A 144179-nucleotide genomic window follows, 5' to 3' on the forward strand; every position below is an offset into this window, starting at 1 on the left:
AGCTGCTCTTTGCCAGCTTTCAAACCATTGATCCAAACAGCTGGTGAACCATGCTTCTTGCCCCTCAGGATTGTTTTACTGTTGGGATGGATATAGCTCAAGCATTAAGTGTGCCATAATTCTCTGACTCATATTCCAGCGCCATGTTGCATGTCCTGCTTATTTTAAACTAAATACAGTGGTACCTCGGGTTAAGTACGTAATTTGTTCTGGAGGTCCATTCTTAACCTGAAACTGTTCTTAACCTGAAGCACCACTTTAGCTAATGGGGCCTCCTGCTACCGCTGCGCCGCTGGAGCATGATTTCTGTTGTCATCCTGAAGCAAAGTTCTTAACCTGAAGCACTATTTCTGGGTTAGCGGAGTCTGTAAGAGTATGTAACCTGAAGCGTATGTAACCCGAGGTACCACTGTAATGTGTATGTGGGGGGAGGGTAATTTTCTTTCTCTTTTGAATTTTTCCTCCTATCACTCTCGCCAGCACTGAAGCACATACCTCCTGCAACTAAATAAAAGGTAATCATCTCCCGTGGCACACAAGCAGGATTATGCACCAGCAGCTAGCCTATCCTCAACCATTGTGCCTGGCATTAGTTAAGTTCCAAGGAAAAAGAGCATTTCTGCCACAGAGCAGAGGCTTGCGCATCCTCCTTCCACTCCCAAGACTCCCCATGTTTTGAATGCTGGCCTTGCAGTGCTCTGTCCACTGTACCCACAATGGCTGCAATAAAAGAAAATTGTTGCGATAACGCTCAGGGATAATAGTGTTTTAATGAAGAAAAGGGTCTAGGGCACATTCTTTTTATTAATCTAAGCAGAGATCCCCATTTCTATATGCTTAATGTAAGCAATTTGCTCATTTATTTGTGACCACAGCATTGATCCTGTTCGGTTAATGAATAAGTAAGCTTTTGTGTGTGTGTGTCGTCTTCTCCTGTTACCTGACAATCAAAGCAAGAGTTTGCTTGTCTAGCTTCACACATCAAATGCATATCTGTGTGGGCAACCAAGCCACACGTTTTGCATTGCTCTATGACTCCCCCCCCCGACACCCTCCATTGTCCTTCGTGACAGACGGATACCAACATTGGGTTGGTTACGTATCAGGTGCGCAGTCCAATGAAGGCAAGTATTGGCACAGTGTCACTTCTGAATTGTCCTGTGCTACATTGTTCTTCCGAAGCACACTGTATTGCAGGAAGATTTATCCCATGACATTGCTGTTGCAGCTGTGGGTCCAGATACGATGGAAAGGGTCCGGTTTGTTCATCCCGTGTCTCCGACAGAGTGACCCCACCCCCCCAAAGGCATGTGTAACGGATGATTGAAAGCTCTGGAAATCAAGTGGCGAGGAGCAACTTGCTGCAAACCTTGGTTTTCATTTGCACAGCCATGGTGAATTAATGCAGGGAAAGGGGCCAGTAAGCATTTTCTTTGTGTACGTATGGAAGCTCTTTTATAAGAATTGCAGGTGTCAGAAGCTGCGACTTGTTTCTATAGTGTGCAGAGGCATCTTAAAGAGCCAGTCGTCTTCATATATGCCTTTAGCTTTAAAGCTTTTAGAGCCAAAGGCAACCTGTAGTGCTTAAGAGCCTCATTAGATGTGAAGTGTTTAAAGCAGCTTAGCTGGAATGGTAATAAGAGAGCCCACTCTGAAAAGGAGTACTGTATTTAAAAAGCAGTTAAGGGGGAGGGTGTGACTCAGTCATTGTATTGGATTGTATCTCCCTGAATCCAAAAATTTTTTTTTATTTACAATTTATCCTTTGGCTGTTGCTAGCAGTGCAGATTCAGCCTAAGCTTTTGAACTTGCCCTTTTCTTTCCTACGATGATGCTCATGCATCTTTATTAATATCGGTTGCTTGCAAGGTTGGCAGATCCCCCTCTTTAAATGGCAAGCCCGTAGTTAAATATATTCATTCAGATTTATTTCCTGCTTTTCCCCAAGGGCCTACTGAATATTGCAGTGTTGCACACATTAAGGAGAATCATTCCCTGCCTCTAATATTCTCAGGCTGTGAACCTGTGTCCATTTACCTAGGAGGAAACTGCTCTGCTACTTATTCCAGTGTTCCCTGTCAAAGAGCCAAAGGAGACATGATGCAGTGGGCAGTTCATGGTCACATCTCTAGATTTTTCTTTAAGGCAGTCATAGTGGGCTCTAATTTTAATCCAAGTAGTGGAAGGGAATTAACCTAGGGTTACCAGACATCCCCGGTTCCCTAGGACAGTCCCCGGACAAATTCCGTCCCCGGAATGTCCCCAGACTTGCAAATCTGTCCCTGGGAAATGTGGCAGCGGCAGCCTGGTAGCACAGTTGGCTCTGACTGGCTTCAGGAGCTGCTCGCTGCTGTGGCGCCTGCTATTTTGCCTTGCCGGAAGTCCCCATATGATGTGTCTTGTGCGCATTGGATCTGTCTTGTGCGATCTCCTGCCCCCTTCCCCCTTTGTTTTGACTGATCGGGGGAGCCTCGGCAGTCGCGGATGGGCGGCTGTTGCCCAGTTTTTTAAAAACTCTGTGTATTTATGTTTCACAGGATGTGAAAGAAGGGCTTTGCACCCTTATACAATATGCATGTGTGTGTGTGCGCTTGGGCCCAGGATCTTTTGCCTCACCATCCCCACTACTGACTCCCTGTTGCTACTCAGCTTCCAAAAAAAAAGTGTCCCCGGATTCATTGAAAAAATCTGGTAACCATAAATTAACCCTTTCTCCATGCTGTTTTCAAATGTAGTTAACACACACAAACACAGTTGCTATTTGCCATAACAGGTGTGGAGCCCAATGAAGGCAAGAAAAGGTACCTGGATTTTATTTGGATGCCCGAAGCCAAGACAAATGTTGAAGTGTTCACTGGTGTTGAATTTCACCAATGAAGTATTTGTGGGTGCTCCTGCCTACTCCCTTATTAAAAACTTCTCAAATTTAAAAGCCATTTTAGGGTGTGTTTTTTGGAGTGGGGGAAACAGCTACTATTAACAAGGACATAACAGGAAAAAATATGCTGAGCACTTAAGAAGGGCCTGCTGAATCAGGCCAAAGGCCCATCTGGTCCAACTTCTTATTCTCACAGTAGCCAACCGATTGCCTGTAGAGAAAACTCTCAACCAGGATCTGAGCACAAAAGCACTCTCCCCCTTGTGATTTATCTATCCTTCTGGGTAGTAGACTGTCAGACATGATCTGTACCTCCATGTGGCTGTGTCCTTGGGGTTTTTTTTAAAGCCTCATCAATAAAGGTAAAGCTGCATTACTTTTAAAAATGATTAGAAATATTATTATTTATTATTATTATTATTATTATTATTATTATTATTATTATTATTATTATTATGCTGCCCATCTGACTGGGTTGCCCCAGCCACTCTGGGCGACTTCCAACAATTTAATAAACCACAGTAAAACATCAAACATTAAAAACTTCCCTATACAGAGCTGAGGTATTACTCAGCAGGTGTGCGTCTGTACAGCCTGATTGCTCACTGCAGTCCACCTTCCTCTGCCACTTGTTTTTACAAAAAAATATATTTAAAAGCTATAAAAGCAGCACACAAATATTTCTTTAGCTTAAGACCCTAGGAGTAACACCATTCCAATTGATAACTACAGTACAATAAATGCAAGAATGCATTTAGCCTTCAGCAATTACTTTGCTTCTCTGGGAGGAAAGATGCAGAAACTGTTTCTTAAGCGCCGTCAGGCTATTAATAACTACTGTGCTGCTGACACAACTTGGGTGGGTCAGACCAATTGTCCTGACACAGCTATTTGGTGCATTTTTATGGTCGCTGCTCTTGCTCAGGGTGTGTGTGTACGCGCAAAAATTCCCACTGGGCATACTGAAGCCCATATAGGTACCTAATGTGGCTTTTTGGGTCCTAGTCAGTGTTGGTCTCTAGATAAACTTTGGAGGTTTGATTCAGCAAGTAGTCCTTACATTCATAAGATGCTTGTGTCCTTTTAGATTAGGCATGGCCAAACTTGGCCCGCCAGATGTTTTGGGACTACAATTCCCATCATCCCTAGCTAACAGGAACAGTGGTCAGGGATGATGGGAAATGTAGTCTGGAGGGCCAAGTTTGACCATGCCTGTTTTAGAGGGGCCAACTAGTTCATTGTTTTGTTTTGAGCAGGTGTTGCATAGCAGTTTGACTAAGAACGAGACCTTTTGTCTTACTCAACAATACAGAGTCCATTCTGGGTGGTACAACTCATACCACTAGGTCAAGGTTATTACTGGGTGGGGCACCTTTATCAGTATGAGAACTATATTACCTCACTGACAACCTTCTGGGTCCACATGCCTGTGGCCAAGGCCTGATACACAAGTGGGCAGAGTGATGGCTGTGGGAGGTCAGGGTCAGGCAGGAGGTGGAACTTTCCTCAAGTACTCTGAGGTATTGCCGCCCCAAATGTTGGCCAAGACGGCTTCCACTCTCTCCTGCTGAACGGAATAGTGCTTAAAGTATGGTTACCAGATGTCCCTGTTTCCCGGGGACAGTCCCCGGATTTACAAATCCGTCCCCAGAATGTCCCCGGATGTGCTGGTCCCGGGGGGAAGGTTACCGTTGGCGTAGTCAAAGTCCGGTCCTGGGTCAATAGCCTGGAAACAGTTCCGAAGGAGCGGGGCGAGGTCCGAAGCAGGAAGCTGGGTGGGGACAGGAACACTGGAGGAACAGGACTGGGTGCTGGCCGAAACAGCTCTTCATCGACGTTGCTCCCGCAACCTGGGACCGGGCTGACTGGCCTTTATCTTCTCTGAGGCCAGGGGCGGTCCCGGCCCCCAGGAGACCCGCCTCTCCTGGCCTTAAGGCGAGCACTCCTCCTGGGAGAAACCAGTTCCCTTCGCCTCTCTGCCCTGAGCCTCTGCGGTTCAGGAGAGGCTGAAGGGTTACTGGGCCCAGGGGGAGACTCACCTGCAGGCACTGAGTCCTCAACCACCTCTGGAGCCAGAGTGGAATCACCTGGTGCCTGCTCCTGAGGATCCGGCACAGGTGCAGGCGCTTCAGAATCAAGGCCCTGCCCCAGTTCAGCCGGCCCTGGAGGCGGGGACTCCTGTGCAGGCTGGGATTCCTCCGGTTCAGCCTCTGAATCGGAATCCCAGGCCATCACACCGGATTTCATTTAATGTCCCCAGATTTATATTTTAAGTGTTGTAAATTTATTAGTAGGGAATGAATGTTGTGTGATTGTGCATGTTGTGTGATTGGTTCAGCGGCACAAGACACATCATATGGGGACTTCCGGCAAGGAAAAATGGTGGGCGCCACAGCAGCGAGCAGCTCCTGAAGCCAGCCAGAGCCAACTGTGCTACCAGGCTGGCTCCAGGCTGCTGAGACTGCCACTGCTGCTGTCGAGGGGGAACCGGGGACGCCCAGCGTGTCAACTGGGGGAACCACTGACCCCCCTGCAACCCAAATCGAGCCAGGAGCGAGAGCACCCAGCCACCCAGCCCACAGAAGAGAATATATTACTTCTTTTTCTTTTTTTTTTAACTTTTTTTAAAAAAACTTTTCTCTCTCTTTTTTAAAAAGTGTCCCCGGATTCTTTGAAAAAATTCTGGTAACCTTAGCTTAAAGCATATTAGGGCCCTGTGGCAGTCTAGGAGCACAGCTGGGAAGAAAGAAAAAAATGGCTAAAAAGCAGTTTGGGGAGGCAGAGTGTTGGCCAAGGAGATCCCAGACAACTGGCATTCAGAGGCAATCCCTGCCTGTCTCCACTGCGTTATGGATCAAGTACTATTATCTCATGTCGTTTAGCTATGAGAATCCTAATTTCAAAAAAAGCAGCTGGTGGCTGCTAGTTTGTGGTATTGCCCATCCATCTATTAGCTAAAGCCAATGCCTCAGGGATGCAGATCACACAGAGCTGATTTATCAAAGCTGTATATAAACCTTTGAAAATCTCAATGCGTTTCACCTTATGGCTGTGCCAGAAACGATAATTGGTAATAAATGTAGCATCTCACTGACACTCAAGCAAATAAAGCGGCAAGATCTATCATATTAAATGCAAATACAGATCCACCCACCCCTTCTAATTTTTCCTGTCAAAACTTTTCCATGTCAAAGGCCTCTGTGGCAAATGCAAACTGCATGCTTTTAATTGTTGGTCAGTCGCCCCCTCTCCACATAGTGAGATGTGGAGAAATAAGTTGATAAGCAGAATGTGGGGACAGGTAATGAAACACACACTAAACAGGATTACTGCAATAGTGCTACCTCTGAAGACAGGCTGGATACTTCAACTGGTGCATAATACAGCTGCCAGGATGCTAAAGGGGATGTGGAGATAGCAGAAGGTCTGAGCATGTAACTTTAGCACCAGTTGCACAAATTTCCAGTTCCTTTCCAACATGCTGGTATTAATACAGGTCCAGATTAGTTTAAGCATTGCCTGCTCCCATATGACCCTGCCTATAATTTAAGATCTGCATCAGAGATCCTGCTTATGTGCCTGCTGGTAAAATCATTTAGACTGGGAAGCACATGGCACAGGGACTTCTTAGTGGTGGCCCTGCAGTTGTGAAACTCTCTTCCAGTTAACATACCCTTTCAGCTCTGGCATTCAATAAGATATTGTTGTCTTTCCTTAAAAGAATATTTGTGATCTAATTCAGCATCTCTTGTGCATTTGTTTGGATCCACCCAGTGCTTCAGAGAAGTTCTGTTGTTTTTATTTGTATGTTCCTTTGTGAGGGCTTGGCCCTGAAAAGTGACTAATACATAACTGGAGTAAAATGATGATTGCCTGCTAGAGGGTGTGGAGTTTAAGCTGAAGATTGCAGGGGAAGGGGTGGAGATGTTGTGAATTATGAACTAGGTATTGCAATTAATATTCTGTGTCCTATTTTTAATGAATTGTCTTTGGGGTAATCTTAATTTATCACTCCCTCTCTTGATCATGTCACTGGTTTGGGTAGAATCTTTGTCTGCATGCGTGGTTGCATGGAGGAGAGTATACAAATAAAGAAGTTATTGGTGCTGCAAACTGAGTGGGAAGAAACAGAGGCCTCACTTGTATTGTAATGCTAAGCCAAACTATGGGGCACAGCAAGAAAACTGTGGCTGTTCTGTTCCTCCCGCACTCCTGCTAATTATTGCCACATTTGAAGCCAGATCCATGGTTTGTCTCCAGAAACAAGCCCCGAGTGATAAGCCAAGGGCAAATGTTGGTTATAACTCATAAGAACAAAATGAAATATAAACTTTTGTAGCTCTTGCACAGATTACCTTTCCTTGATGACTGGGAGGAAAATCCTAATTTTTCACGCTCTGGAACTGTTGCTAATAGCCTCGGTCCAGTATACCTGAAGGAGGGTCTCCACCCCCATCGTTCTGCCCGGACACTGAGCTCCAGCGCCGAGGGCCTCCTGGCGGTTCCCTCGCTGCGAGAAGCCAAGTTACAGGGAACCAGGCAAAGAGCCTTCTCGGTAGTGGCACCCACCCTGTGGAATGACCTCGCACCAGATGTCAAAGAGAAAAATAACTACCAAACTTTTAGAAGACATCTGAAGGCAGCCCTGTTTAGGGAAGCTTTTAATGTTTAATAGACTATTGTATTTTAATATTCAGATGGACGTGGTATAAATTATTATTATTATTATTATTACTATTATTATTGTTGTTGTTGTTGTTGTTGTTGCTATTTTGGGCACTGTATTATGTTGGAAACCATTTTGCAGCCTAGGGGTAGCCCTGATGAGCTGGGACCAGTACCTTGACCCATGGTTGCCTGCCCCTGGCTCCACTAGGTTCTCAAGAGTGACTCTACGTTCATTTGCGAGATGTTGGGGAGTATGATTAGGAAAATAATGGCCCTGCTGGATGAGGCCAGTGGCCCATCTAGTTCAACATGCCATTCTCATAGTAGGCAACCAGACGTCTGAGCTCAGCAGGAGTTTCCCCTCCTGTGGTTTTCCATATACTGGGATTCAGAAGCATCCTGCGTCTTACAGTGGAGGCAGAACATATATTTCAGGGTTATTAGCCATGGAGAGCCTTATCCTCCATTAATTTGTCTATTCCTCTTTCAAAGCCATCCAAATTGCTGGTCATCACTGCTTCTTGTCTATCCTGAAAGTGTCCAACAATCAGTTTCATTGGATGCCCAAAATGTCTGGTATTATGAGAGAGGGAGAAAAACTGCTCTTTATCCACTTTCTTCTTACTTGTGGTTATGGATTGGGTGGGAAATTTCAAGGAGAAATAATCAGGGTGAATTGTGTAGATCTAGTAATGTATGCATGTGTGTGATTTGAACGGTATAGGGAGGAAAGCCTTTTCCATTATCCCACTTGCTCCCCAGAAAGCAACACATCACACAGCTGCCAATGGCCATCGCCAACTGAGAAGCCTGGATTACTCATTCCCAGGAGTCCACTAAAGATGTCTGAATGAGGGGGTTGAGCAGGCTTCTTAAATCCAGGCTAAATTGCACTGAGGGCACATACTCATGATTGCCTAATGGCTTTCTTACACACGATGAGCTGCCCTTTTGTGCAAATAACCAGGGCGACTGAGAGGTGGGCTTCCTTGTTCTTTCTTTGGAAGTTTGCATTTGGAAGAGCGATTCTAATTTCTTTTAATAATCGTGAATGATCACCCGGGGGATGGGGGCTAATCCAGATTAATCTTCGGTGACAGTGCTCTCTTCACAAGAAAGACCCATATGAAAAGATGGGCTCTTTATAGACATTCCACTGTTTGTGATGTCCTTGATCATAAAGCAATATGTCGAATGGGAAGTGTGAATTCCATGTTGTATTAGAGCAGTGACGGCCAAACTTGGCCCTCTAGCTGTTTTGGGACTACAACTCCCATCATCCCTGACCACTGGTCCTGTTAGCTAGGGATGATGGGAGCTGTAGTCCCAAAGCAGCTGGAGGGCCAAGTTTGGCCATCACTGTACTAGAGAATTGCTGTGTACAGCCAAGTATTCCCTCACTGTGCTGCCCCTCTCCACCCTCCTGCAAGTCATTGGGACTGAATGCAAAGAACAACAAACTTCTTATGCATTTAAATATTTGCATAGAGCAAGGAACTTGAGCAGGCTCCTCATTTCTCACCACTCCATGAACATCTGAAGCTGCCTTACACTGAGTCTGACCGTTGATCCACCCAGCTCAGTATTGTTGACCCTGACTTGCAGCAGTACTTAAGGATTTCAAGTAGAAATCTCTCTAATTTTCCCTTTCTAGAGATACTAGGGATTGAACTTGGGACCTTTTGTATGCAAAGCATGCACTGTATCACTAAGCTACGACCTTTCCCCAAGCTGTACTTGCTGAAAACCCTTCTTCCGCATAGTTTAATACTTTTCCATTTGAGTGTTAAAGTCAGAGAGGCACCATGTAATCCAAAATAACATTGCCACTTCAAGGGTTACTTTGTCATTCTTAAACCATGGCATTCAGTTCACATTGAAAAATTTGAAATTAATTGCTCCTGTTGCATATTTATCCATATCCATCTATCAGTCATTCCCTTTGATAATCAAAAGTTTGTCAGTAATTCTTCCTCACTGGCTTCCAAACCTTAAGAAGTGGAATACCAATAGTGCTTTCAGATTGTATTTAATCTAGGATTGCCAACTGACCAGGGGAACCACCCTACCCTGCTCTTGTGCCTTGAACAGCAGTCTAATCAGCAAAGACAATCAGTCGAAACTTTCCACAGCGTGGAAACAAATATGATCAGCTGCTAATTTCTGCACATCAAAATCCTATTAAGGCTTTAATAATTGCAATTTTTTCCTTAGTAATACCTTATTTCCTCCTTTGATTGATGTGCAATATTTTGGAAGATTACAATAATGATAAAAGGTTAAAGAGGTACAGCTGCAGAGGCTTCCTGAAAAATTAGCAACCCTAATTTAATCAAAGACCTATGATCCTGTTGGTATCTTTTAAAAAAGACAGGCAATCAAATCGGAGGGTTCTCCTTGGCTAACTGGATATCAAGACACACAAATATTTCTTATTCTCTCAACATTTTCCTTTTTTTTTTTTTTAGAAGCTCTCAGAGTCTGCCGTGGAAAAGCTTTTCTGTGTCAAAAAGAAGCCACCTGAGCCTTGCCAGGAAGCTCAGCTGGCAACATCCACTCTCCTACTTAGCCCATTAGCTGGCAGATCAAAGGAGAGGGAAGGATTAGGTTGTGTGGATATGAAATGTATTTTAGAGTCTCACAAGAGAGAGAACTCAAGGAAGTTAATATCTTTTTAAATATCTATAAAACACAGAAACATTAAATCAGGATTTTGCACCATCGACCAGTGCAGCAGTTGAGTAAGGTGGAATAGCCTACGCTGATTGGGTGAACTAGTTAATGCATGCTTTCTCCTTACCCAGTGGGTTCCAGCCAGAAGTACAGAGAGCAGGTGCCTCCATAGGGAGTCTGCCAAGACAACTGCACTCAAAGGGAGAGTGGAGCTCAAGATGTAGTAGCTGGTAATTGAGTGCAAGGGGGTTCTTGCAATAAATCCATCTCTGCACTCCATTAATACGTCTGGTGCTTCACCTCTCCGGGGAGGCCAGCGTCCTGTTTTATTCACTTCACATATTTCCCTAATTGGAATGCCATAACTGGTTGTTTCTGTGCTTGGGGCAAGCTCCTAGTTCTGTGCCCACCCAGCAGAAATTAGCACCAGGGACCACTGAAGGCTGGCTGTGGACTGTCAAAGATACTGCAGCAAAAAATTGGAACGTTTTCTCTCCTCTGATAGATACGGAGCGAGTAAGTAAATAAATCATTTGCTGCCTGCCGCTGTCCAGGGTCACATATTTGCCTTCCTTCCTTCTAGCAGGATCAATGGTTGAATGAGTCTCACCGTGTTAGGCTAGAGGCACAAACAGGAGCACCGAGAGGCTGAATCTGTGCCATTCTGCCTTGACTCCTTCGCTAAGTCTCCCTGGCTCCTCATCTACCATTCTGGAAACACGGTTCATTCTTTTGTACTGAAAACGACACGTTACATAATGTCACATTCGTTTGGTAACTGACTCATATATTACAACACCTTTTTGCCCATTCTGTGTCCTTATCTAAATTCTATCTGGGACAGATAGTTTTATTGCCCCATCCTAGTCATGCTATTATTTGGTGACTGCACCATCATTATCTACCTGCAGCTAGTTAGCACTTACTCTTCTTTCTTCTTGCTGAGAAACAATTTAAATGAAGAATTACCAGATTCTCCTTCTCTGGCTATTATTATTATTATTATTATTATTATTATTATTATTATGTGGGTGCATGGTGGCAAATTCAACAGCCTCACTTACAGAATGCCACTAGGTGAATTATCTGCTCAAAAATTCTTTATTTCCTTCAGATGAAAAAAGCAAACCTCAGCTCCTTATACAAGAGGAAGAGGCATTTGCCTGGCAATGAAATAATAATAATAATAATAATAATAATAATAATAATAATAATATGCCACTCATCTGACTGGGTTGCCACAGCCACTCTGGGCAGCTTCCAACAAAATATTAAAACACAAAAAACCTCCCTTCAGATGTCTTCTAAAAGTCAGATGTTTATTTCCCTGATATCTGAAGGCGAGGGCATTCCACAAGGTGGGAACCCCTACCGAGAAGGCCCTCTGCCTGGTTCCCTGTAGCTTCACTTCTCGCAATGAGGGAACCGCCAGAAGGCTCTCGGAGCTGGACCTCAGTATCTGGGCTGAACAATGGGAGTGGAGATGCTCCTTCAGGTATACAGGGCCAAGGCCGTTTAGGGCTGTAAATGTAAGCACTCACACTTTGAATTGCACTCGGAAATGTATTGGGGGCCAGTGCAGACAAGGTTGATGTCTGGCAAGCCTCTCTGAGGACGGTGTTTCATAGCCAGGGTGCCACCGTATCCCAATACTGGTTGCTTGAAACCACAGGAAGGGAGAGGACTTGTGTGCTCAGGTTTCTCACAGGCATCTGCTTGGCTACTGTAAAAACACTATGCTGGACTAGGTTACAGTAGTCATTGCCTGATCCAGCAGACTCTTCTTAGGTTCTTAATTTGAGCTTCATGGGACTTTGCAGCCATATAGCACAAGCTTCAGGGATTGCATTAAAAAAAAAGCATTCAGCCTCTTTGCTATCATGGATTGCAGGATTTGCTGTAACCCACGCTGCTTGTGGTTTCTCCACCCTATTGCAGAGGTAGTTAGTGGGGAACTATAGCCAGGCCTTCATCACCGGTGCTTTTGTGATTGTTGGTAGACAAGGTCCCTTTACCCCAGTGACCTCTTTCACATGGAAAGAGCAGGCACATTTGTTTTCCTTCTCCAGGTGTTTTGCGTAGCAAGTGAAAGGTGTGTCCTTTTTACATGGAAAGGATTTAGAAATGTCAAATAGGAAACCTTGCTAAAAAAAAAATTGTGGCTGCTGGAGCAATAATAATCCCAGATAATTTGATCTGCACAATCTTTCATTTTTGCCAATGTTGGGGGTGGTGGTTGTTATTTAAACCAATTGGATATTGCAGAGATGTGATAAAAGGACCATGTAATCCATGAAAAATCCTTGCTAAAAAGTCGCTTGCAACTTTCTTATTGAAGCTGCATGTGTCTGCTTGGAAACAGGAAATATTGATGGGGGGGTGAGATTCCTTCTACTCTGAGTGCCCTTGCCAAGTGAGGTACAGCAGGTGACTACCTTTTCAGTGATGGCAACCTGGCTATGGAATAACCTCCTCAGAAAGGCTTTCCTGACATCTACCTTGATATCATTTCAGTGCCGCACAAATGATGTTCTTTTTTGTTTTGTTTTTGTTCAGCTGGTGAAGGCTTTGCCTTTGTTTTTTATTATGCGACTTAGCTCCCTTGTTTGAGACCTCTGAAGCTGTTTGCTGCTACCTTCAGATTGCAGTACCAGTTGTAGGGGGTGCTGATGAATATATATGTTTCTACTTTATGGTGGCAGAACGGACTTTACTCCTTTCCAATTCAAGGAGCCTGTCCGTTCCGTTCACACATAAAAACAAGAATAGAATAGCTTGTAATGGGGCTGACAGGTAGACAAGGTACATTTCCAGGCGACCCTTTGAAACCTTGATATTAGTGGGGTGTTGTTGTTTTTAAATCCCATTTATTTCTTTTTGGCAAGGAACCTCTCAAAGCGCCTCAAGGAATCCCTGTAAGTGGGAGAGAGGGAAGGGTGCAGTTTTTCAACCTTCATAGGGATCGATGCCACCTAAATTGTCTGCTAGCTTGCCTAAAACAACACATATACGCTTGTTTGAAAAGCAGCTGAAAAGCTCTAGCATTCCATTTGATTCATGAAACATCAAATGTACAGTGAGTAAATCCTGGTCTTATTGCCACACCTTTTCCCTTTTCTCTATCTGTATTAAAAGTATAAATGTAGGTTCTTAACTAAGCTTGCAGTCTATTCACACCTACGGTATTGGGGGTAAGCCCCATTGAACAGCCTAGTGGGCTACTAAACATGTCTAGGGTCAGACTGCAGAAGTGACCATCATAAAGGGGTATCAACAAATGTGATTAGCAGTAAATTTAAGCTAGTTGTTCTATATATATACTAGCCTCTCCTGTTCCTAAATTTCAGTGTAACTATTTAGTAAGGGAGAATACTTTCTACAAGTACCTGTATTCCACAGTGCACCTATTGCCAAAGAGAGGAATTTTTGTAGATCAGGTGTTGGGGAGTCTTTGGCCCTCCAGATATTACTGAACTACAACTCCCATAATCCCTGGCTGTTGGCTGTGCTTGCTGGGGCTGATGGGAGTTGTAGTTCAGCAGCATCTCCACGTCTGCTGTAGATGTTTCAGTTGCAGATGCCTTCATTGGCACAACTTTTATACAGATGGCTTATCCATCAGAAGTGTTTCAGGAAAATAAGAAGTTCCCACCAGGAAGCAAGTTGAGGTTACCTACGTTGGTGGCAAAAGTAAACTGTTTATGCTTTATGTAGGCTGAGCAAAGTACACCTCCCCCCCCCCCCCCGATTTCAGTTCCTTTTTTCCATTGTATAGAAACTTGGTGAGATGTTCTAAGGTGAAAGCTGTTCAGGATATCCCTAATGTGTAAGACTGTTCTTTGCACCTTGTCTTTTGGCACACTGTAAGCAAAAACAAGATCCAAGTTGTACTTGATCAGAAGAGATGATGTTACAAGCGTCACGCTGTTCTCTAGCACTGAGCCATGCTATTGATCAAGGTGGAAGCTGGAGGGCAGAGTTCACCCATGAACTCATCAGCACCACTTCCTGCTGTATTGCACAATTCATATTATCTAGTGGTCCCCTAAGTATGGTCCAGAATTGAACATATACTCTTTTTTCTGGAGATTAAAGTGAATACCTGAAAGCTTATTCTATTCTTACTCACTGTCTACTGGGGACACCCTGGACTATGTTGCTAGATGTTTATATGTAGGGATGTATGTTTTGAGAATAGCAAAAGTTGGTCTCAGATTGATTAATTTTGTTTTCAGGCTCTTGAGTACAAATGGACAGTTTCTTTTTCAGTAGGTAAAGAAATGTCATTCTTATATGAACAAATCTTAATAGGAAGGTGTAGCTGAACATGTATTCTTCCATGTTGAGAAAGGTCAGATTAAGAGTAAAGTTCACAAGTCTTCCAATAACTACTCATGGATTACAAATATACGGTACTTCAAAATATATATTCCAAAGTCTTTGATATTCAGTATATGAAGCTCTGGGCTGGCTGCTTAACCACCAGATGGTCTGTAGTTGTATCTCTTGATCAAACATTCATTCTGCCCTTCTGGACATTCCTGCTGATGATCTCAGACAACTTCCAAGTTCTTATTAGTGTTTTGGGAATTGGGGATCTTTTTTGCACATTCAGTGATCCAGCTGCAACTCTCTAGTGGGACCATGACCCTTTGGGTGGCCTTCAGGAAATTGTTTGAGGCAGTCCATATAGTCTGACGCTATTGCCCATCCAGAAATGAGTGGTGAAAAGAATCCTCTGCTGTCTATGGTGCAAGAAAAACAAGACCTCATGGAGGAGTTGCGGATTAGTATGGTAGAATATTTTCAGGGCCTGCCGCATTTTCTGATTTTTTTAAAAAAAGACACTAGTACTGATTTTTATATTGTGTTTTTATATTGTTGTAACCCATTCTGGGAACTTATGGTGAAGGGTATGTAGGAAATCCAAAAAATAATAATATTAAATAATAAGAATCCATGAAAATAATGGAAGCAAGCTAGCATTTATTTGTAAATGAATGAATGAATGAATTTATATACCGCCTTCTTGGGGGGGGGGGGGAAACAAACAAAACCAAAACACAGCAGGTGATGTACAGCGTCATAAAAAGCCTTTGAAAGCATTACAGTACTGAGCAAGCATGAAAATAACTGGAAAATAAAATGTCTTTATTTTCAGTAAAACGTGTAAGCCCCGGAGCACACTACATTTTATTATGTGACTGGAAGACCAGAGAGCTATTTCATTTCAATGAAGTTGATGCCCTTCTTACCCACTTGAGGATAGGAATATATGAATCTGCCTTACACAGAGCCAAACCATTGGTCCATGTAGCTCAGCATCACTTAAGCTGAGTGGCAGTGGCTCTCGAGGGTTTCAGGGAAGAGTCTTTGCCAGTCCTACTGGTGATACTGGGGGTTATTCTTGGGACATTCTGCCTTCAAAGCAGATGCTCTACCATTGAGCTCTTCCCATAAGGTTGTATTCCTACATAACCAGCCTGAATAATAAATGGAATTTTATATTCCCCTGCGCCCTCAGTTTTAGGGAGGCTCTTATGCCAAAGAGAAACTCTCTTTCAAAAAAAACAGCACTCTCTTTGGTCAAAATGGAGTTTCCATATAGCGCTTTAATGGGTGTGACCGCAGGCCACGTTTAGGAGCCCCAAAGCTTAATTTGAGGTGCATATAGAATTCAGTTCCTTATTCAGACTGCTCATGCAGTTGTGCTTTGAACTTTTTAATAAGGAGCTGGAAATTAGTAACCAAGTCCAGCCTCCTCTACCCTGCTGACATCCAAGTTCGTGGGGTTACCAACAGGGCTGGACTTAGTGCCCCCTAATGGATCTTCTCAATTATGGAGCTTCTCAATTTTGCACCCCCTTGGCTCAGTGCCCTCTGGGGGGGGGGACCACCCACACCACCCTAAATCCATCATGGGTTACCTAGTTAGATTGAGAAGGCGGTGTGCCACTAAGGGCACTATCACACAGAAAGCTTTTCTTGTGCTATTTGTGTGTGCATATGAATCTGGTTCACGGAATCAAGAAATGGCCATTCCTTCTAGTCAATTCAGAGCCTTTCCATTTAGTGTTTTTATTTTCAGTCAGTAAATATATTCAAAGTCCGTTAAAACTGGAGCAAATGTTTTATCATGTCCCTGGAAACGCTTTCTAAAAACTACCTGGTTCACACATAACCCTAAACCAAACACTAAGCTTTGGTGGGAATAGATGAGTGTGTGGCCTCCAGATCATGGCTCCATCTCTGGTCCTGCTGCTGCAAGCTAAGCCATAGTTTGGTTCGGCTTAGCATGTCATCTGAACCTGACCTTGTGGTTTGGCTTGCTCCAGTCAAGTTACAAGCTGTAACCAAGGTTTGCAGCTTGTGTTTGCTTTTTTAGGAGAGGGCACTAAGTGGCCACACTCTCCAGGAATGTGGAACTGAAATATACTCGGAGTCGCGAAGTGATTTCATGCTCTTTATTCAGCTCATAGTGGTGAGGAGGAATGAATGAAAGTCCCCTCACAGTATCTGCTTTATATACATTATTTACACAATGGGCTGCACATGATTGGCTAATTCTGGAATTCTACTGTAAGCCAATCAGGTTGTGGATTCACTTATATCTGGAGCATGATTGGGTGGTTCCTGCCAACCAATCATACTGCTGCATTGTTCTAGGACCAATCAGACTGCTGCATTCTGAATCCTATTGTTCTAGGACCAATCAGACTGCTGCAATTTGGATCCTATTGTTCTAGGACCAATCAGACTGCTGCAGTTTGGATCCTATTCAACTCAGTACATAACAGGAACACAGCTAGGCCAAAGGTTAACTTAGCATGATGTGTGAAACAACCAACCACGCCTCCAGTTCTACTAAGCTCTTAGGCTCTGCCCAAATCATAGGTTTCTGTTTTGTTCTCTGGCTTATTCTGAACTGGAAGTGTGGCAATCAGTACCCTAAAGGAAAAAGTACAACATTGTCTGCTACTTTAAGCAACACTTGGCTACACCTGGGCAGCGCCATCTCTGCTAGCCCAGTTGCTGTGGGATAGCATCCTTGGAATCTCTAGCTGTTGTGAACAACCAACCCCACAGCGATACAGAAATTGTTTCATTGTGTCGCTGTTCAGAGTTCTTGTATCTTAAAACAGTTGAACAGATAGCAATTTCACAAAGCTATTTTGGGAGGCAGGGGGAGTTGAGGGGAGGGGGGATGATGCATCTGTAAGTATTTTGAAGCAGAAGATGCCCCCGTTTAAAGAAATCATTCTTAAAGAATCCAGCAGTGACAGCTGCTTCATTTTAAGATGAGTCAGAGAAATGTGTTGTAATTCAGACACTTTTCCAAGAAATGTAGACATTTTCCCAATAAACAAAACAGAAATTATACAAAAACCAGGATTGCTGCTGCTCTAGGCATATGAAATGAAATTTCTCACTTTTCATATGTGGACCTCACTTTTAATGCATATATCCTTGGCTGAACCAGTGTTTCAGGGATTGCTCTTGGGGATTGCAGTTTAGTCTTCTTCAAGCACCTGATTCAACATGCATGCTTAAGATCACTTCATGTGGTTGACCTCCTTACACTTCTCAGAACAACTTGATCTCACCGTCTTGTAAATTCTAGAAAGTAGTGACAGGCAGGGAACCTCCCTTCCCCCTTTCTGAACCTTTCACCCTTCCCTATGATCCCAAGTCACAAGCAGTGTTTAAATTTTCAATTCATTTTTAGAAACTGATCTGAGATTGATATATAAATAAACACTTCAACTACAACTGAATTTTGTTAGTGTCTAAGAGATTATCGTGATAATGATGTCATGGAATGACATCTGGGGAACTGTGAACCAACTATAAGCAGATCTTTGAGAAAGTACTAGGCCTGTAAATATTAGATCCTCAGATAACAGGCATGTAACATTGGAAGTGGTTTCCAATAAATGAAAGCAGGAGCTTTCATTTATTGGAAAGCACCACTATAGGAGTTGCCTATATACCCCAAAGCACCACTATAGGAGTTGCCTTGTGCTTATTCATGTGAATGAACCAGTAAGCATGTAAGTGGATGCAGAAGCAGCAACTGAAAAGGAGCACCAGAAAGATCAAGAAGAGTTGAGCAAAATTACAAGAAGCCAAGATGCCTGCAGATGTAGATGACTTTAATTTCTGTTATATTAAAGTGTATTAAAACTAATCGAATGTGAACCACTACCTTTTTCCTTTTTTCACTGTTGTGCCATATATTGAGCCCACATTCACCCAGGGCAAGGGCTCTCCCCCATCTCCTGGGAAAATAAAGAGTTTCTGTTGGGATTCCTGGAAAATACTGCAATAAGTGTATATGCTTTCAGCAGAAAGGAAATTTATAGTAGTGTTTGTTTATATCAAGAAAAATGTAGTTAATTATTCCAAAATAATTAACAAGGAATACAAAAGTGAAATCATGTACACACAGTAGGCTAGTGTCATGGATTACTTGTTCATTTTTTAGGGAATTGTAGCTTGAGAAGCAAAATGGATTATGTATGCATTCATGTGGCCTTTTATCAGTCATTGTAGCTTAATATGGTTAGAACTTGGGGTGGTAGAGTGCTTGCGTGTGATCTAAGGTGGATAATGTGCGGACCTGGAATTAAATTCCAGCTGCTCAAAAGGTCGCAACCTGCAAGCAGCCTGAGGGTAGGTAGCCCACAGCCTTCTGCAGTAAATGATCCCAGATCAGCTTAAATGCCCCCAAACCAAGTCTTTTGCAGCACAGAGCAAAGAACCTTTGGTTCTCTATGAGCAAAACTGGAAAATGAGAATGAACGAACATTGGACAGTTAGAAGGCAAAATTGAAAAGCCTGTTGTATTAACCTGACATTTTCACATTAGGCTCCCTGAAAGAGGAACACACACACACAATGAACATTACCAAGGTGCATGCAATGTTTTGCTCATTTATTCTGCAGCCTTGATATTGTGCTGAGGATTTGGTTCAATATTCAGTGCTATGTAATCATATTAAATGGTAATGCAATCAAGCTTGCATTTGTCTATGGTGTGCACAGCTATGGTCCACAGGTGCCCTGTTGTTGCAGAGATGAGGCGCAAGGACAGTCTAGTACCCAACAGTGGAAGTGAGGCTGCTAAGGCCACCCCTTCCCTTCCTGAATGCCAGCAAGGAGATGGGGGATTGGGGGGGGCGATTCTTCTTTAGCTGTACAAATGTTCCTCCAAGCTTCAGAGACTGGTCGAGATGAAAGTCCAATAAGTAAAGGAAAGTTGAGGGAAAGCAGGATTGCTAGCCTAGGAATTTCTGGGCAAAGTAGATGGGTAGAAAGCAGAGGGACTCGGGTCGATGTGGCGGCTTCTGGTGGAGGGTGACTGACAAATAGAGCCGGTGACCTGAATATGGAAGATCTCCCGAGGGGACTGGATGCAACAAAGGAAGAGGCGCTCGAATGGAAGAGGAGGAGGAGGAGGAGGGTGCTGTTGGTGGCCGACCAAGGTGACGGCTAGTCCGTTGTGTGACAGGGCGAGAAAGAGCCACGGGAAGAGGAGGGGAAGAATGCGGGGGGGGGGCGGGGGGCGGACGGAGCCGGGCTAAAGAAACTTCTTCGAGGCGTTTCTCTTCCCCGCGAGGAAAGCCGCGTGGGGAAGCACGAGGGGCGGCCGAGGCGAGGAGGGAAGGCGCCCCAGCCCCGCTCACGTCCAGGGGAGGATGGGAAAAGCAGATGGGGACTTGGGCAGGCGGGAAAAGAGCGATGGGGCGGACTGGAGGCGCGACGGGGCTGCCGAGAAGACAGGTTGGGCGGCGGGGGGGGCGGGGCGCGCGCGGAGGATGCTGCCGCTCGCGTGGGGACGCCCCTCCCCCGGCTGGGCGGCCGTGGCCATGCCGTGTCCGCTGGGAGCCGCCCGCCTCGCCTGCCTGCCTGCCTGCCTTGCCTTGCAAGCTGCGCTGGGACCTGGCTGGGGCGGGTGGTTGGTGCGGAGATTGGCTAGCGGGGGCGGGCCAGGTGCCTGGCGATTGGCGGGCGCGTCGGAGCGGACGGCGCTGGGGAGGGCGCCGATTGGCTGCCGACGAGGAAGCAGGAAGGGAGGACGGAGCCTGAGCCGAGCAAGGGGCTCGCTGCTGCCGCTGCTGCTTTCGGGGAGTTAGAGCACATCGGCGGCGGGCGCGGAGGTGGCGGCAGCAGCAGCAGCGGAGCAGCGGTAGCGGCAGGACGGCAGCCGAGCCTTCCTCGGCCGAGGGAGCGGCGGGAGCGGGAGCCGCGGCGGGAGCAGAAGCAGCAGCAGCAGCAGCAGCCGCCGCCCCCTCCTCCGGCCTTGAGCGCGCGGGCCCCAGAAGGGGGCGCGCCTCCAGTCCCCATCCCGCAGCCGGGCGGCTACGCGGCGGCGGCGAAGGAGGAGGAGGAGGCGGCGGCGCTGACGCAGCAGCGTGGAGCCCGGGACTCGGGCGCCCCGGGGCGTTCCAGCCGCCGGATTCCAGCCCGGCCCGGGCCTCCGCCTGCCCTGGGTGGGCCCGCTTGAGCCGAACGGCGCCGGCAACGACGACGACGACGGAGGAGCAGCAGCCCGCCAGCGCCCCGGTGAGTGCGAGCGAGCCAGCGAGTTCGGCGTCAGCCCGTCAATCTGCACCGGCCGGCCGGCAGCGCGATGGGGCTCCGCCCGCCGACGCCGCCCGCCTCGCGAGCCCCACAAGCCGGAGGCGGCGGCGGCGGCGCTGCTTGGAAGGGCGCAGCGTCGAGGAACTTGCCGGGCGGGTGATGGGAACAGGTGCCGGCGGGGAAGCGGGGGGCGGAGGGGGGCGCGGCTCTTGCGGGACGAGGCGGCGCGCAGGCTTCAGCCGGGGGCCACCGGGAACTTTCTGCTGGGATCCGGCTGGTGCCGGCCCGGGGCCCGGGAGGGGAGGGGAGGGAGGGAGGGCGATCCGTGGCGGTCTTCAGGCAGCGTGTCCCTCCGGGCGCCTCAGCCCGCTTCCCTGATCTTCCTCGTGTCACGGTGGGTGGGTGGGTGGTTTGCTGGCTGCGGTTCCAGTAGCAGCCGCCGCCGCCGCCGCCGCTCCCCTGCAACCTCCTCCTCTCCCTCTCCAGTGTGTGTGTGTGTGTGTGTGTGTGTGTCGCCGGGGGCCTGCCTTGTCGCTGGGGGTGGGCGGCGGGGATCCCCCTTCCCCGAAGGGCGCCGTGGCCCTGGGGCTGGTCCTCTGCCCGAGCTGAAGGACACTCCGGGCTGCTCCCGTCTCTCCCCGCCCATCACCCGGCCGCCGGAGAGCAGGGAGGAAATGGCCCCCGGTGGCAGGTGGGCTGAGCTCTGGCAAACGACTCCCCGGTGGCCCACTTGGATCATGCGAGCGAGGGTCAGGCTGCCGCTTCGCTTCCTGGGATTAGCTTTAAGGTCTAAAGTTATGTAATAAAGCCATTTAACTTTTACATCGACGATCGAGAAAACAACACCCCCTTTCCCCCTCCCGATTCATCTGGGGGAAAGGCAGGAACTGAACCCATGGGAGACCACGTGAAGGGCCTCCTTGGCGCTCGCGCTCTCTCTCTCTTTCCTTCCCCCCTTCCTAATTTTGTCCCCTGCCTCTTGGAAAACGAGATTGTCACCCAGTCTTGTTTCCTAGTTGGGAGAGGGCTGCTGTGTCTATCCGAGGCACCTTTTGGGATAAACCAGACACAGAGACAGATGTCCTGTTTAAAATGGGCTGTAAAAGACAAAGACGCATGCAACACTCTCTCTTTCTCGTGAGGGGTCTTTTGGAACAGGAACTTGGAACCGAGCGCCAGAACAGAAGCGATCAAACCTAAGAGGGTTTAAAAAAAGAAAGTGGTCATGGGAAAGAGGCATCGGAAACTGAATCTTGATGGGTTTTCTCTAGAAAGATCAAGGCACTTAATAACTTGACACTGTCTCAAGAGACATGCCTCAGTGAGGCAAAGTAAAGTTACTGATTTGCTGTGATATTTGAAAGCTGCCATCAAAATAGTGGAAGATGTTTGTGAGGTGGTAGCAAAAACAAAGGGAACCAAGCGGATGTATTACTTGTTCCTGGAGATAATTATTTTGAAATTGTTAATAGTTCAGGGAATATAAATACTTGTTTTGTGTGGTATTTCTCTACTTATCACAACTTGGATGTGTAGTGTTTGCATAGGCCAAAATCAGATGTACATTTTTGAGTGCATTGGCTATCAAATTTGGAATCTTCTTCCCTTCCAGTAAGGAGTACTGGAATGCACTTTATCACCATTCACAAAGCTCATTCTTCTCCTGTTTTAAATGTCACCCCTTGCACTTAGGGAGAAGATGCTAACACCAGTTTTCACACCCTCCTCATGTCCTAAGAGTAGCAAGAGAGTGTACGTAAGAAGTCCCCTTCCCTTCCTTGTCTGACAGTTGCAACAGAGAACGAACAAATGGGTACCCAGAATGAAATCCACATCAGTGTTTCTGACAGGTTATCTTCCCTCCCACCATAGCCTTCTGAATAGGCAGGAATGGGTGGAGAACTGAAATGGTGCAGTTGATGGAACATTTCTGTTTGCAGGTGATGTGCAAAATTGTGGGAAGGTTAAAATATGATTGGTTAGTCATCCACAATGTATATCTCCAGCCTGTTTAAAAACCTTTTACAGGCTCATTTTAGAACTTCATTTATTCTAAAAACAGAAAAGAGGATTGAAGTAGTATTGCGGAAATTATCTTTAGGGGTTCTTGTGGTACTTCATGAGTGTTCTAAAAATGTTTGGTAACAGCATTAAATTAAACTTGTACTCAGATTGTAGCAACTCAGTGTTGCATGTTGGACGAATGTTTTGTGAAAAGTGTGTATGTCACTCCTCCCTATGCATAACTACAGTGTGGAACATCATGCATTCTGTTTCATTATGTAGACCACATGTTCACACATCTGACTTGAGCTTCTAAAATCTGGAAGATGTGTTTACATAGAAGAATAATGTTAGGATTAGGAAAGTACCTTTCTGTTTTTATTTCCAAGTTAAGGTTTCTTGTCATATGTGCAGAGGAATAAAGTTAAGAGTCAGATGACACTGATTTCCATTTGTTTCTATCTGTATGGAAAACAAAACCGGTTGCTTGTGTTGCTTTCTGTAGTAAAATGTGAAAGTAACTTCAGGCGATCAGCTCTTGCTCCTTTCCGGATGCTTCGGACTTTATGAGATTAGCCAGTTCTAGATGGATCATTACGTTTTATTTATTTAGATATGTAGCCTGACTAATCCTTAAGGCATGTAACATTTCCTTATTACATCGACTTTTGTTAATTTCCATTTTGTAAGAAATTGATCCAAGGCAGATGCCTGAGATCACCTGGTGAATCTATGGATAAACCGTGGCTTGAGTTTTTGTTTCATTGACTGCCCTTCTTTCCAAATTATCTATGTGTAAAGCTCTTCCCTACAGGGCATTTGCAAGCTGCTAGATGTGTTCTGTAGATTGGATTGAGATCCAGAGTTCTGGTTTCAAGTAGGTGGCGCAATGCTAAATTTTCCTTGTGACATTCCAAAGGGACTTTTACAGAGTGCTTGAGGAATTCATGCATTTGAAAGAATCTCTGGCATCATAATAAATCAGAATATTTGCTGGTTCAAGAATCTTGCTTGTATCGTGTTTGTAAGCTGATCTAGTGCATGCTTCTCTTCAAGGATATATGCTGACTTTTTCATTTGCTTAGTGTGTTTTTAAAGTTGTATTGTTTGATTTTTACCCATCTAATATTTGATTACAGTTAGAATATGAAGCACCTTGCCACACAGGGGTGGGAAGTACCTGGTCTAAAGGAATTTTCTAGTGCTGATAGCTCAGCTCAGCACTTTTTTAGTATTAGAAATGCAGTAGTTTCTCTGTTGGACATTGAGGGGGCTTTGTCCATGCTTGCTTAAAGTCAGATGAACCGGACAAAAGTGAAAGGTGTGAATAGGTATCAGCAAGTAGCGGTGAAGATGGGCTGGAACAGGATTACCTGTTAAGCATCCAAATGAAGAACGAGGAGAACATTGTGAATATTGAATATAATTTCAGTATAAAGCAGGCAGGAAAGGCTGTACAAGCTGCACCATCGTACATATACATTGAATAAGTGTGAAATACGTTAAAAAGGGTAGGAGGATTTGCAGTGTCTTTGGCCATTTGCGAATTTTGGGAAAGAGTAAGCCCCAACATTAAATTACTGAAATCTTCTTTCTTAACGTGTATGCTAATAGTGTCGTGCTGTGTTGCACTTCTGGAGAAGTTAGATGTCGCCTATCCTATGTCCCCAGCTCAAAACAGGATGAACAGAAATCTGGAGTCCTTGTTAGAGATGGGTTTCTCGTCTTAGTCAAGTGTGTAAATCAGTCATAGAAAACAAGGTTTGAAGGGATCCTTGCAGGTAGACTGGAATTCTTGCCTGCATTAATAATCATCTCAAAATAGAAGGGAAGTGGATTTTATTTATTAAAATACTTTTATTCTTCACTCTACTTTCTGTTAATGAGTATTTAAAGGTGCTAACAACGTTCTGCTATTTTTAATCAAAACTACTGGCCCTGAAGAAATAGCCCAGCGTAAAATCATCATCGTGAAAGAGAAGAGCTCACAGTCATGGACCAGAGCCTTGCTGAGCAGTATCATTTTTCATGAAATGCCAAAGCAGAATCATAGAGAGGGCTGGACGTTCAAGCGTTTAGATACTTCCGAAGTCTGGAAGCCAAAACAGTAGCCTTGCACTGTTTACCTATCAACTGCATTTTAGTCAGTGGATTGTGGAGCAGGGCTTGAAGACTTAGTACAGTTGTAGCTTGGATCCTGAACGCCCTGGAACTCAGACGTTTTGGCTCCCGGATGCTGCAAACCCGGAAGTGATTGTTCCGGTTTGCGAACGTTCTTTTGGAACCCGAATGTTTGACAGGGCTTCTGCGGCTTCTGAAGTTATAAAAGATTGCAGAAATATGCATTCAAAATTATTTGAATAGGCATTGAATATGCACGTTATAAATACAGTCGTACCTTGGAAGTAGAGCGGAATCCGTTCCGGAAGGCCGTTCAACTTCCAAACTTTCAAAAACCAAATCACGGCTTCTGATTGGCTGCAGGAAGCTCCTGTTTGTTTTGCATCTAATGATTGCTGGGAGTCGAGCTTCTGTACTGGAATAAGTCTGAACAGTATCTGAAGAAAAATTATTCCCAGCCTTCTATTTCAATAAAAGTTTCAAATACTGTGCAAGAAGCGCCAGCAATTTTTTTAATGCAGCCAATCAGAAGCCGTGATTTGGTTTTTGAAAGTTTGGAAGTTGAACGGCCTTCCGGAACGGATTCCGCTCGACTTCCAAGGTACGACTGTATTTATAACGTGCATTTTCAATGCCTATTCAAATAATTTTGAATGCATATTTCTGCAATCTTTTATAACTTCCTGTCCTGCGAGGTAGGCCAATACAGTGGTAACTTGGGTTAAGAACTTAATTTGTTCCGGAGGTTCGTTCTTAACCTGAAACTGTTCTTAACCTGAAACACCACTTTAGCTAATGGGGCCTCTCGCTGACGCCACGCGATTTCTGTTCTCAACCTGAAGCAAAGTTCTTAACCCGAGGTACTATTTCTGGGTTAGCGGAGTCTGTAACCTGAAGTGTCTGTAACCCGAGGTTCCACTGTATTGTTATGACCATATTGCAGGTGGGGTGGGTGGGTTGAGGCTGTGAGGACCAAGGACTTCCGAGTCCACACTCCTCAGCTGTCATGCTGCATCAGGCGAGGTGGAGTTAATATGCTGCAAACGGGTTAAATGCCGTTTTGAGAGACTTTGTTAAAAATACAGAATTTTCTAGCAAATGGATTCAAGCAAAGGATTCATTTTCATTCATTTAGGAGAAGAATCACTGCAAGGTCCAGAATGGTGGGCATTCCCTCTGTAAGCAAGACCTGTCAGTTTCATTCTGGATGCTTCCTCTTTGTGACCTTTGCCCCAGTAAGGCACCTGTCATTGATCTTTCAAAGCAAAGAGAAAACCGGAGCACCTTTAGGACCAGAAATCCTCTGATCTCTGAGTGGATTTGCTGAAGCATTAGATAGAACCCCGAGCCCAACATTCCTGTTGAAAACCTGCCTTAATCTCTATGAACACAGTCTACAACATTCTTTATTACAGCACTTTTAAAGAGGCCCTTTATTGAGGCAAAGCTTCATATAGGTGACAGTGAGAGAACCTAAGACACTCTTTAGATTTGGGTCCTCCTCCTAATGTTTGTGGGATTAGTGACCCTTTAAAGTGGGGCACAGTGTGACATTTCATAGACAGTTTTGCATTTTTCCACCGTTCTCCCATTTGTTTCCCTTATAAGAAACACTCCTAATGATACCCCGTCATTCACGTAGCAGTACCGAATCTGCTGTCACAATATTTACAGCTCCTCCTTGAACCAATCCTTGAAAGTTTCTGTGCCATTTTTTGAAGGCTTCTGTTCTCCTTTAACAAAACAAACAAACAAATGGAATGTTGACTTCTTTATAGCCCGTCTCAGCTTTTTATAGAACAGTAACTCTTCGATACTGTCCTTTTGAATAAAAATATCTTACGGGGACAGAGACATTAAGTTACCGTATTTTTCGCTCCATAAGACGCACCTAGTTTTTAGAGGAGGAAAACAGGGGGAAAAATATTCTGAACGAAACAGTGGATGTATGATTTCTGTGGTTCATACTGTGGCCACAGACATGTGATTTGACAGTGAGTTTGGGGTAGCCCAATGCAAAAATCCTGAGAATCCATGTGGATCCGTGCTTTGTAACCACGTTTTTTGCGCCATTGTGGCCCCAAGAAACAGTGGATGTGTGTGTGTTTTTGGTGCAGGCTGTAGTCATGGACTTGCTATGTGATCTGATGGTGAATTTGGGGTGATCCAATGCAAAAATCCTGAGGATCCATGGGCTTTAATTTCCCCCCTCCTAGGCAGCCTCCTTTATCTCTAGCTCCCTTATCTCCCTCCCTGATCGCTTGGTGATTAGCGCCTTTTTTTCAACACCCACTTCCCTCTTTCAAAAAAAAAGAAGCATGATCTGCTTTTCGCCCCTGGGCAATTCGGCTCCAGGCACCACACATTTACTCCAGACATTTCCCCTTACTTTTTAGGAAGAAAAAAGTGCATCTTATGGAGTAAAAAATACGGTATATCCATAGTTGTGTTGCAGAAGGCTGTTTATACTGTGGGTCTTTCCTACTCCTTTCTCTCCACTGCAACTTCCCACATGCAACTGATCAGCTTCTGTGAAAACAAGATGCTGGACTAGATGGGCCATTGGCCTGTTCTTGTGTTCTCTGTGTCAAACTATAGACTGTAAGTCTTTTAACCAGGGCCTGTTGTCCTGCCATGTGCTCCAGTAACTACTATTCAGTGGCTGTTGCTGCTGAGTAACTCTTTGAACCTGGTAGGCACCTCTGGCCTCCTTTTCCTCCTGCATTTGCCTTGTGCCTCCCTGATTTCAGGCTATGGTTGTTAAAAAGTTGGTCCGTTAATATGTGTTGAGGATGTGAGATGAATACATGGAGGAGTCAGTCCTTGGGACAAGAGACTGTTTTCCTCAGCCTTGTGATCCTTTTTTAAAATAAAAAAAATTGCTGTCGCTTCTTGCACAGTATTTGAAACTTTTATTGAAATAGAAGGCTGGGAATAATTTTTCTTCAGATACTGTTCAGACTTATTCCAGTACAGAAGCTCGACTCCCAGCAATCATTAGATGCAAAACAAACAGCTGAAATAGTTGGTGATCCTTGGTAGTTAGACATGCAATTATACCTTATCAATTGGTACCACAAGTAACATAACTATTTTAATTAATATCTGTTAATTAAAAAAAGAAAACTCACCACCAGCCTTGATCATCAAGTAGAGGATACTGAGATGACACATTTGGATTTTGCTTCTGTGCAATGCATATTTTCCTCTCCCTACTAACCTACATAAGTAGCTGTAAACACCCAGATGAAGGAATAATGCAAAGAGGCTATTGTGGGAACAACTTCTAGTTTTTAGTAATCAATTGAACTAATTGGAAATCGCCATTATAGTCCTGTGCATAATTGTAATTTAATTGTATTGAACAAAATAGAGAAAGTAAGGAGCACTGCACAGTGAATGTGTGCTACGTAACAAAAGTTTGGATTGGTCGAGGCAATGAAACCGTGGGTTGTGTGTGTGCACTAACAGAATTATGAGTGATCCCTGTGCTGAGCTAATTCCTTGCGATACAATAGGTTGCTCACTCTTGATTTCCCAAATAAATGACGGTAACTTGTGACGTTTCTGCATATACCTGTATTAGCTGCCTTAAACAACAGCAGCAACGACAACACTTTTTTTTAATTGATGACGCTCTTGTGTTCTGCTAGGACATTTGGCTGATTCATTCGCTAGAGTAGCAACAGAACAAGGGCAAAGCAGTGAGAGATTGTATAGGCAACTTTGAAAAGTCAGCAAGAAATGCATACAGAAGCAAAATTGCCATGGGATCAGGATACGAACCTAATTCAGATTTCAGAAGATTGCTGTATAGAGTTAATTATGTTGATAGCCTTGAAAAAAGGGGCATTTTTTCGGCAGGAGATTTTAAATCCAATTCCAGACAGTTCCAGCCTGAGAGGATTTCAAGTGCAGTATTTTTTTTAACTGTTAAGAGGAGCAAAATACAATAGGTCTGTGGAGTTGATGAAAGTTATACTTCTTTAATTTAGTGGTGCTTAATTCTTTCACCGGAATTATTCCTTCACCTTCAGTTTTGCACAGACGAATGCATTATATCATTGGGGCAAAGTTTTATGTTATCCATGAGCCAGTTGTGTTTCAGTGCGTAATGGAAACCCTTTTCCTAATTGGAAAGGGGAGGATTTTTATCTAAAGGCCCAAAATTGATTAATATGGCACGTGAAGGAAAAAAGAAAGCACAACACTAATGAATGAGTTTAGTTTTCGTCCTGGATTAACAGCCAAGTCGGAATTTATGACTTTTCATATCACATAGCTGTAAAAGCAAGATATAATTTCTTTCAAATTCCTTAGAAACCTTCAATAAAATATTTGGGGATTAAAGTCACTTCTAACTCTAGGATTTAATTTCAAACAAACACAGTCCTTTAGTTGATAAGATTTAAAGAGATCAGGATCAGCTGAATCAATACGGAATATCATAGATAACAGTAAATGGCTAAATTTATTTCTCTTTTGTCCTGAAGTATATACTTTATCAAGAACATTTTAAAATAATATCCACCTTCATCTTAGTGGGTCAAGCAGTATCAGTCCAAAATGGATATCTGGTTATAAAGGAGAAACATAATGTAAAATTGTATTCTCACACCTTTGTATTGTTATCGTTTATTTCAACTTGGAGTAAACAAGAGTGGCATATCCTTGTGTTCTAAGGTATTCTTATCCTGTCACAATCCCTCATATACCTTTTAATGTAGTATGTAACATTATTATTGTTTAGAACACTGGGTCCATTTTCTTACTGCTGTTAATCCATTAATCTCAATAGGTGTTTTAATTGGTTGGGAAAACTAGCCAGTTTCTAGATATGACAGTCTATTGAACTTTCAAGAATGTGATTGTATTTAATTCTACTTTGTATCTTAGCAGAGGTGAATTTTTAAAAAATGCGGAATGCACATGCGTGTACATTTTTCCAGCTAACTGCTTATCTTCCACAGGTGATGAATATTAGTACTTTTGGCTAGTTTACTAAATCTGAGGTGTTAGGAGCACATACTTATAACTGGTCTTTAATCAGTTTTTAAGGTGTTACTTGAGAATGAAAGTTTACAAGAGGCTGGGAAAAGAGTTCTAAAAATTACAACAGCTGAACATGTATGGATTTACATTTTTAAAAAATAGTTCCAGATATCAATAGCTGATAGTCTAAAAGAAAACCACTATATGGAGTAATGCATATATACATATGTGATTCCTATAAGATTCAAGAAATTCTAGGCTATATTTGGAAGTGTGGTTTAGTAGGAGCAGACTGTAAACATTGGTGGGTTGAAAATTCAGAATACAAGCATACTCAATACTTCGGATATTCCTTATGCGTAGATTCATTAACGATTTTACTTGGATATGTTAGATGTCTGAGTATTAGCAAAAAGGATGCTAAAGTGGTTCCAACATAATGGCAGTGAAAATAGAGATAGTAAGACAGAAAGTGCACCTGCTTTGGAAGTCTCTAGTGAGTTTGTGGGAAATAATTAAAATAGTTAAGGTTGGCAGTGAAATGTAAGGAAGGAAGACAAATAATTCCTTTTCTGATGGCAAAAATATACTAATGGGATGTAGCACATGGATTCAGCTATATATTCTAATATTTTGGAACTATGACTGTGAATAATATTTCATAACGTGTATGAAATGTGCAAAATTGATTTTTAAAAAAATACTTAATATTCCTAAGTTTGCTATATATACCATTTTAAATCCCCAAAAGATTCCTGAAAGGTAAATAAAGCAAACTTTACCTAATTGCTAGCAGTACAGACACTAAGATGTACTTATGCTGTATGCATCTTCACTCTTGTTGTTGTTTAGTTGTTTAGTCGTGTCTGACTCTTCGTGACCCCATGGACCAGAGTACGTCAGGCACTCTTGTCTTCCTTCCACTGCCTCCCGCAGTTTGGTCAAACTCGTGTTGGTAGCTTCGAGAACACTGTCCAACCATCTCGTCCTCTGTCGTCCCCTTCTCCTTGTGTCCTCCATCTTTCCCAACATCAGGGTCTTTTGCAGGGAGTCTTCTCTTCTCATGAGGTGGCCAAAGTATTGGAGCCTCAGCTTCACGATCTGTCCTTCCAGTGAGCACTCAGGGCTGATTTCCTTCAGAATGGATAAGTTTGATCTTCTTGCAGTCCATGGGACTCTCAAGAGTCTCCTCCAGCACCATAATTCAAAAGCATCAATTCTTCGGCGATCAGCCTTCTTTATGGTCCAGCTCTCACTTCCATACATCACTACTGGGAAAACCATGGCTTTAACTATACGGACCTTTGTTGGCAAGGTGATGTCTGTGCTTTTTAAGATGCTGTCTAGGTTTGTCATTGCATTGTCATCTTCACTCTAGCTTAGTTAAAAGTATTTTTCATGCAGGAAATGCATGCAGATATGAACGTTTAGGGTAAAGGTTGAAGCTCAATTGAAACAGGACTTGTCTATGTGAAGCTGGGTGGGTAAGGCCAAAATCCTGGATTCCCTGCTGAATTGTTTGGGGAGACTTCAGCAACCATAAAGAGACATAAAGGTTGCTAAATAGTGGCAGGAATGTGCAAGAAACGGTTTGATATAGCATTGATGGGTTGAAGAAACTACCATATTTTTCGTTCTATAAGACGCACCAGACCACAAGACACACCTAGTTTTTGGAGGAGGAAAACAAGAAGGAAAAAATATTCTGAATCTCAGAAGCCAGAACAACAAGAGGGATCGCTGCGCAGTGAAAGCAGCAATCCCTCTTGCTGTTCTGGCTTCTGGGATAGCTGCGCAGCCTGCATTCACTCCACAAGACGCACACACATTTCCCCTTACTTTTTAGGAGGGAAAAAGCGAGTCTTATAGAGCAAAAAATACGGTACTTAACACCTGGACTCATTGGTATAAAGCAAGAAGTTAGGGAGGGAGGCTTTTAAGCTCTAAGAAAACAAGAAGAGCAAGCATTGGAGTCTGCAGCTGGGGGCATCCATGCAAAATGTGACGCTTCCAGCTTTCCTAGGGGAGATTGAGACAGTGTGTGTAATCTTTTCATGGGTCAGGGGTTCATTTATTATAACTCCCACCATGCGACAATTCTACAGTAGTTAGAGAAAACATAAGTACATAAAAACCGGCTATTTTCATCACAGTGGTTAAAGTCGTTTAGTCTGCACTGCTAGTCAAGCAATATTCTCCATTGCTTTTCTGCAATTTTGTTTGGCGTCATCTGCTGTCCTGGAAATGTTAACATCAGGTGAAGAACTTTCCTGTTCCCTGTATTAGGGCAGCACGCGAATGTACAGTAAACCTGGATGTTTCTGTACAGCCTGCTGCATCATCATCTCTACACCAGCAATTACAGCAAGTTAGAACAGGGCTGTCGTCATTATCATTGTTTAAGATTTCTAAAACTGACCAAAGGCTAACTTTGGGGTTGTTTTTCCCAGAACAAGTCTCCCAAACAATGTCCAGGCCTATTTGTTAGTCGATTTGGCTTATTCATACAATACCCAAGCTCTCTCTGTGTGTACAGTGGTACCTCGGGTTACAGACGCTTCAGGTTACAGACTCCACTAACCCAGAAATAGTACCTCAGGTTAAGAACTTTGCTTCAGGATGAGAACAGAAATCGTACATCAGTGGAGCAGCAGCAGCAGCAGGAGGCCCCATTAGCTAAAGTGGTGCTTCAGGTTAAGAACAGTTTCAAGTTAAGAACGGACCTCTGCAACGAATTAAGTGCTAACCAGAGGTATCACTGTATGTGATTTCTGAGTCCACATCCTGTACTTGGTGTATACGTTCACATATGTCAGTTGTGATCCGGACACTGATGATAACATAAGAATAGCCTGCTGGACCAGACCAGTGGCCCGTCTTAGTCCAGCATCCTTTTCTCACAGTGGCCAACCAGATGCCTGTGTGAAACCAGGGAGCAGAACACAAGCTCAAGGGCACTCTCTGACCTCCTGTGATTTCCAGCAACCGGTATTCAGAAACATTGCTAACTCCAACAGTGGAGGTATTGTATAGGCATCATGGCTAGTAGCCATTGATAGCCTTCTCCTCCGTGAATTTGTCTAATCCTCTTTTAAAGCCATAATTACCTCCTAGGGGAGCGAGCGTCATAGTTTGACTATGCACCGCATGAAAAAACGCTTTCTTTTATCTGTCCTAAATCTTCCAACATTTAGCTTCATTGGATGTCAATGAATCTGTCATGGAGAGCATTTTATCAGAAAGTCTTAAAATACTACTAAATGCTACACTCTTCAGAAAATATGTTGTCTTTCATTTATCAAAGGTCTGGAGGTGTTTAAGCAGAGGTTGAATGAGCATTTGTCATGGATGCTTTAGCTGAGATTTCTGCCTTGCAGAGGGTTGGACTAGATCAGCCTTTCTCAACCTGTGGGTCCCCGGATGTTGTTGGACTACAACTCCCATCACCCCTAGCTAGCAAGGCAGGAACTCAGGGATGATGGGAGTTGTAGTCCAGCAACATCTGGGGGCCCACAGGTGGAGAACCACTGGACTAGATGATCCTTGTGCCCCTTCCAACTCTACAATTCTATGATTGTATTATTCTATGACTGGAAATATAGAATTGATTGACTTTCCTTATGACTATAATGTTTTGAAGTCACAAAAGCCTTTTGGTTATACCCCGTGCTTTTTTAAAGGGGGTACTCAAGGGCACGCAGTTGTTAAAAAGTGTGACACTATAATAACTTAATGGTGAGTACCGACACCTATTTTTCAGGGGGGGGGGGAGCACTGGTTATACCATCCTATTTTCTTGTTTTGCTGTTTCTGTTTTAGCTATTGATTTGTGCTTTTATCTCATGTTTTTAATCTTGTGAACTGTCTTTTGATAAAGGGTGGTATATAAATCTTAATAAGAATAAGATTAATTCTCATACTCGGTGTTTGTGTTGGACAAAGTGGGAGTGGGAGCTTGATTATGGTTACTGTTTTCGGTTTGTATTTTTCATATATATATTTAATCACATTTGTTTAAAAAGCAGTAAGGACTAGAACAGTAAGGACTGCAAAGGACCAAATGAAGTATGCAGCACAGAGAGCTGCCTGTCTCTGCTTGCATGACAAAACCATCCTTGCAGCTCCTGCCTTCTGACTCTTAAGAGCTTGTATTTTGGGACACCAACATCACCCAGTCCTTCATGCTGGGTAATGCTGGCCAAGATGTGGTGTTTGCATTTGAGGGGGCCTCAAGTGATGGCCTAAGCAATTTTTGCAAAAGTAGCATGATCCTTGGTAAGAGCTGTCTAGCATATGTAGCAAAGATTATTTGGGAAGAGAGACTTGGGTCTGAGAGAGGTCTCTGGTAGCCAGAGGTGCAGTTTTGTAATTTTATTTTCGCACTAATTTCCTGCACTATTGCAGCTCATAGCAAGCTTTCATGAAACATTTTCATGGTGGATCATTCCACATCAGACTTAAGAAGCTGAACAACGATTGGTACCAGAACAGCAAAGAACCAAGCACAAGGGATTTCTCTCTGCCTTGTATACACCTTCATGGTACTTCTGTACCCGTGGGTAGTAATTCTTTTTGATGAATAGGCTGTAAATACTGGAATAAGCATCTGTAGAATGAGAGTGGCTTTTGGTCATGAAAAATTGCTGCTGTGTCAGTAGTGCCCGCAATGTAAGCACAACCAGCAAAGACCTAATAACACCCATGGTATACCACAACTGTTCTACAACCACCAAAACATGGTTGAGTACTTGAAGCCTTAGTAAACATTATTTTGCTTCTGGAATGTGGCCTGGGCTCCTTTGAGAGAGGAGAGGCAGGATATAAATAATAATAAAACTTGAATTGGTGCTGTTGTTGGCTAACCTATAGAGAGTAGAAAGTGTTGTTTTCCTAATCATCCATACATGGAGAGCAGGTATTGTAGGCAATGCTAAAGAAGGTGTTTCTGGTTTTGGGGATTAGGGTGAAAGGAGGCCATGGGATAGAAATAGGTCTTGCCTCCCTGGCTTGGCATAGTGAAGATTGCCATCTTAAAAATGAAACTAGTCTTCTCTGCAGGGATAGAAATGAGGAAGAACTTCATCTATGACTTCAAGTATTGTATCCTACAAAGTCGTCCCGCGTGCAAAACTGAACTTCATGCAGCCCCCAAATCTGTTTACGTGGTTCCCTCAACCCTCCCAAGCGGAATGGGGGGACGGACAGGGAGGTGAAAGGAAAGGTGAAGTTTCGTTGTTCAAGCAGAAGCCCCGGCACAAACAGGATAACTTTGTTTGGTACCACCCTCCATCTTGTGCACACTTGGAGTAATATCCCATTGTGGGACTTAGAATCATAGACATGGAAGGGACTGTAGTGGCAGACTAGCTCAACCCCCTGCTCAGTGTGAAATCTACATGCAGGGTGCAACTATAGCCTCCCTAATAGATGGCCATGGAGCCTCTGCTTAAACTCCTTCATTGAAGGGGAGCCCACCACCTCCCAGAGCTCAAAGCTCTTAGGGTTAGGAGGCTTTCCCTTATTGTATAATTAAAATCTGTTTCCCTGCAATTTTCACTGGTTGGTTCTAGTCCTGCCTTGTGGAGCAGCCGAGAACAAGTCTGACCCACCTTCTGCACGACAGCTCTCTTGAGCAGTGTTTCACAAACTTGGGTCTCCAGCTATTGTTGGACTACAATTCCCATCATCCCTAGTTAGCAGGACCAGCGGCCAGGGATGATGGGAACTGCACTCCAAAAACAGCTTGGAGACCTAAGTTTGGGAAACACTGCTCTTGAGTCTATCCATAGGAGTGGGCTGCAGCTGCAGGTTGCTCTTCAATCGCATCTGTAGAATAGGTACAGAACTAGTGTTGTAACCACCGTGTGATAAGCTTGTATTCTTCTTTGAATTGTGGCTTGCCACCCACACCTTACTTGGCAGGTGCAATATTCTGCTGAACTTCACTATTTGGCTTCTACAGACTGTAGTGTACTTCCAAAATTTCATATTCCACGAATGAAATGTTTTTGTTGTGATAATAAAAACCGATACACACTTCCAGTAAAGGGTGTGAAAATGTGCTCTCTACAAGATAGAAATTGTAAAGTTTGTGAAGTGTTTTTTTAACTTGAAACACCTTTGAAGTTGCTTTCTCAGTGCCATTAATTTACTTGTTTACTTGACGGGAGAGAAGAGCATCTATTTTCTTCCGTCAAATGGTGGAGTGTGAGATGCACCTTTGATCAGCGAAAAGGAAGATTTCTAGAGGCCAAGGAATCATAGCTGTTCTATGGAGGTCATGGAAGTAATGATTCCACTTTCCCCCTCACGCTTGGGAGGTTTAACTACATAAGATGTGTGTCTTTTACTGTATGTGGCTGCTTGGCCTGTGTGCAATCCGGATAGAAGTGCCTGTCTTGGGATTTATCTGATCTTTCCTACTGTGAGGATACAATTAGCGATAAAGGCAAAGGTTTCTTTCTCTTGCTGGGATGGGTATGTTCCAGGAGGTCTAGGGGCAGACGCAGGAGGTACTTATGAAAGCATGAGGAGGCTTAAAAAGGGATCGCTGCTTGGTAGACTGGCGCTTGCAGTAGGAAGGACTGCGTCTATAAAATGCACGGCTTGAGAAATGTGCCTTTGGGAAACAAAAGCTGTTAAGCAGATTTTCGCTGCATATCAGTGGTGTGGCCAAATTTTGTGTGTGTGTGTGCTGGTGATAGGAGGGTGTTTCTTTTAAAAAAATTTTGATTATTCTTCAACATTCTTGTTCATATTCTTTGGTTTCTGCTCATGCATTCTGTTCAGGTAATAACTTTCCAGTGTTTGATGGAAACTCCATAGTTCAGCATAGTTTTTTGGGAAAGTAGCATGTGCATCTTATAAATACAAACGCGTTGATATGATGCAGTCAGCTTTTGAATTACACAGAACTATTTGAATGGAAAATCTTAGAGACTTCCGGTGAAGCGCGGAACCGACCGCAGGCGAGGGTTCTTTCTGTGGAGGAAACCCTAGCTGTTTCGCCTAAAATAGGAGGTTTTTAGGGCGCCAAAACCTCCCGTTCAAACCTCTGGTGGGTGTCCAGAGGTCCAGGTGCTCGGCAGTGCCAAGCAGCCGTTCGTCCGGTCGTCAGGTAACCTTTGGAAAAAGGTGAAGAGTGCGACGGAACGAGCGGTAGGCAGTTGAGCGGCCATTACAGCGGCGATTTCAACGGCGACTCAGCGAAGCCCCGAGCCTGCGAGGGATAGCGCTCCGCTCTCGATACAAAGAAACTCGGACTCGTAAAATAGATATTTATATTAATAACGAGTGGGTCAACAAGGAAGTTTCCGAGTGACAGGAGGGAAATTCGAGTTCGGCGGTGGTTTTGACTTCATTTAAAAAGACGCAGCGCGGCGAGCAGAGCCTAAAGAGAAAGTAAGTTGCCGCTAGCGGCTACTGTTTCCGTCTCCCTCAGGACTTATAAGTTAAAAGTTTAAAAAGAAACCCTTTCATTCTAAAGGAAAGGGGGGAGTTAAGAGGGAGCAGAGAAGAGGCGTGATAGAGGGGAACCCAGTCTCTAGAGTAGAGGAGACCCCGGAAAATTTAGAGAAGATCGACGTTTAGAACTCTGTGGAAAAGTTAAACAGTGAGAAGACTCTCCGACGCCATATTAATTGCGGAGGAAAGGAAGGCAGAAAAGGAACGGAGCTGCGGACGCCATATTTAAGTGGCTTAAAAAAAAGGAAAACGTCTAACTTTGGGGGTATAAAACATCATAAAATAACCCCTAGCGTTGGGGGGCTACCTCACCCTACTACCGTATGTTTGCTGTGTGGCCATTCTTCTTCCACTTTTTTTTTTTTTCTCTTTTCTTTTCTTTTTTTTGGAAAGCTAAATAAGAAACCCTCTCGGGGGCGAAAACAGACCATCTATTACGAAGATAGGTGTTTAACACTGCACTGCCTTATTTGATAACTGAGGAAATTTCTAGCTGAGTCTCTCCTGGACTTTCTTTTTCTTTTTCTTTTTTTTTTTTTTTTTGGACTACCGGTAAAGCGATAGCTTTGCAGAAATCCCACTTTACTTGCTGGATTAATATCTCTGAATACGAATTTTATTAGTAAAGAATAGGTAATTTGAAAACAGTTAATATATTAAAATTGATATCTAAATTTGGACTATATATGAAGCTTTAAGTACTGCTGTCATATTGCTCTTTATCATCATTATTGGGACTGGCACGGACTCATAAATTCATAAAGAAGGTCCACGGTCATTAAGACCCCGGTTGGATTAGCCCGAATAGGGGCAAGAAGATCCTGGTTGGATTAGCCCGAATAGGGGCAAGAAGACTACAAATTGACTATCTTTGAGAATCAGTGACCATACAACTTGCCTTAACATTGGGGGGGGCTAGAGACAACAGACCAAATACTATAAATAGAGGGGAACTGGAGGCACTATCCCGTGCTTTTTTTTCGATTTGGATGTCTTTTTGACCTTTACTATTAGTAGTTATGTTTTTCTATTATTGGTATATGATGGCAGGTGTTTGAGACTCGATATATGCTCATTGGAGGTCAAATATAGTATTTGTAATAAGTAAGGATAAGAATATTAGACAGGTATAGTTTAGAGGAATATTTGTTATTCAGAGACCAGTGATAATGTCATACAATCAAAAAAAAGGGACGGAGGGGGGAACCCCAACAGATAGGAGAGCATCAAAACAAGAAACAGAATTTAGAACAGAAATATTGAGGATGTTTGCAGAAATAAAGCAAAGTGAGAAAAATTTAGAGACAAAACTAGAACAGGTAGACAACAAAATTGGAAAGATGGACAAGAAAATCGAGGAGACAGTAAGCGAGCTTAAAGGACAGATTAAAGAAGTTGCGAAAAGAGTAGACGAGGGATTTAAAAAGACTAAACAGGAAATGAAAGAAATGAAAAGAGAAGAAGAAAAAATGAAAAATGAAATAGCAGATTTAAGTAAAACACAGGAAGAATTAAAAGACTCTATTGCGATGAATGAATTAAAACAAAGAGAAGTGAACTTAAGATTTAGACAGATTCCGGAACTACAAAATGAAAATATAAAGGAAAGATTAATAAAAGAGATAGCACAATGGATGGAGTTAGAGGAAGAGGAGGTGGCAAAGACAATACAAAATGCCTACAGGATGAAAATTAAGTCAAGTAAAGTAAAGAGATTTCCTGGGGATTGCCTAATCACATTTAAAGATAGGGAGATGAGAAATTTGATCCTACAGAGGAACAGAGAGAAGAGACTGTACATTGACGGGAACTACGTAATTATTTTCAAAGATATACCTATAAGACTCTTGAAACGGAGAGAATCTTATAAACCACTGGTGCAACTCCTTAAAAAAAACAGGATAGACTTCCGCTGGGAATTTCCGGAGGGCGTCTCTTTTTTCTATAAAGGAGTCAAAAGAAGATTAACAAGCCCAGAGGAAATAGGAAAGTTTACCAGAAGATATAAAGAACTTCAACAAGGAGAGGAGGAACTGAAAGGAGCTGAAGGTGGAACAAGACAGAGGGAGGACTCAGAGCTGGGAGAAGAGGAAGAACAGATTAGAAGAAAGTTGGAGGAAGACGAAGAAGAGGAAGAAGAAGAAGAAACAGAAAGGCTTTAGCGAAAAACTTAAACTTAAACCCAAATCTAATTAGTGGTTAACTCTTTTAAAAAAAAAAAAAAAATGACACTAAAATTATGGAGTTGGAACATCAATGGGATGAACGATAAGAAGAAACGGAATGGTATCGAGCATATATTAAAAAAGAAAAATCTAGATGTCATATGCCTTCAAGAGACACATGTGGCTAAGAAACACAGGAAAATTTTGATCAATAGGAGGCTAGGGAATGAATTTATCTCCTCAGATAAAGAGAAAAAAAGGGGAGTAGTTCTCTATATTAAAAATAAAATCGAAGCTCACCAACTATTTAAGGATGAGGAAGGGAGAATAATTGCGGTGCGCATTCGTTGGCAAGGTGAGACAATGATAATAGTAGGGATTTATGCACCTAACGGAAATAAGACACAATTTTTTAGCTCATTGGAAGAAAAGTTATTTGAATATGCGGACCAGAAAATTATTATAATGGGAGACATGAATGATGTGACCTCTATTGAAATGGGCAGATTAAGAAAATCAAAGAACAATGAAGGAAAACTTCCCAAGACCTTTTTTACGTTGATTAAAAACTACAACTTAATAGATATATGGAGGTTGAAACACCCCCTAGAGAAACAATTCACTTATCATTCGGAACCGAATCAGTCGTTTTCAAGACTTGACCAAATATGGATATCGAGTGAGCTGACACCAAGAATAAAGAAAATTGAAATTCAGGCCAAAGTTATATCAGACCATAACCCAATAGAAATGGAGATGAAGGGAGTAGAAGAACGGACTTTTAGATGGAGACTAAATGATAATCTATGGGATGATCAAAAATTTACTGAAAGAATGCGGAAGAAATTAGCGGAATACTTTTTGGATAACTTAGATAAAGGGGTGAAAACAAGTACGGTGTGGGATGCAAGTAAAGCTGTAATGAGGGGCCTCTTCATCCAACAAAACGCACTGAAAAACAAGATTAAGGAAAAGAGGTCAAAAGAGATTTTGGGACAGATTATGGACTATGAACAAAAACTGATTAAAAAACCAAACAACGAAAAGATAGTGCAGGAAATAAAATCCCTTCAAACGCAATTCGCCATGATAATTAATAAGGAGGTTGAGTGGAATATCAAAAGATTAAGACAAAAAAACTTTGAATATGCAAATAAGTCAGGAAAATGGCTTGCGTGGCAAGTCAAAAAAAGGAAAGAGCAAAATACAATTAGTAAAATAATAATAAATGGAAAAGAAACAACTGATTCGAAAGAAATTAGAAAAGGATTTCAGGATTTCTATGAGCAACTGTATAGGTACAAGGAAAGGAACAATAAGAGAAAAATAGAAAGATACCTAAAAGAAAAGATAGTGAAGAAGATGTCATCAAATCAAAGAGAACAGCTAAATGTCCCAATTTGTAGAGAAGAGGTAGAAGAAGTGATAAAAGAATTAAAAAGAGGAAAGGCCCCGGGCCCAGATGGGTTTACTTCAAGTTACTATAAAGAAATGAAAGACACGTTAATGACGCCGCTAACTGATGTAATGAATAACATCTTGACAGGAAAAGACATCCCTGGCTCCTGGAAAGAGGCCCTTATCACAATCATCCCAAAACAAGACTCGGACCTAACTCAAATCAAGAACTATAGACCCATCTCCCTATTAAATACGGACTATAAAATATTCGCTGGAGTTTTGGCTAAAAGATTAAAAAAGATACTAATAAAGCTGATACATGAAGACCAAGCGGGCTTTCTTCCTGGAAGGTTTATAAGAAACAATACGAGAAATATAGTTAACATCATTGAATACCTTTCTGATAGATGTGATAAACCAGCAAGTTTAATTTTCTTAGACGCGGAGAAAGCCTTCGATAATGTAATTTGGGAATTTATGTTAAAGAATTTGGAAGCTATGGAGGTGGGACAAAAGTTCTTAAATGGGATAAAGGCAATTTACACAGAGCAGAAGGCGAGATTGATAATTAATAATGTGATTACTGAGGATATAAAAATATGTAAAGGAACGAGGCAGGGCTGCCCGCTCTCGCCTCTGCTCTTCATAACGGTTTTGGAGGTGTTACTGAATGCAATCAGACAAAACAAACAAATTAAAGGGGTAACTTTAGGCCTTAATGAGTATAAGGTTAAAGCCTATGCAGATGATGTGGTCTTAACGGTGGAAGAACCTATAGAAAGTATAAGGGCGTTTCTGGATGAGGTTGAACAATTTGGGAATCTTGCAGGTTTCAAATTGAATAAGAGTAAGACCAAGATGATTATTAAAAATATGGAGCAAGATGAGGTTACAAGACTGCAACAACAAACCGAAATTGAGGTTGTCAGAAAGATAAAATATTTAGGTATCTGGATTACCAACAAAAACATCGACCTATACCAAAATAACTATGTACCGGTGTGGAATAAAATTAAAAAAGATCTGACGCTCTGGACCAGGATGAAACTATCATTCTGGGGAAGAATCTCCATGGTGAAGATGATGCTGCTACCCAGGTTGTTGTTCCTGTTCCAAACACTGCCCATTTTAAAAGGAACAAAGGACTTCAAAGAATGGCAAAAAGCGATTTCCAGATATGTCTGGGAGGGGAAGAAACCAAGAATTAAATTTAAGTTGTTAACAGACGCAATAGAAAGAGGGGGCTTCGCCTTACCAGACATGAGACTTTATTACGAAGCAGCATGTCTGTGTTGGTTAAAAGATTGGGTAAAGTTAGAGAACAAAGAGTTATTAGATCTGGAGGGGTACAACAACAGGTTTGGGTGGCACGCATATTTATGGAAGGATAAAAAGAGAGTGCATAGGGGATTCGGTAGCCACATTTTTAAAGGACCGTTAATAGAGGTTTGGGACAGATATAAAAATATATTAGAACCAAGAACACCACACTGGTTGTCCCCACAGGAGATGATAGGTGTAAAGAAAGTTAACATGAAGGAAAAATGGGGGAAGTATGAAGATATGGTTCTTTATGAAGGAGGGAAGTGGAAAGTTAAACCATACGACCAGGTCAAAATGCTCACACAAGGTTGGCTGCATTATTTCCAGATAAATGAGCTGTTTAAAACAGAGGTGAAGGAAAGAGGATACGTAGAAAAAGAATCAATATTCCAAAAAGAGATAATAAATAGTGATTACAAAAACCTTTCCAAAATGTATAAATTACTGCTGGAGTGGAATACGAAGGATGAGGAAGTGAAGTCAGTGATGGTACAATGGGCAAGGGATTTAAGGTATAACATTCAAATGGAAGATTGGGAAAAGCTGTGGAGAGTGAATATAAAGTTTACAGCCTGTACATTACTAAAAGAAAATGTAATGAAGATGCAATACAGGTGGTATATGACTCCTGTAAAATTAGCTAAGATGTATAAGATAGACAATAAGTGTTGGAAGTGTAAACTTATGGAGGGGACGTTTTATCATCAATGGTGGGAGTGCAAGAAAGTTAAAAGCTTCTGGGAGGATGTATATAATGAATTGAAAAAGATGCTAGGTTACACTTTTGTTAAAAAGCCAGAAGCTTTTCTACTATGTATTATGGGAAAGGACATCAGGAGAAAGGATTGTAAACTATTCCAGTACGCGGTTACAGCAGCCAGAATTGTGATAGCTCAGAGGTGGAAGCAGGAAGAAATGCCAACAGTTGCAGAGTGGAGAGCAAAATTGACAGAGTATGCTGAGTTGGATAAATTGACAGGGAAATTAAGATACCTAAAAGATCAAAAGTTTATTGAAGATTGGGGGAAATTTGTGGGTTATCTGGAGAATAAATGTTTTCTAAACACAACGCTAGTGGGTTTTAAAGAGGCACTGTAAAGAATTAACAAGTATTGTTCAAATCGAAATAATGTATAAAGGGAGATATGTATGGCAATATGTAAGGATGGAATGTGTTTCAAAGACTCAAATTCGAAGGAATGTCAACGTCGCTGAAGTCAAAAATGAATGGAAAGTTCTGTATTTCGGATATATTGTATTTAGAATGAAATTAATAAAAAAATTTAAAATGCAAAAAAAAAAAAAAAATGAATGGAAAATCTTAGCCAGAACACCTTGCATTTCATCTGTGTCCTATAGATCGGAAAGGCATCCAGAAAAGCGAATTTATAAATGATGCTGTTAATGCAACATTTGGTCTACTAGGATTAATAATCTGTGTTTGGCAGTGGATGATACTAAGTTATTTGTGACCAAGTGAATGTTTTCAGTGTTTACTGAGTTTGTGTGCAGAAGTTCAGCTATCCACAAGAATTGGTAGCTAATAGTAATGGTTCCAAGGTCCCTGTGTGCATGTTTTTCTTAGTCCAGTGATCACGGTCAGCTAGGCTGTGATTCTTCTGTGATTTCCAGATACCTCTCCTTGCATGTCTACACTGTAGCTGAGTGGTTGGGTGGATCCTAAATTCAATTGAGCAGGCACTTTCAAGAGCTCCAATTAGGATTAGGCCTAGGCGATGTATCAGTACATCGCCCAGGACCGGTATGAGGAGCAAACCGCAATGTTGGCTTCACTCAGTGATATATCACTGGTGAAACCGCCATCCCACTCTGCCCTCATACTGTGCAGAGGGAGAAAAAAAGCTACACTGGCTTGTTCCTCCCTCTGCATCTTTTAACTGCTCGGCTGAGGAGTGTGCGGTTGCCGCTCCCCTCAGCCGAGCAGTTAAAGGATCCCCCAGCCTGGCGCTGACTCCTGCGCAAGTGGGGGGAGCACCAGGGATGGCTCTGCCAGCTGAGCCTGTAATGGTTCTAGGGGTTGCTCGTGCGTAAACCGGTGCAACACCTGGCTGGGTTGCCTGAGTGAACCTTTTCTGTCCGGACAGCCACTCACCCGTGGCTGTCTCAATCGCTGGCAGAATCCATCAGTGGGCGTTTCTTGAACTTCTTCCAGCAAAGAAGCTCTTTGACGCCTAGTCTCCTCCTACTCTCCCTGCGTGGAAGCCTTCTGTGCAAGGAGGGCGTAGGCAGCGGAGGACCCTTACTCTCCCCGCTGGTCCCTGGCAAGGAGTCATGGGACCGCCTCGCCGATTCCCCCATCTGCCCCCCTTCTCCACTGGTGCTATGCTGATTCTCTTCCCCAGAAGATGGGCTGCCTCTCCCCATCCCGGGACGCTCTCTGGGACCCCTCCGGAGCCCGCTCTCTCCCTCCGGCCCTGGTGGCAGTTCCCTGACAGAGCCGTACAAACAAGCTGCCTTGTCCCAGCCCGCTAGGCGCTGGGGTGAAACTGTCTTAGCTCCGGCAGTCAGCTGTGGCAATTTCACCCGGTCTGAAGCCAATGCAGCTTGTTTTTTCAACATCGTGGTATATTGCCACACCACAGTGTTTCACTGGTGATATATCACGATGTTGAAAAGCTGATATTGCCCAGCCCTAATGGGGATATATTAATATTAGGACCAAGGGACATAAAGAAGCAAAGCATTGCTTTTAAAAGGGGTGAGAATGACAGTGTGGCACTTGTTCAAAAGAAATCCTATAGCAGCTGTTCTGAGGTACATAGCAGAATATCCTTCTACAGGCTCAGCCTGGGTTCAGTTGGTGAAAGGGGACAAACAAAGCTCTGCAAGGTCATCCATAATAAAGGCAAACTCCAAAACCACAATATTTTAATGGCATGACTCCCATGTGATTTTGGAGAAGGAATAAGAATCCAGTCAGTGAGGATTTTGATTATCTGGGGTTCTCGTTCTCTCTCTCTCTCTCTCTCTCTCTCACACACACACACACACACACACACAGAGAGAGAGAGAGAGAGAGAGAGAGAGAGAGAGAGAGAAGTGGCAATACTTAGCACCTTGTTGAGTTTGTGATGTTTTTCTTCCGAGATGTAGGATGATGCAAACACTGTGTGTGCATTTTATGAACGGAAGATGTCTGTGGGCAGAAAAGGGGGAGTTCTGAAGAGAAGCAGGGAGTTTGGGCCTTTGTGTTTGTTACACTGGCTATTTAGCAAATTATATGCTAGCCCAGGTTTTGTAGCCAACACAACTGGGAGGCATATTCTCAGCTCTTTGAAAACTTTTTTAAAAATTTAGCAGCATATAGATAAATAACTAATAATAAGTAACTACTAGTTTGACAGTTTTTTTGTAAATTCATACAGTGGTACCTCGGGTTAAGAACTTAATTCGTTCTGGAGGTTCGTTCTTAATCTGAAACTGTTCTTAACTTGAGGTACCACTTTAGCTAATGGGGCCTGCCGCGCTGCCGGAGCACGATTTTTGTTCTCATCCTGAAGCAAAGTTCTTAACCCGAGGTACTATTTCTGGGTTAGCGGAGTCTGTAACCTGAAGCGTCTGTAACCCGAGGTACCACTGTACTTCACATTTTTAGATGCATAACTAGGGATGTTTCAGATATGCCCCTAAAAATGTAGTGCATGAATTGGCTCTGCTGCACTCATTTCCTGTATGCTAGAAATCATTCCACTATGTATGGGAGTTTATGACTAAGGTGGGGATTCCCACACAGCATTTCTACACATGGGAAAAAATGTGTCACTTTGTGTTTATGTGAAATAAATATATTTTGCCCCTACATGTTATCACTTGACACTTGTTTACATAGAATTGCTTTTGCCGTTTTTTTGCCACCCATTCAGTCGGTTTGGAGAAGTCATTTTGGAGCTCTGCAGTCCCTTTTTGTTTTGATGACCCTGAGCAGTTTTGTAACATCAGCAAATGTGGCCACCTCACTGCTCAACCCAACCGTGGATCATTTAGAATCAAGTTAAAAAGCACAGGTCCTAGTACTGATCCTTGGTGGGTCAGCACTCCACTTTCAACATCCCTACATTGGGAGAACTATTTATTCCTGCTTCCTGCTTCCTGTTGTTTAACTAGTTCCTATGTGACCTGGAACAACTCTGGTATGCTTACTGAAACTCTCAGAGAACTCAAACAGGTTTGTGAGACGGTACTTGCCCTTCAAGAAGCTATACTGGATCTGTTTCAGCAAGGCTTGTTCTTCTGTGTGGTTGGCTATTTTATTTTTAACAATACTTTTCGCCAGGTTTCCCAAAAATGATGTTGAGCTAACTCACCTTGAATTTCCATTAACCTCCCTCTCCCCATCCCTGATCCTTTTTTGAAAATTGGCGTTGCATTGGGCACTTTACAGTCCTGAGATATAGAGGCTGATCGTAGCAACAAATTACATTTTTTTTGTTAGAAGATCCAGCAATTTCCCCTTTGAGAGGTTCTTTGAGAACTCTTCAGTGGATACCATCTGGAACTGGCAATTTGTCAGTTTTTATTTTGTTTATTCTGCCTAGAACTTCATCTCTCAACACCACTGTTTGCCTCAGTTCCTCAGACACCCTTCCTGCAAAAGTTAGTTCAGGCACAGGAATCTTCCATTTATCTTTCCCTGTGAAGATAGATGCAAAGAATTAATTCAGCTATAATCGCCTTATCTTCCTTTGGCATTGGAACTTTGGGAAGTGGCTAAACTTTTGGATGACAAAAGAGTCAGAGGTGTGCTAAGGGGACAACTTTGTTGGATACGATTCCTTATTAATTATGTTTTGTTTTGAAGAACTACTTTGTGAAGAGGAACTTTCTTTTATCTGCCTCAAATCTTCTGCCAATCAAATACTTTGAATCACGTTCACCATTTTACTGCCTGCTCACCCTGGAAATATTCTTTGGGGAGCTGTTTGCCATTGAACAGGTTTTCATCGTCCTGAATAACGGATGTTATCTGCAGGCTTGGGTACAACATTGCTGACCCCTTACTCCAAATATTTAGGTGTGTTTTTTATATATATAAAAAATCTGTCTTCTAATCCATAGAAGGACACATCCTATCCTACAACTTTTGTCAGGAAATATTTTCCAAACCATTACAGAAACAGAAATACATAACGTCTACATTGTTTCTGTTGATATGTATGCCTTTAATCTCAGAGTATTTGAAAAGATTAGTAAGGCAGAACCTTTCCTTAGAGAAACCATGTTGATATCCTCCAGAAACAGACTGAAAGGGGAAAGGGGAGGCATTGTGTAGGACCCCTCAAAAGGTTCAGAAGAACATCAGATGATGTACTACTTGTGTACTATTTGTTACTTAGATAGGCAAAGGTTTTGTAGTACAGTAGTTGCTATAAAGTTCTGATGGCCTGAATTTATGGCTGGGTTTTGTTTTAACATGGAACAACAGGATTCAAAAGCCAAACTGTTTCTATACAGCACACAATTAAGCACATTATAGCACATCCTTTGACATTTTTTTTTTACAAAGAACTCATAAAATTGTCTTTGTTTTAAGTTTTAACTTGGAAGGAAAGCCTCATAGAAATTGTGTGTATGGCTGTTCCTAGGAATTTGAAAGCACCATACCCACCCCTGTCACTTGGAAATTGATGAATCATATTATTTGTGCTTGTCATCAAAGGGTTGTGTGTTTCTTTAATACCTGTCTAATAATCCTGGGTTAAGTCTGTTTAAATTGTACTCCTGAGACCAACAGTGGAGGTTTCATTTGTTAAATTGCGTTTTCTCCCAAAAGGAAAAATCATCCGGAGTATCTTGTTGCTAGTGGTGGTTTCCATTTGACTTTTTCTAATACAGATTGCATAGTATAACATAGGGGTCAGCAAACTTTTTCAGCAGGGGGCCAGTCCACTGTCCCTCAGACCTTGTGGGGGGCCGGACTATATTTTGAAAAAATAAATAAAATGAATGAATTCCTATGCCCCACAAATAACCCAGAGATGCATTTTAAATAAAAGGACACATTCTACTCATGTAAAAACACACTGATTCTTGGACCGCCCGCGGGCCAGATTTAGAAGGCGATTGGGTCAGATCTAGGCCCCAGGCCTTAGTTTGCCTACCCATGGTATAACACCATTGTCATCCTTAACTACTTTTTACTAGTAGCAATAAAGCTTTTGTTTCTTTCTTTACTAAGTACAAAAAAATTGAATTTAGCTAGTAAGTCGTGTAAACACAGTAAGGCTTGGAACAGACTCGTTGCGTGGACATAACAGATGCGATGCTGAGAAAGGGCTGTTAGACTGAGTGTAGAGAAAGGAAGTATCTGAGTTGAATGCAAAGCTCCTCCTTCCTTCCTCTTACTACGTAATCAGCCCAGTATTTCTGTGTTGTGTGTTAAAGAGTACCGTATTTTTTGCTCTATAAGACTCACTTTTTCCCTCCTAAAAAGTAAGGGGTAATGTGTGTGCGTCTTATGGAGCGAATGCAGGCTGCGCAGCTATCCCAGAAGCCAGAACAGCAAGAGGGATTGCTGCTTTCACTGCACAGCGTTCCCTCTTGCTGTTCTGGCTTCTGTGATTCAGAATATTTTTTTTGCTGTTTTCCTCCTCCAAAAACTAGGTGCGTCTTGTGGTCTCGTGCGTCTTATAGAGCGAAAAATACGGTATTTTATATAAACTGAAATTGTTTGCATTTTTGTGTACTTGGGAAAATTGAACTCTGCATGACACTTAGTGGAATTTTGCTTTGTTCTCTTCTTCCTGTAAGTTGCATGTCCTTTTTCTTTTCTTTCTCTTTTTTATACCCCCCCCCCCCCCCGGTAAACCGATCTTCTCATTCTGTGTAGGATCTTTGGCTAAGGTTGTGCCCTGCATAGCCAACTATTGCCTCTGCCTCCTTGGCCCAACAGCAAGCCTACTTTGAGTCTTTCCTAAGTCCATCTCATTCCTTAGTATGGTGACACTGTTCCCAAGGGCCATTTATTCCTGATTCAGCATTCTCTTTTCCTCCTGTCAACACTGACTCATTACTTAGGGAATCTTGTATGTTATATGCATTTTCAGAGGTTGTTTAACCTCAGCCATACTTAAGGTAGGGACCATTCCTCAACCATACCCAGTTGAGGACATGCTCTGTTTCCTGGTTTAGTCTTTGGTATCTACAGCTTTTTATAAAAGGGAGGATGGGGGAATTAGGCAACAGGTTCTAGGAAATACCTCTGCCATTCCTCCTCAGAGTACAGAATAATGGGCTTGGTAAAGGGAACCTTTGACCCTCCTTTGTCGCCATTGACCATGTTGGCTGATGGGACTTGTTGTTCCAACAACATCAGAAAGACCACAGATTCTCCATCTCTGCACTAGATGGGCAAATAGTCTGAACAGAAATAAAGCCTTTTTCTATGTTCCACCTTTTATTCTGCCTTTTTCTATATTTATAACAGAAATGTTACAAGGAACTTTCTTGAGGGTAAGAGCTGAGGAACAGAATACAGTGGTACCTCGGGTTACAGACACTTCAGGTTACAGACGCTTCAGGTTATAGACTCCGCTAACCCAGAAATAGTACCTCGGGTTAAGAACTTTGCTTCAGGATGAGAACAGAAATCATGGCGCAGCAGTGTGGCGGCAGTGGGAGGCCCCATTAGCTAAAGTGGTACCGCAGGTTAAGAACAGTTTCAGGTTAAGAACGGACTTCCGGAATGAATTAAGTTTTTAACCTCAGGTACCACTGTACATTGGAATACCTTCTTTGGAAGTTTTAAGCAGAGGCTAGATGGCCATCTGTCAGGGATTCTTTAGCTGTCATTCCTGCATTGCAGGGGGTTGGACTAGATGACCCTTGGGGTCCCTTCCAACTTTGCAATTCTAGAATGCTCTTGCTGCCAGCTCCTTCCTAGAGCAAAGGTTTGAGATGCATTTGTATGTGTGCGTGCTTCCTGTTAACACAAGAGCACAAGGAATTTCACCCAAAGCAAAACATTTTCCTAGTAAAATTTCTCAGAGGGTTCTGCAGCTCCTTTTATTAACATCCATTCCTTGCTTGCATCCTTGCTGCCTGAACACCAGTTTATAGCTTTTGTAATATGCAAGTCCAACTGTCAGATGATAAGCTCATCCCTCATTGAGTCTTCTCTCAGTAATATGGCATTTGACACATGCTTTTGTGTCATACCTGGTCTCCCCTGTGCCACCTGGATTGCTGGATCGGTGCCCTCCTTGCCTGGATTGGTGCCTTCCCTGCCTCCTGTGCAGTTCTGGAATGCAGCTGAGTGCTCGGCACTTAAACCTTTTAAGTGCTAATTGCTTAGTAATGAAATATTTAATTGCCAAGCAATTAACTTTTACAGGAAAGTGGCTGGTAGAAACTGTCTGTTCTGATGGAGGTGTTTAATAACTTGAGGTTCTCATAACCTGGCCTTACCTGGCCAAAAACATATGTGTGCTTGAATAAGAGACACGATGGGCAAAATTTTAGTTTTGGAGCATAGTATAGTAGGGATTCATTTTAAAATGGCATTTTTCCAGTTTTGATTTTAGTAACTTTTAGGCCACTGTGTCATTCAGTCACTGTCGTTGGGTGGCAAACCCATACCACTGAATCAGCTCGAGAGTGCTAAACCTTTGCTTGTGACTTTCATATGTAGAAAACCTGTGGTCTACTGCTGTGCATGCACAGGAGTCTGGAGACAATTTCAAGATACCTTCTCCATGCCAAAGGTTTTGGAGCTGGAGGAGAAGAGCAGGGGGTTGATTTGGTGCTGGCTGGCAGAAGTGTTCCAAGTCATCTACAACCTTTCTCTCTAGCTTGCAGGTAGAGAAACGGGCAAGGATACTTCCACTCCCTATACCAGTGTTTCTCAAAGTTGGGTTCCCTACATTGAGCCGACAAAGATCACAACTGTGGAAACCATCACCCCTCTGTCCCCACCTCCAAGGTAGAAGCTGAGACTCTTGTTGTCTTCGGCAGAAACTGAGGAGTAGAAACAGGACCTCTCGATAATGTCTATTTCACTTATTTTTTAATAGAAATGTTAAACATAAAACCATGCAATAAAACTTTTAAGACCGGAAATCAGCTGACTATTGTGGAAAGGTGTTTTTTCAGTTGCCTGCATAAGCCTGGCGGAATAGAGAGAATAATGTTGCACTGCAGTCATGCTAGTTGTGTTTCTAAGTGCGGGAACAGCCGACACGATTCCCTTCGTAAGTTGTCCCCCGTGGTTTACCATAGTACACCTGCTCATGGGGGATTTGCTGGTGCTTTTGAGAGATGGGTCTTGCTTGGGTCATGTATTTCTTTGGTAGGATGACGTTCCTCCTGCCTAGTCTTTCAGTGGCAAGCCTTGACTGCAAGGGTAAGAATGCAGAGTTTGAAAATGTGATTGGGATGTAGAAAATCATCCCCAGAGCAGTATAATCAGAAAACTGGGGTTCCTTCAGAGTTCTGTGATTCTGCATGCACTTGGGTGACTTAAAAGCTGCTGGTTCCAGTTAGTTTTAAGCAAGTGAACTGTGGACAGGATTGTAGCCTTGATGTTAGCAATACCTGCAGGTACACCCTTCAGTGTATTCTATAAATAGCACCACACTACTTTTGATTCATTCCAAAATGCAGAACTTGCTGGATTTAGGGAAACAAGTGGAGGAAAGAGGGGAAATAAAACAGGACTATGTGAAATAGCAAAGTATTCATCAGCTAAATTTGTATTGGGTACTGTGAAGGTAGCCATAAAGTCCAAAGAAAGTCCCAAGGGAAATGATTGATTAAAAGAAACTTCCCTTTGCTTTGTGTTTCTAATTTCAATGACAGGTGGGATGGAATCCACATGTTCTCATTTATTTAAACTTTAAGGTTCTCTATTTCCCTGCTCTGCAGCAACGAGAGAGTTGGAAATACCAGAAGTTTGTATAGGTAGGATCAGTCTTAAAGTATTAATGGAACTTGTTCATAGCCCAAGTAGAATCTGTTGAGTTTGTTATGTTTTTCAGATTGCAGCTGGCAATATGACATTTCAGGTAGTTAGATGGAAGGAGTGGAATCCAAAGAGAAGCAAAGCAAAAACTCACTCGTTTCTTAGAGCTGTTTGTAATATTTTACCTAGGATTATTGTTGGCATCCGTCTGTCTTGGGAGACAGTGGAAGAGTGTACCTTCGGGGGTAAAGTCAAACAGTTGGAGAGTTACAGCACCTGGTGTGGCTGTAGAGACTGATATAGGAGAGACATGTTTTGTGGCAGCTGGGGCAGATGAAGGCATCTAGTTGTGCTGCTACAGGTGCACCACAGCGCTTCTCTCTGTGATTCCTCCCAGCGTTCATTCCTCCTCTGGTCACTGCTACAGATACACGACCTGACTGTCTTTCATGAGGCACTGAGATAACCTGCAAGGGATTCCCATATGCCGAGGTTAATATATAACCTATAATTTGAATGATTAGCATTTAAGTAGCACTTCTAAAATGTTCAGCACTCTTCACCTTCGTTTTCTGCAATCCTTAACAACAGCCTTGCAAGGTATTATCACTGTGCCTGATTTATTCATTTTAAAAATCTCTTAATCTAGGAAGGACAAGTTTCAGTAATCATTTCAAATCTTCATATATTTGTATGTGAATGAATGCAAAAGCCTGAAGAAAAAGTTGTTCTTTCTTCGTGCTTAGATGTTGTGGTACATGTATGAATTGGAGGCATTCCTACCCCGGTGTGTGAGAAAAGGACAAAATCTTCTCCAGTCACCTGTTATCCCTCCCCCCCTTTTTTAAAAAAAGCTGCTGTTTGAGAAAAAAGTTGCATATCCAGTTAATTGGAGATATTATTTTAGTTTATTGGTCTTGCCAGTAAGTTATGTAATGTTGGAATCCTATTCCTGGGAATAAGTCCCACTGAACACAGTAGGATTTGCTTCCAGTAACCACGCTTAAAATCAGGCCTATTACAGTGGTACCTCCGGTTACGAACTTAATTCGTTCTGGAGGCCCATTCTTAACCTGAAACCGTTCTTAACCCGGCATGCTTTCGCTAATGGGGCAGCCAGTGTGTGACTTCCACTCACATCCCGGGGCAAAGTTTGCTATCAGGAGCATCTACTTCTGGTTAGCGGAGCTCGTTACCCGAAGCGTTCGTAAGGAGGATGGTACATAACCTGAGTTCCATTGTACAGGGTTTCATCCAAAGTCGTTTCATTTCCTCTCCTTCCCCTGCAGCCCCCCACATCTTCTTCAGTGGGTACACAGGATAGGAGCTGGAAAGGAGAGGAAAATTCCTTTCTTCTAGTGCAAGTCTCTTGTGCTAGTAAAACATTGGAGACAGCCCACCACGAATACAAACATGTCACAAATGTCATATTTCAAGATGTACACAATTGTAGACACTATAATAACAAGTGAGAATCTTCCTTTTTCATTAAGTGTTATGTCTCATAGTGACCATATATTTTGGTCTTGGATATGATTAAGCTTCTGTAGAGTTACAGATGGTTAAAAGGAACCACAGACCGGGTCATATGGTTTAACGTCCTGCAATTCAGCCTGTTTGTAATGTGTGTACAGCAGTCTTCACATTTTTCTCTTGAGAAATCTCACAGTTCTCTGGAACACAGTGTGAACACTGCTGGTTTAGCCAGTGGGGGAAAAGAGATGGTCCATCCCCCCTGAACGCTGATTGAAATAAAATCTCTGACTTCTAAGCAAAAGGGCAAGAATGCTGTGGAGTACTTTTTACCTACGATGCGGGGAGTGATCATTCAAAATAGCTGGATTAAAAACAAAACTGAAAATGAATTTCTGGATGGAGTAGAATCTGTCACTTAATACAAGAAATGGGAAGACTAAATACATGTGTTAATATTTATAAATGTAAGACTCTTTGTCGCTTGAGTTTGGTTTTAGATGTAACCTGTCAGTATTTTGCTATCCGCACAGTTAGGAGTGGTGCCAGCCTTTCTGTCAAATGACACATGTGGCATTTCATCAAGTCTAGTCATCTGTTTTTAGCATGAAGAATGCCACTCACAACTTGGATGAAACAGAACCATCTTGGCACAGTTTTTATAGTAGCAAGATTTTCGTCCCCAAAGTATACTAGACACCATTGTTGTTGCTCTTTGAATGAATTGTTTAATTCCGCTATGAAGCCGAATGTAAATTTCACATCACTTGCTGTTTTTATCCCAAGTAGCATGGAAATTGGTTTTCATTGCATGTATATTTGAATGCATGCATGTTCAAGTTTCAAAGGCAAGCAGTTACCTTGATTTTTCTCCCTTACATTTCCTAGGATTATGTCCATCAGGCTTTGTAACAAGCTTCAATTTTTAAGTGTCTTTGGCAGTCATACTACATGGAAACTTACACATGGCCTGCTCTTAATCTATAATCCTTGATAATTTGGGGGAAGATCCGATAGATTATGCTAGATTATTACCAGAAATGCTTCATGTATAGGTTTAGCCTGAAGCATTCCAGTATCATCAAGGAATAGGAGCAGTTGCTCAAGTAGTGAAGGACTCCTGCCAATCCAGAGTTCTGATGAGTAAATATCATATTTGCAATAAAATGTATCATACTGTGTTCACAATGTGCATCCATAGCTTTTCTTTTCTGATTTGCTTTCAACACAAAATGAGTGGAGTTTGTATTAAATGACCTCCTTCCCCACAGGTGTTCAAACGAGACCCTTTGGTAGTTCCCTCACCCCCAAAAGCTCAGGTGGTGGGGTGTCCTGGGAGATGGCCTTCTTCGTGGTAGCCCCATTGTGGTACTACCTCCTCACAGAGATGTATCTGGCATCTTCATTGTACAGCCTTTGGCAAATGCTGCAGACACACTTCTTCACCCTGGCTTTTGACACCAGAGATGTATATTTTTAGGACTTAGCTTATTTCTGCAATTGTAAGTTGTTCTAAACTGTTTTTAATGTTTTGTTTTAATTGTAACCTGCCCTGGGACCTTAGAGTGAAGGGCAGGTGATAAATTATAATAATAACAACAAGTAGATTGATAGTTTTGCTCATTTTTCTCAGAATCGTTTATTGTGTTCAAGTGGCTAGATTCAACAGGGAGTGCATCACAAGGTGTCATAGGAAACAGTTGAGTTGCTTACAGGTAAATACTTGCCTTTTTAGAGGCTTAGGGTTTGTGTCATTTTTAAGTTGTAACATTTATTATGTTACATATTTTATGAGAATATTTTTAATGTTCTTGCTTATATGTGTTTCATATTGCTTATCTTGTTGTAAACAATTACTGTGACCAGTTTTGGTGAAGGGCTGTGTATCTTTTTTAAAATTTTATTTCAGTTTGTATGCATGCCCAAAGCGACTCGCAACACAACACAACAGAAATGCAATTTAGTACATCCTTACAATAACACTTGAATACTAGTTCCTTTGAGAACATAATGACAATCCAAACAACTCACTTAGCTAATATTAACGTTACAACATTTTAAATTACTATAAAACAAGCCATTAATCATTAACACATATCAATTTTTATCAATCAATCACAATTACATACTATCAATAATAAAACCAGCAGACACTGCCTGGTAGTACTATATCAAATGATTTAAAGGTAACAAAGTGTGTAATTCTTTTTTTGAAGGCTAAAAATTAAAGTGCACACAGTTCCTATCAGTTTGGTCTTATTTTATGAAACGCATAGCAGTTAATAAATTTGCACTAGAAAATGCGTAAAGAGACTAAAAGTTAAAGTACTTCATAGCAGCTTGATCATATACCATAGAGTGCTCAAACATAAGTCTCTTATTACTCCTCACAGGGAGCTGCCCCCCTGCCAACACTAAATGGCTTCAATCACCTCCATTCTGTCCTCTCTAGGGTGGGCAATATCTGGTTTTCAACTCCACGATATATCACCAGCTAAACATCACAATATAATGGTAGATCACAGTATCTGAAATAAGGATGGAGCTATATAGAGGCGATGGCTGGCTTCACAGTTTTCCCCACATTGTGATTTTTGCATAGTGCACACATCGTAATTTGCAATATATTGCCATATCAAAAAACGATGAAACTGATAACATGATATGGACTTTAAACCAGTTTTGGATGATATATTGCCCAGCCCTAGTCCTCTCACTGCTGATTCCCTTTGAAGGCATCATATATGCACCCTAGGTTTTTGTGGTTACAAGAAACCAACCTGCTTCTCCCATGGGAGACCCCACCCAACACCCCTCCTTTCCCTGCCTCCCATGCAGAGAGGGGAATCTATGCCAATACAGTGGTACCTCACGTTACAGACGCTTTAGGTTGCAGACGCCGCTAACCCAGAAATAGTACCTCGGGTTAAGAACTTTGCTTCAGGATGAGAACAGAAATCATGCAGCGGCGGCGCAGCGGCGGCGGCAGTGGGAGGCCCCATTAGCTAAAGTGGTGCTTCAGGTTAAGAACAGTTTCAGGTTAAGAACGGACCTCCAGAACGAATTAAGTTCTTAACCCGAGGTACCACTGTACAGTAAGGACAGTGCCCCTGCCCCTCACTCCTCCCCCAAGGGATGACCCCGCTGTCCCTTCTGGGGACACCCTCCTTCAACTTGGCCTTCCCAAGGAAGTATCTCAGGTGCTGCTGGTCAGAAAATCCCAAGGGTTAGTGTTAGTGCCAAAATGTTCTCACTGCCCTTAAAGCCCTGTCAGTCTTCAGCAGTGCAGATGTTTCAGAAACAGGGAACAAACCATAATAAAAACCACCCGCCACCCCAGCTGAGAAGTTACAGCCCCCGCTGGCAACTGTCAAGAGTTGCTGCTGCTATAAATCATTGAGATTTTGGAGTTTACGCTCTTGTGATCTATACCACACAACTCTGAAGGTCAGGGAAGAACATTGTACTTGTTGTCCTTCCTTGCGGGAAGAATGTGCCTGAAGGATCTCTCGCCCCCCTCCTCAGCTTATGCTAAGAAGGAGCAAGGAATAGTTGGGCCTTGCAAAGATCTGTGGGTACTTCAGTCATTTACATAGATTAACACTGGGGGATAATCTATAAAAGCTTCATTTATAGGGCTAGTCAGCTATGGATTTTGTTCGTGGTGTGTTAATATACTTGGACTTAAAACAAAAGGGATAAGTCAAAGTGCATTAACAAACCACAAACAAAATCCATAGCTGGCTAGGTCTATAAATAAATTGTCGCAGTGACTGCACAGCTTTTGCTAAACTGTTGCTCCTTTTCACTTTGGGGTGTTTGGGTGTTCAGCTCTGCAGTTGCTCTATTTGCAAATACCTCAGCTCTCAAATGGCTCCGTTTTTGAATGTTTTGGCTCCCGAACACCGAAAACCCGGAAGTAAATGTTCCAGTTTTCGACTCGGCCTCCTCTTGCGCGCAGGAAGCTCTTGCAACCAGTCGGAAGCCGCACCTCGGTTGTTGAACGTTTTGGAAGCCTATCGGGCTTCCGGAAAGGATTCCGTTCGACAACCGAGCTTTGTACTTTTGCTGCCCCAACAACGGTGTATTTGAAGTGGGACTGAGTAACAGAGAGCCACAATGCTTCTTGGTCATAGCCAAAGATCTGTGGGGTGGCAATGTTTGCCACTGGCAAAAATCTAAATTCAGGTCCTGGAATATAAGCTCACTGTGCCTCTGCTGAATACTTCCAAAGGACTTGGATGTTGCAACAACTTTGGGGCCTGAGGGAAATAGAGGTACAGATGGCGTGTGCAGGTGGGAGAGCAACTGCGGATATATGAGAGATAGAGGACTCAGCAAGTCATGGATATACCTGTCTAGAGTACGTGCAGCCCTGCTGCTTTGTCTTGAGCACTTACCTTGCTTCTCCAGGCTGTTCTCCACACAGTGAACTTAGCATTGCACAGCTGACAAACTCAGTTGCTTGTGTTGTAGTTTTCCATACACTGACTGGAGATGCCCCTTTGGGCATCCTCTTTTCACACTTGCTTCAAAGCATGCATCTTAGAGGCAGTCTGTGTTTACGTGTGTGTGCATGCTTTAAAAGTGGTTATTAAAAACTAAAGGGTGTAATTCAGTATTCATAGAACCATAGAGCTGGAAGAGTCATCTAGCCCAAATCCCTGCAGTGCGGGAATGTTTTGCCCAGCATGGGGCTTGAACTCACGATCCTGAGATTGAGTCTCCTGCTTTACCAATTGAGCTATCCTGTTGCGCTAACACTACCGTTCCACCAGCACAGGCATTGCTGCTTGCACCATGGAGCGATCTCCCCTCTCCTCCCCCTCTGCACTCTTCTGGGGATCCTCCCAACCACCCTGAGTGGATTTGGGGAAGGTGCAGGGAGAGAAGACAGAGGAACGCCTGGTTAGAGTAGCAGGAGTCCTTCCTCTGGCTTCCGCTTTTGCACTGGGTTAGTTCGATCCAGCCCTATGTGTTGCCTTTTCACATCCATTTCAAGTGGAGTTCAACAACAGTGGGTGTGTTCACACGTGATGATAATCCAGCTCCTGCTTTGCTTCTCTGCTAGCGAAAGCAGGATAAACAAAGCCTTGGCTTCCTGTTAGGTCTAAACCCAGGGATTGTGGGCTTTTTCCTTAACAAACCACAGTTTCTACCCAGACTTTAGCTCAAATTGGACATGGAACATAAAAATGCAGATTATTAGCCACCCCCTTCTGGTTCGTGCTCATCCTCCTCTACATTTGCTACTTTACAAATCCTCTCTTTGCATTTTCATCCTTCCTTTTTGAACTCTTATTTTCCCGCTCCTGAATGCATGTACTCTCATGTGTCTGTTACAGAAGTGAGCAACTTATTCAGCACCAGATTAGAAATCTGCATATTTTAGATGCCTTTGAGCATGATTTACATATTTTCATGAATGTGACAGATGTTGAAGTATAGTTGGTAGACATATGGCATTTAACCTAAAATATTATTCTGAAATTGTTATCCACGACTGTGAACAACATTGAATCAGCTGTTATGTCTTCCCTCTTCAGGCATTTCAAAATGCTTCTGCGAATGAAATTCTCTTCCCACCTCTGCCATCAGGTCATGCCAGATTAGTTCCCTTTTCACTTTTCATATCAATCTCAAACCAGGAGGTTTATAATTGACAATATAGGAACAGAATCTATCGTTCATATAGCATTTTTTAAGCACACTAACAAACTGTGAAATCACCACGTGGTTCTAAAATTTGAAACAGTCTGTAGCTTTTTTGAAACTGAAAGAGAAGCAAAATTGTACACTGAACATTTGAATAAATTTAACTTTTGCCACAGCAAAGGGTGGAAATACTCAGCAGATCCTATGCACCTGCTACATAATTGGGAATATTTCTATTTTTTATTTCCCTTTTTATTTATTGGGGGGCGAAATATATATACTGCTGGCCGGCATGTACTGTGGGTGCTGAAAGGAGTGGCTTGATTGCCTCTGTGTTTTTCATCTGAGACCCTTTTTTGTGTAATTCCCCTGTGAGACGTCTGGAGGGTGGAAACACAAGAATGGGCCTTTTTCGCGGTGGCTCCCTGTTTGAGGAATGCTTTTCCCAGGAAAGCTCACCTGGTGCTTTCATTACATACCGTATTTTTCGCACCATAGGGCACACCGGACCATAGGGCGCACCCAGTTTTTAGGGGGGGGGAATCAAGAAAAAAAATATTCCCCCCCAGCCCCAAAGAGCAACGTACAGGCTGCACACAACCTCTCCCTGCCGGAGGGGTTGCGCACAGCTATGGAAGAAGGCAAGGCAGTGAGCGGGATGGATCCCGCTCGCTGTTATGGCTTCCCCTTTAGCCCCATGCAGCCTCTCCCTCCCGGGAGACGCTGCGCAGGGCTAAAGAAGCCATAGCCCGTGCAGCCTCTCCCTGCCGGAGGGGTTGTGCGTGGCTATGGAAGAAGTCTGCATTCGCTCCATAGGACGCACACACATTTCCCCTCAATTTTTGGAGGGGAAAAACTGCATCCAATAGAGCGAAAAATACGGTATCTTTAGGTGCCTAGCCAAAATGTTCCTCTTCAACCAGGCCTTGGCCTGATTAATATTCTACAGCCTTTGGGATGTGTTTGGAGGGGTTTTGCTTTATTTTTGTTTTAACTATTTGTTTTGTGCTTTTAGCCTGTATTTTTATCTTGTGAGCTGCCTTGAGATCTTTGGATGAAGGGCGGAATATAAATTTAACAAACAAACAAATAAATCCAGTGCTGTGCCCAGAGGCTTTGCAAGTCTTTGGGTCACCTTCATAAACAACCCCTTTTTATGCTGGGTCAGACTATTATGTCCGTCTAGCCCTGGACAGTCTCCATGAGGTCCTTCCCACCACCTGCAACCTGATTCTTTTAATTGGCTGTTCCAGGGATTGAATTGTGGACGCTCTGCTTGAAAATCCATGCGCATGGATAGCTCAGTTGGTTAGAGCACTGCAGGGGGTTGGACTAGATGATCCTCAGGGTCCCTCAGACTCTATTCTATGGATTTACCACTAAGGCAGAGGTTTTCAACCTTTTTGTGCCCATGGCTCCCTTGACCAACTACCTTCTTTCTGTGCCACCCCTGTGGGGCTCAGGAGCCCAGTTATGTCACCCCTTGCCTGCAGAGCCGGCAGCCCCTCACCCCTTACCGAGCCCCCTCCCTTGTGGAGGGTTCCTTCAGCCTCCTTCTCTCCTTGGGAGTCCTCCAGGCGGCGGCTGCCGCCGCCCCTGGTCTCTGAGCTGCCCCAAAGAGAGGTGCCCCCTCACACCGCCCCATAGGGGCCTGGGACTTGTCCATCCATTCCCAACAGCAAGGGCTGGTGGACTGGCTGGCTGGACTTCCTTGCCTGCTTGCTTGCTTACTCTGAGGCCGCTTCAGCTCCTGGCATCCAGCTTCCCCTGGCCAGCCCCAGAGACACCATTTGCCTGGGGAGCTTATAGCCAGGGCTGCTGCAACAAACAGCCTTGCAAGCCTTTGTGAGGCAGAGATGCAAGAAGGCATCAGAGGAGGGAAAAGGGAAGGAAAAACAGAGGTCAGTGTTGCCCGCGGCTCCCCTGACCTTCATTCAGGGCACCCCAAGGTGCCACGAAACACTGGTTGAAAACCGCTGCTCTAAGGTATGATTTCTCCCCAAAGGAACAAGTTTGGATTTTCATGGATTTGGGCGAAGTTCGGTACTGTTCCTGGCTGTCCCTCTCTTGCTTCACTTCACCTTTAATCTGACTATTATTAAATCCTCAGGGTCACTTATCTTCCCATTGGAATAAAGCTTGGTGATTGTGTTATAGCGTCAATGAAAATGTGCTGTTGTCCTTGTGGGTTTTGTGCTTCTGCCAAGCGATTCAAGGCACTACTCACTTGGCCAGAAATTAAGCCTAGCCAGCAGTGCAAAACCCCAAAGGATTTAAATGCTTGCAATTAGAAGTGGGTTCTTAGGGAAGGTGCAAGCCTACCGCAGCAGACTCCTGTGTAAGCGGTGAGCCTGCAACTACTGCCTGCATTCATATGTGCTTGCCTCATGGCCTTAAAATCAAACATTGCAGCAAAGGCAAGCGCTGGGTTTGATAACAGCTTAGCGTGTCCTATAATTTACTGTGGAGTGTGATTGCTTGACAGTGATATAATTGCTAGGATGGGGTCTGCACCCGCAGAGATTCAAGGGACCCATATGTTCGCAGCCACCGTATTCAACAAGAAATAAAATTTAAAAAGCTGCTTACTCTGCATACGCTTGCATTTTTGGTCTGACTGAAAAGATTACCAGCAGGTACGCCAATGGTTATGTGATAGCTGGAAAGATCAGCAGCTCTTTTTGGCACAGATTTCTAGAGCTGAGCAGTGAAGAAACTGCCAATTTCAGAAATGGCCCTTATGCATAGCTGTACTTTACTTTGCAAGGGAGGCAAAGATGTTGCTTATTCAAAGTTTTGTGCAATGAGAAGCGTGTAGGGAAGGACTTCTGAGAGTTTGGACCTGTAACTTCTTTTTGCATTTTCAGTTAGCTTTTTTACAGGATTTTTTATGGACCAGGAGGAGGAGAGACTTCAGTTCCACTGTATAAAATATTCCAGGTGGTACCTCTGGGTTTTATTCTGCGGTGCTCCAGCGACTAGGGTTCCCCACTATGTTCCCAACCTGTCTTAAACCATATTCTAGGTCAGGGGGTGCAGAAGACAGATAGATGGATTGACTGATTTGCAGTAAATCAGTAAGGTTTTCTATCTCTGTTGTCAAGCAACTTAAAAGCTTTTCGCTCCCAAATTAGGCTGACCAGAAAGAGGGGTTGGAGGGAGCGAACCAGGAGTGGATTTGGGTGTGAAAACGGTCTTGTGAGATTGCTTCTCGTACTGATCACAAACTTCTTGGCTGGGCATTTTCTAAATTCTTAGCGGAGCCACTATTTTGCACCTGACTCTGATTGGTGGATGTCAGTGGAAAACAAGTAGAACCTGCAAACCTAGAGCTTGCCCACTCCTGCTCCAGGGCTTTGTGTCACTCTGACGAGGACTGCTCCACCCTGCTCCACTTTTGCCACGTGCACACACCAGACACCGGGCTTTGCCAGATTCAGCTCAAGGTGGGATACTGCGTGAAAGTCGAATTTTGACAGGTGCCAGGAGAAGCTCTCCCTAAAGCCACGAAAGCCCTCGCCAAATTTAACTTGACAAGTTTACTCATGGTGCCTGTATTTATCTACACAGTTACGTCTATACTAATTATACGCCAGTTGGTTTTAAACTTGCTTGTCATGGTTTCCTCAAAGGACCCTGGGAATTGGGAGGGAATTGCCGGGGCCTCCTCTTCATGCCAAGTGCAGCATTTATGTTTTATGAGTGTTATCGTCATCAAGACGCTGGCAGCTCTCCTTAGCCGCCCAAATCACAATTGCTAGGAGAGAGGGGTTAGATGGCCAGTGTGTTTACTTCTACACTGTTAATGCACTTGATTAAGTGCCAGGTCCGTGGTGTAACTAGATGATGAAACTCGTCTCTGTACTTTTTGACCTGGGACACATAAGTTGCAATACTGTTCAAGTTAGGTAAAGGGAAGTAGACATAATCTTTATGGCCATGCTAGCATTAACTGGGATCAAAACTCAAGAATTGCTGTATTAGATAAGACCAGTAGCACATTCAAACCAGCATTCTCTCCCCCGCCCCTTATTAGAAGCTGCTATTTGTTCTAATAGCCTAACATATCGCCGCCTCCAGAGATTTAAAAGCTATTGAACAATCCTGGTTTGGGTTTGATTAGGGACTTTGAAGATGCTGTCACATGAAATGGACTGCAAATTTCATACCTTAGTCCCAAAACAATTAATTGTCCTGGGGCATGTAAGCCATGTTTTTCAAAGCTATGGAACAAATCGTATCAATATGACGAAGCCTCAGTTTTGATGCAGTGTGTCCCACTAGGTTCCTGTGGAGGTAGTGCAGAATTCAGTCTGCCCCTTGATGTATTGGTGCTGTGCTGTCACCATAAAGGTGTGGTTCTTGAAAGCTTTAAATCATATGCAAAACATTCCAAATTACGGTGGATTGTATCCAGTGCTTGGTGAGGGGAGTTCCCTCTTACTTTGCTCTATTGTGTGCCCCGCCATGTTCTGTGGAGTCTCACCCAACCTTCTGAAGCAGATTTTGAGGATGCATAGAGAACTGGGGGCAGGGGGGGCGGGCAAGGAGTCAGTGATGCAACTGCATCCTAATACGGAATTGCAGGGATTTCAAAATAAAAAGAAATTCAGCCGGGGAAATGAGTTTGGAAGCATTCCCCCCCCCCCCAAGACAAACCACAGTTAAAAATTTTCTAAACCAAAATATGCTACAGATACTCTTTGTTTGTTTAAACCAATAAATCATAGTTGACCTCACAACATACTTTGTGTACTTGGCTTGTTTCAGCTGGCGATAGTTAAAATTAACCATGGTTTAGGGTTGAAATACAGCACTAAACTGTTGTTAATTGAAACTGGAAGCACAAGTTTCCAATCTTCATGGAGTCATGTCAAAAGAGGGAAGGGGGAGACACAAACTCAAGATTTGAGCATGTAACAAACCATTGTGTCCAGATTTGGCCAATATGTGCAGAGTAGGAGAAAATAAATTCCATGTTTATTTGCTAAAATGCAGCCTAGAGTTTGGTATTTGTAGAGTTTGGTACATGGTAAATAAGAAATGCATGTAGGCTTGCCAAGTTGCAATGTTTTGTTTTTTGCCCATTTTAATGGACTTTCATGGTTTAAGAACTGTCTTTCACATTCTGTCATGGGTTCACAGTTTATGGAATTCTTGGTGCAAGTCACTCCCTCTGTTGAGAAAATGTAATGAATGATCTGCGCCAAGATTGAGATAGCTGAATTGTCCTTCAGTGGAACAGCAACAGGGCTTCAAAATGAGCCACATACTTTTAACAGAAGGAGTTGTCTTTGCCCAGCATTTCTAAAACTTGTTCACCCTTGAGGTCATATTCAAGCAAAAAAAGGGTACACCAGCAGCCTAATCTTTCCAAGACTAAATGTAGGAAGTAACCTTGTCATCGGCCTAATATTAGAGGTTATTCTAAGTAAAGGAGGGGGTGGAGAGGAATAGATTTGTTTCAGTTGCCATTGACTTCCTCCAGGCAGTCTAAATATTGTACAGTAGTACCTCAGTTTACAAACTTAATCCGCTTTGGAAGTCCATTCTTAAACCAAAACCGTTCTTCAACCGAGGCGTGCTTTCCCTAATGAGGCTTCCTGCTGCTGGTGCCCTTCCACCGTTCAGATTCCGTCCTTAGACCGAGGTAAAGTTCTCAAACCTAGACACTATTTCCAGTTTTGCAGAGTTTGTAAACCGAATCATTCTTAAACCAAACTGTTCCTAAACCAAGGTTACATACGCTTCAGGTTACATACGCTTCAGATTACAAACTCTGCTAACCCAGAAATATTACCTCGGGTTAAGAACTTTGCTTCATGATGAGAACAGAAATCGTGCAGCAGCAGCGTGGCGGCAGCAGGAGGCCCCTTTAGCTAAAGTGGTTCTTCAGGTTAAGAACAGTTTCAGGTTAAGAACGGACCTCCGGAATGAATTAAGTGCTTAACCACTGTACTGATACGTTTCAGCCACAGTTTGGGTTGTTTCCTACCATATGGAAGAGCCCCGCCCCCGAATCAAGAAGCTGTAAGATAATAGAAACAGAAAGGCAATAGCCCTGTAGTTGTTGGACTTTATCCATTCATTGGAAGGAGAAACAACAGTTTGGGCTTTGTTGTACCTGCGCTGCCTCTTTTGAAGATATAGAGGCTTCCATTCTACCTTTCAGCTGTCTCAGGGTGCTTTTAACCGAAAGCAACCTTGAATGAAGGCTCTGGGAGAGGGAGGTGGAGTTATGATTACCTGCACCTTTTCCAATTAAGGGCAAAAAAGCACTGGTGTCTTTGAGAGACTTTCCCTCCTGTATTTAAAGGGAAGAGCAGGCTCTTCTGGGTGTCCTCTTCCCATCAGATGTGATGCGTGCCAGGCGGCAGGCCTCAAGTGGAAGCTCCTTGAGCAAACGGGGAGCGGCTGCAGCCGTTCTGCACCTGTGGAATGCCGGTTTCTGCTCCTCAGAGCCCTGTTGCTTGTCTCTTTCAAAATAGGAAGTTTCCATGTGACGCGCTGCATTATTCTGGATGTTTTCTCAAGTGGGTCGCAAAACCCTGGAGGGCAAGAGATAAATCCTCAAATCATGCAAAAGCTAACCCTGAAGCGCAGAGCTGCAAATATGCCTCATCTAACCTATCTGATAAACCTTTCGTAGTCTAGCCATCCAAGATGCTGTCTTGTGGGTGGCCGTTTCCTACTTCCAAATAGGCCCACAAAGTTTCAGTGTCCTGCCCGCCCCCCACAACACACCTGCATTCTTGATATGTGCCTAAAGATGGTAGAGGGCAAACCACCTTTTTTAAAGTGTACATGCTTCTTTCTTAGAATCATAGAATTGTAGAGCTGGAACATACAGGGATCAAACCTGCAACCTTGGTGTTATCAGAGCAACACTCTAACCCACTGGGCTATCCAGGCTCCAGGCTCTTGCCGCATGCAACCAAGTGAGGTGGCTATTAACAAGCACACCTTTATTCTTCCTGCATGCCTCCGTTTACTATGACTGCCTGGAAGCAACATATTCCCACCCTCCTTCTCACAGTCTCTGCAGCCCATTTCTGACACTGCACACAGTTCACTTTCACTCAGGCCCATCGCATTTCCCACAGGGTTTCCGTGGCCCAGGCCACCACCACTCTGTTCCCTTCTGGTGCTTTTTGTGCAGATAGCAGCTCAAATAGATTATGAGCCGGTTTTTAGAGCTTTTTAACAGCATTTATTAAACATGAATTAAAACGACACACTCCAGGATCCCAATTCCCATACGACAGCTTAAATTTTTAAAGCAGATTGCCACAAAATAGCTGCTTCTGCTGAAGAGCCGTGTTCGATTATTAACACAGAATGGCAAGAAAGGGGGAAATGAGGGTGTTCAGTACTTTGTGTCACATATGGTGTTGTGTTTACACAAAAACACACACATGGGGCTGCCGTTTTAGCTCATGTTGCCCTCCAACCCTGCTCAGTGCACACCCCACTCCCTCTCTCCTCTTTTCCCAACACCTTGCAAGGCTCCCTGTGTGCAAAGTGGGGTCCTCTGAACATGTGCAGAGTTCCTTTCCTCCCTCTCACTGTGTTTTTATTACACCATCCCATGGCTGAACGCCTGTGTGTGTGTGTGTGTGTGTGTATGTACACATACACACATATCTATATCTATATCTGCTCCTCCCTTCCAGACAAATGCATACTTGCGCTCATCCCTTTCTATCTCTCATAGAAAGAGACAACCAATTCTTCCATTCCGCCCCCAAAGTGGGTTTTCCCACTTCTGTGGGAGAACTGCAAGTGAAAAATTCTCGTTGGAAACAGGGGTAGATGTGGTTTTAATGAAGTAACTACATCATAAATAGCGTTCACCCAGCTGATGTGATTGAGGTAGCCCACATCTGAGAGAAGAAAGGGAGGCTTAGTAGTAAGGCGTTGGGCCTTTAGCTTTGCGTATAATTATCAAGCTCCTCAGTTTGAAATAAAACCCCATCTTAATGTATCTAGGTTCTTAATTTGACGGAAAAGCTCCCCCTCACTGAAAGGGTCCACATTTTTTTCCTACAGGGCAAATGCTTCTAAAACATATCCCTGCCATCTCTTGGTGTATTGTGCGATATTCTCAACCCGTGATATTAAGACATTTTCCTCTTTGTTCTCAGGGGTGGACATTGATCCTATGACGCATGCCCGGAAGAAACAGCTCTTACTTCTGAAACACTCAGCTGGTTCTGCTGGCCAAGCTTTGTCACCGATTGACGGTGAGAGAATGGATAGGACTGAGGCGGAGGATTGCGAGCGAGGCAATGGCGCTGAGGGGCAAACCTGCCAGAGTCGATTTGCAGGCGTGAATAAAAGCAGGAATTTGCAGGAACTCAGAAAGACGTATCCATTGAGAAAACGCCTCAGCTCATCCGTGGATAAAAAAACATGCTCCGTGCTCCTCACTAGATTGGAGGATGTTGCCGGATCCCTGTCGGAGGAGACTCAGAGTGGGATGAAGAGAGGTCTCGTCCATTGTATGGATGACTTCAGACCCGCCTGCCTTCCGGATCACGTTCAGGTCGTGAGAGCAGCGAAGCAAGAGCCATCGGCAGGGAGATGCACAATATCGTGTTCTGGGACTGGGCGGCAGGGAAGCGATGCTTGTATTGCAGAACCCAGGAAGCGCAGGCTAGCCTCGCTGAACGCAGAGGCAGTCAACAACCTGCTTTTTGAACGGGACGACGGCTTAATAACCGGCCGGCGTTTCCGGAAAGATCCCCCCAAAGTTGGCGGAGTTTGTTGCACTAAGAATATATGCTGCAGTACTCAGGGCGCTTGGCCCTCGGTGGAAAAGCAGAGCTCCAAGGCAGCAAAGGGAAAGAACCAAAACCGACCGAGTTCGAAGTGTGCTCCTCAGCCGCTGGATGGTGTCGTTGACGGGAAAGGGCGGGAGGATGGAGGGATTTCCTACCACCCTGCTCCAAAGAGATTGGCCAGTCTCAACGCCGCGGCGTTTCTGAAACTGACCCATGAGAAAGACCAGCCGCTGAAGCCCAGGAGTAAATCCACTGGTGAAAAAGAGAGTAAGCCTGAAAACCACGGTTCCAAATCCAAGCTCAAATGGGCCAAAGCCAGTGGGAAAAACTGCGTTAAATCCAAAAAGGAAACGTCCACTGTAAAAATAGAAGGTCATCATAGCTGGCAAGGAGTCGCTGAGGGCGTATTTACAAAAGCAGCCCATCAGGATCCTCCTAGAATTTTGGGGGAAACGGAGTCTGTCAGTTATGAGCCGCTACCTAACTCTTGCGAAGGCCCGGAGGGTTTCTATCACAGACTGCCTTTGCTCATGGGTGGGCAAGCCTCTATGAAACCTGAATATGGAAGACCCGGAGAGAAATCTCCGACTCCCAAGCAGGAATTTCATCAGCCTTCCTTCCCAGTACCTCAGTTCCACCCTTTGCCCGTGCCAGGAAACCATACGGATTGTGGCTGCCTCTACGAATCGTCAGACTTGACTCCATTGAATGGGTTTTATGTTTATTATGGCCAAAGCGGATACAATGATTACACTCACTGCTCTGTTTACCCGAAGGATGAGCTGTCCCATGCGACGGGTTGCGAGGGGCTTTTGGTATCTCCGGGTTCTTTACCGCCAGACCCCTCGTTCCAGCCATTTCACTGGTGTAGCTCTCCCTACTGTTGTGGGGAAGGACCGGCAATTAACAGTTACAGCCTTTGTGGAGTTATGCACGTACCGGAGAGCAGAATCAGTACTGTGCATGCAGGGCGGAACTGCTACCCTTATAAGATGCCTTTTGCAGCAGGTAAGTCTGAAATGGGATTTCCCCACGCCTTAAAAAAAGAAAAACTTGGCTGCTCATACTTAAGAGTACTTGAGGCTTTACAATGTGGGTTGCCGGCTTTTTACTGTAGCCTGTTGAGAATGAATTAGTTTTGCCTAGGTGATCAGATGCTGGGATACTGTGCTGGCCTTGACATTTACATTCCTTGAAGCGACTGTCTCATCTTACTTCCTAGCATGACCTGTCTTGCAGCGATATGTTTTAATGGTTGCCCATAGCAGCCCAGTTTCTCCTGCCAGATGGCTTGAACTGAATTATGTTTGCAAGTGGGGTACACATACCGTGTGCCGTATTTGCTGTGTGAGATGAAAGGCTTGCAAACTTATAGGTTGTCCAATGTGGGTATTCAGCTTCAGGTTTTTTTCCTCAGAAAAATTCATTTACGAAAAGAAGAACCTGAGTAGAAATGTAAAATTTCCAGAAATTTTGAAACCATGGAGGGTTTTGTTTTGTTTTGTTTTTGGATGGGGGAATTTGGGGGGGGGGAATAAGCAGTGTTTGGGTTTTTAGCATCCTTTACACTTTGAAAGTCATTTGGGTACTTTAGGAACATAAAATATATCATGTTCAACTTTGCCATTACTTTATGATGATTGGTATATTAGAAATGACATTTATTCAGTCTATAATTTCGTATTGAATTTCCTTTAAAAACCCCACAAAGTTATGCTGCGCTATAAGAAACATGGCATCTCTCACTTTACCACTTGGTGAGGAGTAGGCAACCCCCCCCCCCATAAAAACAGGATAAACCATCAACATTAGAGTAAAGAAAGAAAATTACTATGGTTTGTATTCAACTAAGTCCTATTCAAGAGCATACCCATTGAAATGAATGAGCCTAAGTCAGCCATGCTTCTTTCCCCCGCAGCACTCAATTCCATTGAAAGAAATGTGAAGGCGGATGGGGGAGAGGAACCAAGACTCAATGAATATTACATGAAATTTAATCAGTCTCATTTTCTGAGCTATTATTATCAGCTTCTGCTTTTTCATATTTGTCATCATATCCATCAAGCACTTCTAAAACTTGAAGTAATGCTTGGATTGAAACAAGTTTCTCTATCCTTTCACATGTCATAGCCCAACATTTTTCAATTTGGGTAGAGGAAATAAAAAAAGAAGGCTTTGCACGAAAATGAAAGCAAAACACTCCCCCCCCTCCGATTTTTTCCAGAGTTCTTATGTGCCTTCATATATTTAAAACCAAATAGTTCTAAGTGTGGGAAACTTCTACTGATAGTCTCACATTTCAATGGTGGGAAACTTCTACTGATAGTCTCACATTTCAGTGGTAACCTCATATTTTGGTCTGTGCTTGTTTTATTTCCAAGTGAGCTGCTCAGTCCATAGAGGGGAGTAGGGAAGGATATTATGGAGGGTGCAGGGGGGAAAGCAGCTGCCCGACTTTTCTAGAGCTCCACGTAAAGGTAAAGGTAAAGGGACCCCTGACCATTAGGTCCAGTTGTGGCCGACTCTGGGGTTGCAGCGCTCATCTCGCTCTAAAGGCTGAGGGAGCCGGCGCACAGCTTCCGGGTCATGTGGCCAACATGACTAAGCCGCTTCTGGCGAACCAGAGCAGCGCACAGAAACACCATTTACCTTCCCACCAGAGCGGTACCTATTTATCTACTTGCACTTTGACGTGCTTTCGAACTGCTGGGTTGGCAGGAGCAGGGACCGAGCAACGGGAGCTCACCCCGTTGCGGGGATTCGAACCGCTGACCTTCTGATTGGCAAGTCCTAGGCTCGGTGGTTTAACCCACAGCGCCACCCGCGTCCCCTAGAGCTCCACATATCTGGCTGCTAATACATGTTCAGGGCTGCTGATAACATGGATTGATCCTGGCTGGTTGAATACTATCCTTTCCCATTAGATAGAGGAAGGGGCAGGCGGTTTGGTGGTCATGCTGAGTAGCATACCGAGCTGCTCCTCATCCAGAGGCACTGTACCCCAGAAACCCTCCTCTAGTGCTCTGGTACTCGGAAGAAGCCAAGGGAAGAGAAGGAAACAAAGCAAAAGGCAGTTGTGAAGGTTGGTACACAAATGCCACCTGCCCACACACCCACTAGCAACCCTGTTCTCACTTCACAGTGAGTCTGAAACTGTGTCTTGCTGTGAATTGCGCTTGTCTGTCTCCTCTCTTTGCCAAGCTCAGGCAAAACAAATCACATTATGTGCAAACCAGTGGTTTGTTCTTGGCTTCTTCTCATGGTTTCTTTGGACAGAAACAAACCACAAAGTCAGGGCTGTGTTTGGTGTGCAGGGTAAGCTACAGTTGTTTCAGACCAAAACAACTTACAAATAAATTATTATACATTTATTTACACCACCCCCTTTCCCCTGACAGAGATGCAAGGCGGCTTACAGATAAAAATAAGAACAGCTAAAGGCATGTGAGGAGGGAACAATTAAAAAACAATTAAACGTTGATAGGATTAAAACTAAGACTTACATTTGCCAGGTTTGCATAGCGTAGTATCCTACTTAATCCTAAAAAGAGGGACAACTTTTCCTGGCCTTGATTCTTCCTCCTCACTAGCAACCAAGCAAGTAGCTATTTACAAACCTCTGTTAAAATAGATTATGGCTTGGGTCTAAAGATTCCTGTCAACACGCCCTGGTGGTTGCCATTTAGCGGCTATTCTGTTTTATTCTCCAAGTGGTTTTCAGTGCAGCCTATCCCACTGCGGGGGGTTCCCAGACACTTTGGGGCTAAACTCAGAGGCCTCAGTACATATTGCAAAGTTCTCTTTACAGCCCTTAGTATTCTTGAGTTGAGTTAAACAAAAAAGATTCTTAATTCTGTACCACGCACTTTCTTCAGTAGGTCACAACACTGAGTTCTCCTCAGTGTCTTCCCCTTCCCTAAGCGAAAATTGCACTTGGTGGATTGTAGTTCCAACACCTTTTGAAGCTTGCCTACTAATTTCACACACTTTTAGATCTGCTGGTAGCAGCCGCCCTCCCTGGCCATGCTAGGAATTGACTGTGGGAAGCTTCCATCACAGGACCTGTGCAGCGGTACCACTGAGTTATGACTCTTTTACAGAGGGAGAAGTGGTGACTTGCCAGTCCCTGGCCCCCAGGATCAGGCCATAGTGCAAGTACATAAACTATTGTGCTGCATGGCGATGCCTGGTGACTGGCGATAGCTCTCCACAATGTGACCTTACAGAGAGAAGCAGCCTTTTGTAAGTTTGTAAGAAACCTTAAGTTCTGTTCTAAGTGATGAAGGTTACATTAAGGTTTTGTTTTAATCCAGTTTAATGAGGGAAAGCCATGCTTGTTACAGAAAAACAGCAAAAAACCTTGTTTTTTAAAAAATAGGTAAGTTTTTTTTTTTAAAAAAAAACTGCTCTAAATAGGGTTTTATTTAAATAAAGCCATATTTGCAGTAGAACCATTGAAATCAATGGACAAATTAGTAATTCCGTTGATTTTGGTGGGCCTGCACAGAGTATGACCCCAGTCATACACAACCCATATGTTCTCATTTCCTGTGTTCTTATTCGAATCCATGTAGAGAGAAGCCATAGCTCAGTAGGTAGAGCACATGTTTTGCATGCACAAAGCTGCAGGTTCAATCCCCAGCACCTCCAGCGTCAAAGGATTTCTCTCTGCCTGGTACCCACAGAAAGCTAAGACTACTTTAAGTTGAGCAGTCCTCCACAAGCTTGGGTCACTAGAAGTTGTTGGAGCTACAACCCCACCAACCTTGACCATTGGGCATGCTAGCTGAGGTTGATGGGGGTTGTTGTCCGAATACCCAGTGATAAACCAAGAGGCTGGCTCCGTATAAGGCAGCTTCATAGGTCATTTGTTTCAGATACAGCTTCTGGTGTCTGCATAGCCAGGCTTCACCAATGTGTTCTCTGGATCTTTCTCTTACAGCATGTAAAATGTTGATCCCAACGATTTAAAAACGCTTCTCACTCTTGCTGTGCTAGGAAATTCTGTGTCTAGAATAAAAGCTGCCGGACTATAAAATTCTATATCTGTAATAACTGTTATTTATACAATTAGTCAATAAAGAGGTGTAATTTCCTCTCCCCGAGATGGCAGTTGCCTCTATGGACATCTCTTTCTGGCTGTGCACAGCCATGCTGTGAAAACCGTTTTAAGATTCGCAGGAAAGGATAGCTAATCCAATTAAACTGCTGGAGGGTTTTAGGTAGATGGCTGAAATGTTTAAACTGGGACTATGGGATAAGATGGGCATTACAATTTTCTCCTGCTCCCGGAATATATTGCGGTTCAAAAAAGAAGCATATGAGCAAAGAGTGTATTTGTGTAAATATGTGTGCTACCATAGTGCCATTTTTGTTCTCACCTGGTGGGTTTATGTGCCTTCAAAAACCTACCTTGCACTAAAGACTTATTGATTGCAAAACACATTCAGGAAATTGGGGGAGTGCAGACTCTGTAAAAAGGGGGCAGTGCCCTAAGCCACATTGTGTTATGATCAAGAACTTGATTGTAGTTTAGTTGGCAGAACTGGGAAGGTGGTGTAAATATTTTGAGTCGTTCATGGGAAGACCTTTCATCAGGTTTCGCCTTTCTTAGAAAGGGATGAAGTTGCTAAAGGAAAATGAGTGTCATTCATAAATTAGGAGGTTTGAGTGGTGGCTAAACATGAGAGGAGCCCTGCTGGGTCAGATCAAAGGCTTATCTGGTCCAGCATGCAATCAGATGCCTATGAGAAGCCTCCCGGGTCACGGGTACAATAACACACTCCCACTCACATCCCCCTATAACTGGTGTTCAGAGACACATTGATCATACATAGCTCTCATTACTAGTAGACATCAACAGCTCTATCCTCTGTTGGTAGTTGATGGTACTCAGGACTGTATGCAGTCAATTAGTCTATAGGTGCCAATTGGTCCAGTGGCCGTTGAAGCCCTCCCCTCAACTGCCTGTCTTTCATCTGGCTGGCACAAACAATCCATGTATCACCTGTTACTTCCAAGTTGGGTCAGAAGCAGTTGCTTGAAAGTTCTTGTAGTTCTTTCACTTTCCCTCAGTCTGGCAAGAAGATTATTGCAGACGTCAGAGTGACTGCCCTCCTCCAGATCCATTGAGTGTCATGGAGCTGGCAGTAATATCCAGTAACAGGTGAAAGACCACTGGCAAAATGGAGACTCCTTGCACCAGTCTCCCCAATCCTTGCAGTGAGACTTGCTAGCTGGTCAGTTTAGTGGCCGACTGCACAGATTTGTGCCATGTTGGAGAAGTGGCATGGATCTCTCATGGTATTTTTAATTGTGATATATTTAGGCTATTCCTGCTTTCAAGGTGTGAGCTGGTATTTAGAACTAAGTAAGGTGAATTTACTTTCAGAGTCTTCCATAACTCAGGATACATCAATGTGATGGTTTTGTGATAACAGCCACCTTTGAACAGCTGAGTCTTCAGTGACGTAATTAAAACATGCTTTGCACAGCGGAGAACTGCCATTTAGCCTTTTAATGAACTTTTGTGGGAATTTTTGTGCTGGATCAGATCGCCTAACTGAGCTTTCTTCCTCTGCCGTTGGCAGCCAGACGTACCAAAGAAGATCAGAAACAGGTCAAAACAGTTGTGTCAGTCCCTCGTTGCCTCAGTGTCCGATACTCATAGATGCGAACACTCAAGATGGAGGTTCCACTTCTAGCCTCTTGGTGGTGTCTGTGTTAACCTAATCCTTTTGTTTTAAAAGCCTTTTATCTTAGCACTTCAGCCAGCACAGTATTTTGTGCTGGTGTGTTGGATATTCTGTTTAATGCAATGTTCGAAGTATTTTGTCCTGACTTAAACCTATTGTCTGCCAGCTTTATTGCATGAGTCCAGTCTTGAGACAGTGACTCCTTTCTTCCCGTCTCTCTGTTCCCACCCATGAGATTCCAAACTTCTCTTGTTTGTTCTCCTTACCCGTCCCAATCTAAAATGCTTGATTCGTTGCAGCAAATTGAGATTTCCTTCTAGCTGCTTGTATATTTTTACTTACTTACTGGGTTTTTTTGTTTTTTGCATTGTTTTCTCCCTCTCCATTTAATTCCCACAAGAACCCTGTGAGGTAGGCTAGGCTGAGAGGGAGTGACTAGCCCAAGGTCCCCCAGTGAGCTTGATAATCTTTGGTTGCTTCCCTGAGTCATGCAAGAAGCTAGAATTCATCCCTTACCTCTTTGTGTACTGAGACATAATGCTAGAGAACTATATTTCAGGAAGACTGGTTCTAGGTGGGTGATTTATATCAGGCTTCCTCAACCTCGCCCCTCCAGATGTTTTTGGCCTACAACTCCCATGATCCCTAGCTAGCAGGACCAGTGGTCAGGGATGATGGGAATTGTATCTCATTTCCAAATCCCCGTCCCACTCCCATCCCTTCCAGATTTTTCTTCATAAATTTCCAGGAAATGTTGTCAAAGGCCTTCTCCGCGTCTATAAATATTAACACTGCTGTAGTATTGATATTTGTTTGCAAAAGCTCCAAAATGTCAATAATGTTCCTTGTGTTAGCAGACAAATGTCTTCCTGGGAGAAAGCCGGCCTGGTCTTTGTGAATCACTTCACTTAAATCCTTTTTAAATCTGTTTGCTAGAATGTCTGCAAAAATTTTGTAATCCACATTTAGAAGGGAAATGGGGCGGTAATTCTTAAGTTGTGTCTTTTCCAATTCTGATTTAGGTATCAATGTGATGAAAGCTTCTTTCCACGTTTCCAGTGCTTTCTTCCCCTCCATAATCTCATTGCAAACCTCCGTTAATGGATGTATCAAGTAGTCTTTCAGTACCTTATAATATTTGGAGGTAAGCCCATCTGGTCCTGGAGACTTGCCCAACTGCATATTCTGAATGGCAGCTTCAATCTCTTGTGATATTTTACAGTTCAGGATTGATCTATTTTCTTGAGACAACCTTGGTAGTCCATTTTTTATCAAAAATTGTTCTATCTCAGCCTCATTTTGCGGCCCTTGAGTGTATAATTGTTTAAAGTATCTCTGGAAGCACTTCCTTATCTCCACAGGGTTCTGAATGTTTCTTCCTTCAGTCTCTAGGTTGGTGATCGTGTTTAGTTTTTGTCTCTTTTTCAACTGCCATGCTAGCAGTTTTCCACATTTGTTTGCCGATTCAAATGATCTTTGTTTCATTAACTTAACTTTCCACTCCACCTCCTGATTTGTCAATTTGGAGTATTGTGCTTGGTAAAATTTAATTTCTTTCAAAATCTCCTTTGACTTCGGTTTCGATCTTAACTTCTTCTCACATTCTTTAATTTTCTCCAGAATCTTATCTTTTTTCTCATTTTGTGCTCTTTTCTTTACAGCATTCTGTTGTATCAGAAACCCTCTCATTACCGCTTTACTTGCATCCCAGATGATTCTTTTTTCCACCGTGGTGTTCAAATTTATCTCAAAGTAGTCCTTCAAAGCTTTCTGGGCCTTTTTGGTAATCTCCTGATCTCTAAACAAGTTGTCATTCATCTTCCATCTAAAGGAGCCGGTTGGGATTAGTCTCATGTCCATCTTTACCGCGTTATGGTCGGAGCAGGTCTTTGGGCAGATTTCCACCTTTCTCGTCTTAGGTGCCAGACCTCTAGTTATCCATATTTGGTCGATTCTTGTCCATGTCAGTTGGGCTTCAGAAAAGAATGTTCCCTCTCTTCCCAGGGGGTTCTTTGTCCTCCAAATATCAATCAAGTCCATATTGTCAGTCAGTTCAAGGGATGATGGGAATTGTAGTCTCAAAACATCTGGAGGGCTGAGGTTGAGGAAGCCTGATTTATAGCATTATTATTTGTGTATGAAAGGACGCGGGTGGCGCTGTGGTCTAAACCACAGAGCCTAGGGCTTGCCGATCAGAAGGTTGGTGGGTTGAATCCCTGCGACGGGGTGAGCTCCCGTTACTCGCTCCCTGCTCCTGCCAACCTAGCAGTTTGAAAGCACGTCAAGTGCAAGTAGATAAATAGGTACCACTCCGGCAGGAAGGTAAACGGTTCTCCAGAAGCGGCTTAGTCATGCTGGCCACATGACCTGGAAGCTGTACGCCTGCTGGGCCAGTAAAGTGAGATGACTGCCGCAACCCCAGAGTCGGTCAGGACTGGACCTAATGGTCAGGGTTCCCTTTACCTTTGCCTATTTGTGTATGAAGGGCTCATTCAATCACAAGTCAGCACCTGTAGCTTGAAGTGTAAAAGCCCAAATGCAGGTTTGTCCAACTCATTGAGAACTAGATTTGAGATACAAAAAGTGCTACAACTCCCCAGGAGAAGAGACCCTCTCCAGAAAGCTCCGTTCCAGTTTCTGACTTCAGGGATTCTGCACATCAAAAAGCGGGGCCACCACAACTCAGGGAGCCCTGGAAAGGTGGCTGTGCCTGTAATAATCAGGTCATTTAAAGATCTTGTCATATTTTATTAGCTGTCCTTGTTTTTACAGCTGTGGCACTTTCTTGTTAATACTCCCATCTCTGGGGAGGGAGGACTGCTTCCCAGCCTTGTTTTACAGCTTGCAGAGTGGGAGGCAGAGGGCAGCAGTTTCCCACAGCAAAAAGACTCAGCCTTACTTTGCTTCTTTAGATCGAAATCAGCTGTGGCATTGATTCTTCTAATTTGCTGGGATTTCCAAGGCCGCGTACGTAGGGGCCGCCACTCATCGCAGCATCCATTTCTGTGAACTTCCTCACTTATCAGAGGCCGACGGAAGTTGCTCCGCTGACTATTCTGAAAGGTTCAGGCCAGCCTGCTCACGCGGGCTTATCTTCATGTTCGGAGCTCCCTTCTTGCAGCGTTGGTCAGGTCATGAGCTGGGGAATCATAGACTCACAGAATTGTAGAGTTGGAAGGGATCCGAAGGGCCATCTAGTCCAATCCCCTGCAATGCAAGAATATTTTGCCCAATGTGGGGCTTGAACACACAACCCTGAGATTAAGAACCTCATTCTCTACCAACTGAGCTATGTAAGCACCTTTCCACCGATGTTTACTCTTGCCATTCAAAAACGTCATTGCACCGAAGCGTGTTTGGCTGTGACAGCTAGGATCCCCAGTCCCACATAGGAAGCAGCCTTTTGCATTATTTTGGAACAGTTACAATACGATAATCTTTATTGTCGTTGTCCTATACAGAACAACAAAATGGAAAAAATCTACATCAGACATTCAAAAACCAACAAGCCTGCTATCCCAGCTATCCCAGCCTGGTTAACCCCCTCAAAACTCTGATACCGCATAATGAAATACAATATACATCCAATATACATCTTAAACTGTGTTTAAAACCAAAATCGCATTTGGATAAAAACTGTTTCTCAGGCGGCTAGTCCTAGTCTTTATAACCCTGTACTTTCTTCCAGAAGGCAGAAGCTGAAAGAGATAATTTCTGGGGTGTGCACTATCTTGTGCTATCTCTGCAGCTTTCTTATGACACCTGGAAGCATAGATTTGATCCAAGGTGGGAAGGGTGCACCCAATTATTCTCTCCGCAGTCTTTACAACCCTGGACAGCCTTGTTTTTCCCCTGACCATGCAGCTCCCAAACCACACACACAGACCATAAGTTCATACACTCTCAGTCATTCTCCCGTTCTAACTTTTCCTAAGAAACTGAAGCCCTTTTTGCGTGCATTCTGCCAGGAGGAACTGCGGGTGTTTTGGTATTGCTTTTATACTTGACTTGGTAGTTAGACCAGAAATATGGCAGCAGCCCCCATGCCGCTGATATTGCAGCTGCACGCCCAAGAGGTTTGAATTTTCTGCATGCGTGGCAAGCAGAAGAGGTCTTCTCATGTGAACTGTTATTGAATCATAGGGTTCTTCCACATTTTCTTCTGGTTGCAGGAGATTTCTTGGGAGTGGGATGAGAGCTTTCCCCCTTTCATCTTCTGTTATTTTCATTCAAAATCTAATAATATGGTGCAATAACTCCCTCTGGGACACCTGAAGCAGCAGTAACTATGTAGGGACTAGGGAGAAGAGCATCTGATAGCATGGGGAAGTACAGGAATCTCTTTCGTGGAAGACCCATTTTGCCTTCTCTCTCTCAGTCAAAATTGGTCTGCACATTTACTCTCTCTCCCCCCCCCCACCGATAATTAGACCATACAAGCTAAAATCTTGCCATTGAAAGAGAAAGAAAGTGCAAAGAAAATGAGACTTTGGTTCTTGAGGTTGAAAATACGTTCTGACAAATTTGGCACCGGGCAGTCAAGTATTTTGAACACTGAAAATGCTGTGTAAATACTGTGGTGGAGAAGGTGAACTGGGCAGAAGCAAAAAGTATTTTTTTTATGGAGCCAGGATGTCATTCTTCCTTCTGTTATTCTGAGCGTGACACTTGGCTTCCGATGGTAATATTTGTGCTTAGTCATTGTTAAGGAGGGCTTTACAGTCGTGCTCTCAGGAACCATCCCAATAATTCTCCCTTCTTCCGACAAGCAGTGCCTCACGCTATATTTTGCTTTCCCTCCCTCCTCATCTCCTTGTAGACAGCTGCAAGTCCCTGGACCAGCTGAGCCTCACAATCCCTGTGGCAGGGCACCCTGTTTCACCTGCCCACCCACTCTCAGGATGTCCGGTACCAAGTGTGCCACCAGCTGCAGAACCTGTTCCTCACTTGCAGACGCCCAACTCGGAGCCCCAGACTATGGCCCGTGAGTGCCCACAGAGCTCCAAGCCTCCCAGTGGCTCCAAATCAGGCCTCCGCAACACCGCCAGCTGTTTACATGTGTCTGACAGCAAAACCGTTGGGGGTCACTCTCATCCAAAGCAGCAACGGATCAACCGGAGAAGAGCCACCAATGGCTGGATACCCATTGGAGCAGCCTCCGAGAAGGCTGTCTATGTTGTGGTAAGTAGCCTGCCAAAACTGTGGGTTTTTTTCTCCAATAATGAGGTTTGCTTATGATGGGGCTTGCTTGCTGGCACCTTCAATATATAGGTGCCAAGCAAAAACATTCCTCTTTAATCAGACCTTTGGCTGATTGGCATCCAGTGCCCTTTTAAAATGTGTTGGGTTGTTTTTGTTGTTATGTATTTTGTGTTTTTATATTGTTTTATTGTTATATTGTGTTTTATATTGTTTTATGTTGTAACCATCTTGAGACGTGGGTATAGGGCAGTACAGTCATACCTTGGAAGTCAAACAGAATCCGTTCCGGAAGTCCGTTCAACTTCCAAAACATTCGGAAACCAAAAGCGGCTTCCGATTGGCTGCAGGGGGCTCCTGCAGCCAATTGGAAGCCACGGAAGCCCCGTCGGACGTTCAGCTTCCAAAAATAGTTCATAAACCGGAACAGTCACTTCCAGGTTTGCGGTGTACGGGAGCTAAAATGTTCGAGAACTAAGCTGTTCGAAAACCAAGGTACGACTGTATACAATTTTAATTAATGATGATGATGATTGACTTTATATGCCCTGCCCCACCCTGCTCCTCCTTCTGTGTTGGAAAAAAGTACCAGTGGAGCCTTGTTAGGCTCCAGCATCTTTCGTCATAGAGCATCCTTGTATTAAGTGGGACTGCCCTGTGTTGTGTTTTACTGCAAAGAAGTTTAAACAGATTCTTCTCCCGGGGATGTTAAGCCTGTGACCAGAGTGCTGAAGTACCCCACTTTTTGCAGAGATGCTTTCCTTAAAACCGGTGTGAACAAACTGAAGTTGCTTGAAGATTTCTTTTCCCTTTCTTTTCTGGGTTTCATAATCCTTGCCTTTCATCTGAGCAGCATGTTTTGCGTCTGAAATTAACCTGCTGGGAGGAGAGATGCATCCTGCTGTTTTGTATGCTGCAGATTCTCCATGGGTTCCTCTGGCAGCGCAGACACACCCTTTCTGGCAGAAAGATTTCTGCTTGGTGTAGGTGGATTCAAGGAAGCTGGCGCCTGTTTCTCAGCATTGTTTCCCTGCCTCACTTCTTTCCTCGGCGCTCTCTCTTGTCAATATTTGTAGAACGAACCAGAGCCAGCTGTTCGCAAGAGCTACCAGGCCGTGGAGAGAGATGGAGAAATCATCCGGGTCCGAGACACAGTCCTCCTGAAATCTGGACCACGAAAGAAATCTATGCCTTATGTGGCAAAGATATCAGCCCTATGGGAAGACCCCAAAACAGGTATTGGATGGGTGAATGATTGCAGAACCATCTCCTTTGTAGGCAGTCAGGGAGAAATGGAATGGAAGGTAGCAAGTGATGGGTGGCTTGTAAATGCATGCATGCACACACCCAGCTAATACTGAATTTCTTTATCAAAAGAACTAAAGAGAAGAGAATTGGAGGGTCATCCTGTCCACCTTGCCTCCACACCTCTGCCAAAGCCCCTGTATTTTATTAATGATTCCATCCAAATTAGAAGGAAGCAGAAGGCCCATTATGTCAAAGTTCCCCACAGGGCAACAAGTAGGCTTAGCAGAACACGTTAAGGAAGTGAATTGTGAGCCCACCATCTCAACAGAACCGAGCCACAGCAGCCACAATAATATCAAAGCAGCACTCAGCCCAGTGGAACAGGAGATCTCAAAATAAAGCAGCATCACAAGGACAGCAGCCCAGTTAAAATCCTAAAAAATGTGAAAAGTTGGCAGTCAACAAATGAGTTTTCCATGTCCCCTTAAGGGCCTGTAACGATGGAGCCAGCCGAATTCCAGTTGGAACAGTTTCACAAACGTAGGGTCACTGCCGAAAAAGCTTTTTCCCTTCTGTCCGCCGGCTGATGGCTCACACATGGCAAGCATCTGAAACGGCCCTCAGCACACAGGCAGGCTGATGAGACTGAAGGCAGTCCTTCAGTAACGTGGCCCCAAACTGTTCAGGGCTTTAAAGGCCAACAAGAGACATTTAAATTTGGCTTAGAAATATAGTAGCACTGGCAGTGTAACTGGAGCAATAGAGGTGGTGCCATTTCCTGGGCACCTGTGTTTTGAAACAGTTGGAAGTTTCTGAACTGTCTTTAAAGACAGACCACAAAGGCACCGTATGGCAGTGATGCTCTGGAAACCTTACATCAGGTGTGGGGAACCTTTGGTTCTCCGGATCATGCCGAACTATAACTCTCCTCATCCCTTTGTACTGAATGGGAGGCCACTTCAGAGGCTTCTGCAATTATCACGGAAAGAGCCTCTTATTTAATGCTCGGGGAGTTCTTCAGCCTCCGTGGGCAGGTCTTCTGCAACTGCCATGTTCAAGGTGCAGGAGAGCAATCAGTTGGTCATCCCTGAATTGCACCCTATGTGGGACACAAGTGCATCCATCCCATTTCAGAGAATTGCATCTGGCTGGTGGCCTCTGTTCCAGGGAGAGGAGAGAAAACCAATTTAATTATTTTGTACTAGGGGCTGCTGCCCCATTGCCAGTCTTCTCTTCACACCCTAACACACAAACAGCCCACACAAAAAACTCTTCCCCCATCCCTTCATAGCTTGCCTCCCAACCCCCATTCCTGCAGGCTTCCTTCTCTTGGCCAGGTCAGCCAAGAGTGTGTGAAGTGAAGTGAACAACTTTATTCCCTTCATTTCCCTTCCCTTGTGAGGAGCAACAACAACAACAACAACAAGGGGAAGTACAGGAATGCCTGCAAATTCTGGCTCTTGCCTCCAGCCACGAACTTGGGGAATGTGCGCCCTCCAAACAGTTGCACTGTCTCTACTGATCGTAACATCTGAGCAACACCTGCTGCCACGTGATTCTTTTAACAGCCAGAATCTCAGAGGCCACTAATTAGACTAATGTTCTTTATAGTTCGCATTCTGGGAAATAGCGTCAAACTCTGGTTTCTCCCTGCTTTGTAATCCGTCTTCTAACAGCTAGGATCATGCCATGCTGCAGGTGGGAACAAAAAAGCAAAAGTACTGTGGGGGTGCAAGGTGGTTTCTCCCTTTCCGGGACAAGGGGTAGTTGGGTTTTGAGGTGAAGTTTCTTAATTTGCTGAAGATGACTCAAGACTTAAAAGTTAAATGGCATTAACTGTAGTGAGAAAACTTACATGTAAATGGGAAGCAGTTGGGGGACTTGCAAATAAAGATTACTTTGTGGGAGGGTGCTGCTTATGTATTTATTTATTCTTGAAAACTTAACAATTTTTTCCCCAAAAAATAAAAAGTTACATTCCAAACACCAATAGTAAAAAGGGTATGAGGAGCATCCAAACCTTTTGGCTTCCTAAAGAAGAATGCTGTGCAGTTGTCCCAGAGTTCCTACAGCTGAGGCTTTGTGTGGCTAAGAAAGCAGTTTGGAATTCTCTAATCCAGTTTTAGTTCAGCCTCTGGTTCCCTGATGATGTTGGACTATAGCTCCTATCTTGCCCTCCCAGCTTAGCTCAATGGTCAGGGATCATGGGAGCTGTAGTCCAATACATATGGGAACTCAAGGTTGAAGAGCATTGCTCAGATAAAGCTCAACCCACAACCATGTTTCCTTGCTTTGAAACAGCAGAACCACCATCCTGTTTGTAGAAGCTGTTTGTTGTCGCTTGTGAGACAATCTGAGCAGCCCAAAGGAAGTCTAAACAGGCTGACCCAAAGCTGCAGTGTAAAGACTGAACTGACTAGAACAAGTCATTCAATCTTGGGCAAATAATTAACTGCTTCCATGACTGTTAATTTTGTGGATGAAGACACGCACAACTTTTTTAAAGTGGGGAGTGTCACATAACTTACTTAAATATTTCTTAACGAGCCTTCTTGAGACAATTCCAGAGTAGTGCAGAAATGTATGAGTATGCACAACTCTTATTTCTGCCATGAAGTCAGGCTCGCCTTATAGCCAAGGGAATGCTGGGAGCTCTCTTTCTTTTGCTATGTCTGTGCTCCTGCTGATGAGCGAGATTTCTTTGAAAACCTACCTTGTCTGCTTCCAGGGGAGCTGATGATGAGCCTCCTGTGGTACTACAGACCAGAGCACACTCAGGGAGGCCGCAATCCTAGCATGCATCAGGTGAGTTGAGCGTGTCCGTGTAGTGGTTTGTATGATCAAGTGGGGATCATTGTGCCATCATTTTCTTGCAGGAAGAAGGGAGAGTGATTAACCGGTGCTGCCTATTTCAAAACATTTGAAATCTTCTATTCCTGGTTAGCCAGGCCATCTCTTTCTGTAACTGAAACCAGTGTGGTTTGATAAGTAATCTGAGTTCCGGTGTAAAACCAGCCCTCTACTGCCTCATTCAGAACGTTTGCGATTTTACAGTCAACTTGTAGTTGCTTTGGAAGCGTGCTGTTACCTCTGTGAAAGTCTTTCCCCTTTTTGAATGCATGCAAGTTAAATGTGCATAAGTTGTGAGTTACCTGTACAGTTGTACCTTGGTTGCCGAACGCCTTGGAACTCGTATGTTTCAGCTCCCACACGATCGAAAACTGGAATTGGGTGTTCCGGTTTTCAAACAATTTTTGGAAGCCAAACATCTGGCGCATGCTCCTGCAGCCAATCAGAAGCCGCGCCTTGGTTTTCGAACAGTTCGGGAGTCAAACGGACTCCCAGAATGCATTCTGTTTGGAAACCTAGGTACAGCTGTATTTAAAGAGACCTCTTTAAATACTAGATTTTAAAGATCTGCACCTGTTGTATTTCTTCCTTCGCAGGCAATTCTTTTATTGTACAATAAATACAAAGGTGTTTGTTATGAAAGGTTTGATCATCTTCCCCACAGTTTAATAGGTCAATTGCACTTTTTTGAGCAGCAGCAAAAGCAAAAATGCTCTCCTTGTTTCTTCAGCACCAAAAAAACGCAACACCCTAGAATTCCTTTTATCAAACTAGTTCTAGCTATGTTGCCCTGCTGACAGGATGATTCAGCCACTCCTGATTGCTTCATATCTCTTCTAGAATGACACAGGGGGAAAGAGTATGCTATTTCTTGCTTTTCAAGTGAAAAGAATACTTTAAAATTGTGTGAGAAAGAAAGGAGGAGTTTGTGAGGATAAGGGAGGCATCTGATTTGAAGAGTTGACGAGCTAGTTCCAGAAACAGAAAGAAGAAGAATCTTGTATATTGGTCCAACTTCTGCAGTGATTGGAAAGGCAGTGCAACCTTTTAAAATGCACTTGAATGTCTCTAAACTGAGAGAGTTCTGTCTTAATTAACAGTTCCATGTAAAATATAAACATTAACATCCAAGCCCCAAAGCTTGCAAGGTAGCAGTGTTGTCAAAATGGATTCCAGTTAACGTTTTCTCAAAGCATAAGGGTCAAAAAGCACTCTATGGTATCCTTTATAAAAACTATTTTGCAACATAGTGGTTTTCTTACTGGCTGCAAAATAACATGAAAAACCACATTTACTCTAGGGAGTACCACATTTACTCTAGGGAGTCTTCAAAAATAATTCTACCTGTTTCTGGCAATATACCTCCACTGCCTTGGGTGGTATCTTGAGTAGAAGAAAAGGCTAAGGACTGAACCCCACATAAATCTGGGAGTGAAGCCTCCAAGATGATTAGCGCTTTGTACTCCTCCTTCCGGCAATTCCTTCATCCAAGCTGGTGCCAAAAGTACTTCTCTGCTTTCCTTTGGACTGTATTAGTGAGGCCAAGAGGGGGGTGGGTCTTGTTGTCTGGGCAGCCTTGGACCTCCATAAACACTGCCCAGGTTTGTGCCCCAGGGAGGTCACTTTGGTGCTGCTAACACAGCTGTTTGACTTCACCCTCAGAGGCGCACTCCATTGTCTATCAAGACAATCAGATGTCGGCAACCTTCATGTGAATCATTTAAATGATAGAATTTTAGTAAGGCTTAGAAGCCTTGTGGCTGTTGAGATTAAATTAAGGCTGTAATCCTGTGCACAGCCCTGCTGGCCACATGACCTGGAAGCTGTCTGCGGACAAACGCCGGCTCCCTCGGCCAGTAAAGCGAGATGAGCGCCGCAACCCCAGAGTCGGCCATGACTGGACCTAATGGTCAGGGGTCCCTTTACCTTTTTAAGTATATCATGCAACTCACCCAGGTGTAATAAGTTAGGAAGAGGGGGAAGGAACTACTGAAGAAATCAAAATTAATACAGACTCCTTATTTGTCCAGTGATGGAGAGGCGATACCCATCCTTCAAGTTCTTACAGAACGTCAAGTCAAGTTCCTTACTGAATCCCATAATTCTCCATCATGACATCTTTATACAAAATCCTTTGGTCTGGGTCCAGCAGGGCACCCTGGCTTTCTGTGAAATACACGGCCACATCTTCAAAGGTCACAAGACGAGAGAGAGAGAGAGAGAGAGAGAGAGAGAGAGAGAGAGAGAGAGAGAGATATCTATGGGGTGTAACATAAGCAGTCAAGTACAACATTTCCTGTTTGCCCTGAGTGGACACACAGGTGGATGTTACTCCAGCCAGGAGGACTTCCTGTCACACTTGGTTTGGAGCATCCCTCCCCCTGCATGTGATCAGGTAGATTGGTGTGACCCTGTGAGACATGGGATCAAGAGATTAATTTTAATTGGGCTTGCTCCTTAGTACCCATACGTTAAGATTGGGCAGTTTAGCTCCCAGGAAGTTAAAGGAGAATCTCAACAGTGAATGCCTTATATAATCTAAAACTACCTTCGCCAAACTGGTGCTCTCCAGGTGGTGACTTTGGGTTCCAAACATCTGATGCACACCAGGCTGGCAAAGGCTGGTCTAAAAAGATGACAGCTCATAGGTTCTACTTGGACCAACACCTCATATGTGTCCCATGAGAAGTTGCCTCACGGCCTACGTTCAAAGTGGCTGGCAGAGAAACATGCAGGCATGATGTCTTAGCAGACCAGAGACAAAAGTATCACAGGACAAGTGCCTCCCCTGCACATGAAGTTTTGCTATGCATTGCGACGGTCCCAACTGTGTGCTCTCTTGCAGAATGAGATCTTTGCATCCCGACATCAGGATGAAAACAGTGTTGCCTGTATCGAGGAGAAGTGCTATGTCCTGACCTTTGCAGAATACTGCAGGTAGGTGGTGCTCTTACCTTGCTTTTGCTGTTGTCTCAGAGTTCCAGAAAGGCAGTTCCACGGCATGGTGTGTGCTTGGCTTTGCTTTGCTGCATTTGCTGATGGGTGTGTTCCTTCTCTCACTGCCTTGGCATTAATCGTGCTTGTCTGGGCATCTCAATCCATTTTCAGTTGGTTATTCTTGGTATGTCTAGGAGAAAAGAGTATTACTACTTTGGTCTCTTTCCTGTTTTAGTTTAAATAACAAAACCAAAAACTGTCCACTCACCACCCACCTGCCAACTCTCTCAGTAAAACTGGGATTGGGGGGAGAATTGTTAAAAGCTTGTTTAAAAAATGGAAGAGTGCCGTTTTTTAAACCACAGTCTTAATCAAAATACCACACCCCACTAACATTAAAGACAGCTTAAGGCATGAGAATCTCTCTTCCCCCAGTAGAGAAATTTGAATCCTTTTTAGAAGGAACATTTAATGTTTGAGTTACAGATAGGTAGCCGTGTTGGTCTGCCATAGTCAAAACAAAACAAATTCCTTCCAGTAGCACCTTAAAGCTCTGGGAGGAAGACCTCAAGCTCTGGGAGGAAGACCTCAAGCTCTGGGAGGAAGACCTTTCATTGCCTACAGACAGCCACCCAGTCTTAAACAACTCCTAACCCACAATAATACTACAACCAGACCTAACACGGACACTGGCACCAGAGCCTGCAATAAACCCAGATGCCAACTTTGCTGCCACATACACCCGGACAACACCATTACTGGCCCCAACAACATCACACATACCATTTCGGGACTATTTAATTGCTCATCGTCTAACATTGTGTATGCCATCAAATGCCAACAGTGTCCTTCAGCTCTCTATATTGGACAAACAGGCCAGACCTTACGCCAAAGAATAAACGGACATAAATCGGACATCAGGAATCACAAGACAGAGAAACCAGTAGGAGAACATTTCAATCTCCCAGGACATTCTATACAAGATCTCAAAGTAGCTGTTTTACTACAAAGGAATTTCAGAAATAGACTGGAAAGAGAAGCTGCTGAATTACAACTTATCACCAAACTCAAAACCATGGAAAAACCTGGTCTGAACAAAGACCTTGGATTCTTATCTCATTATACATGACAAAGCCATTTTTCACCTTTTCACCCCTTGCTTTTTCCTGTAAGACCTATTGCAGTCGTTAAGAGTCGTCAACAGGCTCATCACAGCTATCTGCCAATCACCCATTCCCACCACCCTTCTGAGTAATACCCCTCCCCACCTTCTCACTATATAGAAGGGTCTGGAAACTTCTGTTTCAGTGTATCTGAAGAAGTGTGCATGCACACGAAAGCTCATACCAAGAACTGACTTAGTTGGTCTTTAAGGTGCTACTGGAAGGAATTTGTTTTGTTTTTATTTAATGTTTGCTAAGTGTATCTAAGCTCCTGTGTATTATTAAAGGACGTTTGTCTGGACTATAGGGAGCAGTCTTCTGTATAATTTTGCAGTTGTGAGCTGTTGGTTTCCTAAAGTATTTCATTGTTATAAAATAGTTTTGAAGTCCAAGGCAATCCTCGTCTATCTAGTCCATGGGGCCATATAAGATATAGAAGTGGCCAGACCTTATGATTAAGCTGTGCAGTAGGGTGGAATTGAGAGCTCCATCCCCACCTATAAACTAAGCCGCCTATATATTCCCAAGCCCTTTTAAAAGAAGCTCCTGTTTAAATAATTTGACTGTTGTTTTTTTCATTTAACAAACAAGACTGCCTTGTGCATTTCTTTGTGAAAAGGCAGTACAGCTGTGGTACCTTGGTAGTTGTACGGCTTGGCTCCTGAACAAATCAGCTCCTAAACGCCACAAACCCAGAAATGAGTGTTCCAGTGTGCGAACATTTTTCGGAAGCCAAATGTCTGGTGCTACTTCTGCGGCTTCCAATTGAGTGCAGAAAGCTCCTGCAGCCAATCGGAAGCCACGCCTTGGAAGTTGAACCGTTTCGGGAGTCGAACGGACTCCCGGAACAGATTAACTTCAAGAACCAAGGTACCACTGTATAATTTTAAAAAATCAGATTGGGTTAAAACTGGTTTGTTTGTTTGTTCATTTTATTTATTCATATAAATTATTTCTATACCATGATTCATAAATAGTATCAGAGCAGCTTACAACAATATATACATAAACCATACCAAAAGCCACATATAAAAAAATCTTAATTGAGAAATAAGCTAACTACAGTATTGTGGGAAGATATATTCTTAATTGCCAGCATAACCCTAGTGGGGTTAAAATATTGAAATAGAAGGCGTCTGCTGAATCTGTTTGCAGAGTTTTCAACAAGACTCGGTCCATGACGCCAGCGGCTCAGTTACTTGTTGTTAAATGAGCCTTGCGAACTTGGGAAACAACCAGCAATGCTTCTGCTGATGATTTCAGAGATCGAGCTGGAAGAGAAATGTTCAAGTGTCCCTAAGCTACCTAGGACCTCAGGTGTTCAGGGCCTTGTAAATTAATACCAGGACCTTGAACCCGGCTCAGTAGTAGATGGGCAGGTGCCCCCATGAGCAGTCTGGCTGCCAGTCTGCTCCAGTTGGAGCTTCCAAGGGCAGCCCCACATAATGCACTGCAGTAGTCCAGTCTATGCTTATACAAACTCAGCATGCAAATGATAAGGATTCAACAGTGCAAGAGCAGAGAGAAGCTTCCACTGATCATCCACAGTCCAATTGCTGTGTAAGCGAGTGAATCCCGCCCCCCCCCAGTCACCCTTGTCAACAGAACATGTGGGGAGTTTTTCTTTGGATTTCAACATGGCTGGGGTGGAGCAGAGCAGTCGGTAGGGCCACATTACTATACATTTCTTCCATGTGTTTTCTCTGAGGTCTTATCAGTGCATCATGGGCCTTCATGGCCCTCCTCTCATTTTTCTGGCAGATTCAAAATGGGAAGATCACTATAACCAACGCCAGAGTCTTGGTTTTGCTTGCCCTTTAGAAAGGCTCAACTAGACATTTATTCTGTTCTAGATGAATTTAATAATGCTAAAAATTTAGTATGATTATTTTTTTACTTTGCAGATTTTGTGCCTTGGCAAAGCGTCGAGTGGAGGGGATCCCGGGCAAGAAAGCCATGATGGTTCCTCCGTCGGAAGAGTATTCCACCCCTGCCCATCGCAAGGTGCCAGAGGACACTGACCCCGAGTTGGTTTTCCTCTGCCGCCACGTCTACGACTTCCGGCATGGGCGCATCCTGAAGAATCCGCAGTAGCCGAGCTCTGCAGCTCCGTGGGGTTGACAAGTGGTGGCGGCTGGAGAGCCGAGGGCAGCCTGACCTCCTTGCCGGCACGTGCTGTGGTGGAGCCCTGCCCTCGGGCACAGGAGGGGATGCCCAAGCACTCTATCCTCTGCGTTTGGGGAGCAGATTTCCTGCCGAGGCAGATGTTCAAAGCACAGCACTTCATATAAAGAGCATAAATGGAAATATATATCTATAGAGAAATGTGTGTGTGTGTGTATATAGATATAGGTACTTGCTTCTGTAAATCTATATCTATATATATATGTACAATGAGCATCTTATAAGGGGGGAGGGAGGGAGGGAGGGAGGGGAAAGGGCGGGGTGGTCCAGGGGATAAAAGCCAGTATAAACTGAATCCAGAGCCAGTCTTGGTGGGGATGGTTAAAGCATACAGAAGGGGAACGAGTGCCGAAAAGAGCTGAGCTGCCGTGGGCCCTTGATCTCGCGTCCTCGATATGAAGGCTGAGGCAGAGATCCTTCTGATCAGTTTCATACTTGAGGTTGGAGAAGCACCCCTGTTTGGGAGACGTTTACGTGCTGCGTGTCTTGCCACATGCCGAACATGTTTTGATTTGGTAAGGGGAGGAGGACCACACTTGCTTACTGGGGTTGTCCAGTCCGTTGTTTGCTTTCCTGACTGGCTTTGAGCTTCACCTCCAAAGCAGGAAGTGGGAAAGATGCAATAGGATTACTTCAGACCGTTATGAAAAGCTGCGTAGATTTAACACACACACACACACACACACACACACACACGAGAGAAAACAGGGTCCAACCTTAAGGATCACTGCTTCAGAAGTGGGCAAGCACCTGAACAGCTCCCAGAGCTTAATTGACAGCTGCTACAAAACCGATACCTTCCCTCCAGATGTTTGGAGCGGCATCCCTTCTGCTGGTTGAAATAGTGGATATTCTTTCCCATCCCGATTCCATTTTCTTTGCTCTTATTTCCAGCCCCTTGTAGAACCTGGATTTGCACACTCCAGCGTACTCGGGGAGGGCTTAAAAGCCAGAGTTAGCAAGGACATTGTACCGCTTGAACTGCATTCTTTTCGAAACAGGCATCCTAACTTGACCAGCCTGGTCTGCTTTTGCCTGCCTACCTCTCTCCTCTCCCAAACACCTCCCCACCCCCCAAAAAAATCTCCTCTTAACACTGACATCTGAGCATGCCCACCAAGGCGAGACTCTTTGGCTCCCAAAAGGAACTGACCAATGAGAAGTTTGCATTTTGGAGAGAGAGAAAAAAAACTTGCTACCTGATTCCTACGGATACTTCTGCCTCTTGCCTTACATGTATAGGTGTTAGAAAGAAAGAAAAAACTACTTTAGTTTTGGCTTTAACACGAAGCTATTTCAGTTAATTCTAAAAGCAAACCAAAGGACAGTGTACAAAGAGCCCGCTGAACCAGTCACACAAAGCTGGGATTCCATTTGTAGATTGCACTAATTCTAAAGAATGAGAATTAACACTGGATCAGTTGGTGTGCTTGCTGATGGCCAGAGTCGCTCACCCGAACGAGGGACCTGTGGGGGTTACTTTTGGGGGGGGGGTGTTGCGGGGGGTGTTGTTCTGAACTAGTGTTATACGATGATAGAAACGTTCCTCCGGCTTTAATATTGTCGTCTTTTTTCAAGTAGAAGTAGTACTTGCCCACAGGCTGGAATGGAGTCTCGTCACCTGGGCTCTCTCTGCCTGCCTGGCCCGGAGGAAGTAGCCCTGCTATGTTCAGTTCCTTGTGCCATGAGCACGAGTGGAGATCTGCAGATTTTGCTCAACATACCAAAGATGGGAAAGTGATGGGGAGGAGAGAGAGAGAGAGAGGCTGAGAAGGTCAAAGCAAGAGATGGTTGGTTATACCTCAAGGTCACGAGGAGACGATTCCTACTGTGTTTTAGTAGGGAAAGGATTTGCTCCCTGCCGTTACGGAGGAAATCCCCACCCTAATTCCGAGCAAGAATCTGTGGCTGATCCAAGCTGGCTAGTGCCAAAGTAATGGCTTTATTTCCCCCCATAACCATTGCTTGGGCATGTCGGGGGGCTGTTGGGAGTTGCTGGTGCTACAAAGCACACCTTGTCACAGCACAGGAATGGAACAGAAGTTTCCATGTGATATTTCCCTCAAGCAGGCGAGAGAGCCTGACCATGAGGGAGGCTCAGATTGGATGGAAGGAAGGGTAGGGGCTGGCATCACTCTTTTCAGTTTCGAGGTATGCAGGGGTGGTTTGGGAGCAATACTGTGGGTTCCGTAGTTGCTGCCTGTTCTTCCATTTGCCTGGTTGAAGAGGGAATTGTAGGGGAAAGAGAATGACTGGAATAGGGAATGTTCCCAGAATGATATGGGTAAAGAGTGTGTGTGTGTGTGTGTGTGTGTGTGTGTGTGTGTGTGGAGTTGAGTTGAGTAGTCTGATCTATGCAGAATCAGATTTGGGGTTCCTTTCTCTGCCCCTATAATTGGGGGTGGGGGGAAGAAACCACGTTGCTAGGTATCCTCTTTTTCCAGGGAGGGGGGAAAATAGTGTTGTTCATGGTATAGTGAAGGGAATCCTCACAGCTTTTGATTCCAGACTCATGTTCAGGTTGCTACTGCCCTGTAAAAAGAGCTTTTGGGAAAACTGAGAAACCAGACTCATTTCCTGAAAAAGCTGATGTCTGCTACTGCTTCCTCCTCGTCCTCCTCCTTCGTCCTGCCTCCTCTCCAGGCAGGAACAAAGAAAATAAACTCACACAATTGTACAAAAGGAAAGAAATTGTATATCTGCCCAGGTTCGGGGGTGGGCTAGAAGCCCCCTATCTGGAGAGGAGAACCCCTAACCCTTCCGTGCTTCTGATATTGTCAGAATCTACTTCAGGCCAAGAAATATTGTTTAAAGACTTGTGTGGTTGTTTTATGCTGTTTTGCGGGCAGCATGTAAATGATTTGAAATGTCTTATCTGAAATGAAAATATTTCATGCTTTTTTAATCTATTAGATATGGAAATATTTTTGAAACTGAAAATGCAGTCAGTAGAATTTAAATTGAAATGTAATACATGTAAAATATATTTTAGTTGATAATTTTGTAAAATGCACTTTTTTGTGTCTCTTCCCTTGTTTCCCAGATCTGTATTTCAGTGTTTACAGATGGAATGAGAGCATTCCCTATACCCTCCTTCTGTGAAAAAGATATATTAGAAGTAATTCTTAAAAATAAATTTGAGAAATTGTATTGATTTAGAAAACAAAGCTCAAATGTAGTTTTTTTCTTGCCTGTGTTTATTCTGTTGATGGGGGTCTACTTGGTAACAGTAAAGGCCATGGAATGTATTTTCTTAGTCTCATGGTGGTTCACAAAGGCATGTCAAATTCCAGTATTTATTTAGAAAAAAATATTTATAGACAGCTGTATCATAAAACTGTGTCACAGCAGTTTACAGCCGTATAAAAACCAAACCAAACAATAACTTCATAAAAAGTTAAAAACAAGTAAAAGCAAAAAGAAATTAAAATCAAACATCAATAGACTATTGTAAAGTGGTGTTAATTTTGTTTTCAGCAAACGTTTAGAGTTTGGCACAGTAATGAGGCTATTATCGGATTGTAATTGGAGACTAAAAAAAAATTATTATTAAAAAAAAGAATTTACAGGAAACCTCCCCCCAAAAAGTTTGGCACAGAAGACTCCTGCTGAATACAAGGTACATCCATTCCTAAACTCATAAAATGCAGCATCTCATAAATATTAGAATGTAAGAAGAATCCTCTTGGATTAGACCAAACTCCTGTCCAGTCCAGCACCTTGTAACCTGCAAAGGGTAACCTGAGGCCTACAGAAGGCCCACAATCTGGGAGTGAGGACAATGGTCTTCTCCTACTGTTGCTACTCGACAACTGGTATTCAGAGACAGTGCCTCTGTTCCTAGAGACAACAAACCATTTTCCCTAAGATTGGAGATGGCATGGGCCCAGGCAACTTTCCCTAGAGAGGGCTTTACATAAGGAGAATGCCACATCAAAAAAAGGCCCCAATCCTCATGGTGCCTCACCTAACTTTCTATTTCGAAGTCACTTTCAGGCTGGCCATCTGTGATAACCTGCACACACAGGGAGAGTTTGTTGGGATCAGAGTGTCTTTCACTGGCACTTAAGAAGTAGATACGGTGCTCCATATCAGTAAAGTAGTATACCCACCTGAGGACATCCACTTGTGCCATCTACATGGGAAGAGGGCATACCGGAAAACAGGAGGAATGGCCCACCGCCATGGCTTCTTCCTTTCCAAATGACACTGTGTGGATGTTGCATTGGTACTTGTAGTGCTGGAAAACATTCCTGGCCTTGCAGGGCAGCTCACAAGTATCGCTCTTGCCAGATGGGGCCTGGGGAGGGGAGAGCTAAAGGGAAGCAAGCGAACTACTCTTGCAACCTGAAAATAGGAACAGAAATTGCGCTGGGAGCATGTTAGGTGTACTGTGGAAGCCTATTCTTTCTGAAGGATCCTTTTAAGATGCAAGGAGACTGACCCCTTCAGATCAAGTCCACCTGCCCCCCACAATTATCTTTTCATAATTAAATGAGTACTAGAGCTGGGAGGCTGTGGAGTTCAAAGAACTCCTCTCCCTCCTTCCCAACTTAATTCCCATCCCCTCCCTTTGAAAGGTCCACAAGTTCTAACTTGTTGCAGAAAATCCCCACCTCATTCGAAATGCTTAAGGCTCACAGAGAACAACAGCAACTCAACCACATTCCAGCCAGGTCAATAAATTACATTGAAATATGTGGTGTTAGACTGTGATGTCGACCTGGGATTTAGCTCCGTGTGTACCCTGTTGTGGGAAGGCCTCTGCCTGTGAGGGGCTGTAAAAGAGGAAGAGTCCTAGCTTCTTTCCCAGAGCAAACCAGAGATGACTCAGCATTAAAAGAGCTTCACTCCTGCTGCTCATTGTGGGTATTTTTCTTTTCTTCTTTGACTTGGATGGCCCTTATTCTTGAGAACCCCCCCTCAGTGGTGTTTCCGTTAACTGAAGGGGGAGTGCCTTTTGTCACACAGAGTTAACAGTGACAGAGTGTACAAGTGCAAAGTGATGCCAGAAATATTCATGTGTGGAACTGAACTTGGAGCCGCTGCTTCCCTGTGCAGCTTTTGGACACAAATGCAAGCAGAGGGAAGGTAGTTATTTTGATTTTCCTCACCTGGTGAGTTTGGAAGTTAGAGACCCTTCAGAGATGTGCAGTTAAGTGGTAAGTAAGTGCCATCTGCTGGCAGACTGGCATGCTTCCCAAGTTGCCAAACCGTGTGCCGAAGGAGACAATGGATTGGTCAAGCTGCTCTTAATGTTTCCATCTAAGACAAACCAATTCTCCAAGTCCTTGTTCTTCACTTAGATTTGTGACAGTGCAATGCAAGAAAATATTTGGAAGTGGTCTCTGAATGATGGATGCTGCAGTTGGCTGATGGGCAGAGGACACAACCCTTCCAGGTCTACACTTCTATGATTTTATGACCACCTGGTTAGATGTGCCCAATTCAGTATTCGTCAAACTCAACACAGCCTGTCAGTCATGAACGATGGCCACCGAGGACAAAATAATCCTCCCACCTTTGTACTTTGCCTGGGACTGTAAAAATAGCAGAGTTGTCAAGCACCTGAATGGCTTGATCTACAACTGTATAGCATATATCGTGGGCCCCAGTTTCTTCATATTACCTGGCCATTCAGGAAAGGTCAGGTACCACTGATTCTCCCACGCTGCCAGCCTAAGGAGATGGCGTCCTGCTAATTTTTGTGAGCGACTGTACACAAAGTACTAAAAGCAGGATTAGGAGTGGGCCTTTCCTTATCTGCAGAGCTGTAACGAGAGGGCAAAATGCATGAAATATTTGCTTACATTTTGCTGGCAGTTTTAATATGGCTAATTGTGAGTGACAGTAATTGCACCCGAAATTACCCCAATTGAGTGTTGGAAGTAATTGTGGCTGTCATATTAAAATGATAGAATACCAATCCAATTAAATGGATTTTCCTATTGCTTTGGGTCCATTAAAATGATTGTACTGATAAATGAGACATGGACAAAGTGGTTGTATGCTACTGTAAATCTGGTTTAATTAAGAGACATAGAAAGAAGCCCCGAAAGAGTCGAGGATGCGTGTTTTAATCCATGTGGGAATATGTTGTTCATCATTACATATATTCACATGTCTAATATGGGGGGGGGGTTACATTTGATATTTTAATATTGTTTTTGATACCATTTAAGATTCAGTATTGCCTGGAGTGGCTATTTACACATTGCCTAAAATGAAGAAACACAAAAGGAAAACAAAAGAGAAAGTCATTTTACTTAAAATCTGCATGTGCTAATTTATATAGAAATATGCAAAATTAGAAATATTAACTACAGTTTAAATAGAAACACACAACAGCTTGCTATTGTGGGGAAGACTTGTGGCCAGGTGACCTGGTCAGTCTGAGTGTGGCTGGGCAATGGCAAGGTCCCTTCTGATCTCTGTTCTTAGGGTTCTTTATGTGGGATAACCAGCCTCATATAACCAACTTGCTTAAGTCTAATTAATGCATGAGGGGGTTAATACCATAGAGTAAGCTGTCCTGCCAGGTTTAGCTATGTCACTTCCCTTGGAAGGAAATAAGTACTCAAGCCTACTGCTTGCCCACCCCCCAGTCTACCTGAGAAACTCAGCGTGTGAAGAGGTTTCTGCTGGTTGCTCCAGCTCAACCGCATGGCTCTCACAAGCCACTCTTGATTAATCTAGGAACTTTTGTCACTTAGTAACTAAGCTATGTATCACTGACTGATGAAAAGCACATGAACCAGACCTTTGAAGAATTTGTAAATAAATTAATTTCTAACTTATCAAAAGTGTAGTCTTTTCCTATGCTGGGGTAGGAGGGAAACTTGGAAGGGCATATTTTAAAGGTCAAACAGCCTATATTTCCAAGCTTTGCTTTGCTGCATATTTTGTGACTTAAAATCTCTGCTGAGATTCTTTCACCAAAGAGTACTTGCCCCAAACCTGAATCTTAGCACCTAGTGAATTCTCGTTGTATATTTTTCTTTTGCACCAACACTTTAAACCACTGGCTACCCTGGTTGTCCACAGTTTTGTGTTCTGTTCTGTTTTGTTTTTACTGTTCTTATTTTTTTAGCCACACTGGAGGTCCTTTCTGGTTCTGAAACAGCATACATATTGTAGATAAATCTTACTCAGTATACTAAGGGTTATTTCTAAGAGATCTCGGTCAGCCAGTCTTCGTGCAGCCACAAAAGAGGCAAACACACTTTTGCTTTTAAATCACCTGAAAGGATAACATTCTGCCACTGCAATTGGTATCCAGTGGCTGTTTTCAGCCTTTTCTATAACCATGTTTACGAATCAATAATTATGCAAGTGAACACTTCAAAGCCTTTTGTACAAATCCAGGCACTTGACTTCAGGGCAAACATAATAGTACTTGCAATTCTTTTCATTTTGTTCGTTTCACACGAAATTGCAGCACCATCACCATGAAAAGAGCAGATCTTCTGCTTGGAATAAACATCCTCATATAATAATGGAAAAAACACACGCTTCGCAGTGACTAGGCCAAACATTTCAAAAGGCCTGCAAGAAGCAAGCAGGATTCTGGCATTTTGCCCTGGTGTGTGAACAACACCCAAATGGCATAATAAAACATTTCCCAAACAGAAATCTCCAAATAAGTTGTGTCAAGCATCTGAGGTCAAAGAGATAGATCCTTCCTTTGCTGTGAGGAATTCTGAAGATCCCAATTCATGTGAGGAGACAGACTAGGACCCCCCACCCCCCACATTAAAATAGAACTAGCATTAACTATAAAATGCTTTGAACTGTATTAAGATCATTTTATGTTGCCATGGCTCAGGATTCTGGAAGTCTTTGATCCTATGGCAGGATGTAATCTTAAAATAATCCAGTCTGGAAGGAAATTTTACCATACAGGGCATGGGTCTTCCTAATAAGTCGATGTGTTGTAGTTCCAATCCAGTTCAGCCAACTGGTGGCTTAGAATTTAAGAGGCTGCCATGAGGCAAGGTAAGGTAGAAGACAGACAAATCTGAACCAACATATCTCCCATTCATCGTGTCAAGAAAAGCTGTTGTTGTTTCAAGTATGTTTAATTGGAAAAGATTGCAAAGTAGTTTACAAGGACAAGCAGACCACAGCACCAAGTAACAGAGGGTGAGATCCAATTACATCCACCCACTTGTACAAAAGGCACTCCACTAGCACAAGATAACTTCTGGGTTCTCCCCTCCAGTCTCCAAACACATGTATCAGAATCTGCTCCAAGCGGTTCCCTCTAACATTTTGGAGCAGATATTGGGGATGTGTTGGGGGCTGGAGGAGGAGAAGCCTATAGTGCTACTCAGTCTGCTCACAGTGCTTTGGCTCTCACCCTTGCACAGTAGATAAAATGGGGGGGGGTGCATAATACAGGATTCCGCTGGCTCAATATCCACATTAATTCCAAACCCACTTACACACACACCTCAATCTATGCCTGCACATTCAAAACACAAGTATACTCTGCCATACTATTAGCGATTATTGTTCCTTTCAATCCATGGCATACATAAAAAGGCCATATTGCAGCACCAGCAGCCTAATGCTATGAGGTTAATACCAAACGTAATCTAAGATTGCACCAACAAGTAATAATAATAATTCCCACGAGACTGAACCCCCTATACTAAGTTAGAGGAGGAAGGAGGAACTGAGCTGCTCTTGGAATCTTCCACCAATGGCATTGATATAACTTAGTCACACCCAAAAGCATTTTTGTTGTTGTTTAGTCGTTTAGTCATGTCCGACTCTTCATCACCCCATGGACCAGAGCACGCCAGGCACTCCCGTCTTCCACTGCCTCTTGCAGCTTGGTCAAATTCATGTTCGTAGCTTCACTGTCCAACCATCTCGTCCTCTGTCGTCCCCTTCTCCTTGTGCCCTCCATCTTTCCCAACATCAGGGTCTTTTCCAGGGAGTCTTCTCTTCTTATGAGGTGGCCAAAGTATTGGAGCCTCAGCTACAACGTGCCATTCTTCAGCTGTAGCACAGAACATCCAGAGAGCATCTGGCTGGTGTGCGGAATTTGATCAAATAGTGCTTACAACAGAGGAAGGATGCATTAGCTTGTAGCCCATGTTGCTATAGCAATGAAGTGGCTTGTTCCTAGTTTCTGCTCTCTGGTGAAGACATTAATCCATTTTGAAGAGGAAAGGATATGTAATGAAGGGAAGTAGATTTACGAAGTTTTTATTTTAATGATGCCCAGTGAAACTGCAATTTATTCTTCAGTTTTATGCTTTAATACCTCCAGGTTTAAGACCCTCCGCTCGTGAGATGCCAGTTAAAACAGCCACTCAAGGGAAGGCACTGTACAATATACACAGGCACATCCAGTTTAAAGTTTCAAAGTAACTATCAACATGCAAAGTAGTGTCAGGCTTTTAAAAGCTTGTCTGCTGCAATTATTTGTTTCCATCTATTCCATAATGCAAGACTCTTGTTTTTAGCCAGGCTATAGTTGTCACCTTTACTTTCATGTTGATTTTCATATCACAAGTACACCACCTATCAGCACCTATCTTTGCTACCTTTTGAGATGTCAAAGGATGCGCAGCCAGCTAAATATATAGATATTTTTAAAAGCAACACTTCAAATCTGAGGCCATCAGAAGTGGGCTTTTTATGTGTCTCTCTCCAAGAGACTTCCCTTGCCATTGGCTGCATTGCACTGTGGTGACATCACGGAAGCATGGAGCAAACAAAATGAAGGGGAAATGTAAAGAAAGTCCAAAGAGGACGTGATGAGAACAGGAGTGCAGGAAGCAGCAAAGAAGCTAGGAAATAGATGGCAATGAGATTGTTAAGAGGGGCCTGGAAGAACAAGGCTGGGAAACGCTTGTCTGTCATCCCCTTTCCTGGAGATCAAAAATTGAAATAATTCAAGTATAGTGCTCTTTTACAAGCTTCACATTGCCTATATGTTGTTTTAGCTGTACTGTGATTTTACATCACAATCCTCCCTGAGATTGTATATGATGGAGAGAAATCAAATCAGTTAATTAAATAAATGATTATATGCTGCCAAACTTTGCACAGATGTAGTGCTCCTATACACTCATGAGGGTGCTGTGGGCTTTTTCAGGGATGGCCCAGCCATTTGACAAAGTGAGACGGAGGCTTCAGCTGTCAGATGCTGGTGTCATGGAGTGTGTGCAACGACTAGCCTTCTGCCCCTATCTTTGTTCATGGCTTAAATGAAATTGTGCCCAGGGGCATCCATGGTGGGGCAATTGGGCTCACCCCTATGAACCATAATCCCCATATTCCAAATTAAATGGAAGGGGAGTGCAAGCTGCTACTTGGATAAGGATGACATTGTGTAGATGATACAAAAAAAAGTGCACTCATGGGATGCCTTGAACCACCTTTAAACTGCTGTGTGAAAACATTCTAAATGTCTGCTAAGGTAATAAACAGACTATAAAGATTTTCTGCACTTTTCCGCTCTTTAAGCAGATGACTTTCCTTTCGCAACCAATCACACCTTACATAAATACCTCAGTATATTCCTCCCATTTCTGTTCCATAACCCCACAGTACTAGGTTCTTGTTTTGTTTTTTATCTTGAGGGCTATAGAAATATATTTTAATGTCAAAATTGTCATTAAAATGTCAATTATAGCAGGGGATCTACCAGAACTATGCAAGGAAGCCAGTCAGATAAGTTAAGTTTTATTGGGAGATGATTGCTATGAGTTAGGGGCAGGTAACAGCTGGCCTGGCCTGCTTTGGGGACTTTCCAAGAGGATTTGACTGGGAATGGTCTTAAACATATGGCAATGTAGTACACTTTCTATCAGCCAAACAGTTGGGGAAGGGCTGTTGTTCAGCGGCAAGGCATTATTTTGTATGCAATAGAGTTAAATTCCAGACACTTCCAAGTAGGGCTGTGGAGGAAATTCCACCTGAAACCCTAAAGAGCCACTGATGTCAGTCAGTGCCATAGGCAACAATGAGATAGCTGACCCAAGGTTTGATTTGGAATAAGGCACCTTCCTATGTTTCTCTGAGATCAAACTTCATTCTGAAATGTAAAGTGTGTCATTTCAGAAACTGAGCGGTTCTGACTGTGTAGACACAGAGTGGTTTTACAATCAATCTGCTTTTCTAGAGAACTCTGGGAATTGTAGTTCTGTGAGGGGAATAAGGATCTCCTAGCAACTCTCAGAACCCTTAACAAACTACAGCTCCCAGAATTCTTTGGGGGAGGTCATGACTTTTAAAATTTGTATGAAGCTGCTTTAAATGCAGTATAGTAGTAGTAGTAGTAGTAGTAGTAGTAGTAGTAGAAGTAGTAGTAGTAGTAATGCAGATGAAGCCCTAATGTTATTCCAGGGCATTGTGTGGGAGAATGGCAGTAGCCACAAAAATGTGAGGAATATGAGGTAGGGGCTGGGATCGTCCACAGCCGTATTTTTATTTGGGTAGGTGATGGACACACCCTGGGTCAGCCTTTTCTTAACCCGACAACCAATGAGCCCTGGTCAGAACAACAGCCAATCAGAAGAGAGAAGCTGGAATTTAAGTGAGCTGTTGACAGTTTAACAGTCAGATAAGGGCTGCCTTGGTTAGAGATAGGGAATTGGCTAGATGGGGAGAGGGACTTTCTAAGTGGGATGATGGGGGGGGGGATCTTTGGCTACCCAAGTGGGTAGTAACTGTCAGTGTGGGCAGTTAGGGTTTGAACTATCTGAGTGGGGTTAGCTAGGGAGAGCAACCCACCTTTGAGTCCCTGGGAGAAAGTTAAATCCTAGAAGGGACTGAGTGGGTGTTACTGGTTAGATGCAGGGGTCAGCAAACTTTTTCAGCAGGGGGCCAGTCCACTGTCCCTCAGACCTTGTGGGGGGCCGGACTATATTTTTTTTGGGGGGGAGGGGAATGAACAAATTCCTATGCCCCACAAATAACCCAGAGATACATTTTAAATAAAAGCACACATTCTACTCATGTAAAAACACCAGGCAGGCCCCACAAATAACCCAGAGATGCATTTTAAATAAAAGGACACATTCTGCTCAGGTAAAAACATGCTGATTCCCAGACCGTCTGTGGGCCAGATTTAGAAGGTGATTGGGCCGGATCTGGCCCCCGGGCCATAGTTTGCCTATCCATGGGTTAGAGCACTGGTAACCATTTTAGGTGGGGGAAATCTACCTGAGACTTGTTCAATAAAGAGTGCTGTTTAAAGGTTTCTCTGAAAAAGTGTGTGCTTTAAACTAAGTTTCGTGTTTCCTTATGAAACCATCAAAAGTTAAATCTCTCACAGATTTTAATTAAACATACCATTTTGTTCCAGAAGTGCCTCCTCATGCTTTGAACCTCTGGGTGGGGAGTAAATGGACACTGGGCAGCCTTTACAGAAATATAATATGTTGCTGCTGTGAAGTCATAAATGTTTCCACAAATGTTTTAGTCTAGACCTCTAGAGAGAGTTTTAGCTATTAGCAAACTCAAACCCAGCACCCTTCTTTAGTGAGGGTATCTGTCACAGTGTGGGTTCGCAGGGAGTGGAGGAAAGAATCTTAGATTATTGCAATGTGTTATACGTGGGGCTGCCTCTGAAGATGGCTCCAAAACTTCATCCGGTGCAGAATTTGGCAGCTAGGTTACTCACCGGGGCAAGATGGTTTGCTTATATTGCTCTGATCCTGGCCCGACCGCACTGCCAGTCAATTAGTTTCCAGGCCCAATTCTAAGTGCTGGTTTTGATCTATAAAGTCTTAAATCAGGGGTTGGCAAGATTTATCTTGCCTGGGCCAGATCAGTCCCACGGAAATCCATCTGTAGGCTCGATCGCGGGTGCATGTGAGCAATTTTCTGCATCTGCACAGACGTGATTTCCGGTGCTGTGGAAGCGAGTCCCCGTGCTGCGCTGTGCCAGTTTAGTGCAGCGCGCGAGCGGGCAACTCAGTTTGGGGGTGGCTCGGGGGCTGGTCAAACGACCTCTGTGGGCCACTGTGGGCCCATGGGCCTTAGGTTGTTGACCCCTGCCTTAAATGGTTCAAGACTGCAGTACCTCAAGAACTGCCTCTCTCCATATGAACCAACCCAGATCTTGCAGTCATCCCCTAAGGCTTTTCTTTGTGTGTCTCCCCCGTAAGAGGTCCCAGAGGGTGGCAACGCAAGACAGTGGCTCCCTGTTTGCAGAATGCTCTCCCCAGGGAAGCTCACTTGGCACCTTCATTATCATTTGATGTACTTTTAAATGTGGGGGTAGGAGCTTTTGGTTTGTCTTGTTTTTTATTATGTATTTTATGTCTTTATTTTGTATTCTTATGTTGTGAACCACTCTGGGATTTTCAGATGAAGGAGGGTATGCAAAGTTAATAAAATAAGCAAATAAATAAATGTATAAGGGAGGAGAACGTGTTCCGAGAAAAATTTGCTCGTTTCTAGTAAGGACCTCTCTATTGCTTACGTTATACAGCTGAAAAGTGTCATGCCTGCTGATTGTTCTGTATAAATAATAATTTGTTTTGCCGGCACTCACAAATAGCAGAAGCTTTATGAAGAGCTATTATACTCCAAGGCATATCACCTAAAGCAGCTTTTGTAATAGCAACTGATTGGAGTGTTATCATCACCACTGGAGGCCTGTACATTGTGACGCTCCACCAGCTTCTATATATTTTTTTAAAATGCTGTTGTTTGTCTCTCTTCAGTATTTTTTTGAAAATCACTCCCAAGGTAAATGTAGAAATGGAGATGAGCGATGAGAAAAGAACAGTAGGTTGCTGTGATCCAGCTTTCATTGCCTGCATAGCATGCAAAACTTTTCTTTCCCTTCCTAGAAAGATTCTCTATATGTATACTTCCCACCAGGCAGGACAAACAGCAGGGGCCTGTTGCTAATAGGAACCTGTGCCATCCCCCCCCCCCCCAATGTTTGGCAGCAATTATGTCCAGTTCAAAAGTAATTGCTACAGGATGAGAGCAATTTAGCAATTAAAGGGCTGTATTTAGCACCTCACTTTCCCTACAAGAAAGGCAGCTGAGGGGTGGCAATTTGTGTGGGAAATGGCAGTCAAATATAGCTAGCAATCTTAGCACTAGTTAATGCATGAAGGGGTTAAGACCATAGAATTATGTTCCTAGATGCCCCTCACCTGGAGGGAAGGCAGTTAAGTTCCCTCCTTTGTTCATTCTCCTTTTCACCCTGTGAACTCATCGAGATAGGATAGGCCTGAGCTGGCTCGCTACAAAACAGTAATATGGCTCAGCACCATAGGCGCTGACTCCATGGGGCCTGAGGGGGCCCAAGCCCCCGCAAAAAATCGTTTGGGGGGGCTCCGCCCCCCCAATAATTTAAGAAAATTATTAGTTATATTATGCTTTGTAAAATCACAAAATTATGTTGGTATTTTTTATTTTCCTTGTTTGACGATAGTTACCTTTTAAAATACATTCAGTAATGAGTTAAAACAAAGCCACTCCCGATCTAGAGAGGGGGTGGGGTTGCGGGCTCTCGACCCATCAACAATCTCTCGGGGCTGACGCCAGCCCCGCGAGAAGCGGGGATTCCCCCTAGCTCATTAATATTCACCGCCCACGGCGGCAGCCAATCGGCTGCCGCAAAGGGCGGGCCCTCACAGGTTCACTTAAGGTCGGGGCAGCCCGGGGCTCGCCCCTTTCGTTCCCCCAGCAGCAGCGGTTTGGAGGTCTTGGCCCCCCCCAATATTTTTTATAAGTCGGTATGGGCCCCCGCCCCCCCAATATTTTTTATAAGTCGGCGCCCCTGCTCAGCACCACACTGCCATGCAGTGGTGGCAATTAATCCTATTTTACAGAGGACAGTTGTCTATTGGAAAGGCTGTCTGAAGACAGAGCTCTTTCTTTGAAGGGCTGTCTGATCCAGTTCCAGTTTAAAGATTGAGCAGGGACCATGAAGTTGCCCACCAACACTTCAGCACCTGGACAGCAGACTGAGCAGGCTGCCACATCACCTGCTCACAGTCTTTACTATTATGGTGAGATGTATGGTACTTCTATTTAAATTCTAGTACTGTACCCTTCTTCCTGGCAATGTGTTTCCTCTTTTTTGGTGCTAAATAAACAGCCACCCTCTGCAGTGCTTGCTCAGACTCGCTTTTCTTTGAATGAGGTCACTAGAGGCTTGTTGGTGTTTTGTAAGATTTGGTTTGATTTGCAAACATACAGGTGCAACATAGGTAAAATCTTTGAGCTCCAGCTTATCTCTCTGACCCTCAGACTCTGTAGACCCTCAACAACTGCAGCTCTCTTCCCTTTTCACAAACACAGCTGGGTGACCTTATGCCAAGAGAAGGGAGGAGATGGAGGAGAAAAGAAATTCTCCCTTCTAGGAGGAGTTTCTGTTTCCTTTAGCCTTTGATATAGCCAATCTCCTTAGCAACAGGAGGGTCCCGGGCAACTTGTCACCGCAGTCTACTTTTCTTTTCTTTTGTTCTGTTTTAATTAGATTTCTTACCTGCCCTTCATCACAAGGTCCCAGGGCAGGTTGCAATTCTTAGTGGCCACCCCAGTCTCTACTGAGTGGTGTGAAATTCCAGGGGTTTTCGCACTCAGCCAGGGTTTGTTTCCTTTGGGGAAAATGAGGTGCAGAAGAGGCTGTAGTGCCTTTATGAAATATGGTTTATTCAACACACATATTTACATCTGTGTCTGGATGGAGAGAGGGTTCCAAGCCCCACATCTCAAGAGGGGCTTGCTCCCACAGTGGCACAACATTGGATTCAAAGGCAGACAAAACACCATCTCTGTGTCTCCTTCAACATAGCTTGTCCATCCATCAGCCCACGTGGCCTCTGGCCCTACCCTTCTCCTCCAAAGCCCTTGCTAAAAATGCAGCCCAAGTCTCATGTAAAAGGTACATTTTTTCCTGTGGTGACATCACACCCCCTTCCGAGACTGAATGTCCCAACTTTCAACATCACTGGAAGAACCTGGCACGCAGGAATTTTAGGAGATCCTTGCCTCCTGCAAACCCATAAATTATATCTGCCTGCTGGACACGTTTGAGGCCCACCCTCTCTCTTACAATCAAGAATCACCAAGTTGTTAGTCAGCAGGGAGGTTGGCAGGTTGGCAACCAATGATGCAACTTCCACTGAAGTGGCCTCAACCCAGGACCCCCCTGCCCAGCCTCACTCAGATAAGCAGCAGCAGTGGCATAGCAGGACAGGGAACCTGTGGGGGTGGGACAAGGTGCCCGCAGGGTATGGCAGGGTGTGCCAGAATTCCCGTGCCCAAGCCCTGTTCCATTCCGGTGCCCTGCAGACCTGCCTTGCTTTTAGGGGCAGTACAGAGCCTGTGGGCGCCCAAGTCACCATGTCAATCCCAGGAGAGATGCGTGGCTCAGGCGTGGTAAGTGCTATCCCCTTGATGTGGTACCCAGTGCCCCCCCCCAGCTATGCCTCTGAGCAGCAGCAATTACTGTGTTTCATGAGGGCAGCCCCACCCCAGCCCATGGGCTGCTAGTCTAGGGATGGAAGGGTCTGCCAGTTGTGGTTCTCTCAGTTTCTCATTTTTCCATTCTTCTGTTCAGCTCTTCACATTTCTGCAATGATTTGTTTGCTGGTCTTTTTTATCATAAAAATTTAGCAGCATTTTAGTGGGAATTTCCCCTGAAATGCCCCTGAAATTAGTAGGAATTTTTTACTAATATTTACACTTTTGCAAGTTTTCTTAATATAATGCATTTTAGTATGTTGTTTTAAACTAATATGTTCATTTTTATTCACACCTCAGCCTGATTTGTGCATTTTTGTAAATACAGTTTGGTTGGAGAACTGCATTGCTAAATTTAGGTAAGTGTGGATTTTGAAGGATGTCTGTGTTTTGTTTCCCATACTGTTTCAGAAAGTGCAAATTTGCCTTGAAATGTGAACTGAATTTAATTTCTCCCTCCTTCCCTAGTCATTACAAGACCCAAAGACCAATTTCAAGCCCACAACAGTATTTTCTACCTGCTTGCCAGCTGCCCTCACCAATTCCTTACCAAGTGTCTACCTTCAGCAGATCTGTTGGTCTGCACTTCTTAGAGAGGATTATCAAAAGAGGAGTATCAAAAGTTTTCTGCACTCCACACTGTTTCCCCATGAATTCCCCATTGTACACTTTTCAGAGGCCTATTTGCCTCAACACTCTGGCCATTTGATCCAATTTTCCTTTGTCTTTTCACACAGACTGCTGAGTCAATAATAATAAGCCACCTGAATTCCAGGCAAACTGTATGCATTGCCAAAATATTCCACTGCTAGAAAAATGAAAGAAATGAAGTAGGAAAAATAGGTAGGATGAACATGCAGGAAGCCTTCTCAGTATTGGAGAAACGTGTTGCTTGATAATTTGCTGGAGTGCTCCTTGTGGTGTTTATTCTGTTTTTAAATCCCAAAGAGGCTGCTTAGTAAGAAAGAGTGTTTTGTGGTTGTTGTATTTTAATTTTTAAAAGTATATATGGGGAAAAGCAGTGAGATGTCATTAATATCTTGGCAAGATTGCTGAGGCTTTTTTGTGAAGTGGAAGGACAATGGCAACAAAATAATAATGTGTCTGCATAGTGAAGTTCAGAGGAAGTGGCAGTCTAAAACATAATAAATCTTTGAGGAAGTAGGCCTGCTATAAATATTTCTCATTCTTGGAAACTCAATTTGAAGTCCAGAAGTTAATGTACAACTTAAAATTAGGGAAGTGGCAATGGGGTGAGGACTGTCAAAGGATCATGAAGCCTTTCCTGTTTTTTAAAAACCTTCTCCTGATGAAACATGCAAAAGATAGCCACGAATTTGTACTTTGCTGTTGCATACTCCCAATAAATATACACAGTTCTTCAGTGAGCTGGGTAGATGCAGCCTGTTCAGGGAATTCTGTTTCAAGCTAACCCATGTGCGCAGCACTGGGATCTGAAGGCAAGGCAAACAAATCCCAGTGAATGACTCACTGGGCTTATATTAATTCCAGCAGATAATCATCAGACCAGACTGATGCATCTGCAGGAAGGTCATAGAGAAAGTACCCAGTTTCATTATTCCAAGGAACCCACTCATCTTTATCTAGAAGTTTCTTTTCAAATCCACGTGTCTATCTTCCACCCTATTGGATATGCTTAGGGCAAGAGAAAAAGTGCTCGGACATGGCGCTTGAAAGCATGGACCTGTGCCTAGAAACGTGGCGCAAGAGGAAATTTGGCCGAGCCCTTAGTCACAACCACCTACAGTCCAGCCCTACTCAGTTGATGGAAGGCACTTCTTGCTACATAGAAGCATGACTTTTCGGGCATCAAACATGGATGTGTATTAATGGTTCTGCATCTAGGCTTATAATGAAGGATGCAGGCTGAGTACTGAGTTGGGAATCATCCTGGTCCATTAAGGCCAATGAGGCATTTCCTCACCAAACTCAATCTGCCCTCAGCCAGCCTCCACCTGTCTGCCTCCTTTCTTTCAGCTGGTTCAGGAGATGGTGCTGGTTGTTAGTAGATGGGAGAGAGGATGAACAGGAGTGGGAAGAACTCTATGGTCTCCATCTACTGTTGGCTTGCCTGCCTTTTCCCCTATCAGCCCCAGTGGGCACTAGATACCATTGAGATTGGTGCTTTCTACACATTTAAATTTGCTCTAAGTTACCGTCTTGTGTATTTCTTCACGCTTGTGACTCCCACATATCCAATGAAGTTTAGCTGACACCTGGCCAGATTTAGCTGAATTTCATGCCTAGGTATTTTTGGAGGGCAAATGCATTTAAGGCTTGCCTAGATGATTTTGTTTAAAACAACAACAACACATGAATGAACATTCACAAATGTTTCTAATGAAATCCTCTCCAGCAGGTAGTTGGGTTATATCATGAGTAGACAAAACAGTGCCTTCCATATGTTGATGGACTACAATCATCCCTGACAATTCACCATGCTGGCTGGGACTGATGGGAGTTGTAGTTTAACTATATCTGGGGAGCACCATGTTGACCAGCTCCTAGCCTATATGATCATACATAGTCACGGCCCACCTGTCCTCATCGAAAGACTGGTCTACATCTTACTTTATTCACATGGAGGGTTGCTTCACAGTGGCAACTTTCTGGCTGTTACGTCAAGCATGGCTTCTCATGTGGCTTCTTCCCATGGCATGGGGAATTTCCATGGGTTGTATCCAGAGAAGTCAATGCACCCACAAAATGACTTCCTTTCAAGCAACTGAATGTCTCCTCTTCTGCCTCCTCCCCGCCCCCTCTCTCTCCGAAGTATGCTCCAGAGGGTTGGGAGAACCCCCTAGAGTGGATTGGGGTTGTTGCATGCAGGAAGAGAGGGTGGGGAAGTTTCGCTGTGCAAGCAGAAGTGGTACTACAAGCATAATGACCCCATGCCAGGAAGAATCATGTGACAAGCGACACCAGATGTTACTGCCTACTTGTAGAGCGTTACCGTGCAGGACCACATGGCTAGGATCACAGGATGGTTGTGAAATACAAAGAGATTGGGCAGCTTGCACCTTTGTGCCAGTATCAGTGAAATTATTTCCATCTCAGAATTGGCAAGCTAAAAATCATACAGTATGATTGTCAACAAATACAGAAATTCCAGATGGGCGCTATGCCATGGATACTGGGGAAGTAGTTGACATGGTAAAAGGTAAAGGTGAAGGACCCCTGGATTGTTAAGTCCAGTCAAAGGCAACTATGGGGTGTGGTGCTCACCTCTCTTCAGGCCAAGGGATCCGGTGTTTGTCCACAGACAGCTTTCCGGGTCATGTGGCCAGCATGACTAAACCGCTTCTGGCGCAATGGGACATCGTGACAAGTGCCAGAGCGCACGGAAATGCCGTTTACCTTCCTGCCGCAGCGGTACCTATTTATCTACTTGCACTGGTGTGCTTTTGAACTGCTAGGTTGGCAGTTGACATGGAGTCAGTCAGAGCTGTGTTTCCCCCTCTTTGGCTATTCAACCTGCAAAGAACATATGACTATGTCATAATTCTGATGCATGCTATTTTTCTCTGCTTTGGAGTTTAAAGCATTATGAATCTATATGTGAGCTTTTTGTGTTAGCTGCTAGCAAAACACAATTACACATCTGATGAAGCAGCTCCTGCAGCCTCTTGATGGGATGTTTTTCTTTGTCATTTAAGTCAGGCAATGAATGCATGGGCAGGAAGAAGCATTTTTATAATGGCATGTAATGAATGAGCAACTTACGTGAAGGTTAGCAGAGAACATCAACAGTTAATTATCAACCCAGCTAGAAGCCTAGTGAGCTCTCTTCTAGCATGTGGTGAGTGGGGACCCTGTTGCAACTGTTTCTTTAATAAAGATCAGGCTTATGAGCCGCTTTGCTTCTCAATATACTCTGGTTGGCCTATGTTATTTTCTCCTGCCAATAGGGAACCCACTTAAGGACTCTATACGGGCTCTGCAATACCCCATAAGGGAAAGGGAGCAGTTTTTCTTATAACAAATTCCTGACTCTTCACAGAGCACAAGGTCCTGAAAGATTTGACCAACTCTGTCTCTCTGGAAGCACCTCCAACACGGCCAAGAAGACAGACAAAAAGTTTCCTATGCAGAGCCCAAGCTTTGATGCTGAGTGCCCTTTTATAAGACAAGGAACTGAAACACAGTTCATGGGAATCCTATGCTGTCTCTGGCCTGAAACCTTGACTAACCTTGCTGGGGATGCTGGTCAACCTCTGGAACACCCAAATGGCTTGGGCTATTGACTACTGAGCACCCTTTCCCACTTTGTGGAACCCCATTGGCCCCCTGGTACACTCCAGAGCTTAGAGCGAGGAAACAAGCTGGGAGACGGCTTGTGGAGGAAAGATCTGAATGAATGCAACTGAACACTGGTAAGGGCTCATTATCAAGCCTACCTAGTAACAGTGAAGGCAGCAAAGAAGGCATACTTTACTCACCGGCCAGGTTGCTCACCGGAGCAAGACGGTTTGAGCATATTACACTGATCCTGGTCCGACTGCACTGGCTACCAATTAGTTTCTGGACCCAATTCAAAGTGCTGGTTTTGACCTATAAAGCCTTAAACATCTCAGGACCGCAACACCTCAAGGACCGCCTCTTTCCATATGAACCTACCCGGACCCTGAGACCATCTTCTGAGGCCCTCCTTTGTGTGCCCCCTCCTCGAGAGGTCTGGAGGGTGGCAACACAAGAATGGACCTTCTCTGAAGTGGCTCCTCGTCTGTGGAATGCTCTCTCCAGGAATATTTGCCTGGCGCCTTTGTTATACACCTTTAAATGTTCCTTTTTAACCAGGCCTTTGGTTGGTCTGATTTACATCCTGTGCCCTTTTAAAATGTGTTGCCATGTTTTAATTTCTTTTACTGTTAATTTTTATTGTCTTTTATTGTTTTTAACTGTTTTTGTTGATCATTTTAATACTTCTTGGAAACTGCTTAGGGATTTTGCTACAATCATGTGTTATATACATTTTGTTAAATAAAAACAAATAATAAAAAGGGGGCATGAAGAGAAAGTTGCATTTAAAAACACATCCAATTTGGCACCCTCTGCTAATGTAGCCTTCCCATCTTTCATGTATTGTTGCTTGTCAAACTCAGAGTGCAGTAAAATATGTGCAAACTGTAAAAAGGAGGAGGAGGAAGAACCCGAAAGCAGTCTGACATCGAACTCTCTCTCTCTACAACTGCTTTGTCACACTCTGCAGACAAAATGCTTGTGGCTCTTGATCAAAGAGTGTTATGAGACAGAACTGGTTTCTTCTTGATGTTAAGAGAGCTTTTGAAATTGGTAGTCTAAGGCACACGTTAGGATACATGATTCTGCTGCACTGAAAGCAGGTTGCAGTGGGACAGTTCAAACACAATGCAATTTATGCTTCAAAGGGGCATTTTAGATAATTAGTTGCATACGAATTCACTTCCTCACCTAGTTATAAAAGCTGAAACCTGTGAATAGTGTTGCTGCATGCAAATGAGGCTACCAAAGATGTCAAAGAATGTTGCAAAAAGTGGCAGTTTTAATTGGAATTGTGGATCTGAAGGGGAAATGATACAGAGTGTGGTATGATAAATATTTACTGCTTGTAGCCAGAGGCCATGGCAAGTACAATAAAATAAAACAAATGAAGCCTCACTAGCAACAGTTGATAGTGCTGGTTATGTTTAGCGTGGAGGAGAGAAGACTGAGAGGTGATGTGATAGCTGTCTTCAAATATCTGAAGGGCTGTCACATAGAAGATGGAGCAAGCTTGTTTTGCTGCTACAGAATGTAGGACCCAAACTAATGGATTCATATTGCAAGAAAGGAGATTCCTACTAAACTTAAGGAAGAACTCTGATGGTAAAAGTTGCTCGACAATGAAACCACCTTTTTTAACAGAAGTTTGATGGCCATTTGTCAGCGATTCTTTAGCTGTGATTCCTGCATTTCAGGGGGTTGGACTAGATGACCCTTGGTATCCCAAGTCTACAATCCTATGATTCTGTGATATAATCTACAATTAAAATGAAATCAAAATTTAAATCAACCTTAATTTAATTAAAACATATTGAGGTTGCTCCCAATTTAAATTTGTTCAAATTGTTGCATCACCTTTGCAAATGGCACACATTTCATTCCAAATCATCAACTGGATATTTTCTACGGCAATTGCAAGCAGTGCAACTCGATAAGGTATATGCTCCTATTCATCACGTGGTGGACAAATTTCAGTTCCTTATTGATGCCCCTTTTTCGTCTCTGTTTCAAACGTTTGTGGGAATAAGAAACTGAGAACTTCAACCTCACAATTTAGCAACTGCTGCTCAGTTTTGCTCAGCTGAAAGGAAAAGTGGGTTTAGCTGAGACTCAGAAACTCCCCCACCCCCTGATTCCAAAGAAAAGTTGCCTAACTTGTGGCATGTGAGTCATCCGTTTTGATTAAGACGGTTAACAAGATTTTATTTCTCTATTGTGGTGATGAGTCACCAAACAAAGAAGATTTAGATATATTTTCAAACAATTGGCATTCACTTTGCTGGGATAGTAGGTACAGGAAGTTGCTGCAACCTCTTTATTAAACTATGTATGCAGCTTAGAACATACATCAATAAGATGTGGTAGGCTGGTTTCTCTCTCTCTCTCTCTCTCTCTCTCTCTCTCTCTCTCTCTCTTAAAAAAACCTTTTATTTTGAAAAAGAGAATAAGTACCTTTTAGGATAAGGTGCAGCACTGTTACCACATCCTCAGGGCAGTGGGACTGAATGATGGGGTGCTGCTGAAAAATGCACAGATACTGCTGTCTCTGACCTCTTGTCCTCTCTTGCTCACTTGCAAGGCAGGGAGCCAAGTGCCCCAAGAGCCCCAAGTGTCTGGTGGCCTCTGACAGATCAGTTAATATCAACTATGGTTAGTGGACAGACAACTCTGACCTTCAGGACAGTGACTTCTTACACAGTCAAAGAGGAAGTAGTCTCAGAATTCCCTGCGGGTGACCCAAGGCTGGCATCAAATGTTGGATCATTTGCCAAGCAGGGGAACAACTTGAATAAAATATTGGGGGCAGGTATGCCCCGCCCCACATAATCAATCACATGTTGCAGTGCACGCACACCGTTTGAATGACAATTACCATCAACTTTGGGGGGGAGCCTCAAATTTTTTTGTGGGGGCCAAAGTCCCCACGGCCCCTAGGAGCTGGTTTCTGTGTTGCCAAGGGTCCATGTCCCTGCAGAGTCCCCACTGAGAAGAGTTCCCTGGCCAAGGAGGGGGGCATGGAGAGGGTGTCTTGCCCAAGGAGTCTCCCCAACGTGGAGCTGATGTTGGGGTCTGCTGGAGTGCTGCAAAACTTCCTCAGTGGTGTTAATTTGTTTTTGTTTTGTTTTTTGTGCACAATATTGGTGCTTTTGTGCTCTTTTCATTTTACTCAATAATGGGCCCAATGGTTTGTTTCCTTTTCTCCTGCTAATTTCTGCTTTTTCAAAACACAGCTATTTAGTGCAGGGATGAGGAACCAGGGGACCCCAGTTATTTGCATGTCTGGGTACCTGTCTCATTCCTTTTCTACACACGGGGGGGGGGGGCGAGATGAGATGAGATGCAGCCAACCAACCGCATTTATTCACATTAACAAATAGCAACAGCAATTGCAAGAAAACAGTACCCCCAGACAAAATAAAAAAAGCACTGCCGAGTTCAAAATGTCTTCCAAAGAAAGACAGGGAAATCTGAATCCTTTGACATGGCTCACAGTTAACCAAAAGATGCCATCAGCAAGCCGGGGTTGCTTGTTTGCTCTGCAAAGGAACAAAAATTGAGAGTGTAGAAAAAGAGAAAAAACAGAGTAGCACTGAAAAACAGGCAACTTGGTCCAGCAGGTGGCAGCAGAAGGCACTGATAATTCCTCTAAAAATGTAGGCTGTTGCAATACCTAATGCAGCCAGCAGGAATTTCAAAGAAGAAACCAACCGCTAGGATACCTCAAAATTCGTCCTTGAATAGAGTCTTGGGAAACATCTATTCATAGTATATCTCCACTGTTTTAAATTACACAAAATTTCTGTTATGAAACAGCCATGCAATTCAGACTAGTTGGGCTGCTATAAAGGGGGGAGGTGATTAAACTGGGAAAGTGGCTAAGAGACAAAACCAAGGACATCTATTACGCAGCAGGAGTCCAGGGTCCCAGACGGCACGTAGGTTCACATCGGAACAGGGCTTTTCTGAAACACTGCAGTTGAAACTACAGCATTTGCTGTAGGGATGCAGTTAGATTTCTTTGAAAGCATCTTAGACAACTTGATGGGAAAAGAAGTCTTTTGTATGTCAGCCTCCAGCTTCAGAGGGTGTAGCATATTGACTGCTCCCTGCTGGGGACAAGAAAGAGAGAGATCTGCTGCCTTCATGTTTGTGGGCTTCCTAGAGGCATCTGGCTGGACCCTGTAGGACACAGATAAACCACCTGGTCTCAGCCAGCACAGTTCTTACTGCGTTTTTATGTGTCTCTTCTGTTACTTTTTTCTTCACTCTGCTGAGATATTAACCCCCACGTTGAGAGTTTTGCACTTGCCATACATGCTACAGATATAAAGTGAGTTTTCACAATTTGAAGCCTTTTGTCTTAGGAACATAGGAAGCTGAACTGTGTCAGACCTTTGATCCTTCTAACTCAATGCTGTCTACACTGACTGGCAGTGGCTCTCCAAGCTTCAGAGATCCCCCTACCTGGAGATCCTGGGAAATGAGCCTGGGACCTTCTGCATGCCAAGTAGATGCTCTGTCCCTGAGTTGTGGCCTCTTCCCTGTTTCCCTCCAGCATTGTGTCTTGATTGTAGAATTGGTGGGAGAAAAGACAGAAGCATAATTCTAGACACCCTGCTACAGGGGTAGGAAACCTCAGGCCAGGCCAGGCCTGGAAGCCAAATCAGTCCTCTAGGCCTCTCTTTCTGGCTCTTCCCAGGTCACACATCCTCCTGAGCCAGACTCTTGGCTGGTCCTGCTTTGCACCCTCCTTGAGAGCCTTTTGCCTGGCTGGAATATGTCCCTGATCTCTGGTAATGCTTCAGAGGATAGAGAGGGGTACGTGAGTATGTGTATTGGAATCCATCTGTCTCGAGAGACAATGGAGTGCACTTCTGGGGGCGAAGACAGACCTCTGTGTTATCACCAAAGGGAGCTCCCCAGGGTGCAAGCCAGGGCAGTGTGTATGGAGGTCCTGGGCTGTCCAGATGATAAGACCCCTCTCTCGGCCTTACAATATGTTTGTCACTAGCTTGACTGCAGGAGTTGCTGGAAGGAGGCATACAAGGCACCATCCAACCATCTTAGGGACTCCACTCTGGATTTGTATGGGGTTCACTCCTTAGCCATTTCTTCTCATGAAGCATGGAAGGTTTAGGATCAGAGATTTCCTTCTCCTAGATGGGCTACATTCCCAGGTTGATGAGCCCCACCTGCTCCTCACTTCCCTCTACAGCATGCGCAGAAACCACCTTCTTGACCATTGGACCCCCTATTGCTCTTGTTTACTCAATCTGCAGGAGCCTGCCTTTGCATGCAGCGGAAGTCCCTAACTCACTGAGAGCTTCAGACCCATCAGCTTCCCTCACCTGGAAGCTGTTTCTCGGGGCGTGCTGGCTGTCACATGCCACAGGTGAGAGCTGAGTGCAGGGTGGGGACCAAAGGTGGACAAACTACCCCAGAAGGAGCACAACATGCCCCACCAGAGGTGCTACCCATCATACACATCATACACCCAATTAGTATGAGTAAGTGTAGAAAATAGCATACTCTGCAAAGGTAAAGTTTACCTGTGTTGTTCTGCTCACTTTCACCTCTGGTCCTGCCCACCTGGGAGGTTGTCCAGAAGGGAATGTGGCTTGTTGGATTGAAAAAATCCGCCCCCCCCCCCCCGTCTAGTGCAACTGCTTGTACTTTCTAGTCTCCAGTTATCTCATTCCTGGGTTTGAGTCATTTCCAATACTTCTAAAGAGGCAGGCACGCATCCCATTTGGCACAAAGTACATCCGATAAGAAACTCCCCCAGAACCGGAGGAGTGCTTTGTCTTAATGGGCCTTTTGCTCGGCTCCTTTGTGTGTGCCTTGATAGAGTATGCAGCAGGAGCAGCCGGCGCTTCTGAAACAGCGGAGGAAGTCTCTGTCCTCACTTGCCTTCCTTGTGTTTAGATTGTGGAGATGGGCTGGGATTTAATGATCGCAAACTTCGGAGCCTTCTTGACTCCAGGCTTCTCCCCCTTCCCTTTTCTTTATTTTAACAAAGAACAGCAGATAAGAATGCTTTGAATCCTCGGGAAAAGCATCCTTGTGCAGTGATGATGAGGATCAACCTTTTCTTCACGGAGAATTATTGATTTCCAGAGTGACTGGCTGTGAAGCCCAACAGTAGCACTTAGTACGAAGGGCAGACCTTTCTGCAACAGAACGAGCGACTTTGCTGTTCTTTGTTCTGCTCCACCAGGGAGAAAGTGTATTATTTTCACCATATGGTTAACTCCACTTTCTCTCTGCCCCCCTCTCCCTGGTCCTTCAGAGAGTTGATTCAGACTGCTTGTACCCTGCTTGGACTTTTGGCTTAGCAGGCTTGGCCCTCACAGCTGCCTCTGTGCTATTTCTCTGCCCTGTTATGAAAGGGAACTCCTATGGTATTTCATGGAATAAACACAGCACATCAGCCAAGCAAGTCGCAACTGATAGCTCCCTCTACAAAGGACTTCTGCCCATCATTTTTTCCTTGGCCTGGCTTCTTTTGTTTATACCTCACCCACTCTGGGTGGCTTCAATCGTATATAAAAACAAAATTAAGCATTGAACATTAAAAACTTCCCTATACAGAGCTGCTTTCAGATGTCTTCTATAATTATAACTGTATAATTATTTGTCTCCTTGGCTTGTGGGTCACATAACTCCATACCCACATTTCTCTGATGAAAATAGGGACGTCCTAAGAAAAAGCGGGACATTCCAGGATCAAATCAGAAACTCAGATGGCTTCTGTAAATCCAGGACTGTCCCTGGAAAACAAGGACACTTGGAGGGTCTGTACTTCAAAAAGCCCAATCGGGGGTGAAGGGGAAGGAATCAGTTTGTAGCAGCCTGCGGGGGGGGGGGGTAATTGCAAAGAATGGGGAGGGACCAAGCAACCTCTTCCAGGCTATCAGTTCTCCTCTTCTAGGAGGAGACACATCAAAAAGCCTGTGTGGTATAGTGGTTAAAGTGTTGGACTAGGATGTGGGAGACCAGGGTTCAAATCCCCATGAGGACTTGATGCTCACTGGGTGACCTAGGGCCAGTCACTGGCTCTCAGCCTAACCTGCAGCACAGGATCATTGTGGGGATTAAATGAGAAGGAAGAACTGTGTGCACTGTCTTGAGCTCCTTAGAGGAAAAGCTAGGATATAAATGCAACAAACAAACAAGGGCTCCAAGGGACACATGGGGCTGGGAACCCCTGTTCCTCCAGTAATGCCTGGTTCCATCCTCAGTTTATGGCCTTGTACACTTTATAGCACCTCCACACCAAGGACTCTTGGGAACTATAGTTTACCCCTCCCCAAAGCTACAGTTCTCAGCAGCCTTAATAAACTACAGTCCCCAGGATTATTTGCAGGTATGAGGGTGTTGCTTCCAACAGAGCAGGGATGGAAACACTGACCCTCCAGATATTGCCAGGATTCCAGTTCCCATGAGCCCCAGGCAGCACAGCCAAAGGCCAGGGGTGATGGGAGTTGTAGTCCAACACCATTGCAGGCCCCCCACACCCATTAGAATCTGGCTAAGGGAATCAATGTGGCCTCAAAAGCGGCTTGTGAACTAAGCTGCTGAGTATTCTAGACATGCATTTTATTTTTCCTGTTTCTTGTGGTTCCCCCGCCCCTTTTGCTTTTAATGGAGGGGGAAATGAGTCCCTTGCCAGTGAATTGTGCCAAGGAAAGGACATTAATACTGGACCTGCTGGCTGTTGGGTGCATTCCAGTTTCTAAGTGGAGGAAGGATTGCAGGAGCACTAAGAGCAGAATATGCACCAAGCAAACATGTTTGCAAAGTCTGCAGGGTGAATCAAAGCTGTTTCCCATTCAGCTCTGCTTCCCTTTAGTTTAGATGTGTGTTAAGCAATGGAAATTTGATGTGGGCATTTTCTCCTCCCATCCCTGCGTACTTTCGTGGAAAATGTAACACCCTGAGCACTTTCTCTTCCAATGCCTGGCTAATGGTCTGGAACTTATCGGAGAAGAAATTGTCCGCTTGCTGAGACATGGAGAGAGTAATACCAGCCCTGACTGTGTGGTTACCAAAAGAGGCACAACAGGAAGTCCTTGCCATCATTCTCAAGTCCCTTGATTTATTTCCTTGTGATTAGTGGCATAGCGGGCCTTAAACTATAGCTCGTTAATTATAATGAAGTCATTTCAACATGGGGAACCCTTTGTCAATTATTGCCTTTATTTCTTACAGCAGGTTCCTTCAGATGAAGTTTGATTCAAGTTTGATACTGACCAGGCCTCTGGTGTAGCACCCTGCTTGTGGTTAACGCTTAGCTGGAATGAAATATTCAACGCAGCAATAGAGAAATTAAAATAGTAATTTATTTGTCAGACAAATAAATAAGAGGCTCAGTGGTACGTGGTTACCAAGCTCTGGCCTGGCCTCCTGCCATTCTGGCCAGCACTTATATTCCCTTAATCCAGCCCCCTTTGCTCCTCCTGTGGCTGCCTCTGTCCAATCAGCCTGGTTGAAATTCCTATTGGCTGTTTGCTAGAACCAATCACAAAAGATACACCCACAAAAGATACACCCACTTCCTTGCCCTTATAAGGGAGACAAAGAGCTATATATATGACATATAAGTAATAATATATCTTACATGGAATCTTAATTACCAGCTCACCTCTTGCCCTTCTTGCCCTATTGCCTTCTAAAACAGATGTTTAATCTTACATTTTTATGTTCAACAGATGTCAAGGATCTTGAGTTTCACATCAACATTGAAAGATTTCCTTCATTTAATGTTTCTAAACAAATGCCTGACAACCATATATCAAGACTGCCCGGATGGCGTCTTCTGTCTGGCAGGGGGGCTAGGCTGGTGGCTGACTTAATTTCAGGATAAATACAACTCTTACAACCATATGAAATAAGAATCTAGCATTCCTTAAATCCTTTGCATAATTACATTTAAGCCAATATATTTAAGCTAATATATTTCATACATTTATCATAGGTAGCCTCTTAAAAGAATAAAGCTTCTCAAAGTGAAAAGGAAGGAACTCAATAAAACACAGCTTTTAAAAGAAGCCTCTTCAGTTTGCACCTCCCCCTTTCCCCCTCCTCTCCAGCCTCAAAATAAAATAGGAAGAAGCTGCTTCTTCTGCCAAGCCAGTTGCCTTTCCAACATTTAACACATTTTAACCTTTTTTAACTCTCTTAGTTTAAGAAACAGCTTTAGAAAAAGACTTCCCCCAAAAATGTTCTCTTTCCAGCTAAATGTTTCTCCCCATTGCTCCTGGCCTTTTAACCTTAGAAAGAAGATCTGGCTCATTTTACTGGGAGGCACATTGGTATTATCTTCCCCATTCCTAATGGTGTTTTCTCAGCCTTGGGGCAGCATATGTAATTCTCCCTTTTTATGACTTTGAGAATTGTTTTTCTACTATAAATCAATGGGGCCCTTCTTGTCTTAGGAGGAAAAACATCTTGCCAAGGTTCTTTTAGGCAGCTGGTCTTTTGCCTGGCATGAAACATTTGAAAATCCTTTTTTTAAGCTCATTTTTAAATACAAGCCTTGATTGAAATATATAGAAGCTTTGATAAAAATGCAGGCTTATGATTAGATGCCTCATTCCCCCCTTTCAAGCTCAAGGACCTTCATCCCAAGTGTCCTTGATAGCTTGACCTTCATCATATTCCTGAGGTAAAGCTCTGTATAGGGCCATGATATGAGGTAGAGTTTCATTTGAAACCATCTTGCTAATTGTACTTCTAAAACATGAAATGATACATGGCATCATACATAAAACCAATACTACTACTGTCAAGAAAAACAAGCAAGACAATAGTATCCCTTTGAGTCCTGTGACATTAGGTAACCAATTGGTGAGCCATCCCATATCCCATCCTTCCCATGTTTGTACTGGGACATGTGCTATATTCTCCATCTTTGTGGCCAACACACGGATTGCCTCACCATTATCAGAAATGTTAAAGCAACAGGCATTCCCTGTCAAGTTCAAGACTCCACATAGGCCTCCCTGCCTGGCAAGTACATAATCCATTCCCATTTTCAGCTGCAAAATGGCGGCTCTACTTTCATCCAACTGTTGTGCAATAAGTCTCAAACTCTGGGCCGTTGCATTGGTTACAAGTTCCACTACTGCTTGCAATCGAATTATTCTGTTTAGATTATAAATAGGATCCCGTGCCCCTTGTATGAGCTCACCAGGATTCCAGGAGGCAGGATCATAATAGGCTATAATGCGCTCTGGCGGCCAATCATCAGTACCGCTCCAACTTTGGGTACTTCCTCCTGCTATATGAGAAATATCAGCATTCCTTCGTGTTCGCCTGGCCGAACTAGTGGGCATAATCCACATTGGTGGTAATACCCAACCCAAGAAACAAGTCCCACTCCATTTGGAAGGGAGTTTCTTGTATGCCCATTCTCCACATATCCACCACAACCATCGGGTCTGAGGTTTTTGGTACGGGGAATACAGAAGGCGAAATACCAAAAGGGGTAGAGAGTTTACAGTGCAGTATGTTAGATTGCCTTCTTCTGTCACAGTTATGTTCCACACCACTTTCCATGCATGAATAAAAGGAGGTGCACAGGGCAAGGCATTCCGAGTTCGATAGGTAGTACCGTGTGCCCAGGTATGACTATTCTTCTTATAATCCCAAGTATAGTGACAATGAGAAGAGCCTATCATGGGAGAATCAGCTGCATCTGATGATTTATGTACACAGAATTCCCCTTGTACAGGTATAACTCGTAATGGTTTAGTTGAGTTCCATCCGGGGAAATTCTGTATTTCAGTTTGGTGTGGCATTTCGCTTACCATACCAATAGCATCTAATGGTATCGGTAATAAGGGCATACCTCCCTCTGAATCATCTGGCCCAAGAGAGCAAACAAGGCAATTGGTCCTATTTGCAACATTAGCTACCATTTCAGCTAAACCTACCCACATATTGTGGTCATGGCTGAATCCATATTTAGCCAATTTGGTCAGATTCAAGGACCCTTCCCCTTCCCAAGGGATCAGGATTAATAAAATCATGTTGATGTCTAGTATATGCATTCCTTCCACAAAAGATTACCTTATTATGATAGCAAATAATTATTAGCCCCAATATAATTCCCCCAGTGACAGAAATGGGGAACCACCAAGACCAAAACATATATCCCGAGGATCCCCAATGAGTAATATCTCTGATAATTGTTCCACAAGGGGGGGGGCAGTCAATCAATTGTATTAGAGAATCTTTCCGTTCACAGTCGCTGGTTCAGACGCTCCTCAAGCTTCAGGCGTGCGCAGGTCAGCCAGCTTCCAGGTTGTGGCTGCAGCAGGCCGGTCGTCAAATGTTGCCCGTGACCTAGCCCGTTCCCGGTAGGGCTAGATACAGGGGTTTTTGGAGAGAGTTAGTTTTAAAGGATTAGAGGGGTCACCTTTGCACGTCCAACTGCCTTCAGACTTCTTCAAACGAGAGTGATGAATCCAGGGGGTCACCTCAGCTACCTTCACCGCTGTTGGAGTAGAGAGCAAGACGGTGTAAGGTCCACGCCACTTAGGTGCAAGTGGATCGCGTTTCCACTCTTTCACCCATACGCTATCGCCAGCCTGGAACTGATGAATCGGCTCGGCAATGCTGCACGGCGTGCGCTCGAGGGCCCACCTGTTAAGAGAAACAAAAACACGGGAGAGAGATTGCACTTGTTCCTGTGTCACATGGTCTCCTATTTGTTTAAGGTCAGCTGGAATATCCTGAACAAAGGAGGGCGGTCTCCCATACAGGAGCTCAAAAGGTGACAACTTAAGTCTTTTTGTGGGTGCACACCGAACACGAAACAGTGTTATGGGTAACACATCTACCCATCTGAGACTTTAGACATATTAGTGGGCTTCTGGCATGCCCTGCGGATACCTTGCACAAGTGTCTGGCGGTAGGTGGTAAGTCTGGCCAGGTGAATTGCATTGTTTGGATCCCAATTAGGATCTTCCAAGGGAAAGTTATCTTGGAGATGACGGTCAATATTATAAATATTTCCCGCTCTGGCCTGCTCACGCAAATATATCTGTGCCTTTTCAATTATGTCTCTCCTTTCCTCAGTGGTGAACAGAGTATTTAGGAGCTGGCGACAATCTGTCCAAGTAGGGCTATGAGTATTTACTATTGAAGTCACCAAGTCCATCATAGCCTGAGGTTTTTCTGCAAAAGATGGGGTGTGTGTTTTCCAATTCATCAGATCTGTAGTTGTGAATGGAATATATTGCAGGGTCGAAGTTCGAGGTGGCCGTGGTCCGGGTTGCCCATTAACCAGCGCAGGCTCCTCAAGTGCATCAAATACTCTTCTAAGAGGGGCTACTACGTGATCTTTCTCTTCACTTTGCTCTAGGGGCCTCAAATCATAGGGGATGGTATCTGTCGCAAGGCGTTCTTTTAGCAGCTTTATACGCCTGGCTGTATTGCTTGCTGACCGAGCAAGGTCTCCCTGTAACTTCTGTAACATTTCTCTGGGACTTGGATGTACAGGGGTTTGGGGTGGGCAATCAGTTGTTCCACTAAAGGAGACTGTAGATGGAGGTCTATTAGGAGTCACAGGTGGAATAACCACTTCTGCTTGGGCTTTATTATAGAACTCCAATGCCTCCTGAAGATATTTATCATAATCTATCAAGGAATCAAGCTCTGTGACTCCACTCCCATTATTCATTCCAGTTTCTTGCCTTGGGGTTACAACTGGTGGAGTGTTTGGATTAAGCTCCCTTCGATGTGGAGCATAGGGTGGAGGAGGAAGCACCTCTTCCTCTGGCCCCTCAAAAATGGGTTTGAGTTTATTTGGCAAGATTCCTTTCCTAGCTTCGGCTTTTACAGCCAATAATTTGCATCGTTTGACTTTGCATTCCCTTATCCATGGAGGATTTTTATTTAATGTGCTCAGCCAGGAATCTATATATGGAAATTGTTCTGGGCACCCTCCAGTTTCTTTGGCGATATCAGTCCAAAGTTTGCTTACTAAATTTATATCAAAGGTTCCCTGGGATGGCCATCCAGTAATTTGTTTTGGCCATTCTAGTTCACATAACGTTCTCAAGCGCTCTGGCGTCATTTTGACTCCATATGCCCCTGAGAAGGCTTTCTTAAAATTATTTAACATACACTCAAGAGGTGTATTTTCCCCCTTTGAACCCCCAACTCCCATTGTATGGCCCTGTGAAGTATCCACTCAGTCACTCACAGACGCGCTTCGTGGGTTTCCTTGCCTAGATGGAGTCGCCTCACTAGGAATTGAAGTACTGCCCACTCCACACTCAGGTCAGCTACAGATTGCTCTGTACTTTCTCACACATACAATGCGCTGGATACTTCACCACACTCTACCTCCCAATCCTTCCCTTTCCCTACACCAGATCACCATCTGATGTACCCAACCACCTAGCGTACTCAGTTTCCCCTTACTGAGACGCAGAAGTTTGATCAAGACTTCTCTTCCTCCTAATTAATTGGAGGGCCAAAAATCCCTTTGTGCACTTACCCTTGGTTGGTTCCCTGTTTCCCCCGGTCCGTCGCCGCCAGTGAGCAGGGTATCAGACAGACGAGTCTTCTGCGTTCCCCCTGGAAAAAATTACCAGTGCGCGCTTTGGGTAAGCAGTTGTCCTCTCTCTTGTACCCTGCCCAGTAGGGCGAAGGGGCTGCGTTCCAGCAGACCACTTATCCGAGTCACAGGGCACCATAAAATGTAGCACCCTGCTTGTGGTTAACGCTTAGCTGGAATGAAATATTCAACGCAGCAATAGAGAAATTAAAATAGTAATTTATTTGTCAGACAAATAAATAAGAGGCTCAGTGGTACGTGGTTACCAAGCTCTGGCCTGGCCTCCTGCCATTCTGGCCAGCACTTATATTCCCTTAATCCAGCCCCCTTTGCTCCTCCTGTGGCTGCCTCTGTCCAATCAGCCTGGTTGAAATTCCTATTGGCTGTTTGCTAGAACCAATCACAAAAGATACACCCACAAAAGATACACCCACTTCCTTGCCCTTATAAGGGAGACAAAGAGCTATATATATGACATATAAGTAATAATATATCTTACATGGAATCTTAATTACCAGCTCACCTCTTGCCCTTCTTGCCCTATTGCCTTCTAAAACAGATGTTTAATCTTACATTTTTATGTTCAACAGATGTCAAGGATCTTGAGTTTCACATCAACATTGAAAGATTTCCTTCATTTAATGTTTCTAAACAAATGCCTGACAACCATATATCAAGACTGCCCGGATGGCGTCTTCTGTCTGGCAGGGGGGCTAGGCTGGTGGCTGACTTAATTTCAGGATAAATACAACTCTTACAACCATATGAAATAAGAATCTAGCATTCCTTAAATCCTTTGCATAATTACATTTAAGCCAATATATTTAAGCTAATATATTTCATACATTTATCATAGGTAGCCTCTTAAAAGAATAAAGCTTCTCAAAGTGAAAAGGAAGGAACTCAATAAAACACAGCTTTTAAAAGAAGCCTCTTCAGTTTGCACCTCCCCCTTTCCCCCTCCTCTCCAGCCTCAAAATAAAATAGGAAGAAGCTGCTTCTTCTGCCAAGCCAGTTGCCTTTCCAACATTTAACACATTTTAACCTTTTTTAACTCTCTTAGTTTAAGAAACAGCTTTAGAAAAAGACTTCCCCCCAAAATGTTCTCTTTCCAGCTAAATGTTTCTCCCCATTGCTCCTGGCCTTTTAACCTTAGAAAGAAGATCTGGCTCATTTTACTGGGAGGCACATTGGTATTATCTTCCCCATTCCTAATGGTGTTTTCTCAGCCTTGGGGCAGCATATGTAATTCTCCCTTTTTATGACTTTGAGAATTGTTTTTCTACTATAAATCAATGGGGCCCTTCTTGTCTTAGGAGGAAAAACATCTTGCCAAGGTTCTTTTAGGCAGCTGGTCTTTTGCCTGGCATGAAACATTTGAAAATCCTTTTTTTAAGCTCATTTTTAAATACAAGCCTTGATTGAAATATATAGAAGCTTTGATAAAAATGCAGGCTTATGATTAGATGCCTCATTGGCAGGATCAGAATTAAGGCTCCAGATTTACAAAATGAGATTTCCCATTCAAGCTTTTAGCATATACCTCGATTCTATGGAGGACTCTCATTCAGTGCTTTTTTCTGGGGCGGTACGCAGGCGTACACATATCCCTTAATATTTTGTGAATCTTTGTACTTTTGTCCATTTACTGTATTCCCCCCCCCCTTCCGATTTGAACTATAAAATGGTGGTTTTCTTGAGTCAAAATGAGAGAACCCCTACATTTTTTAAAAAAAAAAATCACTGCTCTCATCTATACAGAATTAGGAGGCTGGTTTCAGATGTAAGCATTTAGAAAACTGGAACTTGTACTATAGATCAACCATCCTTCGGTACTTTTGCCCATTTTTATATATCGCCCAGGCTGTATATACTGTGTCTGCCTAATTCAGTGGCACTTTCTGTATGCTGGAGTTAAGAAGAAGAGCCTACTGGATCAGGCCAGTGGCTCATCTAGTCTAGCATCCTGTTCCCACAGTGGCCAAGTGGATGCCTGTGGGAAACTGGGGAACAGGACATGAGCACTGGAGCGCTCTCTCGCCTCCTGCAGTTTCTAGCAACTGGTGTTCCGAAGTATGCTGCCTCTCATAGAATCATAGAATCATAGAATCATAGAGTTGGAAGAGACCACAAGGGCCATCGAGTCCAACCCCCTGCCAAGCAGGAAACACCATCAGAGCACTCCTGACATATGGTTGTCAAGCCTCTGCTTAAAGACCTCCAAAGAAGGAGACTCCACCACACTCCTTGGCAGCAAATTCCACTGTCGAACAGCTCTTACTGTCAGGAAGTTCTTCCTAATGTTTAGGTGGAATCTTCTTTCTTGTAGTTTGTTCTTCTGACCGCAGAAGAACAGAATAGCCTTCATGGTAGAAACTGTCTCTCATGTCTTGTTATGCTGCCATTTCTACGGGGATATACGTTCGGTATTTATCACTCCTGTTATACAAAAATCTCCAAATGGGTCCGAACTTCAATGTCTAAAACTCCTGGTAGAGGACAAGGATCATGCTAAGGGTGGCCAAATTCTGTGCGACTGCCATAAAACTTAGGGAACAAGCTGTACTACTGAAATATACTCAGAGTCGCAAAGTGATTTCATGCTCTTTATTCAATTCAATCGATTTTATTGCATTAGCCGTGTGGCCATAGCATAATATACATAGAAATAACAACATAAAATGGGGGTGGGGAGGTAAAAGTAGATGTTGTCCTGGGCGAATACTTTGAAAAAATGGAGATAACAAAAGTAACAGGGGATTTAGAACATCGAGTGACAGAGAATACAAAAACAGGTTCGATTGTGCGGCATATCGACTACAGCTGTGGTATTAAAGAAGAAGTTGGTGCCGCTTTCCTCTTCATCACACTAAGCAGGAAGTTAGCTGTCATCTCGGTAATCCAACAGTCAGAATCCTGCAGAAGAAGGGACACTATCCAAGGCTGGATTGGGAGATGAAGCTTGTTCACGAGAGGAGTTAGAAACCGAGATCTTTCATCTGTCCAGTTGGTACAGAAGAGCATTACATGTTCCATAGTCTCCAGAGCCGTGTCATTGCAGGTGCATGTTCTATTTGCGATGGGAACTCTGGAATAACGACCCGACAAAACTGCTGTAGGAAAACAGTTGAGACGGGCACAGGTAAAGGCCCTTCGCTTAGCCTCCGAAGGAATTGTGAGGCAGTATAGAGGGATCCCTTCAGGGGGTGGAATAGCTAGGGCTAAGCCTGAACACGGCCCTCTTGCATGGGAAGCTGTGTTAGAGAAGTCAAGTTGCTGTAGCTTCTTTTTGATTGGAGGTAGGGCCGCCGGGCTAATACACTCTAAGTTAAAAACAGTTTTGCAGTTCAAATTGAGAAGAGAGTGCAATTTGAGATTAATTGTAGTTTTCCAAGGAGAATTATGAATATCTCTTAGGATCAGGTTGGAAAAACCACCTCTAATTCGAGCATCCGATGCTAATAGGTGGGAGCTATAGGAAATGGCTCGACTCCATGCTCGTTTTTCAATTGAGGGCTGGGCGAACTCAAGTCGTAGGGCTGCACCTGAGACACATCTTGGGACGCCGGAAAGAGATCTCAGAAACATGTGAAGTGGGCGATCCAAGTTACCTGATATTGCTGTAGTCCATACTTCGCAGCCATATAATAATTTAGGGACAACTTTGGCATTAAATATTTGAATTGCTGCTGGAAGGTGTTTGCCGCCCTTCTGGTGATAAAATCGGACAATGGCATTAGAGGTCGTGGTTGCAGCAAGAGAGGCAGATTGTAGATGGGTGGTCCAGGAGAGATTATAAGTAAATATTAAGCCTAGATATTTAAAGGCTTTTACCTTTTCTAAGTAGCCACCTGTGATCTTAAGCGGCTCCAGCTTGAGTTTGCGGGAACGAGTGAAGTGGAGGACTTTCGATTTTTTATAATTAATATTAAGAGCTTCCGCCTTACAATAGGCGATAAATGCATTAACTGCATTTGCTAGGTCCGCAGCTGTTCTGGATAAGATGACGGCATCATCTGCATAGAAAAGGGAAGCAACGGGGTGGCCTGCTAAATGAGGAGGATACTTAGTTGCTAGCTTCAAAGGGGAAAGAGCATCATGAAGATAAAGATTAAACAGTAAAGGGGCCAAGAGACAACCTTGTCGGACGCCCCTGGCCGTTGGGAATGGAGTGGTAAGGGAGCCGTTGGGACCAATTCGGACGCGAGCTGTGGTGTTTGAATAAAGGGAAATAATTAGGGAGAGGAGGTGCGGATCAATTCCCAGATGGGCAAGTTTGGACCATAATCTCTGCCTAGGAATGGAATCGAAGGCGGCCTCCAGGTCCATGAAAGCGGCAAACAGGTGGCCTTGCCTTGGTGCAGTGTATTTACTGGCAAGGTGATAGAGAGTTAGACAGTGGTCCATGGTTGATGCTGACTTTCGGAAGCCAATCTGTTCTGGCGGTAGAATGTTCCTCTCATGGACCCATGAAATAAGTTCTTCCAGTAAAACAGCGTCAAATATTTTCCCCGGAATAGATAATAAACTGATGGGGCGATAGTTCCTAGGGATGTTTGGCTGGCCGCCTTTGAAAATCGGAACTATTGTAGCTTCTCTCCAGGAGTCGGGGATGTCTAAGGCGGAGGAGATAGCGGTGAATACAGGAGTCAGCTGTTCACTCCACCAAAGAGGATCAGTCAGGAAAAGGTCCAACGGGACCATGTCTGGGCCGGGGGCCTTATTCCTTCGCATGGACATTATGATGTTAAAGATGCGGGTTGAGGTAAAGTTTACTGAGGAGGTGGGACTAAGAGAACAGGAACAGAGGTCCAACGGGGATTGAAGGTGATCTGTAAGATGATTTGGAGAAGCGAAACTGGCTGAATAATAGGCGATTCATTCGTCAGCGGAAATCAAGGTAGCTGAATTGAATGGTGCCGAAGGCCTAACTAAGTGCCAGAAGGAGCGGGAGTCATGCCTCTCTACAGCCGAACAAAGAGTGGACCAAGCCTCAAGGATATGTTGCTGTTTCTTGCAATGAATCATGTTTCTGTATGCCCTTTTAATATCTAAAAGCTCTGCACAGGTTTGGGGGTCGTTGGAAAATTTGATGATTCTGACCATTTTCCTAATTCGCCTTCTTAGGGCTTTGCATTCCTTGTCAAACCAAGGTGATTCAGAGAAAAAGCGTTGGTGGGTAGGCGAGGTGGTGGTTATGTAAGTTGTTGAAAAAGCATCAATTAATTTCCGGTATTGGTCAGCGGGCAGAATTGAGTCAGAGAGAACTGCAGGCATATCAAATGATTTTTGTATGTCCAGGGCAAGAGAGGAGCTGAGGCTTGTCCATTTCTTTGTTTTGTATACAGGGTAGCTTTGTGCCGTGGAACTATAGTTTGAGGGGACTGAAAATGGCTCTATTAGGTTTAACAATAGAGTCAATGGAAGGTGGTCACCACCAAAATATTCAGCCACTTCCATTTTTGTAGAGATTGAGAATAGCTCCGGCGTCAATAGAATGTAGTCGACAACACTGGTTCCCCGGGAAGAGATGCACGTTAACTGCTGTGAGGACAAGGGAGTAACATTGCCATTTGCGATGCAGAGATCGTTTTCGATGGCCAATTGGGCCATCAGCCTCCCCGACGCATTTGTTATGGGATCAAGAGAGCATCTGTTTCCCCAGGGGGGCTGCAGGGGATTGTCCAGGAGTGCTGCGGAAGATAATATAGCATCGTCGTTGGAACCTATTCTTGCGTTAAAGTCGCCTAAGAGGATTTGAGGAAGTCCTGGGTTAGTTGTTTGAAGATCATGGAGCCAAGACGAAAGTTCAGACCACCTTTCATTACGGTCGGAATCATTAATTGCTGGGGGCAGATATACTGTAGTTATCAACCATGGGCTTTTGGTCTTTGGAAGGTGGATCTTTATAGTGAGAAAGTAAGGGGAAGATTTAAGTTCCTCGCACATAGTGAGGGATAAGCTGGTTGAAATAAGACAGGCGAGGCCAACTTGAGGGCGACCCCTGTTAGCTAGTTTGCGAGCACAGGAGTTAAAGGAACAATAATTTGGGAGAGCGATACTTTGTTGGGACCAGGTCTCTTGGAGGCACACAATGTCAAAAGAAGAGATGAAGTTTATTGCCTCAGGATCCATTTGCTTTGTCGCCCAGCCGTTAACATTCCAGGAGACAATTTTAAGGCTCTGGGGTGGGTTGGATGCGCCTTTCAGGGAAAGAACTACTTTTGCTTGATTTGTGGGTGAGGATTGAGCCTGTTTATTTCTAATGATGTCGAATTTCCGTGGAGATAGGGAGCCGGCTGGTGTTTGCCTCTGGTCTGGTCTTTGTCAATTATTTCCCAAGGAACTTTTAGGGATTACTCTTTTATGAGCCGGCCCATTGTTCTCCATGTATGGCAAACTGGCCAAATGTTCTATAGTTTCGGCTGGTAAATGTTGAGTACTGACGTTAGTAGTCACCGGGCCTTTGAAGTGTGTTATGTCTTTCCGTAGGTATTCTTCCGGTACCTGATTGTGGCCTAATTCTGCCTCGTCTAGGTACCTCAGCTTGTCCCAAGAGCCTGGTGAGTTCACCTTGGGGATGGTTCTCCTTATTGGAGGTGGTGTAGTGTTCTCTTCGGTGTGCTGGGCTTCCTTAATTGAAGGTAAATTAATCTCAGCCATTGTCTGAAGGTAACGTGGCCGACAGGCCGCCGGGTTTTGTTCTTGTATAGGGTTAAAATTAAAGGAAGTCTGGTCCTTTTTATGGGTGTCCACATTGATTTCCTTATTTATATCTCTCCCAGCCAGCTTAATTCTTAGCATATCTAGCATAGCTCTTTATTCAGCTCATAGTGGTGAGGAGGAATGAATGAAAGTCCCCTCAAAGTATCTGCTTTATATACATTATTTACACAATGGGCTGCACGTGATTGGCTAATTCCGGAATTCTACTGTAAGCCAATCAGGTTGTGGATTCACTTCTATCTGGAGCATGATTGGGTGGTTCCTGCCAACCAATCATACTGCTGCATTGTTCTAGGACCAATCAGACTGCTGCATTCTGAATCCTATTGTTCTAGGACCAATCAGACTGCTGCATTTTGGATCCTATTGTTCTAGGACCAATCAGACTGCTGCAGTTTGGATCCTATTCAACTCAGTACATAACAACTACCAAAATGATTAAAGTTTTAAATGACAATTTTAGGTTATATTTTAGTGATCAAGATTTAATATATATTTTAAACTGCCGCTATATCTGAATTGTCTCTGTTATACCCAATTGCAATTCAGTGTATTCCTGTTGTGTTTTATGATTTTCCTGATATTGTAAGTGAGTCGGAACTGTTCTGTGACCGTAATAATAAAATTCATTCAATAGCCTTCATGGGCAGCAGCCAATGATAGCCCTGTCTTCCATGAATTTGCCTTATCCTCCATGGATTTCTCTACTCCTCTCTTAAGGCCTTCTAAGTTGGTGGCTATGGACTCAGCTGCATTAGTAAAGAAACAATGGTGTGAATGTGTTATAAATATGCACCAGAGAGCATGAAATTTTTATACATAGGGTTTCTTTCCTTTTGTTATAATGATCTAATTTCTGACTTATTTATAGGGTGTGTGTCCCCCGGTGTGTAGACTCCCCCCTTCACTGCCTCCTGTGGCAGTGAGTTCCATGGTTTAACTTCTTTTGTCTGTCCTGAACCTTCCAACATTCAGATGCCTGTGAATTCTAGTATTTACTTTTTCCATGCCGCACACCATTTAATGCACTCCTCTCTCATGTCAACTCTTCTGCTGCAACATTTCATTATGGGTTAGTTACTTTATCCCCTCGATCATTTTGGTTGCCTTTTCCTTAACCTCCTCCAACTCAATAATACCCTTTTTGAGGAGATGGTCACCAGCAGTGTACACAGCATTCCAAATGTGGTCACGCCACAGATTTGTATAATGGTGTTATGATACTGGAAGTTTTCATTTACACTTCTTTTCCTTATGACCCCTGCCTTTTTCACAGCTGCCGCATCCTGGGTGAACATCCATGACAGTCCCAAGGTCTGGTCTGTCACCACGAGTTCACACCTCAGGAGTTTACAGTGGTACCTTGGGTTAAGAACTTAATTCATTCTGGAGGTCCGTTCTTAACCTGAAATGGTTCTTAACCTGAAGCACCACTTTAGCTAATGGGACCTCCTACTGCCGCCACGCCGCCATCGTGCGATTTCTGTTCTCATTCTGAAGCAAAGTTCTTAACCCGAGGTACTATTTCTGGGTTAGCGGAGTCTGTAACCTGAAGGGTCTGTAACCTGAGGTATCACTGTATATGTCAAATTAAGATTCTGCCTCCCTGACATGCATCGTTTTACACTTGTTTACATTGTGTTGCATTTGTATTGCCATTTTAATCACCCATTCTCTCCATGTGTAAAGGTCCTTTTGGAGCTCTCTACAATCTCTTTTTCTTTCCATGACCCTGAAGAATTTAGTATCATCAGGAATCTGGGCCACCTCACTATTCACCCCTAACTCTAGATGGTTTATGAACAAGTTAAAAAGCACAAGTCCCAGTGCATATCCTTGAGGGGCTCCACCTTCTACATCCCTCCAGGCCCCACGGTAAGTGCCAACCCCCCATAATGTGCCATTTTGTCACCCCCCTCAAGGATGATACCCAGGGCGGACCACACCCTCCCACACACCCCTTCCTACGCCCCTGCTTAGGACTTGCTGGTGGGGTACTTTGTCAAAAGCTTTTTGAAAGTCCAAGCGCCCTCTAGCTGCTCCATCACCTCTGTCTATATGCTTGTTGACGCTGTCAGAGAACTCAAATGTGAGACAGGCCCTATCCTTTTGGAAGCCAGACTGGTTCTAGTTCAGAAAAGCTGTTTCTTCTACATTGTTGGTTATTTTATCTTTAACAATACTTTCTGACAGATTTCCTAGGAAAGACATTAAGCTAAGCAGCCTGTAATTTCCAGTGCATTCTTTGAGACATGCTTCCAAGTTCTTTCCCCCATAGCAATCTTTCAGATGTGGCTGACCCATCGTGCACCCTTTTTGCCTGCCATTTTCCCACCAAAGAATCTTGTATTAAAGGCTTACAAAGCATTATGTAAGCTGCCAATATGAAGGCAATGAAATGGCATTTCCGTTCTTAGGCTATCAGCAGAGACATTTTCTAAAATCCTGATTTCTATCTTCTGTGTTACATTCCGTTCTGTGTATGTTACATCTCTGTATTGAACAAATGATATTGGTTGGCATTTTCATTTTTCTTAGAAAAAAAGGAAAGATGGGGTGTTTCTTTCGATGACTTTTAGGATACAAATGGAGAAATCAAATGCTACCTTTCCCTGAATAAGCAGCATAAATTCATCATTATTATAGTGTGGCTATTCTGACATTCTAGCCATCATCAAGAGCCACCTCGTTCCCTTATCCTCATAAGGCAAGGCTGGGGAAGTTGGGATTTTCCAGATGTTCAGCAGAACACCTGAACAGGTCTGCTCCATGTGCAGAACCAATGAGTTAGCCAGATATATAAGAGTTCCTGGTGGGGGGAAGGACATGAAACACAGGGGTGAGGGATGGAACAGCATCCTTCCCCAAATGGTTCCTTCTCCCTAGGCTGTATGCCCCACCTTTTAAATAATCAAGGTGGCCCACAGTTACCGGTATTTTAGAACAATGGTAAGCTAATCATCAGTAGCAGACTTACTGGAAGGGAATGATGTGGAGGGTTTGCTGGCGTGTCCACACTGCTCTGACCTCGCCAGTGCATCAGGTAAGTGCCTCTGCTCCATCACATGGTTTGCTGCTGCCAATCATTCCATAATCAAGAAGAGGTAACAACTGCCAACCAAATGGACTTAGAAACCCTCTTCAGACCTTTGAGCAAAAGGTCTGAAGAGAAGCCTGCACACCTGGCTGTCACCATTTTAAGTTCTTGCATGTTCAGAGAGAAGGTCTAAAGACTACTGCTAAACAGGTAACTGGACCACTTTACCTGGTATGCATCCCAAAGGAATAATTCTTGGGGGGGGGGGAATTGAGTTTGAATTAATTGGATAAATTTGCTATACTATATAACAGCTTTAGCATTATGAGGAATAAAAAAGGAACCAACATGCACCTCTGCACACACACAATTTTTCTTCATTTCAGCAGCCTAATTTGTAAAATAAATAAATTGCCATGTTATTAAACAATTAGGACTCAGAAATTATTTGTGATCTACTGCAAAATTCGTAGAAACACACATTTTTATGAAGTCCGACTTTTTCTGCCTTCTGTTCAGAAGGTGTTTTTTTTTTAAAAAAAACAAACAAAAAACCCCTCTAACCAGCTTAGCATACATTAAGCATCCTAGTCAGTGGGAAACTACCTCAAGACCCTATTCAATGAAAATCTAAACTCAATCCATTAATGCCAGTGGAATTATTATAATGCTTAACATTTGGAGAGCTCAAAGTGCTTGCATATATTATATTGTGGCAATCCTTCTCTCACAGTTTTCCACTGCCAACAGAACAGGGTAGGTATCAAGACTGTAGGTGTACAAATCCTTTATTTGTGAGTTTCATTGATTTTGATATCTGCATCCCTTACCTGTGGCTTTACTCTTATTTCTAAACTCTTATCGTTCATCCTCTACTGGCACTTCACACCTGGATTTCCACGTGAGAGAGAGGGGGGAAAAATATGCCAGCTCGTTTCATGCTTCACATAGAAGAGATTACTGGAAGCTTCACCACTAAAAAACAGAGGCAGATGACACAGGGAACAGTCTTGAATTAGCAATGGTACACTGTTTTCTTCTTCTGTGTCTTCTTCTTAATAAGAATAATGACGGGTCTGTGATTTCAGAGTGCTTTAAAGAGAAAGAAGGGCAATTTCCTGCCTCTTTAAGATGCTAATCTGAAAGATAAAGTGAGAAGGAATGAGAAAATCAAGGTCCATTATTTTTTAAAACCCATCGGTGCGTGTTATGATGCTCTTGATGGTGCTCCCATTTGGCAACTTGAGCTGCTCATCTCAGGTGGAGCTTTGTTCTCCAGCCAGCTGCAGAGCTGCCTAATGCTCCCCTGCTAGACATTGTGTGAGGAAGGCATTGTGGGGTGAAGTGGCCCAAGGGGAGCATGGGTGCTGCTGCTGCTGCTTTGCCACAGAAGCAGCCAGAATCTCTGAAATTGTTTGGCCCTGGTAGCTCCAATGCCTCGCTCTGAGGAATCACCCTATAGTAGACGTAGTGCCTTTCCTCTGAGGTGAGGAATTTGGGGGTGAGAGCCTGCATTGCCACCACTGCAACAGCAGCAGCAAAGAAAGATAAAAACCTCAACGGCAGGGAAGTTTAGGGAGCAATGGTGGTGGGCAGCCTATCCTGGGAACCGGATGTCTTCAGCTGGTGCAGCACTCATGTTGCAGACCTGAAAGTAGAGCAACTAAAATACAGACAAAGCTCTTCATGATGGGATTGGGATCCAGATGAATAATAGCATTGAGGTTTGTCATATTATTACCATGGCATGAAGGGAAGAGTGGAGTCATGCTCAGTGACCCTACCCCTCTCCGTAGCACCCCTGTGGCCTGGCCCAGACACCCTCCATGCATTGGAGGAGGAAGTCTGAAGCAGGGAGCCTGTTCTGTGAACCTCAGCTCCCCATGCAACGTTGATTTTGCAGGGTTCGAAATCCCTATGGGCAGTTGGTATGCATAGATCACTTCCCACTTTAGAGCTACTATCCAGTGTGGTGGACTGTAGAGGCAGAAGTCCAAGAGGGTGTGGATGCAACTGGATGGCAACAGAGAAACATGGAGGTCCCGTGTCCTGACTTTCTTTCAAGGCAAATACACTGGGTGAATAGACCACTTCTAGGGGAGAATTTGCGGGCAGGGAGGAAGAGAGTTACCCCATCCTTTCTCCATTTACCAGTTCTCCACTCTAATTCCAATCATTTCTTGCCACTGGAGCCTTGAAGCTAGAAGTAGGTCTAGCAGGGGTGTGTTACGATATAGAAGCAATGCAGCTGCAAACTGGTAGCTTGAAAACAAAACATGATGGAATGTTGGGACTGTTCTGTGGGAAACAGAGGGACAGTCAATTCACAGGGCAATGCACCGGAATTAGCTCAGAGTGTAATATGAGCTCTTCCTCTTGCTCTTGTACAAGAAGTACAGGAGGTGTTTGTCACCCGACTGCTGGAGCTTGAAGAGAGCAGTTATGTTTTCTGTTAAGCTTCAAAGACAGAAATAAAAGCATGTAAAAACGTTTCTGTCTATCTCCTTTTCCCTGCCGGGAGAGCAGGAGGGAGGGGGGGTGTTCTTCTCACGCTGAGAAGAATCACCTATCGCGACCTAGCCTGGATCTTGCCGGGAAAGCAGACAGGGAGTTCAACAGGAGACCAAGCCGGGTGCCTGGGAGAGTTGCCAGTTTCTCCTGATAAAGGCTTGATTTCCGACAGGGTGCTGGTGATGGCCTCAGCACTTACCAGGGAGGATCAAGGAATTTTATGTCCTTCCTTTAGGTTTTGGTGAGCAATCTGTTTGAAAACTGGCAACATGAGAGACATGCCCCTCTGAAACCTAAAGTCCGAGATTGGTTACATTATTATCAGATTAATGAAACCTTTAAGCAGGACAGGAAACTAGGATTCCAGAAGGAGAGGTCAAAGTTAGAAACAGAATTGCTAGAACCCAATACTAAGAATTTGTCTAGAATGTATAATTTGCTGCTAAAATGGAACACACAGGATGAAACGGTTAAATCAGCTATGATTAAGTGGGCACAAGATGTTGGCCATGATATTATGTTTGCTGACTGGGAGCAGTTATGGACCACAGGTATTAAATTTACGGCATGTAGTGCCTTGAAAGAGAATATAATGAAAATGATCTATAGGTGGTACATGACCCCAGTCAAGCTTGCAAAGATATATCACTTGCCCAATAACAATTGTTGGAAGTGTAATGAATGCGAAGGAACTTTTTATCATCTTTGGTGGACCTGCCCGAAGATTAAGGCCTACTGGGAAATGATCTATAATGAAATTAAGAAAATCCTTAAGTGGACATTTATAAAGAAACCAGAGGCTTTTCTCTTGGGCATGGTGGGCCAAACGGTTCCAAAGAAAGATAGAACATTCTTTATGTACGCAACAACAGCAGCAAGAATTCTTTTGGCGAAGTATTGGAAGACTAAAGAAGTACCTACTCTGGAAGAATGGCAGACCAAGGTGACTGAATTTATGGGACTGGCAGAGATGACCGGCAGAATCCGTGACCAGAAGAGAGAGACAGTGGAAGAAGACTGGAAAAAATTCAAAATCTATCTTAAAAATTGTTGCAAAATTTCGGAATGTTAAGATGTCAAGGGATTAGATATAAAGAATTACAGCTGTAAAAATTGAAATTTAGAAAAAAGCTCTAAAGAGAATTAAATATAAAAAGGGATGAAGGATTGCTTAAAAAATTTTAAAATAAGGATGCAGTGAAGGGGAGGTTTGGGGAAGTCGCGTTATGTTTGTTTGTTTTTTGTTTATGTTGTAAAATTAATAAAAATTATTTTTTTTAAAAAAAGAGAGAGACATGCCCCTCGGTCAAAACAAAACAAAGAAGACCTGCCAGTGTCCAGTCAAATAGGTTCAGGTGAAGGCTTTGGAGCCAAGCCTTCCTCTGTCCAACCCGGATTTCTCCCAAACTGCTCCTTACAATATGGTTGGGTGGGTGTGACTGTGAAGTGGACTGTAGAAGCAATGCAATTAATTAAGGGCTAAAGAGGATGAAGGGAGTCAGCGAAAGAATGGAAGGATGAAACAGCAAATGGAAGGGGGTTGTCTGCTGTGTCCCATTGCTGACAGAGGGGGAGAGCTTGGAGGGACAGGAGGAGGTAATTAGGCAGGAATGCAGAACAAGGGAGGAGCAGCCTAGTTGCAGTAGAAGCCTGAGCTCCAAAAACAAGGAGAAGGAAGGGGGGAGTTCAAGGGGGAAGACACAGACTGACAGTTTAAGCTCGGACTCAGAGGGCCCATCCCATGATGCGTAGGTGAGCAAGAATTAATGAGAGGCGTGAACAGGAAAGGAAGCAAAGGGGGGGCTTTATATGTGGGAGTCGGAAGGGGTGGAATTCAGACTCGGCAACAGCTAAGGTGCTGAGTGACTGAGCTCCAGAATGATTTGTGTGTTTCGAGCAATAAACCTGAGTTAATTGCTGCCGGAGTTGTCTTGCTTCTGTGGGAGAGACCCAGCCATTACAGTGGTGTCCAGATGCCAGATCTATCTCTGGGTAGACATGTTTGTCGAGAGACAAACAGAGGGATAGACCTAGAATACAGGGGCCAGGTCTGCCTAGGCTTCACTGTCATTCAGTCACCAGGTCTACTTGGAACAGTAGGCCTGTTCTCTGATGCTAGTTTTGTGCATATTATGCATCTGTATATTTATTTCTTTGGAGTATTTCCATTGCCCTCCCCCCAATACCTTACTGTGTGCACCCATATAATAAGTGTTATTATCAGGTGCAGCTGGGAGTCTTTACAATCACTCCTGCCATGTGACAGGGCACACATGATGGGGCTGTTTACATCCTGCCTTGTAATCTCTAGAGAGTAATTGATCCTTCACACTTTCCTACTTACTTCCACTTAATGAATTTCTTTCAGAACTGCAGGATTATTTTGGCTTCCCGGCGTTGCTATCATTCTGTGGAAGTGGTGGTGTTTATTAACATTGGTTTGAGTGTTTTGTTTCACCTATTTCATCCCTTGCCAATGAGGTTTCCATCAACTGTTTTTTTATCAAATTACACTGCAAAGCAAATTGCTCCCTTGACTATTGCTGCTGTGGCACCCTTTTACGAAGGGTGCGCACCACCCCCAATCTCTGCTGGGCAATACCGGCCTCTGTAGAAATGCCCCACTGAACGCAGCTACAAGTCAGCGTAGCATGTCAAATACAAAAAACTAGGGCTTAATGTGAGGGCTGCCAAACTTTGTGGGCCTGTGGGCACATTTGCAAAACAGAAAATAGGCACCACACATCACAACCAAACACACATTGTAGCCCATTCTATTGGTTCAGCAGAATGCTTCTTTTAATCTTAATTTCAGCAGGGGTGCGCCTGGGAAGGGACCCTGGAGGCTCCAGAGAAGGTCTCTATAGGCACCATTCTAGAGATCCTTCGCTCAATGCTTAAGTGGCTTTCAGCATAACTAGAGCATTATATAAAATTCAAACATATTTCTATATCTTGGTCAACCCGCTTCATGAAGATTTCTAGATGTAGGTTGCATTGCAATATTCATGCAATACTAAGCCATGTCAAACCCAAATGAGAGATGCCAAATATGAGCCGCGATGCATTTGATTAAGACTGAGACACATGTGGAGATCAAATGCAATATTGGGGGCAGGGCAGAAATAACTAATGCACCAAGAAGAGTACAACTTGAACCACCACCCCTACATTTCGTTTGATGAGTCAGTTTGTCAATTCCATGCTTTCTCCTGGGATTTACCCTCTAAAAGCAGAGATAATAGCACCATTCTCTTTCACTGAAATTATGTCATTCTGAATGCACTGCACTTCAATCAAGAATGTGAGTCACATTGTGTGGGAATGTTCAGAGTGGCAGGAGAGGATATATTGTGTATTAACATCCTTCCTAACTTGCATTAGCATGTTCCTTTACTTAACAAAGTTTACATTCCCCTTCTCACACACAGCAGATAGCTGGTTGCAGGCTTGTGTAAGCCTCTCACTGTTATACAATTCAGTCTGTCTCAGATTGAATTGTATAGTTCCTGGTAAATTCCCTTTCATTCCTCTTAAAAGAATAAAGACACGACAATCATATTTAAAGTCAATAAAAGAAGTTTACTCACATCAGTTCACAGTTGGATTCCTGAAGGCAGACTTAGTTACAAATATGTACATGTGGATCTACCCCATGTGGGGGAATAATCCAGTGCCTCTGCTAGCTGGCAGCTAGCAGGGCATTCCTAGCTGAGAAGCTGGTCGAACAAAGAAGGAAGTGAAAAAGAGAGAGGGTGCTGTGTGACTTGTCTTTTTGTTACCTGGACAGGTAAGGTCACGCCCACCTCTAGACACATGCAAAGGAAGGATGCTCTAGCCAGGAGGAATCAGAAAGTTTTCAATTGACTAGATCAAACATTCCCCTGCATGTCTTCTCTAGCAATACAAGGAATGTTGTACTTGATTGCTCTCAGTGGATTACATCCCACACATTGCACTGATATCACATGAGATGGCCCTGCCAGGCAGTCTCTTCTTCTTCTTCTTCTTCTTCTTCTTCTTCTTCTTCTTCTTCTTCTTCTTCAGCAAAATAGGCAAGGGGTGGGGCTAATGGGCCCACCAGGCTGTGCTCAAACTGAGCCAAGTGCTCTGTTGGTTTGGAATCGAGGTCCCCACAGCTCTCCCCATGAAGCACCCCGTGGGGATGCTTGGCCTGAGCACCATGACAGACTGACCAAGTGTCCAGGCCCTTGTGGATCCCACTGAAGCTGGAAGAGTGGGATCTGGAAGAGAGGAATTTAAAGAGACAGTTGCAAAAGACAGAAAGCAGGAAATCCCCCAGGAAATGCCGGACAAAACTTGGTGTGAAGGCACCATTGTTCTTCTTTTATCTGTAAGGTGCCTTGAGTCCTTGACAGGGAAAAAGGCAGTACAATTATTATTATTATTATTATTATTATTATTATTATTATTATGGCTTCGCCACTGGATGTCCACATAAGTGACCAAGTCCTCACAACAAATGTGAACCTCTCTGTCCTACTCTGAGGGCTTGCAGGCCTCTGAGTGGCTCCATGAGGTCTTTGGGCTCTGGTTGGACTCTGTGTTACTCACCTGACTGCAGAGTCGGCTGGAGAGGAGGCTGAGGTATGCAGGACTTTGATAGGTTCCACAGGTGTCTCCCCCTCCTGCTATGGCAAGCTCCCCTTCCCGCAGTCTCCCAGAACCAGGAGAGGCATGAAAAGGGTGGAGAAGTTAGCTTCATGGAAGACACAGTCTCAGATTGATTGAGAGAAACCCTGGAGAGGAGAGGATTTAGGCAGCTGTGGGGAGGCACAGTCTCAGCATCTGCTTCAATGGGGGAAGACATGCTGGGGAAGACATGCTCATTAGGCCCGACACTCCTGTGCAGATCTTGTTTTTTGCTAATAAATAGTTAATTCCAACTTGCTCAGTGTGATTTACTGCTGGCTTGCTTCTGTCAGCTATGGCAATCCTTTACCTGTGGGTGTCAAGGTTTTAGACATGAGAGTGAGAGTTGCAGAGACCTTCCCAAGTCAGGTCTGGCTGAGCAGTTGGTTATGAAACCTCAATATGGTGAGCCTCCCTCTGTCTCATTCTGCTTCCCCTTAATTCATATGCACAGAAACAGCAGGGAGGAAACAGAATCATGACAACTCCACAGCCTCCCACTCGGCGAGTGCTCAGGCATCTGTTCTCTCACTTGTAAGTTATGTTGCTAAACTAGGCAAGGATAGGGAGAATTGCAGTTCTGTAATTATAGCGGCAGGAGGCTCAATTCCTGAGACCTGGTCTGCTGTGGCAGCCCCCTTAACACTGTGTTCAAAACAGCATGAAATAAATGAGATCAAGACTTTGGATTAGGAAGAATGGCATTGATAGGAACGAGCTACCTTTGACTATTTTATGTGCATTTAAAAATTGCAGTGTTGTAGTCTGAAAAACTGAAAACTGAAAAAGGATACTGTTATGAGGGATAGGGGGGCTGAATGCCTGGGTCCCCTTCTAATTCTTGGATCCAGCACAGATTCAATTGCTGGAATAGCCAGGCCAGCCTGGGTGATGGGCCATGAAGGGAAACAAAAGAGTGGTCAAAAGGCTAGAGTTGAGCTATGTGAGTTAAAAGCTGAACCAAAAGCCACAGACTGGAAAGGCAGAGAGTGAACATGGTTGATCTCTGCTGGAATCCAAGGCTGTGGCGATGGGAGAAGCAAGACCCTCTTGGGATGTTGATGCTGTGAACCCCTCCATCGCAGGCTCAGGCTGTATATAGGTGTAAATAAACCATATATCCTGAAAACACCATGGTCTCTGCTGTGCCTCTTTCCCAAAGGAAACACAAACCCCTCCTTCTCTCCCTCCCTCTCTCGCTTCCTCTGCCAGATCTGGTGCAGAGAAAACAAAACCCCACGGTGTTTTAGCACTGAAGCAGCCACATTAGTCTAGCTTCCTGTTTTCCCCTGTCTATTTGTTCCTATAGGAACAGAACGTTAATAGCAAGCCTACCCTTATATCCTGAATGTTTGTGGTATTTGATCAAGACATCATTATGGTAACAAGCAACAATCACACTACTTTTGTCCTTTCTTTCAATAGTTATTATGATACATTTCTGAAAACCGTTCCCGAAACCCTCGAGATCCACTGCCAGTCAAGCGTAGAAAATGGTCCAGTGATTTGACTCCGTATCTGGCAACTTCCCAAGTTCCTGAGTGCATTGGAAAACAAACCCTGCTGTGATAAAGGTATTTATCCCAAAAGCACCTGTGATGTTCTTAAGGTCTAAGCATGATTTTCCTCTCTACTTCAGTCCCAGCTACCTGCCCCCAGCCATATTACACTTTCTAGGAGCTCAGAAACAGATGGGGGGGGACGACACACTGGTGTCAATTTCTGGTGGACTTGTTTTTAAATGTCCCACACCAGCATGGCCAATGGTCAGGAATGATGGGAGCTGTAGTCGGACAACAATTTTGACCACCCCTGCCCTATGCTATCCAAATAATGTAGATGTTAGCAAACCAATATAATAAGCATATTTTAGTTAGTTAGTACCAGTAGTTTTCTTACCTAGCCTTCACCGTACGGTCTCAGAGTGGGATACAACAATAAAATATATGATTATTAAACAAGACAATTGTAAAAACAATTAAAACCAGTTCCATATAAAAAACCATTTAAAAGCAATTCAATATAGGAAAACAGTTAATAATTGAAATACAGACACAGACTGAGATAAAGATCTTCACTTCAAAGGCTTTTCGAAAGAGGAAGATTTTCAGTAGACAAGAAATACAGAGTTTGTATGACTGTGAATCAAGTAGTTTACAAAAGCTCAACAACACATCAAGTGACTATAAATATATTTAGATATTAAGCTGAAAGGGAAGGGAGAGCCCAATATCCCCAGAATGAATGAAGGTTGTTCATAATAACAGAAACCCAACTAGAATGAATACTACAGATCTGGAGAAGTACCAGCATGTCTAGTGAGATTAATGAGCACAGTCAAGAAAGTCGCTGGAGGCAAGAAGTCTTCCTTCAGAAATGAGGTGGTGCAGGGAGGAAGGAACACAAATCTGCAGACCAAAAAAAATAAAAATAAAATTGCACACAGATATTTATTTTAATTATTTGATTTGGCCAATTCATATACTGCTTATATTTAAATCTAAATCTGTTTAAAACATAGCTGAAAATGTCTTCACTAAACAACAAATATAAAAATACCAGAGCATTTTTACATTCTATAAAGCACA

At 43.8% G+C, this 144179-nt stretch overlaps 1 protein-coding gene and 1 long non-coding RNA gene across 4 annotated transcripts; one reads left to right on the forward strand and one right to left on the reverse strand.

The window, feature by feature from the left end:
• The first annotated feature begins 20298 nt into the window (after nucleotides 1–20298).
• On the forward strand, nucleotides 20299–93543 carry BAHD1 (bromo adjacent homology domain containing 1). Of its 2 annotated transcripts, XR_014156128.1 has the most exons (8): nucleotides 20299–20785; nucleotides 67462–69108; nucleotides 79615–79976; nucleotides 81071–81230; nucleotides 83971–84047; nucleotides 86938–87029; nucleotides 90097–92683; nucleotides 92715–93543. XR_014156128.1 is itself a non-coding variant. In XM_081859951.1 (7 exons), the coding sequence occupies exons 2-7, from the start codon at nucleotides 67479–67481 to the stop codon at nucleotides 90284–90286; spliced, it is 2511 nt and encodes an 836-aa protein (XP_081716077.1). In that variant the 5' UTR covers nucleotides 20299–20785; nucleotides 67462–67478; the 3' UTR covers nucleotides 90287–93543. The 2 variants fall into 2 exon arrangements, 1 of the variants encoding a protein (XP_081716077.1); XM_081859951.1 differs by having other exon boundaries at nucleotides 90097–93543.
• LOC309344937 lies at nucleotides 84043–90208 on the reverse strand. 2 transcript variants are annotated; one of them, XR_014157943.1, is made up of 3 exons: nucleotides 90090–90208; nucleotides 87047–87219; nucleotides 84043–84111 (listed from the first exon to the last, which is right to left on the reverse strand). It is a non-coding gene; the product is annotated as an uncharacterized lncRNA (long non-coding RNA). The 2 variants fall into 2 exon arrangements; XR_014157944.1 differs by having other exon boundaries at nucleotides 84055–84207.
• Nucleotides 93544–144179: the final 50636 nt, after the last annotated feature.

The sequence above is a fragment of the Podarcis erhardii genome, assembly GCF_964252035.2.
Source record: "Podarcis erhardii genome assembly, chromosome: 1".
Lineage (NCBI taxonomy): Eukaryota > Metazoa > Chordata > Lepidosauria > Squamata > Lacertidae > Podarcis > Podarcis erhardii.

Bases quoted from the DNA above. Each gene is read 5' to 3' on its own strand.
- BAHD1 (XM_081859951.1), top strand. From the start codon at position 67,479: ATGACGCATGCCCGGAAGAAACAGCTCTTACTTCTGAAACACTCAGCT. The intron at 79,977-81,070 runs GTAAGTAGCCTG...CAATATTTGTAG, and splicing joins AGAAGGCTGTCTATGTTGTG to AACGAACCAGAGCCAGCTGT. The intron at 87,030-90,096 runs GTAGGTGGTGCT...TTTACTTTGCAG, and splicing joins ACCTTTGCAGAATACTGCAG to ATTTTGTGCCTTGGCAAAGC.